The 144179-nt window shown below is 35.1% G+C and overlaps 7 protein-coding genes and 3 long non-coding RNA genes across 13 annotated transcripts; 5 read left to right on the top strand and 5 right to left on the bottom strand.

The window, feature by feature from the left end:
- Positions 1-14010: 14010 nt before the first annotated feature.
- On the bottom strand, positions 14011-28355 carry LOC136817041 (proprotein convertase subtilisin/kexin type 7-like). The gene is made up of 15 exons (XM_067073387.1): positions 27094-28355; positions 26766-26862; positions 25605-25731; positions 23709-23928; positions 23333-23572; positions 22764-23039; positions 22509-22611; positions 22308-22360; positions 21538-21635; positions 15601-15789; positions 15384-15495; positions 15016-15254; positions 14599-14833; positions 14273-14364; positions 14011-14118 (listed from the first exon to the last, which is right to left on the bottom strand). The coding sequence occupies exons 1-15, from the start codon at positions 27787-27789 to the stop codon at positions 14112-14114; spliced, it is 2784 nt and encodes a 927-aa protein (XP_066929488.1). The 5' UTR covers positions 27790-28355; the 3' UTR covers positions 14011-14111.
- On the bottom strand, positions 17209-21112 carry LOC136817043 (uncharacterized). Its single transcript, XR_010848013.1, has 3 exons — positions 21023-21112; positions 17770-17847; positions 17209-17295 (listed from the first exon to the last, which is right to left on the bottom strand). It is a non-coding gene; the product is annotated as an uncharacterized lncRNA (long non-coding RNA).
- Positions 28356-28365: 10 nt separating the features above from the next.
- LOC136817042 (vacuolar protein sorting-associated protein 51 homolog) lies at positions 28366-44006 on the bottom strand. Its single transcript, XM_067073388.1, has 21 exons — positions 43763-44006; positions 43500-43585; positions 43196-43351; positions 42971-43044; positions 42656-42788; positions 41931-42019; positions 41690-41766; positions 41442-41580; positions 40959-41070; positions 40653-40833; positions 40387-40526; positions 40086-40208; positions 39667-39771; positions 39317-39421; positions 39141-39188; positions 31981-32091; positions 31722-31852; positions 31147-31273; positions 30201-30313; positions 29975-30053; positions 28366-28568 (listed from the first exon to the last, which is right to left on the bottom strand). The coding sequence occupies exons 1-21, from the start codon at positions 43962-43964 to the stop codon at positions 28539-28541; spliced, it is 2361 nt and encodes a 786-aa protein (XP_066929489.1). The 5' UTR covers positions 43965-44006; the 3' UTR covers positions 28366-28538.
- On the top strand, positions 32292-36810 carry LOC136817040 (uncharacterized). The gene is made up of 7 exons (XM_067073386.1): positions 32292-32622; positions 32778-32924; positions 33092-33161; positions 34367-34465; positions 34620-34718; positions 34983-35108; positions 35216-36810. The coding sequence occupies exons 1-7, from the start codon at positions 32455-32457 to the stop codon at positions 35746-35748; spliced, it is 1242 nt and encodes a 413-aa protein (XP_066929487.1). The 5' UTR covers positions 32292-32454; the 3' UTR covers positions 35749-36810.
- Positions 44007-44108: 102 nt separating the features above from the next.
- LOC136817039 (mitochondrial proton/calcium exchanger protein-like) lies at positions 44109-49507 on the bottom strand. The gene is made up of 12 exons (XM_067073385.1): positions 49327-49507; positions 48842-48887; positions 47939-48464; positions 47277-47420; positions 46962-47102; positions 46425-46628; positions 46113-46232; positions 45725-45994; positions 45496-45606; positions 45199-45362; positions 44934-45075; positions 44109-44784 (listed from the first exon to the last, which is right to left on the bottom strand). The coding sequence occupies exons 1-12, from the start codon at positions 49436-49438 to the stop codon at positions 44599-44601; spliced, it is 2166 nt and encodes a 721-aa protein (XP_066929486.1). The 5' UTR covers positions 49439-49507; the 3' UTR covers positions 44109-44598.
- Positions 49508-70819: 21312 nt separating this feature from the next.
- LOC136817038 (uncharacterized) lies at positions 70820-80654 on the top strand. 2 transcript variants are annotated; one of them, XM_067073384.1, is made up of 4 exons: positions 70820-71124; positions 71267-71471; positions 77152-77304; positions 78025-80654. In XM_067073384.1, exons 3-4 carry the CDS (start codon positions 77289-77291, stop codon positions 78927-78929), a joined length of 921 nt encoding a protein of 306 aa, XP_066929485.1. In that variant the 5' UTR covers positions 70820-71124; positions 71267-71471; positions 77152-77288; the 3' UTR covers positions 78930-80654. The 2 variants fall into 2 exon arrangements, with proteins under 2 accessions (XP_066929485.1, XP_066929484.1); XM_067073383.1 differs by lacking the exon at positions 70820-71124 and having other exon boundaries at positions 71210-71471.
- Positions 80655-87243: 6589 nt separating this feature from the next.
- On the top strand, positions 87244-96462 carry LOC136817053 (uncharacterized). Its single transcript, XM_067073398.1, has 7 exons — positions 87244-87539; positions 88254-88371; positions 91633-91779; positions 92739-93050; positions 93601-93741; positions 94548-94845; positions 96294-96462. Exons 1-7 carry the CDS (start codon positions 87297-87299, stop codon positions 96460-96462), a joined length of 1428 nt encoding a protein of 475 aa, XP_066929499.1. The 5' UTR covers positions 87244-87296.
- A 4028-nt stretch (positions 96463-100490) lies between these two features.
- Positions 100491-127239, top strand: LOC136817036 (polyunsaturated fatty acid 5-lipoxygenase-like). Of its 2 annotated transcripts, XM_067073380.1 has the most exons (18): positions 100491-100600; positions 101350-101549; positions 105808-105900; positions 106404-106600; positions 107551-107595; positions 108684-108821; positions 109594-109700; positions 115095-115227; positions 120513-120611; positions 121525-121627; positions 121924-122041; positions 122538-122691; positions 123458-123554; positions 123987-124069; positions 124709-124882; positions 125486-125646; positions 126102-126221; positions 126829-127239. In XM_067073380.1, exons 1-17 carry the CDS (start codon positions 100587-100589, stop codon positions 126214-126216), a joined length of 2031 nt encoding a protein of 676 aa, XP_066929481.1. In that variant the 5' UTR covers positions 100491-100586; the 3' UTR covers positions 126217-126221; positions 126829-127239. The 2 variants fall into 2 exon arrangements, with proteins under 2 accessions (XP_066929481.1, XP_066929480.1); XM_067073379.1 differs by having other exon boundaries at positions 100494-100600; positions 126102-127239.
- Positions 112357-114005, top strand: LOC136817047 (uncharacterized). Of its 2 annotated transcripts, none has more exons than XR_010848017.1 (4): positions 112357-112549; positions 112821-112881; positions 113118-113208; positions 113799-114005. It is a non-coding gene; the product is annotated as an uncharacterized lncRNA (long non-coding RNA). The 2 variants fall into 2 exon arrangements; XR_010848016.1 differs by having other exon boundaries at positions 112821-112886.
- A 3415-nt stretch (positions 127240-130654) lies between the features above and the next one.
- Positions 130655-139131, bottom strand: LOC136817034 (uncharacterized). Its single transcript, XR_010848012.1, has 3 exons — positions 138985-139131; positions 132351-132419; positions 130655-132082 (listed from the first exon to the last, which is right to left on the bottom strand). It is a non-coding gene; the product is annotated as an uncharacterized lncRNA (long non-coding RNA).
- Between the last annotated feature and the right edge of the window lie 5048 nt (positions 139132-144179).

The following is a 144179-nucleotide window of genomic DNA, read 5'->3' as shown; positions in this document are numbered from 1 at the left end:
CCTCCTGTCTTGTTTAATGTGGAGATTTTGTAAAAGATTAGAAATTAAATTTATCTAATTAGTGTTTTTTATCTTTCTTTCTGTTTTGTTTTGGTCTGGGATTCGAATTTCGAATGTAAACATTTTATTGAAAACGTTCGAAACGGTCGTCTTTGCGCGCACATCAATGTCAATCAAATTATTTACTCGCTAAGATTCTGTAAAATACATCGAATTAAAAAAAACCGAATCGGAAAGCGGTTGGTAGATCATTAAGCAGACCTATAGAGGTCTGCGATTCAGACTATAACGACGTATGATTAAAGTCTGTTCACGATAAGTGTGCACTCTTTTTTCTTTTACCTATAACTTTCGAAGGAATTCTTCAATCTTTAAAAATTTGGTATTGTTGGAGAGATATTTGTGAGTGAAACAATTGGAAATAAAAAAGTCTTTAATTTAAAAAAAATCTAAAAACGAAGATGAAAATAAAGAAGAAAAAAATGAAGATCTTTTTTCTTTCTTGTAATAAAGTGCTATAACTTTCATTTTCACTGAAGAGTCTCTTTGATCTTAGGAGGTCATCACTGTGAAGGAATTTCAAAATATTTATTCAATATTAAGTTATGATACAAAGTTAATAAGTGATTGACCCCAAAAAACGGCAGAAAACAGCGTTTTTAGACGTCAATCAGCTTATAACTTTGTTTGATATCTTTTAACTGAAATTTTTTCACAGTGATGAATCTCGGAGGAAAACTTAAAGTCTCATTTGGGAATTGGATAAGTCTGGATAAGTGCATTTTGATGAGAAATGCAATGAATGAAAATGCTATGAAGAATCATTTTAATGGTGTAAGGAGGGTGAACAATAATGTCATTACTGCGGACAAGACTTGCAGTTGACAAATCGGTAAAAATCAGTTCAGTAAAAATCATTTGTTATTCCAGTCTCTATAATGACTGTATCAAAAACTATTTGGCTTCCAACAAAAACACTCGACTGAACACGCTCTACTTGAATTAATCAGTGAAATCTCAGATTCTTTCGAAAAAAATAAATTCACCATTGGTATTTTATTTGACCTTTCAAAAACATTTGACACTGTTAACCATGACATACTAATCTCAAAACTTGAACGATACAGAATAACATATGCCAACTTAGAGTGGTTTAAAAACTATTTAACTGGACGTAAGCAATGTGTAGCATATGGCGACTCGACAACGACTACGAGGGAAATTGACTGCAGCGTTCCTCAGGGATCAATTTTGGGACCACTAACAACTAACATTGTTCCTAACATTGTTCTTCTAGTTGAATAATTAAATAAAGAAGTGATCCTGTTGGTTGATGTCCTACTATTATCAATGGTGAGTTTCCATTCCAATAAAGATTTAAAAACACTTTTTGAAGTTGTAAATAATGAGCTCAATCTTATAAATGACTGGTTCATAACTAACAAATTATCCCTGAATGTTAAAAAGAGAAAGAACATATTTTTCTGTAAACGCAGTAAAGTTGACGACCTACCTTCTTTAAAGGTTAACAGTACAGAGATTAAACGTGTTTAAGATACAAGTTTCATTGGAGTTATAATTGATGAATCCTTAAACTGGAATAAACATATTAAAACCATTGAAAATAAAATCTCTAAGATAAGATCATCGGAATCCTATTCAAAGCCAAGCAGGTCCTTGAAATAAACTCGTTAAAAAACATTACTTTGCATTCATTCATTTGCACCACTTTTTTAGAAATCTTAGTGCGAAGAATCTAAAACCTTTTGTAACTTGTTATATAACACCAAACGATTCAGAAAAGTTTTACTGGCCATTTTCTATCTACCTCCTTTACTCGTTTCCAGGCCTTTTTAAGATTTTGTGACGTCATCAGGGTTAACCTAAGGTGAAATTTGAACCTCCACAAAAATGGTCACATTATACATCGTTGGATCGGAAATTTTATGTAGATCTCAAAAAAGGATTATCTCATAGGGTAAAAATCAAGTGTAAAAGAGTTATCAATGCAGAAAGTGAGCAATATGACGTCATGGTTAATTTTTCCTTACGATGTTCTTGAATAACACAGACCGAGACGTTATACTTGGAAGTCACGAGTGTTAATTTTTTTCTCGCGGCTGCCGAGAATTTACGGAACGGCAATTTAGCTGACCATAATCAAAGAGAAGGAATTTTTACTAAAAAGCCCTTTTCTTTTTATTTTGGTATCAGTATCAATCCTTCCATTCGGGTTTAAGAAGATAAATACTTTATCTTGACTTTTCCAAGCTTCCCATAGTGCACTATAAGGGTCGAAAAGCAAAAATGAGAAAAATTGCTTTCAAAGGATATAAAATTTGGAAATTCAGACTTTTTTTGCCTTAATGTGGATGTGTTCCAAAATCTAGGGACAACTTTTTTTAAAACTCTTTCAAATCGGGGGCAAATTTATTATTTCAAAGAAAGATTTGTTTTGAACTTTTTTCGGGTTAAAGTGCGATGACTGCTATATTTTTGGTTCAGTATTTGTTTGACTTTGTCCGATAGAATTCGATTATTCGGTTACGAAATTTGGTCTACGAACCACTTTAGGAGACTATTTTGAAATTATCAATAAACACCAATACGAAAGATGCTCAATCAATATTAGATACCTTATGGGAGAAAACTTCGTCGAAGAAAAGTAATAGTGAGGTCAGGTAGCACATAAAAACGTAAGAATACTTCAGATGGTGTTACTGATGGTGTTAAATGCTCTTTCCGCTGGAACCATCAGATTTTGAATATTTTCAAAAAAATAATATTTTGACCAGCCACCTGATGACGTCATCTGGCAGGTGACCAGGTAGCAAAATTTGGTGTTACTGTTTAAAATTAAGTTTTACACCCTCTAAGGATCATCTGTGCTAAATTTCATGCTTTAATCACCATATGAAGTATTTTTGTGCTAACAGACCTCACTATAACGAAATTTTGGCCAAGTGACAAATATTTTTCCCCGACGAAGTTTTCCCCGATAAGGTAGCTATTCTTGCAGCTATTTAGGCTTTGTTGCTTATAAAAAAAAGTTCAAAGCTTTTACCATTTCGCATTCGAAAAGTTGTATGTATTGCTACACACTCGTATCTATTAAAAAACGGGGGTTTGGTAAATTGTAAGTGTTTTTGAAAATGTTGTATTTATAGTAAAAATAATTTCTAAATCGTATTCTGATGTCTGATGAGTTCAAATTCTTTTGATTTTAAGAATTAATATCAGAGTGCTTTTCGAGTTTTACGTGCGTTTAATAAGTATCAAAAGCGATTTTTTGTGTGATTTTTTACCCCCGTCTAAGAATTCGAACGTTTTAATGTTTACATTCTATTCTATTACGTCAGAAAGTTCACTGTCAACACTAAGAGTATTTCTTGTAAAACTTTTCTCTATAAATTTGGATAAAGGTAGAATTAGATTGTCCAGTAAAGGGAAATGATTTGAATAAAGTATTAAGAATAAAATGTGCATTAAATTAGATTCTTCGCAGTGAGGTTAACTAAACTTGAAATTTTTTAGGTCCAGCAACCTGACTAAATATGGGATAGTACTTTTAAATCTAACCTTGAAAAACTACATAGTAAACAAAAACTTGCATTGCGCATTATGTTTGGTGTAAATAAATATAGTCCGTTCAGCCAACACTTTAAAGATTTGAGAGCGCTCAATATTTTATCAAATAAACATTACCAAACGATTGCATTCATGCAAAGCGTTAAAACCAAAACTTGTCCTGATTTATTTTCAAACCAATTTCCTCAGATAAGCCACAAGTACCAGACAAGATATTCAAAATACAAAATACAAAATGCACGATCTGATGTTAAAAGGTTTGCAATAGATACAGGGTCCTTTTTTTGAAAATCAAACCATGCTTAGCGTTGGGTACACACAAAAACAATCCTTTCTTTTCAGTAAAGATAACTCTATCTCTTTAAAGATAGAATAATGAAGGAACATTTTAGGCACTTTTTGCCCAAATTTGCCCACACAATAATTTCTTTCGATAATCAGGCTCCATCGTCTCTTAAACATTTTACAAAAAATCAGAGAAAAATATCAATCCAATCGCGAGAAATGCTCATTTTCCTTTAGAATGACATAAGGGATTTTCCCCTAAAAAGAAAATCCGATTTTTACGGCCAAAAGAAATTTGGGAAAAAACTGCTTCAACCACTTTTTAGAGAACCTTACCCTCTATCTTTATGCAAAAAAATCAGAAACAAGTGATACTTTTATGGACCTACCTGGTTATGCATTTAACACATATATAATTGATATCTACGTGACGTGACCATTAAACAATCATTCAGAACACAAATAGTGACGATCTATTAAAATTAGTCGTTTGTTTCTTATAAAAAAACGTTTAGAAACCAAAATTTCATGCCCTTGAAATAATCTTTCATATTCAAGACTTCGTCAGCAAAAAAACATCTGTCTCATCAAAAAATTGAGTAATTTGGGTAAGAACAACGATGTATGCTTATTAATAGTGATTCTTATAGATAAACATGCGTTTTTTGAACTAAAAAATTCAATTTTTACAAAAATCTGCTTGAGCCATCTTTTACCTTCTTTCATGCAAAAAATCAGAAAAAAACAATGATCCAATATTTCACAACAAAGTCCAAAAAACCCTTTTTTTAGCCGTTTTTTGGCCCAAATTTGCCCAAAAACATTTTTTTCGAAAATCGGGCTCCGTAACTTTTTACAGGGTGTCTACGGATTTTTTTTCGGGATTTTCAATGTTTTCAAGGTTTTTTTGGTCATTTTTAAGTAGTTTTTCAAGGTTTTTTGGCAAAAACTTTGGTTCTTTTCAAGGTTTTTTGATACTCAGTTGACATGGCTCTTTACAGGAATTTAGTTTTTTTTTTCAGAGTGGCAGGTGAAAGAAAAATAGAGGACAGCAAATAAAATTTATTCGCTTTTGGTGCCCGGGGAATTACTTCCACAGTTAAATTCCTATCTCCCTCTCGAGAACAATACCACAAAAAGAAATACTCCAGCTCCCTAGTCTTCCAACTGTGGAAATAAAGAGTTAGAAGCAAAACCAATTGTTTACAGTGACCGAGGAGGCGCAACCATGGTTTGAGCCAACAAGAGAAAATTTTGATTTTGACTCTTTCAAATGGCTAAAAAACACCTTGTTTTTGATTTTGTTTTTTTACAAAAATCAATTTCCAAAAGAGTTGTTTTTTAAGGAATCCTGGAAATTTTGTTGATGAACGGCCATTATTCCAAGACGCCCTGAAGCGATTTGAAAATTGGGGAACAGTCGATTTCTTAGGGCTCATGCAAACGGAAAATAAGTGACAAAAACTCAGCAAATGATAAAAGAATATGTTGCATTCGTTGCGACAGAATTGCAACAGGATCAGGGAAATAATGAATTCTCTAAATGTTATAAAGGTTTTGCGCCGCAGGCGGTTTTTTACTTATTCTTACTTTTCGAATGATTGGAACTGTAGTGCTTTTCAAGGTTTTTAACGATTTTTCAAGGTTTTCAAGGTTTTTCCCAGAAAAATTGATAGTTTTCAAGGCTTTCAAGGTTTTCAAGGTCCCGTAGACACCCTGTTTTAGGTACTGTCATTTTGCATCACTGTGCAAAAAAAACAAAAAACTAAAGGGCCAATCAATCCCGAGAAAAGCTGGTAACGGACGGACAAAGCTTAAATTAAAGGACTTTCGAGGTAGGTCCAAAATGTAAGAACACGTTAAGAGTATCTTACCCTTAACAGTAAAGCAAGGTTTTTCGTCTGAAACGGAAAATAGATTTTGTACACAGCAACCTTAGCACATGTTCTTGAAATCTTGGGAATTATGCAGAATTTTGAGACTGAAAAAACTTTTCATATATTACGGAAAGACTTTTAACATTGCCTTAAATTTGGGCAATTTCTTAAGAATACTTGACCCTCCCATCCAAAGTATACTATTTAAAAAAAAAAACGTGCATGGGTTCATTGGGAGAGTGAAACATAATAATCACTACACTATTACACCGGACGATAGTACATCCACTTGTTCTAGAATTGATGGTTCCAATGTGAATTTGCTAATGTATCTACAAAGAAGTTTAATGATTGTGGTGAATCCTGGTGATTCTTATTACAAAATATTGATTTACAGTACCAACCTTTGTGATTGCTGATCCTTCTTTGTCAATGTAAGCCAATAAAAATAAGTCTTCGTCAACAAAACTTGAGTGAGCCTAATTCAACTTGAACCGACACATGAACAATGACCAATATCCCCAATAGTTGATCGAAATAAATATAGGGCTACCATGTAATTGTTTATCATTTTGTATTATTCTTCTAGAAGAGAGAGAATAGAGAGATTAACACTTATGACATAATCCTAATCATATTTCAGCTTCTAATTCTCACTTTCATTTTCAAGCCCCAGCAAAAGTGATGATGTCACATGAGGACCAGTAAAATGGTCAAAATTTTTCTCACCATTTGTTTTTGTGATCTTATACCTAAAGGGAAGAAATTTTCGCGGGAATTTAATTTCGCAGTTGGTCAAATTGTTTTTTTTCGCGGGAATTTAATTTCGCGGTTCATTGATTTCTAAAAAATTCGCGGGAATTTAATATCGCGGTTCATCGGTATTAAAAAATTTCGCGGGAATTATATTCCGCGGATCACTGAAATATTTGATTTTTTTTATTTGACTACACGTTGTTTTTTATAAGAAACACCTGAGGCTGACATTTGACAGTAAATCTTATGAAAACTCACAAGCTATACACGTATTTCAAAGAAATGTTATTAAAAATTATGAAAAATTTGGGGGTTCACCTTTTTTGAAAAATTTTGCGGTAATTTAATTTCCCGGTTCATCAAATTTGTAAAATTTTGCGGGAATTTAATTACGCGGATTGGCGATTTTAGAAAATTTCGCGGGAACTTAATTTCGCGGTTTTAGGCAAAAACCGCGAAAACCGCGAAATTTTCTTCCCGCAAAAATTTCTTCCCTTAACACAGGAAAAATTTTTTGATTTCCAAGGTTGGAAATTCAATATTTTTGGGTTGCAAATTTTGGTTTTATAATGGAAGGTTGGAACTTTGAGCGATTACCTTAAGCTGATTTGGAAAACGTAAATTACCCATAGGTTTTGTAGAATAAACCAATGCCCTTAAAAAATCAAGTGAAAAAACCCATGTAGAAATGACAATTTTCCAAGGCTGGTTGGAAAACATGACTTTTTGGGTGGGAAATTTTTATTTTCCAAACAGTTTGGGAATTGAAAAAAAGGACAAAAATCGATGTGAAAATACTTATTTTTGTAAATTTGATACCTCGGGTTGAAAAACTAGACTTTTTGGGTCGGAAATTCGTGTTTCTCCCAAACAGTTTGGAAAACATTTAAAAATCCATTTGTAAATTACATTTTTGTGAAATTGAAACTCTTTCGATTGGAAAACTAGACTTTTTGGGTTGGAAATTTGTGTTTCTCCAAGCAGTTTAGAAAACGTTAAAAGTCCATATGGAAATTACGCTTTTGTAACCATTTTCTACTCATGTCCTTTGAGAAAACCACAAGCGATTTTTCGCTCAAAACTGCTTTGATGTATTCTAACCTAGATGTTAGGCTATAATGTGAGCAGTCAAGCTGTAAGTTTCCGTCAGGTGAGGCGTCTCTTCGGAGCGGCCTCGGTCAATCGCAGTGAGTTCGCACAGTGAAGCACATAGGGTACTTGTGTCATAGTTTCAAATAGTGCCCTGCTGAGCTGTGTGAGTGATCTAAGATCAACCACGTATCTGTGCGAACAATAACGAGAGATTGACCGGGAGCCATCGAGCCTAAGGCTAGCGAGTGACTGTTCACAAAAACAAAAACCTTGTTTAAGATCTCTTTTTCCACATCTCTGCAATCACTTTTTGGATTTTGGCTTTTTTCAACCTGAATTTTTGAAAATTCCAACCTTTTTTAGCTTGGATTTTGGCTTTATTCAACCTGGATTTTTGAAAATTCCAAGTTTGTTTATAACTTTGGATTTTGGCTTTTTTCCACCTGGATTTTCGAAAATTCCCACCTTGTTAAATTTGAATTTTGGCTTTTTCCCAACTGAATTTTTAAAAATTCCAACCTTGTTAAATTTGGATTTTGGCTTTTTTCAACCTGGATTTTTGAAAATTCCAAGCCATGGAAAATGCAAAATTTCCAACCTTGGAGAATGTCCCACATTTCCAGGTTGGATTTTCCATTGGATTTTATCTTTTTTCCAACTAAAAAAAGTTGAACTTTCCAACCTTGGAAATCGAAAAATTTTTCCTGTGTAAGGTAGACCTAATTGATCATTTAAAAAGTTAGCTTGCTTTTAACAACTCTGTGCACACAAAGAACATTGTAGCTCTCACTAATGATTCAATATTGGAATTAATAGCTCCAATCATAGTCTGTAACAAAAAACCCGGTCTAGAAGCCCGCCTTTTGTGTCTTTTCATTGTTTCTTACTTGGACTTGTGTTGAGAAATTAGTTTGTTTTGCTCACTTTTTGATCATGCGATTAAATTTTTAACCAATCCCAAAAGGAGTACTTGGTAATGTGGTCAAAACCTGAGCAAATCAATTTTTATCTTTTGATATCGATTTTCTCCTTTGAGAACACAGAAAAGGGTTTTCTCCTTTGGGAATAAGAAACAAGGAATTTTCCCTATGAAAATACGACAACAAGGAATTTTCTCCTTTGAAAATACGAAACAAGGAATTTTCTCCTTTTCAGAACACAGAAAAGGGTTTTTCCTTTGGAAATACGAATCAAGGAATTTCTCCTTTGAAAATAGAATCAAGGAATTTTCTCCTTTGAAATACGGATCAAGGGATTTTCTCCTTTGGAAATACGGATCAAGGAATTTCTTCTTTGGAAATAGGAATCAAGGAATTTTTCCTTTGAAAATAGGGATCAAGGGATTTTCTCCTTTGGAAATACGGATCAAGGGTTTTCTCCTTTGAAAATACGGATCAAGGGATTTTCTCCTTTGGAAATACAGATCAAGGAATTTTCTTCTTTGGAAATAGGAATCAAGGAATTTTTCCTTTGAAAATACGGATCAAGAAATTTTCTCCTTTGGAAATAGAAATCAAGGAATTTTCTCCTTTTTGGAAATAAAAAACAAGGGATTTTCTCCTTTGGAAATACGAAACAAGGCATTTTCTCGGGAGTTTCTAAACCACGACCAGCAACCACGACCAGCGACCAGATAAATTTGGGTTATCGAGTTTATTTGCTCTCTCCACCGTAGAAAATGTCTAAATCAAGTCCTCAGAATACTAAAAAGTGACCTTTGAAGTAACCAGTCATTTTCTTGACAAAGTCACACAATTTGACAACAATATTGACAGGGCCATTATTTATGATGTTTGTAACATTTGTTACACTGAATATTTTAATTATTCTGAATGAGATGTCTTTAGTATGAATAGATAGAATTGTCAGAAGGAAAAAATTGGGAAGTCCAGTTTTAGAGATATGAATCAATTGTTCTATTGTCTATATGCTGACAAAATGACTAATTTCAACAGAAATAACAACCTGATGATGAAATACAAAGCTTTTCAAACCAATTTCAAAAAATTTTATTCCGCTAATTATTTCAATGCTGATAATACAAAAGGATAGAAATTGACACCATAGCCAAGCTCCAAAAGCATAGAAATGGTTGCTTTATGCATAGGGCATGTGGCTCTAAATAGATGAGACAGGGATGAGCTTACTCTTCAATATGATATATTCAAATGCTAAGGAGAGACACTCTACGTTGGAGAAAGAGAAAAACCTCGATAACCCAAATTTATCGGGTCGCTGGTCGTGGTAGCCATTTCTGGTCGATGTTTGGAAACTCCCGATTTTCTCCTTTGAGAACACAGGAAAAAGTTTTCTCCTTTGAAAATAGGAATCAAGGAATTTTTCCTTTGAAAATACTGATCAAGGAATTTTTCCTTTGAAAATACGGATGAAGGAATTTTCTCCTTTGGAAATACGGATGAAGGAATTTTCTCCTTTGGAAATACGAATCAAGGATTTTTCCTTTGGGAATAAAAAACAAGGGATTTTCTCCTTTTCAGAACACAGAAAAGGGTTTTCTCCTTTGGAAATTCAAAACAAGGAATTTTCTCCTGTGAAAATACGAAGCAAGGAATTTCCTTATTTGAAAATACAAAACAAGGAATTTTCTCCTTTGAAAATACAAAACAAGGAAATTTTTCCTATGAAAATACGAAGCAAGGAATTTTCTTCTTTGAAAATACAAAATGAGGGATTTTCTCTTTGAAAATACAAAACGAGAGATTATCTCCTTAGAAAATACAAAACAAGCAATCTTTTTCTCCTCTGAAAATACAATTCAAAGAATTTTCCTTTGACAATACAAAGAAAGATTTTCTTAAGAGAATACGAAACCAAGAAACTTTTTTGTATTCTCAAATCCTGTATTGCGACACATAAAATTAAAATTCTCAAGATCCATTTACGATATCGATTTAACACTTATCACAACAAATTTTTCCAAATATGCTTGTTTGTTTACATTTTTGAGGATTCCCCTGATTTTTCTAGCTAAGCTTCCTATGTCCTATCTCAAGTTCCTATTTCTATCCATTTATTTGCATAAGCCTTAAAAAGCTAACATCGCAAATATTAAAAAAAAAACTTGTTTATAAAAATATATAGTCATAAATAGTAAAAAATAGTAAAAAATACTGAATAAATAGTTATAGCTACCTTATTGGAACTAATTTACGGGGGTTTCAATTTTAGGGTTTTTCGCGGTTTTTCGTAAAAATTGCGAAAATTTGATCCCGCGAAAAATTTTGAGAGTTGAAAACCGCGAAAATTAATTCCCGCGAAATACAATTTTTTCCAATATTATCAAAAAATTTGAAAATTTCTTAAGAAAATGAAAGAAATTTGTCCAAAAAAGGGCAAAACCGCAAAAATTAAAACCCGCAAAAATTCCAGAATGGAAAAAACCGCGAAAATTAAAACCCACGAAATGCAATTTTTCGGATATTTTTTTTTGACCGCGAAAATTAGTTCCAATAAGGTAGTGAGAGTAGGCTAGCTTTATATGATTTATGTTAATTTATCAGTATATATTATATGGATGTCTACACTCCAGCTACACCTTGAGTATATATTGCCTAGCGTGGCCAGCTCTTGCTCCTACTACATTTTCTTAGCCTCATTTTTTTTGCTATTCTTACTTTGTCTGTTCAATACCTCTGAGATTTTTAGCGCTCGTTTCATACATACTACAGGGAATCATCTTATTATATACGGTTATATTAAATACATATTATATTAAAAGTATTTTATTAATTGCTGGAAAGCTTTTTTTATTATACCATTTTTTTGGTGATTAACAAATATGGGAGAGGGAGTCTGGCTTCCACACAAGAAAACAGCAAGAAGATAAAGCAAAGAGAAGGTATGATGAAAAAGCTAAACAAATTATCTTTGTTTCTATGATCCCCAATGCTGGAATCAAAACTGTTTGCAATTCAGTTCTTTGACAAGTCAAACTTCGTTCTCATGCAAACTTAAATCCAAGCTTTTAAAGTTAGATCTGTCATATCATTCTAATAACCCATTATCTCCTGCCGAACACCAAAGCAACATCTCACTTTAACAAATTATGTAGATAATAATCTCTCTTTTCTTTTTTTCTCTCTCTATCTTTGTCCTAATAGTTTTATCAAAAATCTTTATTATAGATTATTTACGAACCATATCCAACCGACTTGTAAATCCTTAGGGTTATTTCGTGTCAGGAGTTTTAAATGTACATTATGTACATGTACTATGTATAGTTCATAAAACTGAAAATAAACTTAAAACTTGAAACTTGAAACACTGTCAGACTGAGACTGCAGGGGCACAACTTTAGATATTCTTCTGTTTATTATGCTTTTTCAACATAACAGGAGTGCCACCTTTCCATTGCATTAAAAAAAACTTTAAAAGTGCATTTTAAGCAGCATTGGGCAGTTCCAGAAAAAAACCATTACCCCCCTGTTGCCTGTGGACGACTGAGTTTTTTGGATTTTTTTTTTCACTTGGAAATCCTGAGAAACTTAGGATTTTTCCTCATTATTCATTCATATGTATCAAATCCATAAAAATTGCTCTATTTTTATTTTCTTACAAAGTATCGGACTATGACTATGAGAACTAGATATTACTTACCTAAAATTTGATAAAGCATCAAGAAACTGTCGAGAAATTTTACAAAAGAAAAGAGACCTCGACTGCAAGCATGAAAGAATTGCGGACCACCCTCAGGTCAGCAAGATTTTCAAAAATTGGCGGGAAAAAGAGACGGCGTTACCAGGGCGGGGAATATCTGTATTACCCTTTTTCCGCCACACACATTTTCGTGACTTTTCCGCCGATCCCCTAGACTGGAGTCGTTTATAATGCGTGTAATACTAATAATAACACGGGATTTAGTTTGTATAAACGACTGGAAGAATCCGGTGTTCCAGCCTTATAGATACAGGGGCTAGCTACGCAGAAACTTGCGTAGCGAGAAAACAATTTATCAAGCAACAACAAACTCTCAAAACGAAATCAATTCAAATGAAACTTTCAATCAATACACAAATCCACACATATTTTTTTTCTCAAGAGCAGGAAAAAATTATAATTGCAATATTGACACTTTTCTTTTGTTTCGAGTTAGTGCACAAAGGTTTCTAGACGACTAAAATTGTTCCATTCATTACTTTTTGCTTTATTTCTACTATGTATAAATTAGTCGTCTAGCTTGCTAGACTACCGATCCCAGAGCAAAATTTTGAATTCGTCACTTTTCCCCGACACAAAATTTCAAATTCGTCACTTTCACCCGACTAAACAGTCTAAACTGTCCAAAAGAAATGGTTTCCTTCATTAGCTCGAAAATGGATCTTCGACGTTTAAAGCACTAATTTCGTAAATAAAGGTGTAAAAAAATTAGATTTGATTGAATTTTGGTTGCGGTTTAAAATTTCGGGTAAATGTTTCGGTCGGGGATAAAAAAATCGGGTGCAAGTTTTGGTCTAGCCAGTGCCCTCCCACAAACCAAATTTTTTCTTTGTTTTATGGTCAGTTACACTTTGAAGCGTTTTTCGAAAGTTATCGCACTGTGGTGGAGGGTGACGTCGATTCCGTGCGGAGTGCATAAAGGCGGGAAACACGGAACTCGAAGACTGGAATGGACAATCGAATAGGTAGGAGAGGATGTGCGTTGATGTCCAATCTAGTCTCAATATTTGAGTTCCGTGCATAAAATCAAAGCAAAACAATCCTCGGGATCGGGATGAAGTTTTATTTGGTGAGCTGAAAATGTTTTTTTTTCGAAATTATTTTGATACACCCCTTTCATAACGAAAGAACTATAGAAATCGCGATAAAAAAAGCAGTTTTCGTCTAACAGGCTAGTTTTGGTCGGCGGGTGATTAAATGTTAGGGAAATATTTCAAAAAATTTCGTCACCCCCTCAAAATTTCGTCACTTTGCCCGATAAAAGGTAAGTCAAGTATAATAGACCAGCGGTCGAGGTAGTGAATTGTGTCACTTCGTAGGGCACCCCTTAGATCAGGCAAATTTTTTATTATGCCCCTAATAGGGTGTAGAATTGACAAAAAAAATTTGCCCTCCGAATCTCCTACAGATTTCGAGTGAATCGATTTTTAGCTACTCTTAGGTGCCAAATAAATTTTTGCTGAGTCAGCAGTTTTTCAGCATATTTACCCACCTTAAAAATGAAATATCTCAATCAAGATCGGAACATTCGAAAGTTAAATTTGTTTCACATTCACGTTGATATCTCAATTCACGTATTCACGTCAGAAAAAGTCTCATTCACGTGTCACGCCAGCCCCTGGGGGAGCCCCATAAATCACGTCTCTGATCAATACCCGAGTGTGAATTCGTTCTCTGACTGTTTGTTCTGGGAAAGGCGAAGATGAAGAAAAAGAAGAAAGACAATGTTTTGTTTTGTTGGATAAAAATTTGTTTTCACTTATTTTCCGTAAAAAATAATGTCTCGATAAAATCGGGAAACATTCTTGAGGGAATCGTTTGCCATCAGTAAATAATTCAATATCTGAAAAAAAAAACGGAAATAAATTGTATAGTCATGATGAATGACAACAATTTTTAAAACGATCACGACTCGATAAAACTAGTTATCGTGAAATTTGTCCACTGAAAGGCTAAATTGGTAGTGGAGACTTTAGCAGTGATGAAAATATATTTACTTTTTGGTTTTCTTCAGGATTCCTTTCAGCTTCTTCTTCTTCTTTTGAGGCTGCTCATGCGCAGTGCTCGTTGTATGTTCGTCGAAAAAATTCTGAAGGTCGAAGAGAAATTGGGGTTGGAATCATACTGAGGATGGACGGTAAGAAATTGATCAATTGATACAAACGAACAAATGATGAAATGTCTAGCTCATATTTCAGAAGAAATAGAATTGAATTTCCAATCATATAAACCTAGAACTCGAACAAAATTGTGACACGTTAATTTCTCATGTCTCCTTATCTTGATCATTGCATTGTAAATTCCTTGGATGTGTTTCACTTACCTGGCATTGTCTTTGAAGGTGATCGATGTGTTTCATTTGGACTTGTTGAAGTTTGATGCTTTCTTCCAACGCTGAGTGCATTCGATCTTCGAACTCCTTGATGCGTACGCTCTCATCTGGAGTACACACAGGATTGGTGATGTTCAGAATCTCCAGACTTCCTGAATCCATGAAGGAGAGTGTGGCAGAAAAGGTGGGCGTGGTCGGGCGGGACGTTCCAAATTCGATGATGTTACTGTGGAAGAAAATGATGAAGTTGTTTATTCAATGAAACCATTAGCCTCAATATTTCAAAACAAAATTCAAACTCACTCTCCAACTTAGCGGTCTGAAAATCGAAGAGCTCATTTGACAAAATATTTTTTAGATTTCAAAAAGAGTGATATACTACACGCGTAAATCCATTAATAACATTACCTAAGCCGTTGTTCATCTTCTTTTGTGAGATTGGCGGTCGAAACAAAAGAATCCATGCCTTCAGGTGAACTGATATCGATAGTGCACTGCGTTTCGTTTGAGTCAAGTTTAGAAGGTGTGACAAGTAAAGACTTGTTTTCTTGTCGCTCTTCTGAATTGGCATGTCCATGGCCACACAAAGTTTCGAGCACGAAATAAACACCAGTCAAGAAAAAGAACCCACCAAACAATGCGATAATCTGCAAAAAATGTTTTCAGTGAAAAAATCAATCATTCGACAAAACTCCTCTACTTAACATTTTGGATAAAAATGGAAAAAAATTCATTGCTACCGAAAACCTCTATCAAAGTGACAATGCAAACTGTACCTTTAATGTGCGACTGGACAAAACTTCTTTCCGTATTTCGGTCACGGGAGGCAGCGGACAAGGTGGCCCTTCTTCGTCAAGCACATCACCACTTGAAGCGCGTTGAACGAGTCTATGAGAAAAAGAAATTGACTTGTTCAAAGATGAAGCGAGAGCCGTAGAAACGAGTAAATATGATAAATACGAAACAATCAGTAGACGAATAATTGAAGATCACCTTTTTCGTTCTCGAATTTCTTGCGGTGTGAGAGATGAGCCATAAAAAGTAATTCTCCAAGAAACGAGAGTACCATGTCTGTTTACGTTGGTGCTTTCGTCTTGGATGAGTAATTTCCATTCGCCATGTGGTTCTTCGCCCCAATATCGAACCGTGGAAAAGGTCCAGTCATGAAACCCCTCACGAGATCTAGGAAAGAAAAACTGAAATTGAGAATATGGGTTTAAAGAACTGTTCGTTCTTAAAAAAAAGCGCAATTAAGCTTTTCAGAACTCACCCTCATTCTGAAGATGTTAAAAATACTACGAAGAAACAAAAGAGAACGAACAAAATTCATTTGATTTCTTTTGAAACATTACACAAGTAGCCCGTTGGGCGTGAAGGCCCAGCAAAAGCGAAAATGTGTTAGGGGTCATCGTACAATGCTCTACAATGTTGCATAATCAAAAAGAAAAATACAAAGACGGGGGTTAGCTGGGGCAACAATAAACGAGACGATGCGCATCACCTATATCAAATGCAACAACAGAGTATAATTTTTTGTTCAATAGTTTTTCTTTTATAAAATAACGTTTGGTTTTTGTAAAATAAAGTTTAGTTTTTCCTATGCAAAGTATAAAGTTAGGTATGAGAGAAATCCAAAATATTTGTTTATCTCAGCAAAAAAGAACAATAAGCCGATATCTGTTCTGATACGAAATATGTGCTCAACATGAAACGGGAATACTTATGTTAGTACATAACCTATAGTACATAACCTTTAAATATAACGGTTTTTTGTGTATATGGTTTTTCCAATGTAAAATAAAGTTTGGTTTTTCCTTAGCCTATACCAAACCCTACTTCTTTATGTAGCTGACGATGGTAGTGTTTGTTACGTTTAGAGAGATTTTGTGTGAAGCGTGTTTTCAAAAAGCCTCTAAGTGAAGTGCAAAATTCTTATTGTCATCTGCAAAAGAAAGCCAATTAAATTCTCTTGGGACATTAATTTACAAAAAAATTAACTATTTTAGCTTTTTATGACACATGCAATAAAAGGTCTAAAAGTTGATTCTCAAGTTAAAAATTGTTTTCAACAGAAATGCATGTAATTAAAGAAATAACATTTCATAAACAAAGAAAAAATTTCAAACACTCCATTGTCTCTAATAACCCCAGATCAAATACAGTTTGTTTTTCCTATGTAAAATAAAGTTTAGTTTTTCCTATGCAAAATAGAGTTTGTTTTTCTTCCTATTATATATAAAATAAAGTTTGTTTTTCCAATGTAAAATAAAGTTTGGTTTCTAATTCAAATTTCTTTATTTAAATTTCGATACTAGTAGATAATATTAAGTGAGCTGAATATGAAGAGTAAGTTAAGTAAGCTGAGTCGATTTCGTAAGCTGAGTAATCTGATAATGTCGAAAGTTTTGATTAGCTGAGTAATCTAGTAATTCCGAGTAATCTAGTAATTCCATGCAATCTAGTAATTCCGAGTAATCTAGTAATGCCGAGTAATCTAGTAATTCCGAGTAATCTAGTAATTCCATGCAATCTAGTAATTCCGAGTAATCTAGTAATGCCGAATAATCTAGTAATGCCGAGTAATCTGCGGTTGTTCCAGGTAATCTGGTGATGCCAAGTAATCTGAGGTAGGTTGGTTGAAGGGTTTAACCCTATAGTAGGGGTTTAGTAACCCTTTGGTCTTGAAATCTGTAAAAAGAAATAAAAAAGGAATTTAGAAAGATGTATACTATTCATCATCATATCAATTGGAAATTAATTAGTCAAAGAAAATATTTACATGCAAAGTTATTCAAGAAAAATCACAAAAAGCCAGTCAAATTCATGGCACATGCTGATAAAAATAAATTTCATTTACAAGAAAGCTCTTGACTATTTACTTACTGGGAACTTTTTTCCATGAAAACAGTTAAAATCTGAGCAGAACTACTGTATGAATAGTTTTCCTGGCCTTTTTTTCTTATAAAAATAGAACACTTAAAGGGTACAGAGATGGTTTCTATTATGAACAGTTAACAATAGAAAAGACAAAGATGCAGTTTCCTAAGGAGTTCTTGTTCATCATCCAGCTTTGCTATTACATATTCCTGCTGCAAGCAATGAAAAATGATGCCAAGTTAGACCTATGCTTTCGATTCCCCCTCTATCTCAGTAAGTACCAACCTGAATAAATCAGTCATAATGATGGGTAAGACAGAGATGACAACTGGTCAGGAGTTGTCCACGCAGTTGGTTTTCAAGCTAAAAAGAAGAAATATTAATTTAACATCAAAGAATTTGAAAATTTACCGATTTTATAACCATTTTGAAGCAGATGAAAGGTTGTTCTAATAATATTTCTGCTATGTTTATTCTATGTACCTTACAGGGAACTAATTTTCACGGTCCGTGAAAAAATCAGAAAAATTGCATTTTGCGGGAATTAATTTTTGCGGTTAGTTCAATTCTAAAATTTTCACATCCTGGTGTAACACATAAAAATTACAATAATAATTTTTGAGAAAAACCGTGAAAATTAGTTCCAAAAGTTTAAAAAAAACGCAATGAATTCCCAACATTTTGTAAGAAAAGGCAGTGCGCTGGCCAATGAAAAAAGAGTTTTTTTATCAAAGCTACGATGGCCCCGAGGTTTCTCCACTTCTAGAAAAAGACAATTCAAGAAGAGAAGTAAAAAATGAAGAAGGGAAGTAAAAATTTAAAGAAGAGAAGTAATTTTTTTGTATTACTTCACTGAAAATTTTACTTTTCTTCTTGATTTTTTTACTTCTCTTTCAAGCTTTGAAAAATGAAGAAGAGAAGTAAAAAATGACAAAAATACCACGTGGTTTTGATTACAACCCCTGACTTAGAAAGTTTATTGTTATAACAGAGAGACCCCTTACCAGACTCCAGAGGATGTTTGTAATGGCAATTATGCTGATTAGTGTGATTAAACGTTTAAAGCTATCCCTTAAGCAAAAGTTATAAAGCTTTTCATAAATTATAAAAACACTTTGGGAGAGTAGTTATATTTATATAATCTTTCGTGTAGGATCACGTGTTTTAGACGTTGTCTTGTGCTTTAAACAATTTAAAAAGGGTTAAAACCATTTTGGCAGCTCGCCAATGTAGAAATTTAATCACAATTTCGATACTTAAAGACATTTTACTTCCCTTTTTAAAATTTTTACTTCCCTTCTCGAAATATTCACTTCCCTTCTTTAAATTTTTACTTTTCTTCTTGAAACTTTCAGAACTTTTTTTAGAAGTGGAGAAACCTCGGGGCCATTGTAAAGTAGCCTAGTTAACTAAGCCCGTATTCACAAGGCTAGGACACACGGCTTATGGCAATATAGCGCTTTTATTATATTTATTACATTTTTTATATTTACGGATTTTAAGTTTGCCTTGGAATACTGGCTTAGGGAAAGGGCGCGTTCATAATATGAACGCAGGATTCGGTGAGCTTCTGATTGGTCAGAGTGGGTCACGTGGTAAAACATCGGGAGTTTTCGGGAGCGATAGAAGTTTATAATTATTTTATCAGAAAACGAGTAGAAGAGGATGGGACTCATTGAATGCAAGATCTTTCTTCGATTATATTATGATGTGAGACTATTACCATGAGAGAGCAGAGAGATATATTTGGAATACTGTATCAGAAAAAGTTTTCAAGACCTGATCCCGACCTGATAGTGCTTCTCTTGTTTTTGGGAAGAATTGAACTGATGAAGAAAAAAGAATGCTATTCGTCGTAAAGACAGCAAAAGTTGCTTGTTTCCAGAATGGCAAATAATAAAGTAAAGATTTGTGATTGAACATTGACTATCGTATGTGGCAATATATAAGAGAGAGTACTTGTACAGATCCTATGCTGTAGTTCTGTATTCTAATTGGATTGCATGACATGATATTGTATTATACTGTAATGGATAGATGATAGACAGTTCTTGGTTTTTGACTGGTTGTGGCTTCTTGTTGTTTTATGAATTTGAGACTTAATGCTCGATTTTACAGACAATGACATCTTTCGTTTTCGAAGAACATAAAATTGTCGGTGCTTATGTCAGTGACAGCTATACGAATTCAAGACTCAAGAAATTGTTTTTTTGGGGGATTACATTGTTTTGTATACGGTATTTTAGCCTGCTAGTCTAAAGTAATTTTTATTTATTTTGTTGAAGGTTATTTTTATGATGAGTAAAAATCGTACAAAATACTTTTATGTCAAATCACAAAATTATCACTCAAGAAACGAATTTCTCTCTTGTTGAGTTTTCCATAAAACACGAGCATAACTTTTTGAAAAAAATGAACAAATTTTTCCTTCACTCTCCATCGGCACACTTTACAATAGAATTTCATTTTATATTTTACAAAAGGAGCGCATAAACTGTAAGACGGAGCGTTTGTTTATCTAATCTTACAAAAAGAGCCAATCAGAAGATATAAAAAAGACAAAATAAAAAAATTCTAAATAATCTTTTGATATTATGTTCTGTGTGTATATTTTTGATATGAAACGGAATAAAGTCAACGACGAATAATTATGCAAATTATGTAAGTTTACGTTATCCCTCGCCGCGAAATTTGAATTGTCGTTGTTGTCAGTTGATAAGCTACCGAGTTTACTGTCCCTAAGCTAGTTATTCAGTCACAACTTAACAATCAGATTTATCCAAGTGACTGAATCAAACTAGCTTAGATTTCTAGGCTAATTGTAAAGCTAATTCAAAACTGTACTTTTAAAGTTGCGAATTTGTGCGCAAAGGTGAAAGCAAGTGAAATTGTATGCTTTCAGTGAAGTTTGTGGACGAAATCAGAAAGAAATTGGCTAAAAAGATTTTCGTCACAATACTTGCTTTTTTATCGGCATGTAGTTGGAACTTCTCCCCCCTAATCGGCCAAATGCCCATAAAAAATTCGAAAATCTTTCGTCAAAGACGGTCCCAAAGATGTAAAAGAGAATAGACCTTTTTTCAAAGAGGACGTCCTGTTGAATAATTATGTAGTCCAGCCATAAAAACAATGATAAAGCCATGCATAATTACTGTGTATCATGCATATTGTAATAAGAAGAAAAGGCAAGAGGAAAACCGGGCAATTAATGTCTACCCCCATATCGCCCTGGAAATTTCTGGGGGTTGCCAGGGACGTGCGTTAATGATTGGTTTGATTGACTGTCAATTACGTTTGATTCGTTCGATTCATGGACAATGATGTTCGGTTGCGTTTGATCAGACAAGGCCGCGACCACAGAATTCCCTCTATCAAGCACCGCCCTCTATTTTAAGTGTTGTCCCCTATACCATCTAAATTTGGAAAAATTGTTTATTTTAGAGGTAAGTCGGGATTAGAAAGGGGTGGTCAGGATTAGACGTTTTGTGGCCTATTCTCTACTCGATCTGAAAAGTTTTACTCCAAAAAAAATACATACCTCTTGTTTTACAAATGAGCAAGCAGCAAACAACACAGTAAAAGGATGAATAATCACGAAAAATAACGATTGTATATCAATAAATCTGTAAACAGCAACAATCAATGAAACAACAGCGTCTGAAAATGTCAGAGTTGGTCTGATATTTCAGGAGGAGAAAAAAACTTTGTCTCCACTTAATCCGCCATTTTGAGCTATAAAATGCAAAGAGCGCGAGATCTACAACAACAACAACTTAGATAGACTAGTAACTAGTCGTTGTATTTCACTCTGCAGCTCCGCTTGCAACAGACTCACTCCCTTCACTGAATACAATACGCAATACGGATACTTGCTAGTCTACAATTTAGAAGGAGCGCGGTTTTTGTAAAAACGAAAACGAAAGTGGGACGGACAAACAGACAGTTGCTTTTGAAAGGCCCGTTCGCTAACGCTGGGCCAATAAGTCTCGATTAGAAGTAATACCACAATGATACCCTAGTACTTCAAGTAAGTTGGATGAGAAGGATGCTTACTTATCATATTGTCGAAGACTTGCCAGCCTGGACACCACACCACTTGGTGAAACAAGCTGAATGATCAACGAGCCTCGGTTGTGGTGCTGGATGGAAACCTGAAGCAAATTCAAAAAGATATGATGGTGAGAAAAACTGTAAAGAGTTCACGCAATTTGACTCAAGCAAACAAAATTTGTGTTGAAAGTGGCTGGGCTGAGCTTAGCAGCTCAATTTCCACTTAGACTTAGTTTAAATCTCTATTGAGAAGGAAAGATGTCAGCTCAAGCAGTCAAGTGCGGTTTTTACAAAAGCAAGTACACGTGAAATAATACAGGTGAAATGTTATTTTTCACATATTAGAAGAAGCAGTTATACATGTTTTTTTTTTTATAAGCATAACGCTTATAAGCATATGAAGGCTCAGATTTGCAGAATTCCTAAGCATAACATGAGCATATATGTCAGCCTAAAATATTTTTTAAGTGGTCATTTTTATCTGTTTTTGTTTCATTTTTATCTGGTTTGGTAGAGGCCAAGTAAAAAATAAGACATTCCACGGCTAGCTACATTCCACTGCTCCCAAAATTTGAACAAATTTTTTACAAAATTTCTGAAATTTCATTAAAAAACTTGGCTCGGGGTGAATCATAAGCATAATTCTTAAGCATGTAATAAGCATAAACTATGCCTGGATGCTTTGAGAACTTAAGCATACACGAGCCTGACCAAGGGGCATACACTTGCTTATAAAAAAAAAAACATGTAGAGGAACACTTTGAATGACTTACGGTCAGCGTGACGTGTTCCAAAGTCGTTACTTCTCTCAAAATCTTTGGGTGTACTGAAAGGAAAACAAAGTTTGTTAGTAAAAAAAATACACGAGTGTCAGGGAATGAAAAAGTACCTTGTAAGCAGAGAGCACCTGGAAAAAGAAAATGGGAGGTTCATAAAAACAAAAGAAAAACCGAAATACATGATGAATGACATACCGTGCATTTTTTTGGTCAAGTTATATCCATTGGAGGGGATTTTCTCATCCGGTTTCATCAGTCGACTTTTCCATGACGTCAAATACGGAACGCTTGACCAAACCTGTAAATAGAAAATGAGATGATATCAGAAGGGCGAGGTATATAAGTTGACGACGATAAAGAATGGGTCGTTTTAAAGCAATATATGAGATGAAGATTTAAGATAGTAATTAGAAACAAATATAGAAATGAATTTTTCAAAATTAAACAAACCCTTGAAGCTGTAACAAGAGCCCATGAATCCAGCAGACCAAACCCGTGTTTGTGAGAGTGACTGAATCCCGCACTGTTGACCTGCCATTCGTCCGGTTCGACATCTACACGTCGTGCCGTATACACGATAATATGCTGCACATCTCTCCAGGTGAGACAAGAACGCGCTTCTAGCATGAGAGCGAACATTCCAGCAGCCAGCGGTGCAGCAGCAGAGGTTCCGGTGTGTTTATCGGTGCATCCGGTGCCTGATCCCAAACGCCAGTCTGTTGTCACCTTCAACGAAACAAAAATTTTCTTATTGAATGGTTTTTGTTTCGGCTTAAACCGACCTGTGTTTAACACCGTCCAAACGACGGAAAACGCTAGGTTAATGGAAAACAGTTTTATTTTAAAAATCGAATGGATGAACATCAAACCAGCTCTGCTTTAAGGGCTCTGATCATAGTGAATTTTTGCCGTGTACAAAATATAGATTTCTACCTAGTTTTTTGTTAAAAGTGTCAAGGAAACCAAAACAAAGTTTTATCTTCAAAGCCCTTAAGAAATAAAGAAAGAAAAAAACATACTATGTTCCGTTGTCTTCCTTGTCCGCTACTGTAAGTCACCGCTAACATTGCAGCGCATTGTTCCGCGTAATACGGCATTTGCCCCAACTCATCTACCGCTCCGATCGTCACCGTAAAAATGGAATTGGCGTAACCGTCGAAATTGCAATTGTCTTTAAAATGACCACCATTTCCTGACGCCACAACGAAGATGGATCCGAAACCTTTTCGCCCTTCCAACACGCCACGAGCTAGGGCCGCCTTTAAGAAAGAAGATCAAAATACAACATGCTGTTACTTCCTACTGGAAAAAAAAATAAAGAAAGGGGCATGTACAAAAAAAATAATGTAATATTTGAAAACAAGATCTTCAAACAACTTTCAGTACACAAAATACCTGAGCTAGTTGATGAGGACCATCGACAGTACGGCCATTATCATCAGGTCCCCAAGAGCAGCTATAAATATCGTTAATTTCACTTTTCGTGTTGAATGCCATCGCTTCTAGACTGTCCGTCATTGGTCCATCTAAGATACGTATCCCAGAAACCTTTGCACCGAAAGCCACACCCACCGCACAATTCTCGTTAGCGACGGCCGCTATCTCACCGGCGCACCTAGAATAGAAGGGAGTAAAAAAGTGATAAAAAGGTGTCCGTATAGAACCATCGAGCATGCTAGCAGCACTGACTCAACTTAGGTATATTTTCCGTAACTTTTAAAATCAACAAGCAACATTCTGAATGGACCTACCTGTTGATCAAAATCAGATAAAAGTAGGTGTTCTACATTTTACTATTGGTATTGAGCAAACACAATAAGTTTTAGAACAATGCAAAAACGTCTGATTTATTTTCTTTTATCATTGTGTAACTTGGTCGTCTTTTTTTGAAAATTTTATGACGAAAAAAAATTTTCCAAGAAAAATTACTTCAGCCACATTTTAGGGTGCCTTGCACTCAATCTTTCTGCCAAAAATCAGGAAAAACTATTGAAGCAATTTTGCACCAAGTCCAAAAAACCTTATTTTTAGGTAGTTTTTGGCCCAAATTTGCGAAAATCCGTATTTGACGACGAAAAAAATTTTCCGAGAAAAATTACTTCAGCCCCATTTTAGGGTGCCTTGCACTCCATCTTTCTGCCAAAAATCAGGAAAAACTAATGAAGCAATTTTGCACCAAGTCCAAAAAACCTTATTTTTAGGTAGTTCTTGGCCCAAATTTGCGAAAATCTGTATTTGACGACGAAAAAAAATTTTCCGAGAAAAATTGCTTCAGCCACATTTTAGGGTGCCTTGCACTCTATCTTTCTGCCAAAAATCAGGAAAAACTAATGAAGCAATTTTGCACAAAGTCCAAAAAACCCTTTTTTTAGGTAGTTTTTGGCCCAAATTTGCCCCCCAAAAATTTTTTTCAAAAATCGGGCTCCGTCACTTTTCAGGCATTGCTACTTTGTATCATTGCGCAAAAAATTAAAAAAAACTAATGAGCCAATCCCGAGAAAAGCTGCTAACAGGAAAATGGTAAAAGGGAATTTCCCCAAAAAAGCGAAAATCCTTATTTGACGACGAAAAAAAATTTTCCAAGAAAAATTACTTCAGCCACATTTTAGGGTACCTTGCACTCTATCTTTCTGCCAAAAATCAGGAAAAACTAATGAAGCAATTTTGCACAAAGTCCAAAAAACCTTATTTTTAGGTAGTTTTTGGCCCAAATTTGCCCCCCAAAAATTTTTTTCAAAAATCGGGCTCCGTCACTTTTCAGGCATTGCCATTTTGTATCATTGTGCAAAAAATCAAAAAAAACTAATGAGCCAATCCCGAGAAAAGCTTGTAACAGACGAACGGACAACGGTCAAATTAAAGGACCTCTCGGTAGGTCCAATAAGTATAAAATTTTAAGCATAATTTTGGTTGGTGTTAGAGCTTATCCTAAGACGCCAGAAATGGAGTAACACTCCAAGGGATTCCCTCATGAAGGAAGTTCACAAAAGTTCAGTCAAATCAGAATATTTTTTAAGTCTCCAGCAGGACTCCAGGAGACTCTCCCCCAAAGTCTTTTGCCTCTTTTTTGCCCAAAAAAGTAGAAACTTAAAATAAAAAAGAGAGAAAAAATTTCCAGGGACTCAACCAAGGAAAAATCATGCAAAAAGACACGTATAGGCAGAAAGAAAAAAGATAGACAAACTAAAGTCGAGAATAGAATGGCAAAAAAAATATGGGAGTATTGATTTGAGATGAAGAAACACTTACAGACAATACAAAGGAAAATATTCCGATGGAAAGCGTGCTTACCTCGTGCCATGGTGGTTGAGTCCAGCATCGTCTAACCGTGGCATTGGATCCGCGTCATTCGAGTTCAAATCCCAACTCCCTTCTGATGAGTAATTATCCAAAATATCTGGGTTCGTCCATTCCACACCTGAACAAATGAATGGAATGAATGAAAAAAGGCTGTAACTTTTGAAAGAATTCGAATCAGATAGCGGTTTTGAAAGTGCTTGTTGAAAAGAAAAACAGGAGTGGAATATTATCAAAAAGAAAATTTGACGAACCAAAAGCAAGGGGGGGTGTTAAAAGTATGATTTTCCTAAGGGGGATCTTCCTTGAATCATGCGAAATTTCAATTTTTTCATTTATACTGATTTTCTAAGGGAGGGGGTGTGAAATTTTAAATGAATTTCCTAAGGGGGGTTAGCACTTAAGGGGGGGGGTCCTCTTACCTAAGGGGGGGGGGGTCTTGACCTTTCTAGAAACTATGATTTATGACGTTTTAAGAGAAGATTTAAGAGTCTCTGATACAAAATGAAGATCATAGCATTATTTTACAAAAAGTTGATTTTCTTCTTTTTCATTTTTCAGTTCAACTTTCAAACTTTCAACTTCAAACTTTTTCCATTTATATCTGTTTTGATTACCTTAAGGGAACTTATTTTGGCGGGAACTAATTTTGGCGAGCGGCGAAAATCTTAAAAAATTTTAATTTTGGCGGGAACTTATTTTGGCGGATAGTGAAATCTTTTAATTTTGGCGGGAACTAATTTTGGCGAATGACAGCGTAAATCTGTTCTATTTTGCCTTATTTTGAGCAATTTTGATGAATTTCAGGGGTTATTTCGGCAAGGAAACAAAAAATTTAATTTTGGCGGGAACTTATTTTGGCGAGTGAGCAAAATATTTAATTTTGGCGGGAACTAATTTTGGCGAATTTTGCCAATAAGTTTGCCAATTAAGTTCCCTTAAGGTATATTCCACTCTGGATTATCTTGTTAACAAGTACACCGCTATCTTATTCGAAGTCTATCAGAAGTTACAGCCTTTTTTGTCTCCACTGTATTGAGACAGACTTAAAGATAAAAAAACTTATCATTGACCAATATGCTCGGTAAGAAAACCCACTCCAAGTTATCCCAAGAGATTAATTTGAAGGGAAAGGAAGTGTCCGATAAAACATACCATCGTCAATAACGGACACAGTCACTCCTTTTCCAGTGATATTTCGTTCCCAGACTCCTGTCACGTTGATATCATGCCCAACAAACTTCAAATTGTCCTGCGAAAAAAGAAAAAATATATTTCCAATTGCTGAGTCACCAAACAAGTCACAAGAGAACAATTTCTTCCTGCGTCAGAATGTGGTTTTGGTTTTATTTTGATGTTTGTTTTATTCAAGCACCCCCATGAACATTGTGGCTCTAAGAACAACAAAGTTAAGGCTACATCTCAATCTGTGGGCACTACTCAAACTGTGAGAAGTATTGAAGAGAAAAAGGAAAACCCATACCAGATGCCATTGTGAAGGGAAAAATTCATCTTTGAACTCTAATGATCGCTTTTTTCTTTGTAAAACTTTCTCATGTTCGAACCACTCCACGTATGGATGGTACTTTAATTTTTCGTTCACCTTTCGATGGATATTATTTAACGTTTCATTCACTCTGTATTTGTGATTGTAAAAAGCGTCATGAACAAGTAAATAATGTCCTTTTAAGTGTCCTATGTTGCCGTGTAAACGGAGACTTAACTCGTCAGCAATATTTGAAACAATCTTCAAACCATCATCGTGTAGATGGGGTGGTAAACGAACTGCCCAAGAAGACGAAAATTCGATTATGGGTTCATTGTTCGGCGTCTCGCTATTTAGCAGCCTTTCGTAAACACTTTTACGGTGATTATTTGACAAACTATTAGATCTTTGTTCCGTATTTTCAATGTTTAAGTTCGTAACTGATATATTCTCAAAATTCTTTCCATCCTCATCGTATAACTCTCTCCTTGATCGAAAATTATCATTCTTGTGGTACAAGTCTTTAGTGGTTGTGATGTTCTGCGCAAGCGTCGAAACTTTCTCACCACGAAGACTTCCGATGAATAAGCTGAACGCTAAAGCGAGAATGGCTGTTCGTAAAACCGCATATTTCGGTCGTAAATAAGACGCGTAGTTGCGACAACATCCGTCGCATTGCGTTTCGTAAAACATGAGAATAATTCATAAAGTCACAAGACTCAACTCTCCATAACACAACCACAAACTACAAAATATTCAACTGGATCTTTATCCACTCCAGACCATTAAAAACCAAACCTGTTCTAAAGAAAATTATTTAGAAAATAAACATTCATGATGTTGACATCGACTCGCTGTGCGTATTTGTTTGTCCTCTCAAACTGTTTTGATTTCTTTCAAATCTTAAACTTCGAAAGAGGCTTTCAACGAAGACGGTTAGTTTTTAAAAAATCGAAAATCTATCAAAACTCAATCACGTGATCAATACAGAAGAATCACAGAAACTCAAACAATTAGCGCAAACTTTTTGTTTTCAACGAACATATTTTCTAGACAGGTGTTTGGTTTGTTTAAAACGACCTCAAAAAAATATCAAAAACAATTCGATAAAAAGGCCTTATAGTTGTAACACGTTTTCAGAAGGGCTTATTCTTCATTTTCAAATCAGTGAGTGAAAATGATTTTGCTTTCATCTTTTGTCGAGGGTTAATTGAAGAAAGTGAGATTTCTTCCAGAGAAAAATAAAGAAAGAAAACAACAAATTTTCGCTTCCTCCCAAAAAACCATCAATTCCTTTAAATATTTCCATTCACAAAAAATTATAACAAAAATCGTTCATTAATATATATACAAAATTTCCCTCCTAAAAAGGACCAGTAAAAAAGAGAAGAATAGAAATAATTAAATTGAAATCTTGAAAACATACGAACGCTCATCATCAATCATGTTTTTTCACAAATCATTTCCACAACCTGAAAAAAGAAGGAGAAGTTTATCATAAAACTAGAGCTTTTTTAGTTGCTTTTGATGTTGAGAAGGTACGTTATACGTCAGCCATCAAGGTTCAGAATAAACATGTTATAATCATACAAATAGACGAGAAAACTATGACATCATAGCCTCACTTTCATGAATAAAATCTCTCTTGAATATGAATAAAAAGCCGGCTGAATATTCTAAGAGATAAAGCTTTTGGAATCCCATTCAATCACACGTTTCCGACGAAGCTCCAATAAAACTCGTAAACAAGTTACACCTGGCAGATAAATTTCATGCAAGCGCAACACCACACTAGACAGATAAAAATCTCAACCTAAAAACAGAAAAATATTCTCTCGCTCTCCGTTTATGGGACAAACTTCTTCTAGCTTCTTAAAAGCCTTGACAAAATCAAAACATAATATTTAAAAGTAACGCAGTAGACGGCAGGTGATTAATATGTCATCACCAGAAATTGCATACACAATTTCAAGGTATAAAGACACAGTCAACTCATACAGCAGACCTTCTTTGAAAAAAAAAGTTTAATGTAGAAAGTACACCCCTCTATAAATAAACTTGATACGCTATAGCATTCTTTAAATTTTACACTCTTAAACAATGTTATCGATAAGATTCTTTAAATGAGTATATTCTTCTGTTATAGAAGGAATTCTACCATTTTCTACCCCAAACCTAAACATGTCATGGACATATGTCCTCCTCGATTAGGAGGTATTATATTCCATATGTAGTCGTCAGAGTAAAAGCCCATCCTTTTTATTTCATGAATTTCCTTGAAACCTTCAGAAATGTAAATCCCTTCAAACTTTAAGAAATGTAAATCCCTTCCCTTTACTTTAGAAATACACGCTTTTTCTTTATAAGAATGGTGTAAATCCATTTCATCATGGATATTCTTAACTTTTTTGGGAAAGTCATCCTAAAATATTCTTACAGCACATTCTTAGGTTAGGATCCTAATTCATACTAGATTTAACATTTAGTACATACGTCTCGAGCATAAAATGGCACTTTTGTAAAAGGAGTGAGCCTTTACTTGGGGATAATTGATAATTTATAATTGAAAATGCTCTTAAAATGGCATTCTTAAGTAAGTAAAGTCTTACTTAAGTAAGTAAAGTCTTAGTTATTCTTAGTTTTTTGGCCATTTTCATCATGGACATTCTTATAAAGTGTATTCTTATATAAAAAAAGCGTGTAATCCTCAAACCAAAACAATAATAATCATTATCATGAGCCCGATCAAACCATCGAAAAGCCATGAATTACCATGGACAAAACCTCAAACTTGCCAAACAGTATTTAGATGTTCTATTTAGATAAGGCTCTTGCTGAATAAACATTTAAAGATATGGGGTGATAAAGGCCTGCTTACACTAGGTTCCATAAGTTGAGGCTCAACACAGCGGTGGATGGCACTGTTCACCGCTTCGTCCAGCAGCAAACGCACAACGCTGAAATAAAGCGAAAATAGTAACTTCAAAAAAAGTATTTCAAAAATAAAGATTTGAGAAAATTGGAGCTATTTTAAAATGAGATTGTTATATTGCTGCAACGGAAGATGAAATATTTACTGCATGAAGTCATTTCAATAAACTTACTTTTCATCGTTGACGAACCTCCACAGGAAGAGTTGCATGTAATGAGTATCAACTTGAACCTGCTGCAAACCATACTTGCTAAATGTGCGCAACCGAACACATTCTACCAACGTCTGAATATCAAAGTAAACCACACCATATTTTATAACATAAATGCAAAAAAAATCAAGTCGGCCCATTGATGTGAAAAAAAGAAGCTTTCATTGGAAGAATTTTATGGTAAAGAATAATTGTATAGTTGTGATCAAAGTTAATAGTAAGGGGAAATTTGTAAAATCGCTCGATTTTTTGAGTCAAAGCACTTGTTATACATTTTTGGAAAGCTAAGGGGTAGGGGAATCAAAATAACTCGGGTGCCAATTTTTTTCGGACACTTTGGTGTGATTTTCGGAAAAATACGACGGTCTCAGGCAAAAATCATAGGGTGAAAAATTCATGAAAATTTTAGCTTGAGAAAACAGAGACCTGTTGTATATTTTTGGAAAGCTCTCAAAAAATTAAGATTAGTAATATATTGCGAGTATAGGTGATTTCAGCACCTAACTCGAGATATTGAGCTTCCAAAAGCGCAAAAACTGGACAAAACAGCTGTTTCTGGCTGAAAAACACTGAAAAACACTGTTTTTAAGGATTAATATCTTCCAAAAATATACAACAGGTCTCCGTTTTCTCAAGCTAAAATTTTCATGAATTTTTCACCCTATGATTTTTGCCTGAGACCGTCGTATTTGTCCGAAAATCACACCAAAGTGTCCGAAAAAAAATTGGCACCCGAGTTATTTTGATTCCCCTACCCCTTAGCTTTCCAAAAATGTATAACAAGTGCTTTGACTAAAAAAATCGAGCGACCTCAAAAAAACGAACAAATTTCCCCCTACTATAAGTTCCTAGCATCATTTTTTTTACTTAACCTTGTTAGAAACCAGGAAAATTTTCTTAACTTTACCTTGAGTGCAATTTTCACGATGCCAGTGAGAACGGAGACTTTGTTGAAATCTACTGACGTGAAAACTTCGATCCTCTCAGAAAACAGTTTCTGAATGTTGTTCATCAAACTTGTATCGATGTTCGAACTGAAACGTTACATAGATGGAAAAATCGGTCTTAAAACTGAAGTTAAAAATTCCGCCTGAATATAAATTCTCACAAGATTTTGCAATTTTTATTTTTCAAAATTTACGAAAACACGCAATTACATCTAGCGAAAATTAATCATATTAAAGCAATATTAGCCCTTAACACCAAGAATGTAGCAAGCACCTCACAAAAAACCGGGATTTTTCATTTCGTTTTTTGGCGAGTTCCACTTTAACGATTTTTGGAAAATAGGAGCCTTTCAAGTGCTTTGACGCAAGTTCGATTTTTTGCTACTGCAGGAGTTTCGAAGTTTAATATGACGTCAAAATATCGAATGTTTAGAACCCTTTTAGTATAGGCTACCAAGAATGCTGAACGGTTGGTACTAATGATAAAAAGGAATTAAAAGGAAGTGACGGAGGCTCAGCATGAATATTAACTTACGTATTTCCATATGCGTATTGGTTACGTTGAGACGGCGCCGTATGACCACGTGACTGAGAGTACGTATGTGTCCATTTACTTGAGTCTGAACTATTTGCTTTTCGAACACCCTCCTCGAAGAAAGATCCAACCTTAAAATGAAAGAGAATTTCGTGAATTTCTACACACTTTTAAATGTTTTGTAATTTTGAAATTGAGTTTACGTATCCCTTTGAGGGTAAAATATTCTTCAAAGCTTAGAAACTTTCTCATCTCTCACCTGTACATCCATTGTGGTGATATCTTCGACCACGCGCTTCATGACCGCGCGTACAGTTCGCGGTTCAATGGTGTTTAGCCAGTCACGGGTTTCTACACTCTTGCGCAACATCTACAAAAAAAAAGAAAAGAATGGTGATTGTCGATGCAGATTTTCCCACTCAGAATGAATATCAAAGAAAAGCATGAATTATTCAATAAGGAATACATTTATCCCAATTCCCATTAATACGCGGTTCCACCCTTCATCCATTGATTAAATTGCTCATAATTCATTATTTATCAAATTGCAGTGTACAAGAAAAAAAAAGTTTCATCTTTATCGAATCGTCAGCTATCAAATGAAAAATGACAAATGCTATGATTTTATGTTGAAAATTTTAGATTCTCAAACTGGAATTTCCATTCATCGGAAAGAAGAAGTTTTTTTTCATGTCAAGAAGGCTGTTCGAAGTTTGAAATAAATGAAGCAGAGATGAAGGTTCTGCTGAACATTCTGATTTTGTGGCTTTTTGAACATTCCACAGAACAATCTCAAATCACTTTCAATTTCGCGCTACGTGGATGGAAGTTGGTCTTTGGAAAGGTCTTACTCCATGTTGAAAAAGTTACAAATCCGCCCGACTGCATTAAAGAATGTTTGGTAAGTGTTTTAGTCAGCAAACCGAGTGTTTTAGTCAGCAAACCGAGTGTTTTAGTCAGCAAACCGAGTGTTTTAGTCAGCAAACCAAAAAACCGGCTTCTTCATCTACAGATGTTTATGGTTTTCTAAACAAACATCATTTTCGACATTTCCAGGTTTTCGGCCCAGAAGAATGCAAATCGGTGAATTTCAATCCCAGTAGAAAGATATGTCAACTGATGGATGAAAATGCAGGCGAATTAGACGAAAAGAAATTTCAAAAAGGCGAAGAGTGGTTACACTTCGGACAAAAGGAAAAGCAGGTATGAGATATGTACCCTTTTCTAAAGGAGATTATTTTAAAAGCAGGGAAGTGCAGTGAAAATAATGGTCATATAAGTCAGATGTCAAGATCTCACTCCAAATTTAAACCTTTTTAGAATGAGATTTTTTCTTTGATAAACAAAAAAGTTTTGATCGACTTTGATAGGCTGAATGCAAGGAGAGGAATGGGACCAAGAAGTGTTGTATTCTAACCAATCAGCTGCAATGCAAGCAACGTAAGTTTCTCACCCTTAAGAGAGCTTTAAATAGAAAATTAACAAATCAGACAAACCATTCATTGTGACGACAGTTTTACTGACCACTAGGTCGCGAAACACTCCCCCCACCCTGAGGTTAGCATCATGGCAGTCAGCCAAATTGACCGACGAGCATGTGCGGCGGTTAAGGTTTTTAAAGATAGCAGAAACACTGTAAGGGTGAACTTTTTGATAAATGCACTGTACGGTTGGAAATTTCAGCAAATCCATAGACTGGAGTCGTTTATAATGCGTGTAATACAGTAGTATAGGCGTTATATGATAATACGATAATTGTTACGGGATAATATTAGTTTGTATAAACGACTGGAAGAATTCGGTGTTCCGGCCTTATAGAATCCCCGGCTAGCTACGCAGAAACTTGCGTAGCGAGAAAACAAAGGGTTTTTTCTGAAAACAAAAAAAAGCTTTTCTCGGACGGGGGTGCTTCCTTAAGAATTTGGCGCGCGAAAGGTAAGGAGAAATTAATTTTTGATCAAGCAACAACAAACTCTCAAAACAAAATGAAAGACGAAAAAAAAAAATTTTAACACACAACAAATCAAAACACATTTTTTTTTCAAGAAAAGTTTTTTTTGAGCGGGAAAAAAAATTATAATTGCAATATTGACGACACTTTTCTTTTGTTTGGAGAATTTTTCGAGAGAGAAAATTGTTGTGTGTTCTGATTTCTCCTTTTATGTGTTTCGACCAATGGTATGCGTCTCGATTGTTTTTTCTAAACCAATCAAATCGATTTACGAAATCAAAACAAACCGTTTTTTTCCGAACAAGCCCCCTAGATTTTTTTTTCATTAACAATAGCAAACCAATATTAATATGAAGCTTTTGGCTTGCACAAAGGTTTCTAGACGACTAAAATCTGTTCCCTCCATTACTTTTTGTTTTATTTCTACTATATCTGATTTAGTCGTCTAGCTTGCTAGACTAGCAAATCCAGGAAAAATTAGCAAATTTTTGCCCGAAAGTTCTGATATCTTTGCTCTAAAAGAGTTGAAAATTTGAGAAAAATGTAAGGGTATAAATCTCACCGAATTTTTGCTGCGATGCAAGGGTGCAATTCTAAAAGCCAATTTTTTCACCGGACACACCGTCAGTTGGTAAAACCACTGCCCCAGGGCAAACAACTTAAACTAATCTAAAATTCACCGATCTCTTGCTAGCTATCGATTGCAACGAAATCAAACAATCTTTTGAAACGTACGAATCTGGCTTTTACTCCTTGGAAGGACAATCAAACCCTGTTTATTGCAATTTTCATGGTAAGTGATTTGTATTCAAACTCTCGCTAATGCATGTAATGCGTCGTGTGTGGACTGTTTGTATTCTTTTGTATTATTTGTGAAGGAATCATCCAGGAAAATTTACAAACACTTTCACTTTCTAACTTCACTGATATAATGTTTCTTTTGCTAGCTATCGATTGCAACGAAATCAAACAATCTTGCGAAACGTGCCAATCTGATTTTTACTCCTTGGAAGGACAATCAAGCCCTGTTTATTGCAATTTTGACGGTAAGTGATTTGCATACAAATTCTAAAAAAAGCGAAGAACGTTACAGACATTAAAATCGTAACAAAATAGCATCTTTCATCTGGTTTGATTAGGGAATTCATGTTCACATCTTCAAAAAAACATCCAGTCTATGCGGCTCACCAAAGCCCTAACCTGTCTTTTGTTATCCCGATATCTTTTCTGAGTCTGTCCACTATCATCTCGGTGGTATATTTTTTAAGGCACTGCATTTTCATTGTTCTTGTGCATAACTTTATATTTAGATGGTAATTTAATATCATGTGAAGGATTGAAAGAGAGAAATGCGTCACCGCTGGAGTCTGGATTCTACACAGTTGGACAGGGAGGTGACGTGGTCACTTTTTATTGTGATATGATCACCGACAATGGTATGAAAAGAAATTCTTTTGACACTTCTTAACAACTCTTTGACAGACAATACTCAGAACAAGATCTTACTCTCGGAAAACATACATCTTCTTACTATTCATTTCAGGAGGATGGTTGATGGTTGCTAACGTGACCGTCAAAACGGAAAGCGAGAAAAGCGTAAGACATTACGACAGCGTCAAGCAGAATGGAATACAATCGTTGGTGAACGTGGCGAATGGTGCATACGCTTTGTCTTTGGAGACATTGCAAGAAATGGTCAGCACTCACGGATTTAGCGAACTTCGAATCAAGTGTTACAAGGACTGGTCTGGATATCAAGTTCATGTTGTTTTGAGCTACCTTCAACGATTGTTTGTGATGGAAGTCACATATCCAACTCCGTCCGAATACCGTTTCCTTGATGACGACCAAACATCGTCCATGAGTTGGGCGGCGGGCGGAAAATTTACACAGTATTACCCAACTGGCACCGGTGTAGGAGGAAGCGTTTACGACCACCAGATCTACATTAGTGGTACATGGCATATCCTGATCATGCAATATCCTTGGGGTAGCAACCCTCGCATGGAGTGTGGCGATAATTCTCAACTCAGTGGCTTCACCAGTGTTGGTCATTGGGAATTCTATGTGCGTTAATGGTTTCGATCTGACATTTTTATGCCCAATTAAGGAACTTTCAAATAACTATTGTTTTCATTGAGAATATGTCCGGAAAATATAACTAATAGGCATCGATTTTTCAACATCCAAATACCTAATGTTTAATCTTGATAAATAGTTTGTAAACAACAAAACTACTAAACTTTCTTTCAAAAACTCAATCTCGGATTGAGTATTTTGGCCGGTATACGGACATAAAATACATCATCAAGTATCAATGAAATTGAGGGTTTCAAAGACAAACTTGTCGATGTTGGCATGTACCTCGAAAAACAAGGATGATTCGTGGGAATGAAAAACCCCACGTAAACATCAAACAAACTTCGTAAAGCCATCATGAAAAGGTCCATACTTCATAACATCTATTATCGATCAAACAGTTTTTTTTATATGCGTGCCTATCATAAAAACTGTAAACAAAATTTTTGAGAAATATGCAAGCCCTTTTTTTCGGATAAGCACACCGTTTCGGAAAAGATTATATCCTAGTTGACAAAGATGAAATTGTAAATAATGATTCTACTACTGCTGAACTTTTCAATAATTACTTCAATGGCATAACCAAGACACTTCATATTTACGAACGACCGCAATACACTGAGCAGATCTCTGGTGATACGGTGCTCACCTAGAATCATAAAAGTCAAAAACATTTTTTGTGATAACTCCTTTGAATTTACAAATACTGACACTGAAAATGTCCATGAATTGATTATGTCATTAAATTGTAATAAATTCATCTCTGGGGAGGTATAAAATCAGCGCACTTAGACGCATCCACCCCTCTCTTTTTCTGAAAACGTTGAAGGCTTCTTCAAGTCACGCTTATATATTCTCAAACTTTAACTATTGTTCACTAATCTGGATAAATTTTGTAAAACACAACATTAAGCAAATTCAGAAAATCAACGTAGAGCTTTGGCTGTAGTTCATCAAGATTACGACTCTTATTTATCTCAATTATTGACTATATGTAAATCAGCATCTTTTCACATCAAATTCATTCATAATATCCTTAAAGAAATCTATAAAACTTTGAAAAAATGAAATCCCTTATTTCTAGCTAAACTATTTGCTATTAAAACTTCTGGGTTCAATCAAAGACGAGGAGCTTATGTTACCTCCAGCAAACACCGTCAAGTTAGGTTTGCAATCTCGAGTTTTGTCAGATCTTTATTATGGGGTCGTCTCCCAAAGGATGTGAAAAGGTCTGCAATATTTAATATTTTTAGAAGGGGAAATTTAAAAATGTTAACAAGGAATTTTTGTACTTGCCCATTATGCAAATTTTGTAAATAGCTATAAAAGTTGGATTTGTACTAGTAATAACATGGTATTCTCGGGTGATTTGGGATTAATAACCCCGAGGTTCATTGAAAACATTTCAAAATAGCCCTCGTGGTCAAAAAAAGAATTGAAGAACAATCAATCGTTTTTTTTTTGTTTTTTTTTTGAAAGTTATAAAAGCATTCAAAACTATAAAAAACATTTGATTGACACTCTTATCTAGATTTGCTTAAAAATTTTGTGCGATATTTTGTTAACCAATCAAAATACTCTGAAGATATCGTACGATACTTTTCAACCAATAGAAATTCTTGTTTACATCAGGGCGGCTACAAAAAAGCGGGGTTATTACGGATTTATCGCCCGCTCGTCCCTTACAAATCTAAGCTAAATGTAATCAACCATATAATTATATTAGTAAATGGTCACGGCTGTAACTATTTAGGGCATTAGGTTCGTTATTACCAACTAAACATAAATTTATAATAATAAATAAAAATGTTTAACATAATAAATATAAAATATATTTTAATAGCCTCAGTATTCACTTTATCGTTTTTAAACGCGTTTTTATGACATTTTATCAGCACACCTATTACAGTATTACAAATTTTACTACGCCAATCACTCACTTTTTTCTATATTTTTTCTAGCTTTTTAACGTCAATTTTCAATTTTACAGTCATTCCTTGTTCTACATTTGATAAATGTGGAAACATGAAACTCTGAGTTGTGTACTCATTTTAAATTTTTTAGTTTTTTTTGATGGATTTTTTTTGATAACTTTTCTTAATAATTATATGGCTCTGGTTAACCATCGAGTACTCTGACATCATCGATTCGTCTAACCTTTGATTAAATAAAAGTGCTTAGAAAAATGCCCGGGACAAAGAATGTTTGTAAAGGCCAGTTCATCCTTATGAAGAACTGTAAATCTATGATCGATTTCAAAACCGAATTTATTAGACAGAATCAGTTCGTGGCTTAACAGAGGTTGAGAACTGTTCTTGATAGCTATCTTAAATTTTCGACCCCTTCTTTGAAATAAAAAGAGCGGACAAAGTACATGCTGTTTCAGATACAGACACAAGCTCAAATGTCTATACGATAAAAAGGTTTTGAATTCTGAAAATTTGAAATAGAATAATGAAGTATGTTAATGCTATCGAGGGAGTTCAACGAAGGACAACATACGCGTCCACAACGTCAACACAATCAAGAGGTGAAGAGAAGCTTTGATGAGGGTGGATATTGGTTTAGCGGATAAGAGGATACCAAACAAACAGAAGTATCGATACATGGAACGCCTTGAGAACTTAAAAATTGTAAAATTTAAGTAAATTTGTTTAATAGAGGTCAATAGACCTCTAAAATACATACACTTCCTTTACGTTTTAGAAACTCTCCTTTTGAAGTGTCAAAAATGAAAATTTAAGACGAAAGTAGAGCTCAAAACTGCGAAGAAGAAAATGTTTAAACAACATGACCACGGAAATACTTACTGCACGATTTAACGTCCCTGGTTCCCAGCAGCTGGAGTTGGACGCCTTCCTTTCATGATCGTGCGTCAGGCTGCCCGATCGTTAGTGAGTTTTATGACCGGATGTCCTTCCTGTTGTCAACTTACTCACAGTTGTAGAGACTGAGTATTTTTACAGAGATACCACTTCACCAGAAGACACAGTGGCATTAATGATCACCTGACAATATCGGATCAAAAGAATAATGAAGCCACCAAAGTCGACTACTTGTGAATAAACAACACTCTCACTTCAGTCAAACCTCACAGTACAACCGAAGCCAGCAAGTAAACGGTCAGTTAGTCGCCAGAGCCCAAAAGCAGGAATACACCTTTTCAAATTTTTTGACTATCGTATAATGCAACTTTCAGAGGTGGACGTCAGAAAAGCAGTAAAAAACTGCATACTGGGGTCCAGCGCAATTCGCCTGGGTAGCAGCCCCCCCCCTTTGTCACTCTTTTTCTAACATTTTAATGTTGTGGCTAAATCAACTTTAACATATTTAAACATTAAGTATTCTGATTATTGTATACTCCATCCTTTTGAGAGAAAAATCTTTACCTGTGAGATTGAAAGACCTTGCGAGTTGACATAGCGATTCAGCAATTCCTGGCAATAAAAAATGAAAATTAAAAAATGTCGCGAATGAACAGAAAGTGGCGAGCACACAAAAAATCGAAAAATCGAAAGGAGATTGGAGAGTTGAGAGGGGGTTGAAAATTTGGAATCTGAGCTACCTGAGATATATCTTTGAACATGTTTTGAAGACTGTGGAGGGTGGTCACCAGACAACCTTGTTTGATTTCTTCCTCCACCGCAAAATGCTCTTCCGTCACCGATAGCTGTGCGAGCAAACAACATTATCAAAAGATTAGCCTCTACCACCTCAAGCTCCACGAAATCAAAAGAAAATCGTGCTTAAGTATAAATGTCTGTTTCAGTTAGAAAGAACTCCAATTAAAAAACGAACCCCGGGTGTTTTTTTCGGCGAGAAAGTTTTGTACAGGCAATGAAAAGATAACCCCAATTTTAGTCCATCATTTGATCATATCTCAATTCAACAAAAGTGGGAATCATAATCGCTTACCAAATATCCACAAGTATTGGAAGAGAAGTCGAAGGTTAACCGACAGAGGATCAATAAAAGAGAAGCTGGTACACTGTTATCTTGATTGCTCTCCGCTGCAAAATCCTGAAGAATGCAAAATCAATCATCATACACACCTTTTTCAAAGAAATAATAGCTGTATAAAAGTTTTTTCAAAACATAGTTAGCAAAATGGATCCTTAAAATCTATCTTGTCTGTTTAACTCGAACCTCTGTAAATTGAGCGACTTCTTAACTCGAAAAGTCTTATGGTCCCTTCAGATAACAAACAATGCCTTATAAACCTTACTCCATAACTCAAAATTTGCTTCACTTGAACCAATTTGTATTACCCGTGCGTGTTCGAGTTGGAAAGACTCCAGTGCAGTAGATATACTGTAGTAAGGGTTAATGAATACCTTGCACTTTTGCATGAGATGTTTCAGAAAGTTCACCACCAAACCTTCCCTGACGTCATCGATACAAAAAGGACCGCGAAAGTACGGCTTCACTGAAAATGCGATATCATGGTTGGTGAAAGCCTGCAGGAATAAATGAAAGAAAGGCAAAAATAAACTAATACCGAAGATGATGATTGTTCGCTGGGATGTATTACTTTGATTTTTTAGAATGTAGCAGCAGTAAATCGCCATTCGAAAGAAGGGTTTTACTATGGCTTAAGTCGATTGCCGCTACTGAAAAAATGTTGTTTTTAGATACCTTGAGATTGTTAAGAACAGATTTGATTTTTTCCTGGATATTGTCGGAGGTTTGTTGAAGTATTTGAGAGATAGCTCTCCCATCATCGTGATGTGAAGTGCGAGATGCAACCAATGCTTGGCGTGTGTCTGTAATTGTCACTGGAAGAGGAAAGATGGTTGGTTTATGTCGTCGTCACAAGAGGGACACTAACTTTCATAATTGTTTCAAAAGATACATCATAAAGATGAGCTTTATGAAACAGACGGAAAAATATGATTGATTACCATATAATTGATCTTGCAAATAATTAGTGTATTGTGCAACTCTGTTGTGCGCAGAGAAAGCCACAATGTTGGACGCAGTTCGATCCATACCGGATTCCGGCATCAGTTGATGCACCGATTGTACTTTCCGGTAAAACTTATCCAAGGCCCGGACTAACATTGTGTTATCTTCGATTTGCGTCTGAAAGAATCAAGCAGAAAGCTATTTGAAAAATTAAACACAGGGAGAAGGATCAGCAAAAGAAAGTGTAGACACCCTACCCTGGTCAGTACTTCTACAAACTTGGCCAACCAAACTATACTGACCTCGTGCTCCAAACGTTTTCGAACGAACTTGAAATATTCCGCCATGTGATCCATAATGAAGCTTGCGATCTTCTCCTTCGCAACTTCTTTGATCTTGTTCAGTTCACGCGTCCTACCGGTGAAAATCGTTAAAATTAGAATTGAAATCATTAGGTTAAAAAGCAGCCTATACTAGACGTCATCCGCGTTTTTTCTACGCAATTAACGTCTATTCAACTTTGCGACTTTTTAGTAGGGAAAAGTAGGGAAAAATCAAATTTGCGTCAATACACTTGAAAGGCTTCTATTTTTCGAAAATCATCAAAGTGGAACTGGAACTAAGAAACGAGATGAAAAATCCCGCATTTTGGTGAGGTGCTCGCTAGTGGAAAGGTCGAGGTCTAAAAAGTTGATTTAGTGAAACAAATAAAAACACTCTCAAACATTCCATTCGACAAGCAAACGAAAGATATCAGGCATTTGAAATGAAGATTTTCTTTTTACGAGTTTGACTGTGTTGACATGAAGAGTTCATTGTAAGAAGCGATGACCAGCGAAATGTCTCCAAGGAATCCGTTACAACCGCAGTCCATGAATTCCAAAATATCCGTCGCTTTGCGTTCCTCCATATTCTCATTCATCCCTACAAACGAAGGATGGAAACGAAGGATAGATTAACAACATCAACATTCTTTCAGACATTAATGGCGAAATGGACAGGTCTTTGCGAAAAAAAAAAGCCGCATGCTCACCAATGTTTTCTCCTTCGATATTCAGTTCCACCTGCGTCCTCAGCTTTTCTAGACTCTCGTCAACTTTATCGCGAGCTCTGTTGAAAACAAATAAAAATAAGTGAATCATCCGTTTGCAGATCAGATAATTAAAGGACAAATATTTAAAAGAACGAAAATTACACATGCGCACTGACTGCTTCCGCTCTCTATCCTGCTCTATCCAAACAGGGAACGGCTTTAAAACTCTCACTTCACTCACAAAGAGAGGAATTCTTCACAAAGAGCACCAGCAGGTTCGTCCAACTTCAACAACAAATCAACACATTCTGTCAACTCCCGCGTCGTCGACTGCAAAATAAAAGAAGATCGGATGAGAATAGAGAAGTTTTTTTGGTCAAATAAAGAAGTATATATCTGATTTACTTTAGAAGGGCAACTCGCTTTCTATTCCTCCTCATTCAGCTTGCAAATGGATTTACTGGAAGTTTACAAAAGAATTATTCGTAAAGACTCGTAAATAATTTTGCAAGCATCAGATTACTCATTTTCGCTACGTTATCGTCCCTTTTTGAAGCCCCCATTATTCATGATATGCACCACTGCAATGTCTTCTGACATTACATCACGGAACCAATAGCTCATTGGTTGTAAGTGACGTAAAATCAGTCAATACGTCACTTTTAACCAATCAGCTATTGGGTGGAATGGAAGACATTGCAATGGTGCATATCATTAATAGGCGTTATTTCTGATGTTAACTGTCTGTGTCGGATGGAGGGGTGCTTAGACAAAATGGGTGCCGGGTATGTGAGAGCCATAAGGGTCCCTTTTTCACACCCTTGAAATTTTCGAAATTCAGTCTCTGTAAGGGTCGATTTTCTAACCCGTCATCCCGCAAACCGTCTTTGTAAAAGAGCCAATAAGGTATTTCTTTAGAGTGACGCATTCAGTGCTCGCAAAAATGATCTATGCAAATGTCTTTACCTCAGGATTTCGAAGTTGTTTTCGAAGACATTGCATGAGTTGGAGGACGATGGCTTCACAATCGGAATGGATGCCTTGGAAAGAAGACATGTGTTTGTACTTGTTCAACACATCACGTGCTTTTATGTAATACCTGAACAAATTGAAAAGACGTCCATACTCACGTAAGGTTGCAAGACGTCCATACTCAGGCAAGGTTGCAATAATATACGATGATTAAAACAAGATTGAAAAACACTACAAAAAGAATGCTAAATGTCCTTTGAATTCTATTGGTAGCTGTTGGTAGACAGACAATATGCTTTTTTAACAAACCTGACAGCCAATGCATACTGCTTCAACTCCATACATTTCTTCAAACGATTTGGAAGTTCGAAAAGAAATTGTAGCTGGTAAAAAAAATCATCTTTTCTTTTAGCATTTTATTCGGGACAACAATAAAACAAAGGTGATAGGTAAAGTAAGGGGCTCAAAAAGTTCCATTTCAAAAGAGTGTATACTGTAATTATTGAAATTGATGGAAAGCACGGACAAACTCACTTTGTGAAGTAAGGTATGAACGCCAGAGAGTTGTGAAATGTGACTTCGTTTTTCATGGAGAGCAGTGTTGACTTTATCACTGAATTGAGTGACAGACATCAAAGTGTTGTCCAACTTGTTCATCTCATCCTCCATCTTCCGAAAATCATTCTTCATCTGAAATACATACAATGTTATTCTCAAAAATTCCACTTAAATATTGAATATTGTCAAACTATACGATCCATCACCTTCTCTCGTTAAAAAAGCGAGAGCAAAATCATTCACTCTAAAGAAAGCTATGAGATTTCGAATCACACGGCACCTTTTTGATGGTGTCTGTAGCGCTGATGAATTTGTTGTAATTTTCATAGACCAATGTCTGCATCTCGCTGTCCAAACTTCGAATTTCTGAAATGACGACAAAAATGAATGTCAACAAAGGAAAAGAAAAGTGTTGCATATGTGGAGATGACGGTTGAAACAATCATTGCACATTGAAATGCGGTCTAACAAGTTTTGAAGTTCATTGCATAATGCTTCAATTAACGGAAAATTGTTTGCAAGAAGAGGAATGAGGTAACATACGTTTAATGATTTCGCTCTCCTTGTCCATCAGTTCATGAAGGGATTTGTCTTTGAAAAGTTTGTCCAAATATTTTTCATGTTGAAAATACGCTTCATTGATGTCATAGATGTCTTTGTGTTTGAGATCTTCTGTGGTACCATAATACCCTCTCAACATATCACGCCTGGTGCTCCGACGCGCTTCATCTTCACTATCCCCCATCTTTGATCTCTTTTTATTATTTCATTGTTTTTAGTTTTCTCTAAAAAGATGAAACATAAGTAAGAATTTCGAAAGATTGAAACAAAACACAAAGCCAGTCTTTGGAAGGAAGAAGTGGATCTGAAACAGGAACAAAATGCTGAATATTTTCGAACTTTTTTGATATATGAAATGAGTGATATACAAATAAAATATATCTAATGATTCTAATTAATATAATGCCTGGGAATACATTTTTAATAGACAAACAAGAAAACATTGCCGGGCTTCGAGAGCAAATTCTCTAATCAAAGTATAGTGTTTAAAAAAATTCATTGTGTATGAGACATAGCACACAAAATATTCCAGACGATATCTATATCAAAAATAAATTATCAATTATCAGTATTCATAGGATTTAGATATGTTATTTAATATAAAAAAGTTTTGCAAAATACATTATGTAAAATATTTCGGTGTGCTTTGCTTCTTTAGCTTTTTCAAAATCTTCATATAAATAAATACAAGTCTTCTTCGTTTTTCCGCGTTAAATCTCTGTCGTTTAAATTCCGCTAAAAATTTTTAAAACACAATATTTTTACAAAAAGAAAAATGTGAGGTGGGTTGCTACTAAAATGAGTTGTGTGTTGTTGCTTCATGGATCGGTCAGCCTCGTTTTGCTGTACACCCTTGGTAACAAGAGCTGAAGGTAATTACTTTTCTTTTTATTGATCATTTGTTCAATGATTTGAATTTTTTGTGTTCCTTTCAAAAGTTCGAGCACTTCCACGATTTGAGAATGATTCAAGTCCAAATCTTCTTCTGCCAATAATTTCACAGCCTGAAAAATAGAAACAGACCAAAAATAAGTACTATGTTTTATGAACAGAGGGTATTTCAAACTGAGACCTCGCATTTCGATTAGAGCTGCATCACTTCCCTACTCCTAAAAATAAGTTATCGAATCATCTTCAAAAAAAAAAAAGATACCTTTCTAAGTTCTTCGAGATCTAATTCCCCATCTCTGTCTTCATCCAAGACTTCAATCAAACGTTGAGTTTTTGTTTCATCTGGTGCATTCCGTAATTTACGGATGGCGTCAAAAAGTTCATCCGTTGTCACAATGCCGTCTCTGTCGAAAAAAAGGGAAATTTTGAGAGTGGACTGACAGAGAAAACCGTTTTATAATGGTTAATAATGATAACTGGTTAAAACACTTAATGCGTCGGCCCTGTGGTATTAATATATCACTTACTCATCAAGATCAATTTTTCCTTTGGGTAATTCCTTGACATCAACTTCCAGATCAAAGAGAGTTTTGTCAACTTTATCCAACAAGCTGTCAATACGCCTTCCAAGACGGCTACTAGCAATGTTCTCTTTCTTGTTGGTCGTCACTTGTTTCAAATTCTCTACATCCTGTGAAAAAGAGAAATCTTCATGAGAAAGAACTTTTGAAACCTCAAAGTATTCACAATCTTAATCTGTGATAATGTTAGACCACAACAAATTCTACTAAAGCCTTCATCATCAAAAGAAAGAAATCACTCACGTCAATGTATTCTCCACGATCTTCTCTGATCTTCAATAATTCTTCACGTTCAGATGAAAGCGTTTCTTGAACGCTCAAAATATCTTCTTTCGATAACTCGTCCACAGTAACCTGAAACACGAAGGACAATGTGCAGCTCTTAAAGAAGGTATAATCATTCTTGGAAATGAAATAAAGTGGAGCAAAAAATGGTTTTTAAAAAGCAGTTCAATAAAAGATAATCATTTACTTTTTCAGTGAGAATTTCTTCTTTTTCTTTGCGTTCTGCTTTGATTAATTCCTCTTCATGTTGAATGATATCAATGATGGTTTGTCGGTCCACACTTTCACCTTCTTTGGCTCCGATCTTCACCTCCATTTCATCAATGATACGTTCTGGCAACTGACTGATGGTCACCTTCAGTTGTTCGTCCACATTCACCGTTCGACTCATAAACAATGTCCGAGATAGCAGCAACAGTGAAGCTGGAATCGATTCATTTAAACTCAACTCCAACCACTGAAAAATGAAGCAATCAAAATTCAGTCAACTGTAACGCAAAGGGGATAAAAAGTTGAACTGGTTTTAAGTAAATCATGATGAAGAAGAATGAAAGAAAGAACGTTTGAATGGTCACCTGCTTGAGATTCGACTTCAGACGGTCCATGGGTACACCCATGGATCTCATACCACGAGCCACGCAAGCATTCTGTAATTCTTCAGTACTCAAACTGTCAATCCCCTCTTTACTTATCATCTAAAGTAGTGAAGAAAAGTGCAAAAAGATTAGGAAACGCTCAGCCTGAGACATCGATAGGTAGACTCAATCCCATCTCTACTTTTTTTCGAAATTTCAATACAACCTCCAAGGGAAAATTGTGTGAAAAGATCCATTTTTAGATTAAAAAAAAAAAAAGGCAAAATAAAAATGCAAAGAATTACGAAATACCAAGTCGTCAGCTTTCAATTCCTGCAATTTCATCCTCAATTTGAAGCGCAAGAAACCAGGAGTACCAATGGGTGAAATCAACAGGATACGACATAAAGCTTTCAGCTGGTCGTAAGGAATGTTGTCCAGTGTGATTTCGTCTTCAAATAGTTTTGAAAATTTCATAATTTGCAGATTGCTGACTTGGTCACCTTCATTTCGGATCTGTTAAAAACAATAAAATCTCACGGATCTAGATTTTATCTGTATAAAATGTGTGTTTTTGTTTGCTTTGGGTCGAGGAAGGTCTCAGAACCCCTAGAAAAATGAAAAGGTGAATGAAGGTAAATAGTTCATTATTATATTGTATTTTATATATTATATTTTGAAGCTTCACCTGTTTTCGTAAAAGAAACCTTGAATTGCTGCCAAAATTATAAAAAACTATTTTTAGCTTTTAGCTACATTTAAATTTGATCTTCATTTAAAGCTTAGAGGTTATAAAAAAGACGAGAAAAATAAATTTTAACTAAATAAAGGTCAACGACAGATACAAACCTTTGTAACAAAATCTGAAAATTCAGTTAATTTCTTGCTAGGTTTGCTTGAATTGGATGTCACTGCAATCTCTTCGATTGTATCTTGCAAAAATTCTGCCATTTGAAGTTTCAACTTCAATGAAGCAACACTTTTTGCTTTCTAGAAAAGAGAATTTCAAAACATGAGACTCCAAATCTATATCGTTTTACTCAAGGTCAATCATAGCCAGGGGTTGAAAGATAATAGTCAATTCAGGTCAATTGCATCTTATTGATGCAAAAAATCATCAATTATAAATTAAACTCAATAAAAATTGAATGTATGTAATTTCACCTTTTTATCCTTGTCCTCAAAAGTACTGGGAAGCATTCCCGGGAAAAGTTTGATTGCAACTGGGAGAAGAAATTCCATGAAGGGTACGATAAGGAATACTGAGAATGGTACCAAACGAAACAAATCTGCAGCTGTACGAAGAAACTGTAGAGAAAATAAAAAAATGGAAAAAAATTATCAGACAAACAAAACAAATAAAACCTAAATAAATAAAGTCAAAACTAGCCTTGAGGTATATTATAAGTCGATCATAAGCATAAACATCTTCTTTTTTCAATCTATAACTTTTGAGCAAAGAGCAAAGAGCTTTCAAGCAATATAAGTAATATGATGTGATAATGTTACTTGAAATAAATTGGTCATACTGAATTGGAGTAATAATATCAAAAACATATTCATAATTATGCGTTTTTTAGTAGATTGGTTCTCAACTTATGTAAATTAACCTTCAAACTTTTCAGACAAATCTTTGGGAATGCATTAGAAATAATGAAGCTGGTAGCTCAAAGCTATTGTTGATTTTATGGGGTGGTATGCCAAAATCTGTTTTTTCTCTATGATAATGTTATGTTTTGCGAAAGATATTTGATTAGTAATAGTAATTGCAGAGACATTTAAAATCTTTTAAAATATAAAAATAAAAGATTAAAAAAATCAGTTACTTGTTTTCTTTCTCTCCTGGTTAGAGCTTTTCCATTCATAACTTGCCACAATAGCCTCGCAGCGATCCTTGCATCAAGGTACAATAAACGAAAGCCTTTATAATAGTGACGCACTTCATCCATCAACCTCTCCCTTAAAGGTTTTTTCACAATAACAGCTTTGTCGGCAGTCTTTGAATCAATTGAAGTTTCAGAAAGGTCTTTATCAACTTTGAAAATAAAAGCTTCCTGGAATTTATCAGCAGCGGCTTTAAGTTTTTGCTCTTTTTCGAGCTTCTTTCGTTTATTTATAACATAGTCTTCGATTTTGCTTTTTTCTTCTGTAAGTTTAAATTCTTCTTCGGCGGCATGTTTTATTGAGAGATGGATGAAGCGTTTGTTTACTGTTACTGTGGTAACAGAGGATTGAATGGGGAGTAACAATGGCCTTATTGGTTGAAACATTGGATAAGAACCAACACATCTGTGCTTACTGTTTCCTTTATCAAATTCGTCCCTTTCAATTTTTTTCAGTAATATTGCAGTACTGAAACAAAATAATAAAAAGGATTAGTTAGTTTAATTTAGCCTCAGTGACAACATCATAATTGTCAGATGTGAATGCTAAAGGCATGTCATTACCCTCAGAGGTTGATTTTTAAAGTTAAAAAAGGATATTAAGCAAAAACTAAAGATACAGCCATTACTGCAATAGAAAAGTTGACATATTCTAATGGGTGCTAACGATGCGAAAAAATTACGGTAAATTTGGAATATTTGGGACCTGCCTTAGTTTGCCCAAGGAAAAGAAATCTAACTCAGACAGGAGTCTTGTTGATAATAAGCAGCTAGTTGAAGCTGATAATCAATTGCGATAATCAATTCAGTACGATGCAAGCTGAAAATAAGACAAATAGATTATACCTTGTGTGTAAATCATAATTTGTGTGTGAAATACATGCACCTAAAGCTAGAAAATGAATCAAAGTTTAAAAAAATGAAATTTCTTTAAGAAAAGCATTCTATATTTCAAATATCATTTCACCTCCTATTTCAAGACTTTTCTGTATTTCATTCCAAAATGCTACTACAACGTAGGAAGAAAACTAGGGACCACAATAAATATGGTGCTTTCGGGCTGACAGAATGAGCATAGAATGTTATAGATCTTTAAAAACAGCATTTTCGAAAAATCCTTTGAAATAATAGCAATAAAAAAAAAGCTTTTTTGGGCTCCAATGATGGTTGCCTTGAATTTTTAGCAGATAACTTTGATATCGAAAAGTTGGTTCTAAAATCAAAATATAAATTTTACACAAATAAAGCTAGCTAAACAAAAAGTTTATATGACCTGACAATTTCATTAGTTTAAATATTTCCAGAAAATAATCAGTTATTACAGTACTTACTTTGAATATAGTTAAATCTGCATGAGCATGTATCTAATTTTGTGAGTAATTGTTTTTGTTTGTTATGTTGTCTGTACAGAGCTTGAGCATGTCTTGTTGGTAATCTGTACATATTTGTTTTCCAGTGTGCCCTTTAGATGGTACGAGCATTTGTGATATGTTCTTATTTATCACTAAAAAAAACAACAAAATACAAGATATAAAACAAAATACAATAATACATTTTCTTATTTCATTCATTTACATATTTAACGAATCCAAGGGTATGTAATTGAAATGAATAGCAATCTACATACCTCAGCATACCTACCTTTAATAATTAATGAAAAAAAATAACAACAATAAATCAGGAATTAAACATAATACTGAAATCTCAAAATCCTAAACAACGACAATTTTCAGGGTGATTTCCAAAATGACGGCGCAATAATTGATCAGTCTTGTATTTCATTATCACATTTAATGGTCTTGGAAGCGTTGTGGATTGATGAAATTAAACCTGAACTCAACACAAAAGATGAATTCAAAAGTCACCAATTAGTGATAAAGATTTGATATTTATATGTCCCTAGATAGTTTCATTGTTTAACTCCGATCTTGAATTAATTTTTTTTCCAACTTTTTAGACATAACGTTTTTTGACAGAGAGTTGTGAGAGTACTTTTTAACTGTGTAGATTTTTCTGATGTGTATGATATTTTATCCTATTTTTAACTTTGCTTTTATTTTTAGACTTGAAAATTATATTAAATAATATCGAAATATATTGTCAATAAATTAAAATCGTTGGTTGCTTGTCACAGTAATAAAGAATATCTTCAAACTTGACTTCACTGCATTTTCTTTAATTAGTAGAGGCTTCTTCAATGTTTGGGGAAAGTAAGTCTATAAAAGTTATTTGTTTTTTCGGTGGAAAAAAGTGTTAAAAAAAGCATTTTTTGTGCTCACATAACATAGTAAAACTATTCAGGAACTTGGACCTTTTTACAGAATTTCAAAAAATCTGTTACTGTAGTTCTGGAGATATATTGAAAAGTTTAGACATGGGTAGTTTGCGTTTGTGTTTCGGCACAAGTGTTACACGTAAGCCAAATTGCGTATTACGAACAACCTCTAAATTGCCGAGTACAGGAGAAAAAAAATCGAAATTCAAAATGGTGGCCAAGTCCACGCTGATAACTATAAAAAATATTCGTTTTTCAATCAGCTATTGCAGCTCAATAGAATAAACCAATAAAATAATTTGAAATAAAAAGTAAACAATCCTTGAACCTTTCATGAATCCAAATAAATAAAAGTATTCATCTAAAGTGAACATTACATTTCAAAATAAAACGAATTCCAAACCAACCTAGAGTCAGTGTCTGCCAACTAAAAATTTCTCTGCGGCGTCACTGGCAAGGAGTTACGACTTCAGACTTTAGATTCCAATTCTTGTATAGGCTGCAACTACACTGCCAAATGATCTGTATTACAAAGACTTTCAAATGGGTCAATAAGTTAAGAAAATGAGATTATCTAGCACGGGGGTTTTGTTTTTTAAAAACAAACTTCAAAATAAAATTGTTAATGAACTTGTTACTTAAAATATCACTTACTTACATAATTTATTTATGATATAACACCCCTTTCTTAAATAAATGGCCTCTGAAAGTCTTTTATGTTTGCCACAAGGAGGGAGAACAATTTAATTTGACCCTCTGTTTTTTCTCTCTTTTTCTAGCCATTTCGACACAACTTTAATCCGGGGAAATGAAGCGTTTTCATTGGTCTAAAATCATGGATGGTCACGTGACCAGAATTTTTATCCAGGGAAATGCAGTGGCCGCAGTGTTTTGCTTTAGTGAGATTGACCATTTTGCTGTTTAGATTTGAGCGAGCAAAATTTCTGTACAAACCAAAATATAGCTTCGTTGGAATACCGGTTGAAACACTTGTGTCTGGTTCCCAAACCAAACGCACGTGGGTATACCATGAGATTGGGTAACTTGCATCAGTGGACAGTTAGCCACACTAGCGTCCCGCCAAAATGCGTATCAAAGATTAATGCTGCGAAAGCGCTATATCATTTACTTGACTCTCAAGCAAAAAAATGCACCCCAAAACTTCGAAAGGGATTCATGAAAAAATAACCCGACGCTTTTTAATGAAATTAACATTTTCAAAAACTTTGAAAAATTGCCTAAAATTTGAGCCATAGATGAAAAAAATTGAGCCAAGCCAACCTTGAAAACTAATTTGAAGATCAACTTCCCAAGAAAAAGATCTATGGGGGAGACGGAACCCACCTAGATCCGCGCACTGCCGGATAGGCTATCTCCCGGAAATTTTGCCGGACCTCAAACAATGACCCATTTAGGGGTCACTCACAAATCGATTTTAGGTTAGAAGAACGTCAATTGACGTTTTAAAAGCTGATCCACCCACCCACACCCAAAAACGTCAAACACCTTGATATCCCGAAAATCGATTAAAACTGCCTTCATCGCTGTTTTGTCAGCCATCTTGATTTTCACTACGGCTCGCATAGTTTATATTTGAAAAAAATAAAACGGAGGTACTACAAAATTCCCGTAATTAATTATCTCCAGGGATCGAATTAGCGTATTGCATTTCACAATTTGTGATGCGTTTTAGTTTACTTATTATGTACAAGCTAAAAATTGAAAATTTATTCATTTCAGGAATGCAAAAACCATGCTTTGCCAAAAAAGTCCTATGCACTTTCTAACCCTTATTTCGATGCATGATCTCTGTAGTATGTAGCGACAGAAAGAACGACCATCTGCAAAAATTCAAGGGCCGTTCGGGCCATCAAACAAAGAAAAGACATAAACATACATCGGGCCGTTTGTTTTGGTTTTCAAAACAAACGAAGCGATCAAACAGAAACATGGCGAGAAGTAATATTTGGCATGGAATGAAAAATCAATGTTTCTGAAAAACGTCAACAACCTTAAACCCACCCACCCATATACGTCAATTGACGTTCTTCTAACCTAAAATCGATTTGTGAGTGACCCCTTACATGTGCATGATTGTTTTTACTTTAGCGTATAAACAAGGCCTTAAATATCGAAGCGCTGTCTCGGGAATTGAATGACAAATTTTTGTTGGTTGATTTTGGCTGCTGCACGTTTTATTTTGTTTCCAACTTTCAAGGTTTAATTAATATTGAACTTGATTCAGGGGTAACTCTCATCCTTGTTGTTGAAATGTATCCTGTAGATGACTGATGTTGTTTTTTCTGAAAGCTAGATTTCCTAGTGTGACTAACTGATCAGTGCGTCACAAACAGCGATATTTCGATCGCACGGAAGCGCTTCAAAACACCAGCTTTTTTGGAGTTTTGTCTCGTTTACCCAAACGCTTCAATCTCGCGTAGGCTTAGGGGTCAAGACTAGAACCCCCAATACGAGACATTTGCCTGACCGAAAAAAAATCATCATCCTCAATTTTGTTAATTGTCAGAATTGTTTACTCACTGGAAATACGCAACTTTCTGAAGTTTCGTTTTTTTTCGGTTGTGCTTCATTTTAAAAATAACGAAGATGAAAAGTTACCATCAATCCCGCGAGTAAAAGAAAGTATTCCGACTAGTCTACGAAAAGTGCGCTCGCGCGGCGAATAGAATATCTCGCAAATTAATATATGCATAAAACTGACGAAATCCTTTCTTTTTTATGCTTAGGTGACGTCACCATCGATCCTGAATTGACAATGGAGAACCAAATTTGGCAATGCATAATTATTACGAGCGGCCAAGAAAGTTTGTGTGACGCAAAAATTGCGCGATAAACGAAGCCCTAGAAAAACACCCACTGAAAATTGAAACTAGGAATTTATTGGATATTTCCCTAATGAAGTATCAAACTTTTTGTTTTTTGTAATTATTATAAATTCATAATTTTTAAATCGGCAGGTACAAAATGCATAAAACATAATGCATATTGCATAATGCATAATAGTAATAGTAATAGTAGCTACAACTGCGAAAACCTCTTTGGAAGAGTTTCTTGTAAACATTCCAATCAGAGGGATTTCCCCAGACATAATATTCACTTTTCGAATCTGAAAAAAGAGAAAATATTCGAATCATAACAACAAAGGGTTTTCCGTCAGCATATATAAATAAGAAGATGCAACAGATCAGAAAGATTTCCCCCTTCTTCTTTCTAAAAAAAAACATAGACATTCAAATGCAAAAAGATTCGAAGTCTATTTTCTTTGATCTAGCTTTGGCTTATCTAACAAAAAGCATTCACATGGTTAATGCTTTGTAAGAGGGAAAACCATTGAAATTTATTAGCAATTGTTCGAAAAAATCTCTGAGAAAACCCAGAAAGATCTACTTGAAATTTACGTTTTCGAGTTAAAAAGTAATAAACAGAGGAGATATTTTCGTGTTTTTTCTACATTATACTACGTTCTGTAAAATACAACTATGGAAATCAAAATGGCGACAAGCATTTTCAGTGGATCATGGATTTTCTTCATCATCCAAAATTCAAATTTACAGCTTTCTACCCTTTATTTTCTGGTAGAAAATGGTATATTTGTTTTCCTTATTATAGCCTCTAAAATTGACATTTTTCAAATATTATGCATTATGCATTATGCAATATGCATTATGTTTTATGCATTTTGGACCTGCCGATTTTTAAATACTAATTTTTGAAAGTCAAAGGACAATGAAAGCGAATTTAAGCTGATTGGGTGGATATTGGGCGGACGGGCGTTTTGCACGTTCCAAGATCGGAAATTAAACGAGAGTAAAAGACGGGGGCGTCTTAGTATGTAATATTAATTCATTTTTTTTAATTTTTTTTTCGCGAATGAAAAATGAAATTTTGATTTTGAATTAAGGAAGATATTTCTTTACTTTACGAATAATCTGCTGTGTTGCTTCGCCACTTACCCCCGGATTGTTTTAGTAGGCACTTCGGTCACGTAAATAAAAACATGTGTATATGTTGAAGCCGACTGTGGACTGAACAAAATTGCAATTACATAAATTATTGTGGAAGTGAACGCTTTAGACAAATGTTTGGGAAATCAAAAAGACAACTTCTGTCAGTCGAGGATTATGCCCTAAATAAGAGATATACTCTATTTAAGAGAAGGTCTCTTATATAGGAGATTTCTTTCTCTTAACTAGGAGACTTTTCTTTCTTCGCTAATTATTGGCCTTCTCATCATTTTGCGCAAGTTTTGAACTTCATAGATCGACTCAGTACGTTTTTTTCTCCCTTCTAGCAAAATTTGGTTGAGTTCTGCTTTTGTTTCGTGGACCTAGGATGGTTAGGGTCTATCAATCTAAAGGCCGATCTACATCATGAGAATTTCGTGAAAAGTAATAATATAGATCGGGCCATATTTAAGAAGCGCGTTTAAGCGCGGTCAAAACGCGGGTCAAACAGAAAGTGAGTCGCTCTTGTAAATAAGGGAGTTTGAGAAAAAACGCGTTTTGAAGGTCGAGGGTGTTTCTTCATTATTAAAAATTTACGTCAACACATGCAAATGAGGCTATTTATGGTTTTTCGAAGTTTGAAAAAGAATGAAAAGGTATTTTATTTTGGTTTTTGGGTCATCGGAATCACGGAAATGTGATCTTATTTTCACATTGCGCAAATAGTCTGCTCTGAAGTAAATTTGTGAAACGTGCAGAATTCTCCTAGTTTAGGTAACATTCTCTTAAATAAGAGACTGAAAATCTCCTAAATAAGGTAATCCTCTAACTTGGGTATTCTCTTATTTAGGGCATAATCCTCGACTGTCTGTGAGAATGTTGAGTTTTGTTTACCGTAACTTGGTCTAATGTCGACACCCCTCCTCTAATTCCGACACCCTTTTTATCATCTGAAATTTATAGAAAGGTTGAAACTGTTTTTCTTTGCTTAGTGGTCAGAGAGGAATAATCCTTTTTCAATCAATGATTCAAGCTTTCATATTATTCCTTTCTCTAAAGAAGGGTGTCGAAATTAGACGAGGGATGTCGATATTATTAGACCAACTTACGGTATATGGCTGTTTGTGATGCACTGCTGATGGAGGCTAACATGCATAGCTCTCAAATGAATGACATGGCTGGTCATTAAAATACAACTACGCAGCTCCGCTCGCATCGCCATTTTTGTTTTGATTTAACTATGTATTTTACCAGGTCTCTTTCATTCATTTGAGAGCTATCCACTGATGCAGGTTACCCAATCTCACGGTATGCTGGAAGATAACCAAAAGTAACCAAAAGTAACCACTATAAAATCGATAAATTTGATTATCTTATCCAAAGTAATCGATAATGATTGAAATAATCGAACAACCACTTATCGATTAAAAACAATCGAATGTCGAGTATCAAAATTTCAAAAAATTTGTGAGTATTCGATCACTTTCTTAACAACCCTTCGAAGACTCGATAACCGTTTGAGTACTTTGATTGTTATTGACTACTTTTGATAACTTTGACAACTTCGATAACAAACTGGCCGCCAGCAGTTTGAAAGCTTTTGAAAAAGAAATCTCGACAGTTTGAAAGAAACACCACAAGTTTCAAAAAACTCCCATAGTGACCCTTCTAACTATCATTTTCAAAGTTAAGAGGAACGAAAACATGATAAACAAACGTAAATGGTACTTGGACTTCTGGCATTGAATGGACAGCCATCAAAATCAACAAAATTGCAAAACAAAAACCACCGTTGATATTTCAAAGTACAGCTTTTAGCTAAACAAAATAGAGGGCGGTATAAGGCGCCAGTGCCTCTGCATCCCGCCCAGGCGTTAATAACCCAAACACCACACCCTACCGACCGAATCAAAAATTCGAGAGTTTCCGCAGTCACAACCAATGAAGTATCCTCTACACTAACAACTGACAAACAAAATGAACTTAATCACTTACTTTCGAACTGGCATATATATGAAAACCGACTTCTACTAAAACAAATTTTAGAATCAAATATTCCTAGGACTTAGTGTTTAGTACATTTAAATTAAAAACAAGACGACTTGAAGTCGAAAATTTCGCCTAGAATTTGAACTACATGGGAAAACAAGAAGTAGATGAAGCTAATCTGAAATCTACTTTACATCGAGCCTTGATGAAACAAATTTACAACAAGAACAACGAGGCTTAAAATCGCTGAAAAAATAAGACCAATTTAAGAACAATTGTCGTTTAATTTTTAAAAACTCTCATAAAGTATATGCTTATAAAAAATGCTCTTATTACACGCCATCTCTTGTTTACTTTGTAAGAACTAATTACCGAAAGGTTTATCACCATCTATCAAGAGTTATTGATTTGATTCTTATAAAGTAAATGCTTATAAGAAAATAAAAATGCTCATATTGTACATCAACCCTTGTTTACTTTGTAAGAACTAATTACCGGAAGGTCTATCACCGTCTATCAAGAGTTTTCTTATAAAGTATATGCTTATAAGAAAAATAAATATACTCATATTGTGCGCCGTCCCTTGTTTACTTTGTAAGAACTAATTACCGAAAGGTATATTACCGTCTATTAAGAGTTATTGATTTGATTCTTATAAAGTAAATGCTTATAAGAAAAATAAATATGCTCATTTTGTGCCCCATCCCTTGTTTACTTTGTAAGAACTAATTACCGAAAGAACTAATTACCGAAAGGTATATTACCGTCTATTAAGAGTTATTGATTTGATTATTATAAAGTAAATGCTTATAAGAAAAATAAATATGCTCATTTTGTGCCCCATCCCTTGTTTACTTTGTAAGAACTAATTACCGGAAGGTTTATCACCATGTTTCAAGAGTTATTGATTTGATTCTTATAAAGTATATGCTTATAAGAAAAATAAATATGCTCATATTGTACACCAATCCTTTTTTACTTTGTAAGAACTAATTACCGGAAGGTATATCAGCGTCTATCAAGAGTTATTGATTTGATTCTTATAAAATAAATGCTTATAAGAAAAATAAATATGCTCATATTGTGCCCCATCTCTTGTTTACTTTGTAAGAACTAATTACCGAAAGGTATATCACCATGTTTCAGGAGCTATTGATTTGATTCTTATAAAATAAATGCTTATAAGAAAAATAAATATGCTCATATTGTGCGCCGTCCCTTGTTTACTTTGTAAGAACTAATTACCAAAAGGTTTGTCATCGTATATCAAGAGTTATTGATTTGATTCTTATAAAGTATATGCTTATAAGAAAAATAAATATGCTCATATTGTACACCAACCCTTTTTTACTTTGTAAGAACTAATTACCGGAAGGTATATCAGCGTCTATCAAGAGTTATTGATTTGATTCTTATAAAGTAAATGCTTATAAGAAAAATAAATATGCTCATATTGTGCCCCATCTCTTGTTTACTTTGTAAGAACTAATTACCGAAAGGTATATCACCATCTTTCAGGAGCTATTGATTTGATTCTTATAAAATAAATGCTTATAAGAAAAATAAATATGCTCATATTGTGCGCCGTCCCTTGTTTACTTTGTAAGAACTAATTACCGAAAGGTTTGTCACCGTATATCAAGAGTTATTGATTTGATTCTTATAAAGTATATGCTTATAAGAAAAATAAATATGCTCATATTGTGCGCCGTCCCTTGTTTACTTTGTAAGAACTAATTACCGAAAGGTTTGTCACCGTATATCAAGAGTTATTGATTTGATTCTTATAAAGTATATGCTTATAAGAAAAATAAATATGCTCATTTTGTGCCCCATCTCTTGTTTACTTTGTAAGAACTAATTACCGAAAGGTTTGTCACCGTCTATCAAGAGTTATTGATTTGATTCTTATAAAGTATATGCTTATAAGAAAAATAAATATGCTCATATTGTGCGCCGTCCCTTGTTTACTTTGTAAGAACTAATTACCGAAAGGTTGTCACCGTATATCAAGAGTTATTGATTTGATTCTTATAAAGTATATGCTTATAAGAAAAATAAATATGCTCATATTGTGCGCCGTCCCTTGTTTACTTTGTAAGAACTAATTACCGAAAGGTTTGTCACCGTCTATCAAGAGTTATTGATTTGATTCTTATAAAGTATATGCTTATAAGAAAAATAAATATGCTCATATTGTGCGCCGTCCCTTGTTTACTTTGTAAGAACTAATTACCGAAAGGTTTGTCACCGTATATCAAGAGTTATTGATTTGATTCTTATAAAGTATATGCTTATAAGAAAAATAAATATGCTCATATTGTGCGCCGTCCCTTGTTTACTTTGTAAGAACTAATTACCGAAAGGTTTGTCACCGTCTATCAAGAGTTATTGATTTGATTCTTATAAAGTATATGCTTGTAAGAAAATAAAGAAAAATCAAAACTGTGCTAAAGAGACGCAAAGATATAATGACGTAATCCAAAGAAAACCTGCGAAGATCTTCCGTGGTTATACGAGCGTGTAATTTGTAAATTGATTTTAGTGAGTTTGTCCACCGTATCAAGTACTTTCGTTTTCTAAATTTTCGTCCGATATCACACCATGCCTATCGTAATACTTTCGCTAAGGCGAAATTAACAAATCCCTTTCCTTGTGAGTTTCTAACCCCTTTTTCTAATCAACACAATTACATCTCGTTATCTCGATTCTCTCGCCAAACGTTTGTTTACATTTTTGGTGATTCCCCCATGATGGTCTCTAGCTTATGTTCCATTGTAGCCTCATCAGCTCCTTTTTCCGGGAGATTCCCTCTCGGGGAACTCCCCATACGATCCTTTTTTACAGCGGACGTCTTTTTAGGTAGTCTAACTAGGGCCTTCTCATCCTGTGCGCACGGAACTAACTTACTTATATCATATTCTTATGTTTAAAAACGAAAGAAAAATATTTTACTTTTTAACTGTACATACAAAAAACACTACTTTATTATACATAGCATAGATATTTATATACCATTTCTATTGGTGATAAAAGAGATATCAATAAAAAAAAAAAAAAATAAGCCCGAAGGGCTAGAAGTCAATCTCTTTGGTAGGATTTGAAGCCAACAAATCCTACCAAAGTTGCGCGGCCTTGAGCGACCCGCCTGGTTTTTACACAAATGACATATTGAAACTAAAATTTACCGCTTAATTTCGAAAAATATATCACTCGAAAACAAAGGAATTGCTAGATTCAATCCGTCATCAAAAATACGGCGCATATTTTAAGGCTTCAATTTTTCTTGCTAGAGATTGACCTCTAGCCCTTCGGGCTTGAAACTCAATGGTCACAACGGCTACTGCAATCTGGCAACCAGATGTGGTTATTCGAGCGTGTAATTACCGGAAGATATATCGCCATCTATCAAGAGTTATTGATTTGATGCTTATAAAGTAGACACTTATAATGAAATATATTATTCATGACGTCATAATTTAAAAAAGTTGAATATCTCAAGAACTAATGCTCGAAATGTTGAAATTTGGACCAATGATAGAACTCATCAAGAGGAGAAGAGTTTTTCTTTTTGATTGAAAATTAGCTGATATCAGCATTTTATTGCAAAAATTCGAATTTCTGTAATTTTTGCTGACGTCATAAATTTTGGGAAATACTTTTAACTTTTTTTGAATCATCTCAATGTGCTCTTGCTTCACCTCACAGATGAATCAAGGCAAGGCAAGGCAATGTGCTCTATCACTGGTCCAAATTTCATAAAGTTTTAATTTACATTTCTTGAGATATTCAACTTTTTGTATTTATGACGTCATCAATTATGACGTCATAAGCAGGTTTTCTTAAAATATCTCTAATTGCCCCCGCAACGAGCGTAGCGAGTGAGGAGGCCTTCATAGCTTCACGCAAGGATATTGGACAGGAATCTCGAATCTTTGCGCGCGCGTTTGTTCGTATTGTATGTTCCGGCCAATTAAGTGTTCCGCAAAAATATGGCGGTAAATTATACAGCGGTAAATGTTATACACATTTTCATATTACGTTATATGCTATTACCATTATTATATATTGCATTTCATTAGTTTTGATTTAGGATTGAAAAGCTGAAGCGAGTTTTATTTCCGTCTCTTTAATCACTCTTTATGAGTATATATAAACACATCTAAAAAATATATATATTTACATTATGACGTCATAAGCAGGTTTTCTAAGTTATAAATGCAAATTATAGAAAAAGTATATAATTACACCATAACAAGGATTACCTTAAGGGAAGAATTTTTCGCGAGAAGAAATTTTCGCGGAATTTAATTTCGCGAATCAGAGTTTCAGAAAGGCAAATTTCGCGGAATTTAATTTCGCGAATAAGCCGATTTTAAAAGTTTCACGGAATTTAATTTCGCGATTGAGAAGAATTTATCAACTTAGATTAACTTTGAAGCATCACGGAGGTGTTTATATTTGTTTATATTTGATAAAAAATACACGTTATAATGCTTAAAAATCAATCGTGTCCATCTTTTTTGGTAATACCTGGTCAAAAACAAAAAAATAAAAGAAGAAGAAAAAAAAACAAATTTCGCGGAATTTAATTTCGCGATTTAACAATTTTGGTGTGTTTCGCGGAATTTAATTTCGCGATTTAACAATTTTGGTGTGTTTCGCGGAATTTAATTTCGCGAATTACACCCAAATTCGCGAAATTAAATTCCGCGAAAATTTCTTCCGCGAAAATTTCTTCTCGCGAAAATTTCTTCCCTTAAGGTACAATACTAGCAATTAGCTGTCGCTATGAATGCCCCGCCGATAGCAGATATTAGCCCAGAGGAAGTTAGTCATGAAAAGAGCAAGGGAATCATACTCAGACTATAAATTGGTGAAATGAGTCTTCATAAAAAGTGCTCAATGTTAATTGTTACTAGAGCTGTTTAAAGTTAAGAAGCACGAGCCGATGCGGTTAAAATTTTCTCAGTAAGATCCATACATAACGAAAGTGTCAATCCAAAAAAAACATGTTTAATCTACCCGTTCTGATGCAAAGTGACTTAAATTAAAACCATTACAGGTTTCGCAACATATTAAGAACTAGAATGATATCAAAGTTGATTTTCTTCAATCACCAGATAAAAATCTAATAAAAATCCCTTTTGAAAACCCAAACATAAGAATGTGTACTGTGAAACTGAAAGTGCTTCCCTTTCATAAAGAATATACATAATGCAGATTAAAAGGTGAATTTGAAAATGAAATTGAATATAATTTCAGTCATTTGATTTGAAATTTAAAAAGTAAGTAACTTTGGGACTGGTGGCATACTGTAGATATAATTTATTTGTATCAAAGGTTACTGAAAATTATCTGAAAAACTTTAACAATCTTTATACGTGTTTCTGCAAAAAGTTTTCAGTTAGAATAAAATTTCTTCATGGTTACTAAAGATATGAATTTGATAGTTGCTCTCAAAATTGCCACGGGAATTTTCAGATACCGTGTCCTGTTGTAACCACCGTCAACATGGTTAAAAACTTTTCACTTCACAGGTAGGTACAACATTGAGTTTGTATTTTATTGGACGTCTGGTTCTAAAAAGTCAAAAAGTTTGTTCAGTTTTGATTTGAGCAAAGTATACTCCTGCGTTCAACATCAATACGGTACAATGTGCTGAGGTGGTATTAGTAGAGAGAGTGTTCGAGTCTGTTCATAATATGAGGCTGAAAATCTTCGGCGTACATTACATATATCGAAGTACCGTTCTGACACAGTGACATAAACAGCATTTTCAAAGTTTGCTTTTTAAGCTTCAATATTGGCGTAAAGAATTATTCACAAAATAGCATCAAATACTTCATAATCCATCGTTTTCGGCTTTTTTTCCGCTTCTGTTTACATTTTTCTGCTCGCTGCTTCCCATGCACAACCATTTTTTTTTTGCTTAACACTGTGCTTCAAATGTCCACGAGAATGAATCAGTTCATGTTAGTCATAGTATATTTTCATTGGCATGTCTCACTCACTAAACCTTTTGTAAGAAACTCGATGTTGGTACCAGTTTTTGGCACGTTTTGGCGCAAGGCTTACTCTTTGAAAAATTACTTTCGGCGCATGCAATATCCATATAATTATAGGGAGGGTACTCTGGGTTTTGTCTTTCCACCAAAAATTTCAATTTAATTTCCTTCAAAATGAAATCACTATATAGGTAAACAATATGAATTAACGGTCAATTTCCCTTTTGTCTATGCCTTTATAATATCAGCAGGGTTTCGTTAGAGCAGCGCATAACACTCTGTCTGTGTGTGTGTGTAACAAACTGTCATTGAAGATGTCCATCGTCCATTCTGACAATTGTATAAGGTTTGATCTAATATCAGTAGTTTGATAGTTATTCATTCAGTAGCAAACAATGTCCCTCGAGTAAATCCAGTTGAGCAAATACGTTAAAAAGATATTAACCAAGCAAAAATAAAATCTTGTGCGCTGTTTGTTGTTTGTGAAAGCTTTTAGCTGTGTGGACTGGCAGTGCAGACGGGAAGCTACCTTCTCTGTCCGCGCATAGCTAGGAAATCAATACAAGTAGCAGCAAAAGAGATATCGCGCGCGAACATTTTTAACGCGCGCGGCCCGCTCAGAATCGGACGAAACATGAATATGAATATGAATATGAATATTTTTCTGGCGAGCAGGTCCGCTACGTGAAGCAACAAAAGCCCCTGCGGGGCAATTACTTTTGCAAATCAAAACAAACAAAATGGCAGACTGGTTATGATGATGAGCTGATTCGATTCATTGAATGGAAAAAGTGTTTTGTATGTCTAATTTTGTTTCTTGTCTTTAAAACTGAATCTGTAATTTAGTCAGAAGTTCATTTCAGCAATGATTTCAATTCTTTTTCGGGAATCTTTAAAGAAATTTGCTCAAGTTTTCAAATGTACATTTTGTTGATATTTTTGTTCAAACTTATCAAACTGTAATTTATATTGTCTGTTATTTTATTAATAACTACCTTTATTGTTTATAGAGCTTCTTAAAGCTTTAAAGACCATTATATGGTCGTAACTCGGGAATATCTTTCTTAACTCGGTAAAACAAGATACCGGCAAAGTACAAAAAAAGTAGAATGTAGCATATGAATCCAAAAAATTGAATGTGAATCGTTGTAAACAAACTTTTTTTTGGTCTTCAAAATAGATTTACCTCCCTTAGAGTGTTTTCACTGTTGTTCAGTGTGGTAAATCTATTTGGAAAACCTGAAAAAGTTTGTATAGGCGCATACATTCAACTTTTTCAGTTGTGATAGCCTACGTAATAACTTGCGCTCCAGTAGTTTGGTGAAATAGCTCCAATTCTGGCTTTCCAAGTTAGGAGGGACCTTCCCGAAGGCATCTAACGGTGGTTAGACTAGGCACACAGACAGTCATACAGAAACGGTAAAACAAGATACCGGCAAAGTACAAAAAAGTAGAATGTAGCATATGAATCCAAAATTGAATGTGAATCGATGTAAACAAACTTTTTTTTTTTGGTCTTCAAAATAGATTTACCTCACTTAGAGTGTTTTCACTGTTTGTTCAGTGTGGTAAATCTATTTGGAAAACCTGAAAAAAGTTTGTATAGGCGCATACATTCAACTTTTTCAGTTGTGATAGCCTACGTAATAACTTGCGCTCCAGTAGTTTGGTGAAATAGCTCCAATTCTGGCTTTCCAGTTAGGAGGGACCTTCCCGAAGGCATTTAACGGTGGTTAGACTAGGCACACAGACAGTCATACAGAAACACCATAAAGTGAAAGTTATAGCTATAAACTCAAAAAGTCTAGCTTCCTGAAGGACATCTCTTCATTGTCTGCGCTGCGATCATCTTAATGGATTCAATCAGCTTTTAGTTTGGAGAAAAGATTGCATCATGAAAAAGTACTATGCACTTTAAAAAAAATTAGGCGCATTTCAACTTTTCTCGACTGTACGTCTGAATGGACCACAATGGCATATCTTTATTTTTCTTTTGACCAACAACATAAAAGATTTTGCTTGAGAAGTACAATCAAAGCGTAGGCGAGTGGAGTCTGGGCCTTAGCTAGGATTGGTTTCTATTTCGCCCTATTTAAGATGGCGCAGAACTTTTTGATAAATTTTATCCGCAGTATCCTCTTGACTATTGTTTATTAGGCAAAGTAGCAATAGAGAATCAATCAATCAATCAATCAGTAATTAAATCAATCAATAATCAAATCAATTAATTATTCCTGATTTTTTTATGTTTCAATCTTTAAAGCATTAAAAGCTTTATCTCGTCAACCTGTTCCGACAAGCTCGTTTCTTGAACCCGTCTTACATTTAAAATCTATTCCATGTAAATTGGAAGTTTGTTTTGCTACCATGTACAAACCACTCTCAAGGAAGATACTCTCGGGTATCTGATAAACGTACATGTACGTTTATTAATTTTAACAAAAATTTTCCTCAATTTCAAGTGCCTACTTTTGTTTTAATGATATAATATCCATCTTTGACTTTTGAGGTTTGTTCTACTCGTCAAAAAAGCAAATTACCCAATATTTACCCCCTAACCTCATTAAAAAGATCCTTCAATTAGGTTTGCATGCCTCCATTTTCGACCCTGTACGTTTATTCTCTACTGTACGTTTATTAGGTACTCGAGTAGTCTAATTACTCTGATATGGTTTCCACATGATAGCAAAAATGAATGCCAATTTAAGTGGAATAAACTTTAGCTTGCAAAACATAAGAGTCATTTCTTTTTAATTAGATTTTTTCATGTCTTCGTCGAAACCTTAATTATAACTAGGCCATCGTTTTTATTTATTTAGATGGAGTGTTATTGTTATTATTTTCAGGAAAAAAGAAAATCTTTTATTTCTTCGTTTAACCAAACGTGTAATTACTTACTATTTTTTTGTCCCCATGCATTTCTTATAATCTTGCAATTGACATTGTTATGATTATACAATTTATTATAGAATTCTTTAAATATTATATTGCTGCGGTGGCATGTTAGTGTAAGCTATGTACTAGTTATACTGAGAGAAAATTTAAGTAACACCGAATCCGATATTCTACATTTAATTACGCTCCCAAAAATATACAACTTGTTATGGTTTATGAACTGGAACTGGGGGCGAAAAATTAATGCAATTTCGGGACATGCATTAAGTTACCCGAGAAATCTGTTTTGATGCCATCTACAGACAATTTACAAATTTTGCTCAAAACGATTATAATCAAGAATCTTTAGAAAATTTGTACAGGGACAACGATGAAGATGGTGACCATGTTGATGATGGAAGTCTTATTACTCCAACTGGGAGCTTCTTTGAAGGATTGCGCCGCCTTATGAATAAACTCAGTTCATCATTGCACATCGATCACATTATCAAATTACATCCTAGTTTCTTCTTCGTTTGGTTTCAGAACATTCCTACTATTCGACTGGAACGTCTTTTGTCGAATGTATGACGAGGGAGAAAAAGGAAGAGTTTACAGAGATCTTGTTTACTGCTCACAACTTGACTGCTGGCCAAACATAGCTAATGAATGGATTGCATGGATGGCCATCTATCGATATCATTAATAAAATCAAACATGGAGGATGTCATGTTGTACCTATAGGAATACCTGGTAAACGTGGTAGATGATGAGACTCTCATTTAGTCCTGCAGAAATGCAACTTTCACATAGTTTAAGAGATTAAACAATTGCTGTATGTGGCGCGGGGGGGGGACTCAAGGTAGGCCTACCAGACGTTCGGCCCTTAAGGGTAGGTTTTTCATAGTTCAGCTAGTGCACTGTAAGGGTAGGAAAATACAAAACTGCACTGAACTGCACTGTAAGGGTAGAAATTGTGATAAAAGGCCAACTTTTTGGTAAAATTGGCACAAAATTGGTCAATTTATTCTTGGAAAATTGCAAAAACTTTCGCCCTTACGGCCGAGAAATTTTGAAAAAGTGCACTGTAAGGGTATGATTTTTCATGGAAATTCACTGCACTGTAAGGGTCCGATTTTAGAAGCCAAATTTTGGGCCGAACGTATGGTCGTTTTCAGATCGAGTGCCCCCCTGGGGTATATGGTTTACTTAAATTTTTGATGAAAAACGAAATTATAAAGCAATTCGTTATTAAAAGTTATTACCTTTAAAATATATTATTTTGGGCATGCAAAGAAAAGCCTAAAGATTTTTGGGAGCGAAATAATATTGCAAATTGCTTATTATATTTGATAAACAAAATTGAACCATTGTAGAAGTGGAAGTGGCATGTTACCACCTTACTTTGTTCCTGATAATAATTTATTGGAATTCGAAAATCCCAAGCAATTGATAAGAAATGCTGAGAGAAAGCGCTTTTGTGTTTGCTTCCACGTATTGTAATCACAGGATTGAATAATTTATTACCAGAATCGCTTTCGAAACTTTAATATGTCTAAAATTTGTAAAACTAATGTTACTCTGTGTAAAAGAGTTGTGCAAAATTCGATTTATACGAGATTCGATCGAGAGATATTAACACCAAGTCAAAATTCTGGTGTGAGAATTCAATTTTCGTTTAAAAGATTTAACTTGAAAGTACACCACTACAAGAGCTTTGTATCAATTTTCTTAAATTGACAGTCAACATTTCCTCATTTTCCTAATCCTTTTCATTCGCAGATTGCATAGCCCAAATATGATGAAAAATCTTTTATATGTAGATGGAAATTTGTGCAATCTGATAGAATATCACTTGTATTTTTCATAAGCTTGAGAATGATGATACCACCGAAATATATCGCTTCACTGTTTTTAAATTTTAAACTTAAAAAAAAGGCTTCAAATTATAACAAAAAAATTTAACCTCGCGAGGTTGAGAGAAAAGTATAAAAAAATCATAGAAAAATAAAAAATCAGAAAAATCAATACCGCTAGGTTTGGACATGAGGAAAAATTCTTCATTTTTCTATTAGATCCTTTATTTAAAAAAATTTTTTTTTTAATCTTTTAGATAATTTGCCTTGAGGATATCTTTTTAAGGGGGGCGTACGACGTTTGGTATTACCGAAATACCGGCCAATTTTGCTAAAATTTCCGAAATTCCGTAAAAAAATACTTGCAATTCCGATACCGAGTTTTGGGTATTTTTCCTCGTTTTGACTAATCAAATTCGATTTTTCATGTATGAATTCCGAAAAAGGGGGGTAAAAACTTTACAATACCGAAATTCAAAAATTCATGGATTTCCGATACCAAAACAATTTCAGCATTCCGAAATACCGAAGGAATTTTGCCCGATTTTCGAAATTCCGAAGAAAAAAGGGTCGATTTCCGCAATTCCAAAATACCGTACGCCCCGTACACTTTTAACGGTCGTGAATAACTTTTTAACATGGCATAAATTTGGTTCTTAGAAATTGTTAAAAAGGTAATGTGTCAACATGCTTTTGAGACAGACTTAAATTCAAGAAAGCTTGCGATTTCATTGTTTCATAAGCCACCAGGAGGCTCGAGCGCTCGAATTAGCCGATTTTTTTCATCTTCCACTAAAAAGCTTTTTAGATAATCTAACCATGGTAAATAATACCCCTTGATCCAATATAAGCATAAATATTTGGTATAATATCAAGGGTGTTCAGAGCAAGTTTTCCATAAAGGATTTAAATACTAAGCGAAAAAATGTTCTCTCCATGTGCGTTCTAGTTACAGAGTTACTCTATTTAACATTCATTTTACGAAGATATACGAAGTAAAATATCAGGAATCAACCCATTATCCTCAAGTGCAGTCCTTTGTTTATCTTTATTTGTTATTCATATAACAGTGGATTTACGGGCGCCCACACCAAAGCTCTCGAGCAGGGCAATTGCAACCGCATTGGATGCCAGAGAAGTCGTTCGTCAGTGATTACGCAACGCTACATGTATCAAAAAAGATGACTCACCGAAACTCGTGTTCAACCATTTTGGAGAGTTGAGCGGGATCGGAAGATCTGAGGTCTTCTTCATTGATCTCCTTCACCATGGCAACCATGGCCAACAAATCGTAAGCTGGCGTGAGAGGGCAACCACTGTTGATTGTTCTCTCTTTCCATCCTTCAAAGTTTCTGTGATACATGGCAAAATATTTCGGTCCATTTTGTAATGTGGAATCTCGATAATATCCTTCAGTGAGGAACTCCACTACCAGAATCATCTGCTTTAGTTTGTTTTGATCGAGATCTGAGTTTGCTTGTGATGGTTTAACAACAATCGACTCGTAAAAATGTTCAGCGAGACGAGATAACCTCGAGGAGTTGCAATACTCATCCTGATAATTTTGAAAATGGTTGTTCCCTTCAACATACCTCATGATGGTTTTGTAATTCACGTTGAACGTCACTTCATAACAATATGGAAGATGAGCTTCAACGCGACCCACGAATTGCTCATATGCTTTCTCAAATATCTGTGAGCAAAACTCTTCAGGGAGTTTCTGCACCAACTTGCTTGTTAGTGGAACTTTCCGACAAATTTCCGTCGAAATAGAAACAGTCTCAACATCTTCCAGATGTTTCAGCTGTTCACGATATTCATTCATCGCTTTTCGGTCTTTGACAAAGGATTTGTATGTGTTTATTGAGCCAGGGTAAGGTTTCCGCTGACCCATCAGATAGATAATTTTGATCGTATTTTGAGCTAAAAAATCAACAGGCACTCCCCGTAATGGAGCGATCTGTAACATCTTGTCATAAACACGCCCTGTGATTTTACGTAACTCTACCAACTCGTAAATGTAATGAATGCTTTTAGGCGCATGTGGAAAGTATTTTCTGAAGATCTCATAACGTCCAACGGGTGTAATCGAGGCGCCAACAACGCCCTCTGTGAAGACGATGGTGACGTCATGTTTGGTGACATCATAAACGAAGTTGAGAAACCAAAACAAAGCGATTTCGTCATCGATCTCCTCGCCAACGTCAGTGAAAATAAGAATGGAAATCCTCTTCTGACCCGACTTGCTCATTTTATTATCTTATCTCTGCAAATGAAGAAGAAAAGAAAAACAACGTCATAACATGAACGCGTTAAGCTTTGACTGACCCACAGCTATTCTTTTGTAAATCTCAGGTTCAGTTGTTCTTAATCTGTGCTTTCAAAGAGGCCCCTCCGCAGACTTAAAATTAAACCATTCACGCAAAGAAACCCACTGTGAGCATTGTATCACAGTTTCCAAAATTAAACCTGTAAGGACGGGGCTGAATAAAGTTTATGCCAGGCGAAAATAAAAAAATGGAGTTTCCGGAATGCGGGTGAAGGAAAAAAGCTCTCATGAAGCCGGCCGAAAAAAAAGAATGAAGAATCCTCATTGAAATAGAACTTTAAATAGAACTTTTATGTACAAACAGCATGGAAGTAACTGAGTACTATCCAACTTGATTTTCTTTATGATGAACCATATAGATGAACCCATAGTCTGCGCCCGGGTCAGAAAATTATTATTTTTCACCCGAGAAATACTACATTTTTTTAATTTTCGCCTCAGTATAATCACTTTTCAAGGGGATGTTAAAGCATAGTATAAGAAAGCCGCGGCTGGAATGATAACATTCAGTCAAAAGATATCAAACAAAGTTATAAGCTGATTGACGTCTAAAAACGCTGTTTTCTGCAGTTTTTTGCTGTTGGGGTCAATCACTTATTAACTTTGTATCATAACTTTATATTGAATAAATATTTTAATGAAATTTCTTCACAGTGTCAAAATCTCTGCAGTGAAAATGAAAGTTATAGCACTTTTCTACAAGATCTTCATTTTTTTCTTCTTCATTTTCATCTTCATTTTTAGAATTTTTTTAAAGATTTTTTTTATTTCAAATTGTTCCACTCACTAATATCTTTCCAATGATACCAAATTTATAAAGATTGAAGAATCCCTTCAAAAGTTATAGGTAAAAGAAAAAAGAGTGCACACTTATCGTGAATAGACTTTAGTTTGCTATTGTTTAGTACAAATTCGGTCTCTCTTTTAACCAATCAGCTCATGCAGCACTTTTTTGCCTGCAACCAACTTTGGCCCTCATGCTAAAAAAGACCGAGTCAATTTTGGAGAGAATCGGGTGGGGGTGGCATGTTCATAAGAGAAGGAATCTTATTACAATATTCTCTAAGTCCCTTATCACTAACCTGATAACAGATAGTGTATTTTCTGGCCCAGTACGCTGAAGCTCTAAAGAGGTGGGCGAAAATATAGTTTTTAGCGATCTTTAGAGTTTCAGCGTGTCGAATTAAGAAAACTCCACAGCTGCTATCAGGTTACTTATCACCCCCTCCAACAAAAAAATCATTGGTCTACTGCAAATAAACTAAGAATAGTACTCTTAGGTTCAAAATAAACGGGGGGGGGGGTGGGTTGGAAATTGTAATTACAAAAACCCCAAAATAAGGTAAATGTAGGCTAAAATCAGGCTATTTAGAGAAGAATAAGGGACCTTCTCTTTAAAAGCTGAAAAAATTCTTAAAAATTAATAAACGGGGAGGGGGTCCTAATAAGGTCCAGGGGGGTTGAAAAATTTTCAAAAAACTAACAAGCGGGGGCCGTTTATTTATTAAAAATACATTTCCTGGTTTTAAAAGAAATATCCCGAAAAAGAGGAGGAAATAAAATGCTTCATTGGATTCTTTTGAACATGAAATTATCCGACAATTCTTCAATTGAAAGACATTCTTCTTGATAGAGACTTCAGAAAAAGTCATTGAGATGAAGAAACAATACATTTCCTGGTTTTAAAAGAAATATCCCGAAAAAGAGGAGGAAATAAAATGCTTCATTGGATTCTTTTGAACATGAAATTACCGACAATTCTTCAATTGAAGACATTCTTCCTGATAGAGACTTCAGAAGGAGACCAGAAACATAATTTGGACTTGGATTAAGGTATTTTTGGTATTCTTTAAAATTTGATACGATTGTTTGTGGTGCAATTATTGAGGCTTCTTGTTTTCATTAGACTATGGAGTGGTGTGGTTTAAAGTGGAAGCGAGAGCGATGAATTGATATCAAAATTTCTTTCTTTTAGGGGTGTTGATTGACCAGCATTGAAAATGCAGCTATTGAAAGCTTTCGTTATTTTGTTGATGATGTGCTCAATATGGGTGAATGGGAAACAAAGCGAGCGACTTCATCATGGGAAGAAACAAATCAACAATTTGCCATTCATCCAACAACACAATGACTCAACATTGCACACAGAGGAAATTTCAGCGAAAAGAGGAGCCCATTGGGTAAGCAATAATTTTATTTTCAAAACTTAAGTGATGTTGGATGCTAAATGAATGAGTCTGCTAAATGACGTGTTCTACGAGTGCCCACGTGCCTCATTTTTTGACGTGCCTTCGTGCCCTACGTGCCTTCGTGTTCGCGTGCTTACGTGCCCTCCGAAATTTGACGTGTCCAACGTGCCTACGTGCTTACGTGCCCAAAGTTTTGACGTGCCCTCCAATTTTCGACATTTTGACGTGCCCTCGAATTTTGACGTGCCCTTGAATTTTGACGTGCCATCAAATTTTCGACGTGCCCTCGAATTTGACGCGCCCTAATATTTTTTTCTTGAACAAATCTGGTATTTTTATAATTAGGCTACCTTAGTAGCTTAGAGGAAGAATGAAATTAGATTATGACTTAGTAGGATTTCGAAGATAGTAAACACACTTTTTCACGAAAATAAAATATTTTTCAATCAAAAATCAGCTTATGATAATATTCTTACAGATAAAATATATTTTTTTGAAAATTTATCAACTAGTCATAGCTTTCACTAAATGCCCCCACAGAAAGGTTATGTCATGCACTTATAAAGCTTTTAACGCTTTAAAGACTTTTAAGCATTAAAATATTCAGGAATAATTGATTGATTTAATTGTTGATAGATTGATTGATTTCAGAGGCATTTGCTTGAAATATAAAAAAAAAGATTATATTACATTAAAAAAATACTTGAAGAATTCATGCAGCTTGATAATTTAATAGAATTTAAAGAAAAGCTCCTCGAAAATACTGAAAAGGGAGAGTTTGTACTTTTACGGTGTGACGGGATTGACCCTTTTTTAGAACGGTATTACGGGATTTGACGAAACAAAAGACGGGAAAACGGTATTTTAAAATCAGACGGTGACGGTATTTGGCCTTATCTTTTGTCATTTTGCCGGTATTTGAACCTGTACAAACCGGTGTGACGGTGTTATTATTTTTTTCAATTTTCGGGATTCCGGGATTCAGCAAAAATTTTGACGGGAAAACGGTATTTCGAACCCCTACAAAGTAAACCCCCCCCCCTGAAAATATTAGTAGGGGGAAATTTGTTCGTTTTTATGAGGTTGCTCGACTTTTTTAGTCAAAGCACTTGTTATTACGAGTGGGGTGAATGGGGTGAATATGGTTAAATTTCAATTTTTTGCCTGTGCATGTCAAACTAAAATTTTTTGGGTTAACTTTATTCTATATCTAGGCAGGATCAAAAATATTTTACCAAAAAAAAAAAGTCTCAAAAAAAAGTGGGAAGCCTTTTTGTACAGAGGTGTATAAAACTCGACTTCTGAATTTTAATTAATTTTCAGCATACACGTTTTTTCTTTTATTAGAACCTAGTTTATAAGAACATTGAGGCTGAAATTCGTCGAAAAATTAAGAACATCGTAAGAACATGCCCAGTCTCAGTTTGGAAAAAAATGACAAAAAATACAATTTTTTCCTCTTTTCAAGCAGTTTTAACTGAACTTAGAGATGGATTTTCTAAAATCGAGAGTCAAATAATGTCCAAATTTTACCAACTTTAAGTGCTCTTTATTTTGCATGATATTGTCGATTTAGAGGAGTCTGAAAAATTAAGAACGCATTTAAGAACATTTTAGGCTGAAAATTGCTAAGAAAATAAGCACATCCAGGCTCAGCCAAATTTTAGGTGTTCTAATAAAAAAAAAAACGTGTACTCTTTGATGTTTACTTTTTTGTAAAGCCTGATCATCTCTATATGTACATGCCGATACAGCAGCAAATCAGAGAAAATGAATACATGGAGCGTGGGGTAAAGATACATAGATCATAAATCTAATAATAAATCAGAAATTTTACAAACAAAACTAAAAGCATTATTGATTTCGTCAGTGTTTTCAACTGTGAAAGTTGGCTTGACGTCATCAAAGTTCCATTGACCTTTGATTTTGACTGGTAGTATTTGTATTTCATCTGTATCCTGGATATCGTCGAATCCAGGAGACCGACACCATAGTTCATCAGTTGTCCCTCTACGTTGAAAATGGTCAATTCGACATGTCCCATCGTTGTTGTCTTGTTGCGATCAAGAAAGAACCCGACGTACCATTTCTGTTTGAATTTTGCGTCCCAGATAACTGCAACTGGCTGGTTTGGTTGAAAATTGTCAGTTTTCTCAGTAGCTGAACCTTTCTCAGGAGCAACATTATCTTTAATGATGGAAAGGTCACACTTTCCTCGACAGTAGTTTCATCATAAAAAGAACAGTCAGATTTTCGATCATTTCTTCAAGAGAAAGGTTATTTACCTTATAAAGTTCTCTTCTCACCTCAGCGTCGCGCTGATGAGTGACTCACTGATATTGAATCTCCTGTCTCAGGAATGTTTTAAGCTCTGGTGGGTTGGACTGAACAAGTGATTTTAATTCACTTACCGATGTTAATGGACCGTTGTGATCTTTGCATTTCTTTAGTACTTGATCAACAAACTCAGAAGCTCTCGCCTTCTTCTTGATATTTTCACGTATTCTAGCACGCTTCAGTTCATTTTGTTTTTGTGTCCATGAAATTTCCATCTCGTCGAGAAGTCTCATGATTTTCTGAAAGGATTTCTGAGCAGAAAGGCTTTCATCTGCATCTAAGAGCACGATGTCCTCTCTAATTCTCTTTGTTTTAAACAACTTATTTGAAAGGATAGCTGAAAGCGATGCTAGATACCCACACTTTGCTAAATAATGTTCACAGTTTATGTTTTTGTCTTTCATTCGATGTGATGAATTCTGGTAGCCCCGGGAAGGGGGCACTCCAGGTAAGTAACCTACCGGACGTGTGGCCCTTAAGGGTAGGTTTTTTGGACTTTGGAAAGTGCACTGTAAGGGTTGATTTGTGAGCAAGTGGGAAAAAGTGCACTGTAAGGGTGTAAAATTTGAGAAAATACCAAACTTTAAGCTAAAATTTGAGAAATTTCAGAAAGATTTTGCCCTGAAAAGGGCATAAAATTTAGAAAAATTGCGCTATAAGGGTCGATTTTCAGCCAAATTTTTCCTGCACTGTAAGGGTCCAATTTTAGAGACCTGATTTTTGGCCGAACGTACGGTCGTTTTCAAAATCGAGTGACCCCCGGGCTGGTAGCACGTTGATTTGTTTTTTCCCCATCTGGAGCCCAGTACTCTCGCTTACACTGCAATTCAACTCAAATAGTAGCTTGAAGGTACATCTCGTCTAATAAGTAAGTATCGAGTTCAGTAATTGGACCTTCTTTGACAACATGCACGTGTGTCCAATCAACTTTGTATTCAGTAAGGGTTTCTAGCCTCTTGCTCGAAAGGTCAGTACAAAGTTTCGGTAGAACATTGCCTTTTCGGTGAAATTCAAAAAAGGCATGGTTACATTATATGTAAAGTTTGCCAGTGCTTTAAAACCTGCAATGATGAAGTCACTTTCTAGATAAATTCGGCAAGCCCTCAAAGAAGGTTATTCAATGGCGTTTCTTCGAGTACTTTATGAAAAATAGGCAGGCTATCGTAGACTGACCCCGCTTGATAACCTAATCTAGTGAATCTTTTCTCTTTATAAAGGCTAAAGGTTTTGTGTAAACCTGTCTCCTCGAGCTTTAAATTGAATCAAGGACACTTGTATAGCGAAGCTACGCTATACAAGTGTCCTTGATTGAATACATCTGCCATTGATGTTGTCTTGTTGTTGTCACCTTCAACAGCCACTAGCTTCAGAAGGGCCTCTAGTTCGGCCTCAGTTACGCTTTTCTTTGATCTATGGAATGACTTCGGCTGAGGTTCCCGTGACACAATGGATTCAAGAAGATCGATCTTAGTTTCGATTTGGCTCAGCGTTGCGAGGTTATCAGCGTCTAGTCGCTCACATGTGTGCGACTTGCACAAAATATGATGGGGTATGTAAGATTTTTAACATCTCCTTGTTTGTTTGTTTTTCTCCTTGTTTGTTTGTTTTTCTCCTAGTTTGTTTCTTACAACAATATATGTCATGATCATTCACTAAATAGACCTTTTCCGATAATGCCGCAGACATCTTAGCTTGTAGGCAAATATATAGCGGTCAATAAATCAGAAAGGTACCAGTGGATACCCCTTAAAACCAAACACCCCTTAAAACCTGCAAAGTTGGGTTTTGGGCTCTCCTAACCACCAAACTTAATTTTTAATATTGTGTAATTCACTTTTCTACAATCTCTAATAATAAGTACTCTCATAAAATAACTAATTGCAAGAATTTTAACTATCGTAAAGTGTCGTAAAATAATTCGAAGTTATTAAAAAATTATCAAAAATCCCTTCAAAAAATCATGTTTTTCGGACCTAGAGATTACACAAATGAATTTAAGGTCATAAAACCTATACTTTTTAGGTACCTATACTTATGGTAGGTACGAAAAAATCATTTTCTTCTCCATGGTTACACCACAAAGAAATCGTAAGGCCCTCAATATTCTATTTTAAAGCTCATTTATGGTGGTGGCCAATTAAGTCTGAAAATCGACTTTCTCAAAACATGGTCATATTGCATACCAAAATGTCACAAATTTGATGGAGATTTAGAAAAAAACATTAGTACTAAACCTCAAAAATGAAGTAAAAAAAGTTTTGACCCTTCAAAGGGGTAAAGAGGGTCACGTATTCACGCACAAAATTTTGCCAATTCACGTATTCACGCCCGAACAAAACCATTTTCATGTTCACGCGCCAATTTTGCTTTTATATCTTTAGTTAAAACGATTGTGACCTTATTGGGTTAAATATGTGACCTTTTTATGATTTCTTTAAGCAGTTCAACCTATTCTTATGCCAAACATTTTCGCCAATATGAAGTTTTCTGCAGTTTTGTGACCTAATTCTCGATAGCGTCGACCTTTTAAGGCATCTTTTACAGCTATTTCAGCTTTAATAAAGCAATTTTTTAGGTCTGCCGCGCCAAAGTTACAAAAAACTACCCCTCTGGCGTAGGATGGGCTTTTGGTGTGGGATTTGCTTCCTCGCAGACCCGTAAGAAGTCTTTTTTAATTTCAAATCGAGGTTGTACCACATATGGTTTGAGAAGCCGTAGACTTAAACACGATCTCCAGGTGGAGCGGTAGTACAAGCAGAGGACGCAAATTCCAATATTTGACACCTATGTCATGGAAGGAAATGTATGAAGACAACAAAGCGAGCGAAGCGAGTACGAAATTTTTCGACTTTCAGTCCTTTTAAGATTGAAAAACGGCCTTAATACGCTATTGTTAGTCAAGTATGCCTTGTTTGGTCGTACACAATTTTTTTGAAAATCTTTGATTTTATTTAACACTACTTTTTCCAGTCAATGATTTTTGGGTTTCGATTCTGTTGCAGGATTCTTCATATTTTTTTCTTCCAACTTCTTTTAAAACTTCAACCTCTTATCTACATATGTAGTGCATAATTTATAATGTTCACAATAGTGTTGTTTATCGCACGATTTTACTTTATTGTTTGCTCACAATCTGAACACATACTAATTTCACAAACGAGACATATTCTTTCGAGATACACAGTTAGTTGGAGCAAAATCCGAAAAATCAAAAAATATGATCTCGAGGGTTTTTTAACATTCAGTTTACCCCAATTGACAAAGAAAGCAAATGTTTATTCTATTTCGGAAGGCACGTAGGCACATAACCAAACCCTTTTCTTTATTTTTCTAGACATCTAGTGAACAGCCCGGGAAGAGAGAGACAATACGGTTCTGAAACGAACTCCGAAAACCGATCCGAACGATGCGACCGACGCTCTAGTGAAAGAAATAAAAGATATCAACCTTAATGAATTCGCTGGCAAAAAGATGGGTAAAGCACAAAGTAAGAAAGATTTCAAAAAGTTCCTAAATTTCATATAATATCAGTGGTTGATTGAAATTCTATTGACGTTTTTGCTTAGGTTAATTTGCGAACTTGTAATTTCCCTCCTAGCTTTTGTAATTTCCCTCCTAGATTTTGTAATTTCCCGCAAAAGTGAAATTTCCATCGTTTGAAAACTAATCACTTTTTTGAAGTTCTTACTAACTTCAAAGGCTTAAGTAAATGGAATACTATCCTATTAAAACTCGATTTGCGTTTCTATGACTTTTTTGAGACCTCTTTTTAAAGTTTCAGATTGATTTCCAGTGTTGACGTCTTTCAGAATTGTTAGAATTTCAATCCAAACAATGAGATTAACCAGGAATCCCATGCTTGTTTTCGTAAAATTCTGGATAAATTACCCTCGGTCAAATTTCGAAATGTTTTAAATTTCAAAAAATTTCAAAATTGACCTCGGGCAATTTATCCCGAATTTCCCTTCTTATAACCATGAGATTACTAGTACATATCAGTGGGCAATATTTTAGAGTTAAGGGATAAATTGCAGTATTCATTTGAAAAGCCTTCACACTATATTACAGGTCTTTTTGGTATTATTGCCGGGATTGTGACGGGAAAAAGGCCACAAACAGTTTGCATTAAATAGCCCTTTTAATATTTCCTTCCACAAGCCCTCCAAACCAAAACATTCGTTTTAAAACATTCGTTTTCTTTCTACAGAGGGGTGGAGTACATCGTTGGGCGCTGCAGAATCACTTTATGATAAGATTAAGCAAAAGGATAAAATGGGCATCGCAATTTCAACCATCACAATGGCATCGGGGTTGGCTGCAATGACGGGTGGACCTGTCGGTTTCCTTGTTGCCATAGCACTAGATACTGTCAAGACCATTCTTACACTGATCGACAAACACCAAAAAGGTCCCCCTGAAAGCGAATCTTCAAAACTGCAGAAAGCGATCGAAAAATCCTTGAGAAAATTCACAGAGACGGAGTTGAGTGCTGATTGGAACGGTTATAAGAGATTGACGGAGGTTTTTTTGAAGCATTTGGACATGATCGAAAGCTTCGACGAGATCAAGCCTTTGACAGGGAACAATGAGCAGAAATTCAATATCGAAGACATGGGAGGAAAAGAAGAAGTCAAACAGCAACTTTTTGATGAAGTGTCCCCTCAAATCTACAAAGTGTTGACGGCCAGTACACACTTACTCGGCAAGATCGAACATCATATCTCCAAGGTTTGTGATTTCGACATTCAAGCAAGGAAGGTGAAAGAGGAGTGGAAGCTAGAAAAATGGAGAATTGTCAATTTCGAGAGGGAGCCCATTCCGAAAGAAGATGAAATTGAAGAAAAGGATTCTTTCGCTACCAGCTGTTTAAAGTTGTACGAATTGTACGCCAAGATCACCACATATCATTATCAAACCTATTTGAAGGGTTTAGAAGTCATCCAGAAAATTGTCGGAGAAAAATACTACGACGCTCCTTCTGATCTTCCACCAACCGACCCAAAGAAAGAAGCAAAAAAAGAAGCAAAGAAAGAAGCAAAGGAAGAAAAGTCGAGGCGGAAAGCGTACGTTTTTATGCAACTCCTCTTAGATATGATTCAAAAACTCCCGTGAATACAACAAGAAAGTTTTCAAACCCTTCCTCAACCCTTACGAGCACTACAAGATGCGATACACAGTCAACTATTATCACAACAACGCCAAAATGTACGAACACTTGAACACTTATTTGAAGGAATTCTACGTGGATGAAGATATTCAAAAGAAAGTCATGTTTTGTAGTCAACAATCACTCCTTGGTTCCTGTTATCTAGAAGATGGCACAAAAGCACAACAACCTGGCCCCTGGCGATCGGCTTATGTTCCCAAAGGCAAGAGTATCACTGTACAATACCAGGTTAAGAAGGGACAAGATGTGACATTCGATGAGAACGATGGACTTCCAATCCAAATGATCGGTCCTTCTTCTATGGGCATGCTATTCACCTTGAAAATGAAGTACAGAACTAGCGTGCTGAAAGCCAAAGATCACAAAGAACGCATATCACAGTTCCAAAAGTTTGATCAATATGTCAAACAGATAACAGTTGCTGATGACAAAGAACCTCCAAAAGACGCACAAGGGAAACCCGGTCCACCCAAGAAATTGTTTAAAATGTGCGTCACCAGAGATTATTTGCAAGACAATCCAAGACACCATGCTTCAGTTTGCATCACAGATGAATTTAAAGGAGTTGTTAAAACCATTACATTGAACCGAGTCAAATCACCCACTGAATGGAGAGGGGCAAGAATATCAGTCTTTCATGCAGTGAACCTGACCTCGCCTTCGTGGGAACACATCATTGGAACGAGCAAAACAAGCAGTTTAGATGGGGGCCCTTCTTCAGCCCTTTTCCCATGATGCAACTTCCAGGCAGTGTTCGATGGGATACCATCACAGTCTACCCTTACAAAGACGAGGATGACAGCACAGTGAAGGCAATCGCAAAAGATGACAAAATTTGTGAAGGAAACAACAATCTGCTGTGCCAAGGAGAAACCATTGATAAGAAGATTTTCATCACTATCTGCAAGAAAGCAGAATTAAAAGGGTATTGCGAAGAGATCCCTGTCTTGAAAAGTGAAATCACTGGAAATAATAAAGAGAAGCAAGTTCCGTTGACAGTGATTAATGGAGATGGAAAGTATTTTCAGCTGAACCAAGAAAAGAAGTTAAAAAACCAACAAGTAGCAATAGGCACACAAGATTCACCTGATCCAACATCAATGACACATACTCACCTCTACGATAGTTACTACGATGTCGACAACTCTGTGTGGCAACCATTGATTAAAGATGGTAAAGCCTACAATTTATTGCAAAGCATGAAAGTTCCCGACGATATTTTGGTGGAATTGTACACGAAAGGTGCGAGCGGGAAACGAGACCGAAAGTTTGGTGCTTATGAAGGTCCGTTGACGGTCGACCGGATCGATGGCAATGACGTCATGTCGAATCTCATTCATTTCATTGTCATTAAATATTCACCCAAAAAAATTGCAGCGGAAGATACAACAGCGGGAGGCGATCAGGCAGATGTCGATCCGAAAGCAGAAAATCATACCATGCCCAATGACGCGGAGCCGTTAGTTTCCCTTCCGGAAGGGCCTGATAACGGAGACTCGACAACCGATCAAAACACATTGAGCAATCCTGAACCCTAACTAAACCGAATTAAGTTCACAAAGAACATTTGTAAACTCAATAATATTTAATTTGAAAAAAACTATAGAGCACCTATGTAAGAAGCATATTTCATTATTTTGACATTCTATCCATTTTTCACTTGCTGCTCAATTCTTTGAAATAAAAGTCTCTCGTTTCTTGTTTACCCTTATACTTTACATTAGAATCATTCTCGAAAATTCAGTCCGGTACCGACGTTTGTCGTGTTTTAGAATGAAAGTCTGAACGCACCCCAGCCCATCCCATTTCATGTTCATACAGTAATCTCAGGAAGCCATTGATTCCATCCCCATTTTTACATGTTTGTAGCATTGAGTTTAAAGCCCGAAGGGCTAGAGGAGAATCTTTAACCTTTCTTATGCAAGAAAAAGTGAAGCCTTAAAATATATGCCGTGTTTTTGATGACGGATTGAATCTAGCAATTCCTTTGTTTTCAAGTGATTTTTTTTCGAAATTAAGTGGTAAATTTTAGTTTTAATCTGTCATTTGTGTAAAAACCAGGCGGATCGCTCAAGGCCGCGCAATTTTGGTAGGATTTGTTGGCTTCAAATCCTACCAAAGAGATTGACTTCTAGCCTTCGGCTTCTACTTCGTTGGTTTGTAGTCAATAAAGTATATTTACTCTTTATACACGCCTTTTTTTTATAAGAATAGTGTACTTTGGATGAGGGTGAAATATTCTTAAGAAATTGTCAAAATTGAGGGTGAAATATTCTTAACGTATTCTTACTTTTATAGACTTGACTTTTTTACAAACATGAGAAATGATCAATTTGAGAGTTTTGGACTTTTGAGTGAACATTTAGGGTTAAAATTACATTTCTTCCTCAAAGCTTCAATTTATCTCTAACAAAGGAAGCAGTTTTTTCTTTTAATCAAATACAAAATGACTGTATTCTTATCAAATTCTGTGAAATTCACCCTAGAGGGTATTCTTACGATTTGGCCAATTTTCATCCTGATATTCTTATAGATATTCTTATTAAAAAAAAGTGTGTACTCTTAGGTGCCAAATAAGCGCCCCCCCCCTGCTTGTTAATTTTTCGAAAATTTCCAAACCTTATTAGGACCCCTCGTTTATTAACTTTTAGGAATATTTTCAGTTGGCAAATAGAAGTTTTAGCCTATATTTACCTTATTTTTGGGTTTTCAGAAGTACAATTTCCAACCCTCCCGGCAATTAGGTCCCTCCCGTTTATTAAAATTTGGAAAATTTTCCACCCCGCCCCGTCTATTTGGCACCTAAGAGTAATGCAATATGTTACTACCCCATTGACCTTCTTGACTACCTATGAATTCCCTATTTAATTACTTTCCTATTTAAAACTTCCCTGACCTTGCAGTTTCTCACACAGGAAAAAATTATTGATTCCCTAGCCTAGGGATTGTTCATTTTCAGATGTGGTTTTTTATTCGATCACATTGGTCTAGAATTTTAAGTTCGGGAAAGTAAGGAAACTAGGGAAACCTATTTTCCCATACTGGAAGTGTATCACCAATGTGTTAGTGAAAACGGATTTCCACATGGGGAAAACTAATATTTTTAACATTCTAGTTACCCATTCAGAATTACATCGGGAAATTAAACTGATTATGGATGAGTCGGGAAAAGAGAGATCACGAGTTTTGGAAATGATTACTTTCTACAAGCTAGGGAAAGGAAATATCACGAATTGTGACCTTGCTTGCTTTATTCTATTCTTTCTCTGGATTGGGAAATGTGATTACTTGAATTAGGGAAATAAAATGTCCCAGATTGGGAAATTCGATTTCCCAAATTCTTTAATTTGAGTGTATCCTTTAAACAATTAATTAAATCAGAACTTATTTTTCAAACCTTCAAATAAGACAATTCAATCAAAAATTTTAAACTGTCAGAAATTAGAGTCTAGGTTCGGGAAATTTTTTTTTAGGTTAGGGAAAATTGATTTCCCTAACTTGTATTACGCATGCGTGAGAAAAAACCACAAGTGATTTTTCACTCAAAAGTGTTCGAGTCGTATGTAAAGCAAACCATTATAAGGGTGTATTCGATCAGTGTATAACACAACGCTAAAGGTGAGGCGTCCCGCCAGGGCGGCCTCATTCGTTCGCAATGGACTTGCGTCGCAAGGGCTCAGTGGATCGGTGAGACGGGTTTGAGGTCATTAAGTTGGCTCTCTAGTGCAGCTTCACTGTTGTGACAAAAGTGCCAGGATTCTCAAAGTAGCGCAAGTACATGTCAGAACGAATGAGAGCTATCGAACCAATGCTCACAGAATGATCGAATAATAAGCAGATATTCAATGGGTAAAAGTTGGTTATTGAGATTTATTAACCCGAGGTGATGTAATATTCAACGAGGCGAAGCCGAGTTGAATATACATCAGCGAGGGTTAATAAATTCAATAACCAACTTTTACCCATTGAATATATGTTTTATTATGTACTACCTAGAGGCAAAAACAAAACATTAATTATGTCAATTGTCGAACGTTTCACATAAAACACTCCCATAATCGAACGTTCGAATGTTTTTCTTTTTTAATGATTTTCTTAATTACTTTGAGTCATAAAATTTGTTCATGAAATTGACAATAGATTTATTTTAATGAATTTCTTTGATAACAACAAGAGCAACAAAAAAACTCAAACTTTGAAAGCAAAATTTGAAAAAAAAATTCTACCGTGGTATAATAGCCATGGTATATCAGGAATTATTCAATGGCTGTTTTTGCCTACAGGTATATAATAAATTTAATTATTTTTACCAGCTTTCTATAAATCAGGATTTAATTCGTGAATATGGGTAACCCTATGGGGTTTTATTGGGGTTCGCTTCGGAAATTTAACATCCCTAGGTAGTCATAAGATCGGGAAATTTCATTCATTACTAGGGAGCTGTTGCACCTTCCCTAGTTAGGGATTGGTTAGGGAAAAATTTAGATTTCCAGATCTGGAAATATACATTTCCATAGCCTATGGAATCAAAAAAATTTTCCTGTGTCATTCACTCGTTTAAGTACACCCATTTTCATTATGTAAAGTAACTCATTTATTTTATTTTTAGAAGTAGGATTTTATATAAATAGGGTTAAACATCAAATTGGAAAAGTTCGATAAGTTCGATGCCCAAGATGACACCCCTTTTCACAGACCCACTGAAACCCTTTCCCAATGGAAAAATTGGCCAAAATATCGTCCAAATTATCCTCCAATTTTTGTCCCCACTGAAAATAATCAAATAAACCAATCCTCACTGCAAAATATTATGCTATNAATTTTACATCTTTGAATACATTTTCCTATTGATGTTTCGGCTCGAGAGAAAACTGAATCGAAAATTTTATTCATTGAAACTTTTTTTAACTTATTTGACCACAAGTTTTTCAAAAACATCAAGAAATATTTTGTTTGTTTTTTCTAATGTCACTTTTGTTAAATTTTCAATCATTCCGTGATATCTGAGGAAGAGAACAGGAAAGGGGACGCATTTGAAGCTGATATCAGAAAATCTTAACATGTTGAAAATCATTATTTTTGTGAGGTAAGATTTCTATCAAAACGGTGCGCAGGCTTGTGAGTTCGACCCCCAGCCGGGTCACATCAAAGATTCCCAAAATGATGCTCAGCAATTAAGAGAAGGATCAAGAGTCTATCCAAGGAGAAAGAGTGGCGCCCCGCCAGCTATCGAAAATGAAGCTTTCGGGACGCCTCCTACCGTGGTCGCAGACTTGCTTACTTACTTTCTTACTTACTTAAAGTAGGCAAAAGCCCATCTGAAAATTGTCCTTGTTCTTCTAAATAGCTATTGTATCCCAACAAAAGCTTTAGAAAAAATTTCACTGAGTTTAAAATGCTTACTTTATCCAAAATATTCAATAAATTTTGGTTTGAACGATATATTTGACAAAAAAAATTAAATTTGTATTGGAAATGTGTCATTTTCATGACACCTTACTGTACTGTCAGAAACGTCATAATGCTCAAGGTGTGAAAAATTTCAGCTTAAAAGATTATTTTATTTAGCCTCTTTGCTGCTTTATCGCAAAAAAGAATATTTTTGAAGAAACATATGAGAGATATATTTGAAATTGGGCGGTAAAATTGGTTAAATCATCAATTTCGACTTTAGAACAAATTTTGATTTTTACTGCTGACATGATTCAGGCTGATACCATTAGTTACACGGTCTTTTCAACTTTAGAAGCGGGATATACAGGATCAGTAAAAAACCTTTTGGTGAAGATGCTCATAATAAACAATGGAATTCAAATCCAAAGCCATAAAAAGACATTAGCCACATTCCGCGGACGCGGTCGAATTGGCGTGTAGGGATAAATTTTTCAAAATGGTAGATTTCACTTTCGTTTTCAGTTAGGCGGCTTATGGATCTGAGCAAATCTGAGCACTATAAGAAAAATAAACAGATTTAGCAAAGAAGAAGCTGAGGAATCAGGGGCGGATCTAGGATTTTGAGGGTACCATGCATGCAAAAACTAAACCTTTTTATCAGGTTTACATTAAAATTTTAGTTGGAATTAATATGAAAAGTGTGTCATTTGCTTTCTCTCATAAAAACCATTAATTTTCAGTACAGTATAAATTTAAACAAAATCGTTCTTTTCTCTGCATAATACCAATAATAATAACAAGACCAAATAAAAGAGAAACCATATAAATATCTAATGAAAAGCAAACAGCAAAAGAGCAAAAAAAATTTGAGAGTTTGATCTATTACTGTACTTTGTATAACAAGAAAAGTGTGTAAAGAGGGCAGTATAGAGTGAGAAAGATCTTCTTTCAAATTAGTTTTTTTAAATATTTGAAGTCATAAAATTTTTCCATGAATTAAATTTTAAAGATATTACATATATACCTACAAATAATACAACAATCCCACCAAATAGAATTCTTGTTGATACAAAAAAATATTTTGTCTGTTTTGAAATTATTTTTGCAATCTTGAATTCCAAGAGTTCCATACAAAAAAATGTCATTTAACTGTAAATCCCATGTTGTAATTTGATCAGTGTCCATAGGCTCAATCTCGCTGTCTCAGTTTACAGTGGGATTGAATTGTATGCAAAGTTTTATGACTACGCAAATGAAAATAATACAATACACATCCTGAATTCAAAACTAGGGGTGGAGAATTCATACCGTGATTTGACTGATTGACTGCAATCATCTGAGGACTCTCATATTGTTTGTATATGTAATTTTTATGAATTCAGAATTCAGTTCTATAAAAACATCCATTATTGGCATTAATTTTCAAGCCAGCACATAAATAATGTCTTCTGCAACCTCATCCTTGAAGCATGACCTTTGATGTGTTTGTACCCTTCGTGTATCCTATTTGCTATTAAACATCGAGCTGTAAGTAAAGTGTTGTCAACAAAGCCAAGACCAAGACCAAAACCAAAACAAAGCTAAGTGAGCAACTATCAAAAGAAATCTCCCGATGGTCAACTTCCTGGTTGTTGTTGGGGTTTCGATTATGTACTGCTTGCTCATTTTCTCCATAGCATTGTTCTTGAAACTGATAGAATTCCAGATAAAAAACCCAACGCTTCTTTACTCATTCATACTTAATTTTCTTGATCAGTTTGTATTGGGATTCAGGGACTATAACATCTGGTAAATCATTAGAAGATGTCTGAAACAAACTCCAATGGTCAGAACATATGACACCAAATTTCCAAATCCTTCTGTTTTGACAATTCAGGATCCTTTGGCAAACGATGGAATTTAATAGGGTTACCATTAGAGTCTTTCACAAAAACACAAGCTGGAACTGCAGTTACTTTTTATTGTGGATTGTGAAAACAACTCCAATCTGCTAAAAATTTCAGTCTTCTCTAACTTTTCCTCTCAATCAGTCAGGAACAGTCGCCTTATTAGGAGACGCCTCCTGATTAGGAGACCCGTCTCCTAATCAGGAGGTTCACGTCTCCTAATTAGGAGACGGGTGTAATTATCTTGTGAACGAAGAAACTGCGCATAATTTGGTTGCTCCCATTGGAAAGAGCACAAAAAATTGATTTCATATGGTGATTTTCAGAAAAATCCACCGGTGGAATCAATCACAATTCTAATAATCCATAAGAACCAATCAGAAGTAAGAATCTGTCTTCTGAACAAAAGCGTCTCAAAAACAAAAATGGCGTACATGAAAAAAATCAAGAGGGGCTTCCTTGTAGTGCTTTATATTAGGATTGTGATCGATTGCACCGAGAAATTTTAATAATTTTTTAAAACTTTACCAATTCGAGGCTGCTCTTTCCATTAAAACTAGTTTCAAAATGCGCGGAAAAGCCTAAAGCCCTTAAAATTGAGATCAAAGTTTTATGTCTCCTAATTAGGAGACGGGTCTCCTAATCAAGCGACCCCAAGCGACCTACATGTCTCCTAATCAGGAGACGTCTCCTAATCAGGAGGCGTCTCCTAATAAGGCGACTGTTCCTGACTGTCAATCTTGGCTTGTTTTGGTTTGGAATTTTCGCAAGATGGCGCATATCATCGAAAAAGTCCCTACAGCTAGTTACCAGGCCCTTTTACGGAATGTGGCTAATGGTAATGTCGATCGATCTCCATCGAGTTTCAGTCCGTTATTTTCACCCCTATTGGCTGAAAAATCCTACCGGGCTTATGAGAAGGGGGTGTCAAAATTTAAATAATCTAAAATATTTTTTTGAAATTTTAGCTTGTTTGCAGCTGCGGATTCACAAACGCTCAAACTTAAGAACGATAGAACATGTTCAACTAAAATGGCTGCCAAATTGCGAAGGAACAGTATCTTCATCGCCAGCAAGATTTCATCACACCAAAACAATGTTGAAACACTAAGAGATTGTTTCACGAGTTGCTCAAACCACGCAAACTGTGCCATGTTCGCACACCGCGAATCAGACAAACGTTGTATGTTTTTCAAAGAAATCTTGGCTAAGGAAGTCATCTCAAGGCTCATCTATGAGGGCTGGAAACCTGGACGAATCAACACTTTTCAGAAAGTGAGTTTAGAGATTTCTCTTTTAGAAGCGACGTGCTCAAACTAATAAAGGTTCTGTCACGTTATTGAGCACGTTTGTACACCCCCTTCTCACAGACCCGGTGGGTTTTTTCAGCCAGTAAGGGTAGAAATAACGGACTGAAACACGATGGGGATTGATATTCTCACATTTTTTGTGCCTGGGGATTTAAACTCTTCTTGTTTGCAAGTCAGAAAATTCAGTGAGGATTGGTTTATTTAATTATTTTCAGTGGGGCCAAAAATTAGGGGAGAGTCTTCCACCGCAGATGATATTTTGGTCCCAGTGGGTCTGTGAGAAGGTGGTGTTTTTTAACAATTGAAGATTTCTGAATTGACAAAATCGTAATTTTGTCACTTTTCATTCTACAAGTTTTAAAATTATATATCCATATTTTTATTTCAAATAATCGTAAAAAAAGTTTTGGATAAACATAATTAAGGCGCCCAGCGAAGTCGCTGGTCACGCCATCACGTCTTAAAGTAATTTATAATTACGGTAAGTATATTCTATCGTCAGGCAATTACACCGAAAATATTCGCGTTCACGTATCAGTCACGAATCACGCTTTCTGAAATCATAAATCGTGCCGTCACACTAAAAGGGGCCCAACCATAACATCACGCAAACCAAGGACCTCAAATTCTATGAATCAACCATGAATTAACTTTTTCTTCTTCATTTTCGCCATCTCAGATCATTTTGTACATTGAAGATACATGCTCTGAAGAATATTGTCAGGATTCCTGTCTATCTGGAGTTAAAGAGACCTGTACACCGTCTACATTGAGTCTTCCTGACTGCGAACCAAGTGGTAAGTAAGAGATCAATTGAGTGTGTTTTTCAAATGTTGACCTCTTGGCTGGTAGTCTCGCTGCTGAAGTCAAGAAAAGTGGCTCGAGAACCATTTTCGTGATACATCTCCCAAGCTGGCGCACAACGTTGTTACAACGTTCATCTAACGTTATATAGAACGTTATAGAACGTTATATTGTGAACATTAGATGAACGTTGAAACGACGTTGTGTGCCAGCTGGGATTAGACCTAACTTTTTTAGTAGAAACTCGCGAATTAGTACGTCTAGATTACGAATCGAAAAAGTTTCCACGGTTTTACTTTGTCAATAACGAGTGGGTGGTGCATGCGGCCTTAAAACGACTGCAAGTACCTCCCATAATTTGACTTTCAAATGACCCTTTGACCCTTTCAATTCCGCAGCTGTTATTCTTTACAAACATATTCTTTACAAACATATTCTTTACGGTACAACTCTTACATAGTTCAAGATACAGTGCACTTTTGCTAATTTGAATCTTTCTTTAATTGGCGGAAGTTATTCTCAGTTCTCGTCAAAGTGAAACCCCCGTAAAATAATCTCTAAACTTCGAATCCTTCTGTAATTCAAATATATCACACTTAGTTACAATAGTTCTCGTCTGAGTACAAATTAGCAAGAGTTAACTTCATTTTTATCTTAAAACGACCCTGGGTTTTCAAATGACCAGAAATATAAAGTTATCGATATTCAAGTATAAACACATCAAGCGAGGGAGTATCTGCTGCGCAAATAATGTTTTGAGCTCAATTATTTTGATTTTTATCCAAAAATATTCCCTTACTTACGTGCACCTTCAAAATGATCCCTTAAAAGCGGCATGTCGTAGGTCGGACCCAATGAGTGTCCTAGGTCCCTTGGCTATATAATTTTTACCATGGAAATTACATATGGTCCGTATCTTTAGTCCCATACACCAATATTAAGGGGGTAATAAAATTAGCCATAACTTTCATTAAAGTGCCACCGCAGCAAAATGATTACATAGAGTTAAATTTGCTTTCAAAAGGAATGGTGTTAGCCCTACAGTAATTCTTGACATCTCATTTGATCTGAGACAAAATTCAGTCTTCAAATGCTAACAAATGTGTCAAGGGAGTGATTTACAGTTATAGTTTCAAAAGTAAATCCCATTTTCTTTTGGCGTCTACTTTAGAACCGGGCTATCATTTAACCGGTTAACCATTTAACCGGTATAAGAAGAGTGACAAACAAGTGCGCAAAATTATGAGCTATTTGTCCAACTATCCTTAGGCGTGAAGCTAGGGTCGCTTTAGGCTCTCTGTGGTGACAATGAATGAAGGAGATAAATACCGATATGAATAATGAAACAAAAAGATATTATTTATGATTTAATTTATGAGAAATCAGAAAAGACAGAAATAGTAAATGATACAAATTCTTGAATAGTAAATTTCGTTTCGTGGTTGAAAATATAGTAACCTCCCCTCCAGTTGTTGCTCGAATGAATTTCACTCAGTGCTTAAGTTAAAGAGATCCAGTTACATCACCTCCTAAACTATATAAATAAATCAGAAGCTGATTATTAGGATCTCCTTACACGAAATAGTTTTTTCTTTTAAAAGTTTTTTTTTTAAATAATGCGGCCAGTGGTACCTTTGATCACGATATCACGTATTCTTTGTCTTCAATGACGATCACGCAAATCAGCAACAAACTGAAATAATCACGGATCCCTTTGAAAAAAGTCCAACTTGCGCATGTCGGCTCAAAAAAATGTTCGAATCACGATCACGTTTTGACCCTTTGATCACACAATGAAGAAAAAAAAATTCGAAATCATGTTATCACGCTAGAAAAAAGACCCTATCACGTCATCATGCAAACCACTTGGGGGTCTCAATAATGCTGAGTCTTTTAAATATTTCCTCCAAAAGTTTTTCTTCACCTGCAACTTTGGGTTGTTTTAAAAGGTGGTATTGTACCATGGGGTACCCCAATGGTGTATCTTATGGTCTACCCTGATTTCTCATTCCCACAGCATGATAACTTACTATCTTCGTAAATAAGCAGACTGTTCAAGCTTTAAATACTCCCAATAGCAATAAAATGGTTAAAAAATATTTTTTTTTTTGAAAAACAACATTTTCTTGTTTTTTATACCATACGCGGAAGAATCTCATGTAGCGTCGTCGTTTCACGAAAAATCTTTGCGCGGGCTTTGAAATTTTACAGACCAGAAAACGTTCTGTTTATGTTATTTCCCTATATTTTCCGTTTCGGGTTAGACAGCCTGCTATTTTTTTTGCATCAAAAGACCACAGGCTAGCGAGTTCCATCATTTTGATTGGCTTGATCAAAGATTACATCATTTTAGACCAATGAAATTTGTTTAATGACATAACATTGGCTATTATAAACAAGATGGATGTTTTCGTGATTTTCCCTAAAAATACCGAAACCTCCGCCAAATTATGTAGTTCCTCCCAATTGTCAAAATTCTATTTTAGTTATGATGAATTTGATTATCCTCGTGTGAAATTATTGTAGTGTTGTTAATTACTGTGGTGAAATGTTGTCTGCACCAAAATTCAATAGATCATGATTTTATCCCCAGGGAAATTGATGAATGAAATAGGGAGAATATTAAAAATAACCCATTTCATAAAGGTAAGGTTGTATTATTCGCGTATTATTTTCCAGTCTGGTCTGTAAATTTTTTTTGGGGGGTAGACCATAGGGTACACCATTGGGGTACCCCATGGTGCGGTACCACCTTTTAAAACAACCCTGCAACTTTTCACCCTTTATGTTTTCTCTCTGTCCGTTTGAAAGAATGATTGAACAGATCATTGATTAAAAATTTCCTTGCTGTTCTTCATAAATTTAAGATTTGGTAAGAATATGTCGAGGTTCAAAATGGAAAGTTTTTACCTGTCATGAGGTCCGTGTCTCGATTCATTGATTCTTGTAAAAGTCACTTTGTATATATTTATCATTAAGAAGACCACAAAGGCATGTCTGCATACTTCACCATTGTAAGTATGGCATGGCTGATACCCCGGTGGGGAGGGTACTTTGGCAAAAGATTTAGAAAGTCTCTTTAACTTGAAGGATTAAGGGAAGACTTTTTTTTTGAAAATCTTAGAACTGTTTCGAAAATATCTGTCCAATGGTCGATTTTGGGATCGTGCCAACCTCAGTACCCCAATCTCTCGGGCTGTTGACATTAATAATAAATGTGCTAACACAAAAAAACCATATTATTTTGTTTCCAGGTGTTTACAATGGATGTGACGAGGCGCGAAAAGCTTCAAAAATACCTGTCCTCTCTCTGAATGATCCAACGCCTTTTGATGAAAACGAATATCAAGCTTTGGTGATCGAAGGCATCCCTGCTGGATTAAAATGTCCAGCACACGTGGGTGAGTAAAAGGAATTGCTACTCAATTGAATAAAGTAAAGGTATTGCTGCTGGATTAAAACGTCCAGAACACGTGGTTGAGTAATGAGGATTGTTACTCGATTAAAAAGTCCAGAATAAGTTTTTAGGTAAAGGGGTTGCTGTTGGATTAAAATGTACAGAACATGTGATTAAGTAAAGGTAAAAATGGTCAATAACACGTTGTTAGGTAAAAGCATTGCTACTGGAATAAAACATCAGGGACATGTGAAAAGTAAAGAGCTTGCTGCTGGATTGAAATGTCCCGAATATTTTATTAAGTCAAGGCATTGCAACTCGACTATAATGTCAAGAACACGTGGGTTAGTAAGGGGATTGCTACTGGATTAAAATGTTCGGAACATTTGATCGAGTCAAGGTCCATGAAGTATAAGCCGTACGAATGATCTGAACCTAGAACAAATCTTTTACCTTTCTCAGGCAAGAAAAATATCCACCGTATTTTTGACAACAGATTGAATCTAGCGATTCCTTTGTTTTCGAATGATATCTTTTTCGAATTTAAGTATCATTTGTGTAACAACCAGGCGGACCGCGCTAGGCCGCGCAACTTTGGTAAGATGTGGTAGGCTTCAAATCATACTAAGGAGATTCGATTCTAGCCATTCGGGCTTATACTTCGTTGGTCAAGGTATTGCCGTACTTCAAGAGTTATCTTTTTATAACATAGAACGAGAAATAATGACTGAGAAACCTTCACATAAGCAGTTGATTTTGGGACAAGGGGTTGTTTTGCTAACTAGGATGCGAGTAAGAACAGACAGTATCCATAAATCCAACAAGTTTTTTTTTCAGTTAATAATGCCTTATTATAAACCGATCTTCATAACTTGAATTTTACAAACTCGAACAACTTGTGTTTGACCAGCGTACGTTTGACTATTGAGACTCAATTGTAATTTCTTCCACCCTTCGTTTTAGAGTATACGCGTATCTTAGAGAACAATGTTAGATGTTTAACATCTCCGAAAAAGTTGACTTGGGGTATCGTAAGAAGAGGGTTAGAGCATTGCATAACAAAAGATCAGTTATTCTCGTACAATCGAATGACCGGACAGTTAAAGATCGTTGGTAGCACATCAACTTTCTCGTACTTTTTAAAAATGGTTTTCCATACATACCGCTATTGCTCGTATAGTAATTGGGCTGGTTGTCAAGCTTATACGCCGTCAAGTGGAACCCATTTGATGCCAACAACAAGTGACGCAGAAAGCTACTTTGAAAGAACGGGATGTAAGTTCACAATGTCGATTCAACGTCCTTCGAACGTTTTTTCAACGTCCCTATAATGTAAAATAAACGTCAAAGCAGCGTGTTCAGGAACATCATCCCACAATATACACTTCTAGTGGAGGGCACCTCTATAGCTATATCCCCAATTTTTTTATCTAGCAATATCGTTGTAGAAATTTTCTTCCGACACACTAAAGCTATGAAGGTTTGGAAAATTTTTATATCATCTACAAGGTTTGTATAGTCATTTTATAAACACGAATTGAAAAGTTTTGTGTTAATAAAAACCACTTTAATTAAATGAAAAATGAAAAATTAAATAAAATTCGTGTTAATATTTTGCGTGTTAATTTCAAGGTCGTTGAATACTTGCCTGGTAATATTCGTGTAATATTCGTGTGATAAAATATACTCTAATATTTGATATACTGATATAGGGGATGCTAAGGGGAGTTTTCACTGGAAAGGTCATAATATTTACAGTTACATTGACAACGCTGCACCGGTGGCCAAAATTGCCACGATTACACAATTTCTTCTTTATTTTTAGTTGGAGCGTTGCATATAACGCAAGGAAGTTCTAGTGGAGTTTTCATTGGTAAAATGGAAGCTATCCACATGATCGATTATTTCATCAAACCAACCTCTGAACCTCTTTCAACAGCCTACAAGTACAACTTTACTAACATCCGTAAGCTACTCTATACTTTATCATGAAATTTTTACATAGATATCTAGCGGTGGCCCCAGACGTCGTCGTCAAAGATGACTCTCCACTATTTTCAATTCATCATTTTCCATTCAATTGAAAAATTATTTCTGTTTGGAGAATATCATTGGGTGTATTACTTGAAAGTTTATTGAAAATATGGAAAAAAGAAGTGCACGATCTTCTCCTTTGTCTCTAATTTTCAGAGCGAATACACCCTGGATGTTTTTCCACTGACGGCTTAAGCTAGCAGGATTAACAAAACGTGAAATAAAACACTGAATAGCCCAAAAATATTCATATAATTTGTGGATGAAAAGATATGGTTATACGTTTATGTTTTCTTTTGAAAAAAATAGTTTCATTTCCTACAGCAACACAGGAGAACATCGAAAATTTTTTGTATTTCCTTATCCGCTTATCTTCACTCTTTGGTTCTCCTATACATGCTCTCGACCGTGTTTCTAGTGGATTAGAAAATGCGTACGAAACACAAGATTTAGCGATTTTTTTCCTGTGTTGCTTCAATAAAGGAGTATAAGTAACTTCAATTTCGCTCGCCTGAGATAGGTTAAGGTTTCGCCTCTTGCCCTTCGGGCTTGAAACTCAATGGTTTTTGCAGTTAATTTGGTGACGTGCTAATGATTTTGAACAGAGGGATTCTACTGTTCATTTTTTAAACACAACTGGCAAAATCTGATGATATTTAATCATTTTGTCAACGTAATATTAATAAAATATCAATTTTTATTTTTTAAATGAGCTCTTGATTTTATATCTCATTATAGCGGGTGCTGTCAAAGCATCTTTGTATCAAAATTATCGCAACATCCATACTGAGCTGGAAACAACCACCGTTACACCCACCAGAACAGGGCGGTATGATCATTTCCAATCATTCCAAAGTTTGGGCGATCACTATGGTATCATTTTGCAGACTTACTTCATCCCTCCCTCTGATGGAACGTACCGCTTCATCTTGACTTCCGATGACGATAGTTCTCTCTACATTTCGACAGATGACCAACCTTCCAATAAATATCGCATCATACACACAACTGATGCTCTTGCGATCACAGATTACAGGTAGATTACATAATGATGCCGAAATTATCTGTCTAAGTAAAATCTTTAAAACGCAAATTTAAGACAAATCAAAAAAGAGACCAAAATCTGCGAAGTGTTAAGATAAGAAGAAATTCGGATCAGGTCCGGTTAGAGTAGTAGCTGGCTACGCACTGAACAGCATTCTTCACTGTTCAGTTAGTGGCCGAATATTTAATTGAAAAAAATGCAGACCAACTTTTTTCACTATTCAACTTGCGGCCAAAAATTCGAGTTCTCAATATTCAGCTCGTAGTCAGCGACCACTCTAACCGGACCTGATCCAGAAATTCTTTAGAATTGAGGAAATAGTAGCTTATTCCACAGACAGACGATTTTTTCTCAGCACCATTCCATCTGTAACTTTTAAACTAATCAAGTTTTTAACATGAGAAAATAAGTGCAAAGATTTATTAACGCGAAAGGCAGAATTTTTGAAAATACCCCGCCTCAATTTTGGTTAAATAGTTGTTATTAACGCGAGGGTAACGTGCAAATTCGCTTTAATAACATTGGTATAATAAGGTATTCCCATTTTTAATTCAAAACGTCAAAAGTAACAAATAAAAGCCTCTAGCTCGAGGATTAGACAATTCAGTTTGAAGCGCTGAAGGGGCTAGAGAGAAATTTCTAAACCTTTCTTAAACCTTTCTTAAATCTTTCTGATTATTTCGTAGAGGTCGATAGACCTGTGAAATATTATTCTATGAATAAAAAATGAATAAATTAATTAAGCAAGAAAAGGTGAAAGCCTTAAGTTTGCCCCGCATTTAGAATCTTTGTTTGAAAAACACACGGGTCACGTGTTCTGGATGGGATATAGTCACCGATATATACAGTTTTTATATATCGGTGGACATAGTGGCTTCACTTCTCACATCCAGGAGTTTCGGATCTAGCCCCGTTCGGACCTTTGAAATCAAAGGATTAGACAACTACAATCATAGACAAAAGATTGTAGACAAATGAAATTTCAGTGAAAAATGATGAGAAATAGAGCAAAATGACACTTCAATGCGAGCTTCAATGTGTCTGAAAGGGGAGGGAAGTTAAGAAATAAACTTGAAGTCGTTGCATTGCTTTTGAATTGCTTTTGAGGGAACCACAAGCAAAAAATCAGCGTTTTGATACTGGTGTGAGCCAGTTAATCTAGCCCTTGTGGTGAGCCCTTTTGGTTAGACTGCAGTGGGTGACTTGAAAGACTTCGGATGGATGGGTTTGGAAAGCACCAAGAACCTCTTGGGAACTTGTTTTTGATCGATATTGAAGTATTTTGCAAATATTGCAGAAGTCTACAAACCTTTTGTCCATGATTGTACCTTCGTGTCAGTTTATGTCCCTTTCAACCTTCAACTAGGAGGTAAGCTGCTATGACCAATACTTTTGGACTTCAAAGTTAAAAGTTAAATTCCTTTTTGTTTCTCATACAGCCGGCAATCAAGCGACATTCAACTTATGAGTGGCAGAAAGTACTACATGGAGTTGATTGGACGTGAAATTGGCGGTGGTGATTATTTTTTGGCTGGCGTTATCTTGCCAAGTGGAGATCAAATTGTTCCCATTACTTACCAATACCTGAGCCCTTCTGTAGAAATATGAGACCTGGGGACAATATGAGGACATTCTATGGGAAGAAATATGAGACATTCTTTTTGGTGGAAATATGATACATTCTATGGGAAGAAATATGAGACATTTTATTGGAAGAAATACGAGACATTCTATTGGTGGAAATATGAGACATTTTATTGGAAGAAATATGCCATTCTACTGGTAGAATATACATTTATTGGTACATTTCTTGGTAAAATATGAGACATTTTATTGGAAGAAATATGATACATTCTATGGGAAGAAATATGAGACATTCTATTGGTGGAAATATGAGACATTTTTTTGGAAGAAATATGAGGCATTCTATTGGTAGAAATATGAGGCATTCTGTTGGAAAAAATATGAGGACATTTTATTGGAGAAATATGAGGCATTCTATTGGTAGAAATATGAGGCATTCTGTTGGAAAAAATATGAGACATTTTATGGAAGAAAATATGAGGCATTCTTTGGAAGTTTGGGAAAATATGATTCTATTGAAGACACATTTTATTGGACGAAATTGAGACATTCTATTGGAAGAAATATGAGACATTTTTATTGGAAAAATATGAGACATTCTATTGGTGGAAATATGAGACATTTTTTGGAAGAAATATGAGGCATTCTATTGGTAGAAATATGAGGCATTCTGTTGGAAAAAATATGAGACATTTTATTGGTAGAAATATGAGGCATTCTATTGGTAGAAATATGAGGCATTCTGTTGGAAAAAATATGAGACATTTTATTGGAAGAAATATGAGACATTCTATTGGAAGGAATATGGGACATTTTATTGGACGAAATATGAGACATTCTATTGGAAGAAATATGAGACATTTTTATTGGAAAAATATGAGACATTCTATTGGTGGAAATATGAGACATTTTTTTGGAAGAAATATGAGGCATTCTATTGGTAGAAATATGAGGCATTCTGTTGGAAAAAATATGAGACATTTTATTGGAAGAAATATGAGGCATTCTGTTGGAAGAAATATGAGGCATTCTACTGGTAGAAATATGAGACATTCTCCCGGGGGGCACACGATTTCGAAGCGACGGTATGTGCTGCGCAAAATCTGCTTTTCAAAATGATACCCTTACAGTGCAGTTCAATATGGCTGAAAAGGTACCCTTTCAGTGCATTTTCTCTTGATTTACCCAACCCTTATAGTGCACTGTATTTCTCAACTATAAATCTGTGTGAGAAAAAAAGCTTGGGAAATTTTCTGTTTTAAAGAAAAACTCAGAAAAATATTCTTGTCAGCTGTAATTATCAGACAATAGAAACTTTTTCAAACAAACGAGAAGTAAAAACCTTTCTTTTTATCAATTATTTTGAATTTGTTTCAAAATTTGACCATTGCAGTACAATCTCACAGAAACACACCCTTAAGGTGCATTTTGGGATGCTGAAAAACCCAACTCTTAAGCGTAGCACATGAGGTAGGCCAGATCATATGAGTGCCTCCCCGGGGACATTCTATTGGAAGAAATATGAGGCATTCTATTGGAAGAAATATAAGATATTCTATTGGTAGAAAGTTTAAAAGAAAAACAATATCTGAAAAATATATTTTAACAACATTTTGGCAACACATTCTTTACAAGGACCAAGATGTTAGTTTCCTATCAATACCTAGATACCAGTTCGGCTGAAAGTAGTTCTTGCCTTCTCTTATTCAAACTTTTCTTTAACGATAATAACACTTTTCGAAGGTTTGAGAAAGTAACCAATCTTTGAACCATATTGAACGCTGGTATTTCACTAAGCTTCTAACGCTTCGATAGTGCCAAGACCAGTGAAATCATCAGCAAACGCGATTTCTTAGCTGTGCAAACTGCTTCTTCTAGAAGTGACAAAACCGCTGGTGAGTATATTGTCATGGCTATTGGATCGCCCTGCGTTGTCTCCTCTTTCTGTACCAGTTCTTTGCCGCCAGTAACGAACAGATACCCTGAGTATCAGAGGTTAAGCTTTCAAAGGAAATATTAACCTCTGAAGACCAATAATAGAAATTTTATCGTGCATGTGTCAATCTAATCACTGTAGAAAGAATCAAAGATGAAGAGCAAATACTACCTTATTAATGTCTAGTAGACTGAATCAGTATGCAGTTTACTATTGACGAATTCCCCAAAAACCTCTAAGTGTAATTTAAGTGAGTTTCTTTCGAAAGAAATCTTTTACATGATCCCCAAATGTATAACAGTAATTACTAAACTTTTAATTATGAGATGTTTAGGTTATACATTGCCACTTTTCTGTTGATCGAATTGTAGGGATCGTCCCAATCAATTTGTAGCAGGTCTTCCGTCATCCGCCTCAAATTTCTCTTTAGCACTGTTGATATTGCTATTTCACAACTAGCTTGTTGTCCTTCGCATAGTTGAAGATTTCCAGCACAGGCAATAATGTTGTTTCTTAATATTGACATCACCGCTTTTCTGATTATTCTTCTCAAAACCTCTCCACTACCGATTGGACGGACACCGGGATTCTTCGAGAGAGGAATCAATCGACAGGCCATGAGTGGAGCAATAGATTCAGAATCTTCGAGCAGTGCAACACATATCTTAACCTGCCGAAGATTTTATTTTCGCGGTGCGAGATTGGTGCATTTTGTGGAACTAATTTTCGCGATTGACACCAACTTTTTGCCGGAGTTTTTTCATATTCCTAGGGGTTTTGGGGGATTTTTAGTAAAAATTGCATTTCGCGGAACTAATTTTCGCGGTACACACCCGAAAATGCAAAAATTCTTTCCCGCGAAAATTAGTTCCATCGAAAATTAGTTCCCTTAAGGTAAATTTTTGGTCAGGGTTGTAATTTATTTCAGAGATCGACTGCAACAGAACCGCTACCGATCATTTTTCGCCATTTGTCAGCATCAAGTAACAATGGTCCCAGCGCACTTTTTGTGTTCAAAGCAGCTTTGTAAATGGTATCCTCGTCTATTGATTCAAAAATTAATGCCGCTTCTTAATGCTGACATCACCGCTTTTCTGATTATTCTTCTCAAAACCCCTCCACTACCGATTGGACGGACACCGGGATTCTTCGAGAGAGGAATCAATCGACAGGCCATGAGTGGAGCAATAGATTCAGGATCTTCGAGCAGTGCAACACATATCTTAACCTGTCATAGATTTTATTTTCGCGGTGCGAGGGTACTAAATTGGTGCATTTTGTGGAACTAATTTTCGCGGTTGACACCAACTTTTTCAACCAAGTTTTTAGAATATATTTTATTGTTTTGTTGTTTTCTTATGATTTTTGAAAACGAAAGTGGAAAAATTCAGGATAGCGATATCCTCTAATCTACTTCACTGGACTCAGCGCCATCAAGATCATCAGAAAGCAAAGTTCGTCCGAAGTAGATTCTAGTCTAATTTGACATGGGTTTTATAGAAGGGCAAAGCCAGATTTTAAGCCAAAAAATCAGAAAAATGCAAAAGTTTGACAAAAAGCCACTTTTTTGAGATTTTGACCGTTTTTTGACAATTTTTGATCAACGAGTGATCCAAGAACCTCTAAATTTGGCCCTGTTTTACTTTATTCTGTCCTTTAGCAAATCGATTTGAAGTTTTAACACTGGGTACTTATCCATCATTCGTCAGGTCCAGACAGCGCGAGCTATATGAACGAGCCTCTAACTCCTTCTAGATCCGGAGATAAACCTTTAAAGTTTGATAGCAGTTTTCTTAAAAAATCTGGAAAAAAGACCGTGTAATTACAGAATTAAAGCTTTGCAGACTCTAAAACACACGATTTCGTCGAAGGAAAACGGACAAACATACAATAAAAATGATGCAAATAAGAACATATTAAAAATTGAGATATATAAAAAGATTTTGGTTGTTATGATGTGCTTATAAATGTACATATACTTAAATACATATACTTAAACTTTCAATGAATGAAAAGAGATTATCGCGGGTAATGAGTTTCCCGTCTTATAAGTGAAAAGAAAATTGCGTCAACGATGGAGAGACATCATTAAAAGGGGGAGTCGTCATCAAAATGAATCGTTGCCAAAGTCAATAAGACCTTTCCAGATTTATGAACAGTGTGGAAGTAAAGAACGTTGAGATACAAAGCAGCGACGGAAGACTTTTCAAGAATGGGTTTATTCAGGTAGAAACGTTGTTTTTTGTGTCTTCTATTTTGCTCGAGCTTTTCTGCTGTATAATACTAGCTTGATATAGAGGGGGTAGAAACTACAAAGGTAGTTTCGACACTCTCAACTCATCCAAAGTGTTTACAAGTGATTCACCCTTAAGTTCTTACACATATTGTAAAAATATGACACTCAATTTCAACTTTCATCGGGCATCAAGAAAAAAAGATTTTTTTGCGCCATTTTTTCCTGTGAAAATTTTACCCGGACTTTTGGAAATCGCGATGCTATGGGTAGGGTTTGACGATGTAATTTCCGGATGGCAACTGATTAAAACTTGCATTAGACTTTCCCAATCCAGCAAAGCTATTTAAAGCATTAAAATCCTACGTATGTGTCATTTTAACACCCCTGTATTAGTGACCCGTTGATATCACTAAAGAAATGCTAAAAAGGCATAATTTTAAGCCTATATTTTAAGATATATTGAAGGATACTGGACAAAATCATGGAAAGTCTCTACCCGGCTTGAAATTTATATATTCTACTCCGGTTAGAAATCACATTAACTACTCTAGGCCAACACAGTCAACACCTTTTTAGCTTCAATCCTGTTATATTAATCTGAAAATGTTTTCATCATGATTTTGTGTAATACTTGCTTGTCTACAAACCCTTGAAATCTTTCTACAATATACTTATTTTAAAGCCTAATGTTTTTATGTTTTTATGTTTTTATAACTTTGTAAAACTTTTGAATTCGCAGTACAACAAAAACGAAGAAATACACAGTCACAGTGAAAACCGGAAAGGCGGAGAAATCGGGTACAAATGCAACGATTAAAATCGTATTGGTGGACGAATCGGGTAAATCATCGGAGAAGTTCTCCTTGAATCGATTGTTTTATAACGATTTCGAATACGGACGAGAAGATGATTATGAAGTGCACACAGAGGAGGATTTTGGTGAGAGACTTTTTTTTATCATTTCACTTAACCATTTCTATGACCTTTTTTACAAGCATTTTGAAGGTCCAAAAAGACACTCTTTTGGACACCCCTGTCTCAGTGCCCCGGTAGAACTTTTCCCCTTAGTGGGGATGAAAATTTCTATCAAAATGCCAATGAGGATAGAAAATCTATTGTTTCCAGCTCAAAAGTTTCAGTGGGGGTGGTTTTGGAGGGCAATTTTTTACATTCAGCTTTCAATGGGGATAAAATCACAGAGCAATTTCGCAGTGGGTTTGAAATTGTAGGATATTTTACGAGTACGGCAGGATTGAACAAAAAGAAAGCCCTTTGGGATTGATACCTGGATCGCAGCTTGATTCTATTCTTTTCATTATCAATCTTCTCACGAGAATAGTTGATTTTAATAGGTAATTAATGGACGTTTTCAAATCTTAAGACAGCATGAAAGTTCTGTCAGGACGAAGACGGTAAAGGAAGAGTGCAATAGTTTTAAATGGTATGAGTCCCTCGAGAATTATATCGTTATTTTTTACAAAATATTTCCTGGATTTAAAATTTGTCCATGTGTTATTAAATCTAAAAAAAAATAATTGCCATTTGGCTTTAAGATTTACTTCACGTCCTCATTCAAGTCACCGTCTTAGATGCTTAAGGTCGCTAGTTTGGGTAGCCCAGCGGTTGGTAAACATAGAACCAACCAAGTCACAATCATAAATACAAGTGATCTCTGAGCTTTCATTTTCGCAATATTGTTAAAAACGGACAGTTTTAAGAAAGCCAGCAAATTTTCCGTTGGTTGGAAATTACTGTCAAGACTGTCAAGACGAATTGAGGAAAATAAATTGAATATTTTCTCCAAATAATATATTAGATTACCATGGAGGTATAAAGAAAAACGGAAGTTAAATTTGTCAGTAATTGATTGTTCAAGTCTTTTAATTTCTTTTATGCATGAAATGTATATGAAAAGAAAATTCTAAGGCTCACGACAAAATATCAAGTTTCTAGTAGAACTCAAGATTGCTCTGATGTACAAAAATTAATTAAAGCTTCATCCACGAAACAAGTTTATATTCAATTTCGTTATCCGTTAGATTTTGTTTTGAAAAGATATTTTCTCAAGCCAGAAAATGAAAAGTGCTTTATAAGCACACATGATTTCAGTCTCAATTTGTAGAAGAAAGGTTGCTGGGGAATTTATGAGGAAAGTATCAAGCAATAGCGTTCACCTTATATCAAAAAATCTTGTTATTTATGAAGGAATGCCAATTTTACACGCCTTTTTTTTAGTCCAAATATTTTCCAATACGTCAGAAATATTGAATCTCATCTAATCTAATTTCCAAAGCTTAATTGAGCCAAGAAGATTTCACCTATGGGTAAAAGAGTTCTTCAAAAATACACGATATATGAGATTATAAGCATGCAGACATCGTAACTTTCTTAATCGTAGGGCGAGCTTGGTTACAATAGCAATACATCTCCTGTTTCTTTATACCTCCATGATATTACTTAACTCATGCACGAGATGTTTTATACTTAGAGCTTATTCTAAAATGTAGACAAGTATTGATTACAAAATCGATTCAACACAATTTTCTTTTGCACGACATCATTGTTATTTTGCACGAGGATATCCTTAGCCACAAAAATATCAATAGAGTATTAAAAGCCTCTTATTAAAAAGGTATTAAAAACCAAAAGTGCAAAGAGTTTTTGAACAAAAGAGAATTTCATTAATCAGTCAAGCTGTATCCATCTAAACTGTCATTTTTATAAGTTTCCCATTTCTGCACTAATTCCACTGCTACTTTTTAGCGGAAAAAAACCAGGACTCCGGGTAGTTGAAAAATAAGCTTCGGCAGTTTTGTGATTTAATACAAAATTTGTATGTACCTTTAAAAACAAACCATTTCCAATCCCATGCTGGTTATCCCGGGAAAAATAGCGGGAAGATTCCGAAAAAGTGACAAGAATTATAGTGCAGCAATGGGAAACTTTTACAAAACGACGGTACATAAAAGGGGGCCTGAAATTCTATAGAACTGTCAAAGTTAAATTTAACTTATACGCTTTTTTATAAGAAAGGTTTTCAAAATTTGATTTCCACAATAATGTTACACTTAAGGGTCCTAAAGATAGAGTAAAATATTTTTCATCTAATCAAAAAGATCTTAGTAAAAAAATGACATGATTTATTTCAATTTTCGCTTTTTTATCCTCCCTTCTCTATTAGATATTTAAATAGATTCCACTTTCAGGGACGTGCGGTGTTTTTCACAGTAGCTGGCTGAAGATTTAAAAGGGCACGCAAATAGCTTCCTTGGGAGGATTACATAAACTGGATAACTTTCCGAAGCTCTCTTTTAAACTAGCTGAAGTGCTTGTCTTTTTCCGCTAGAAAGCGACGATAGAATGTTACCTAAAACGACGGTGTTTGAGAAAAACGCAGTGAACAAATCCACCATGATGATCACGTTTTACGCGCCTGGATTGTCACTTGTAAACAATTACATGTCAGTCCGGATGAAATCTGTAATTATTCAAAAACAAAGATTTAAAACCACATTCAGACATATTCTCCTTCGCAGTGTTTGTTGCTTTTAAAAGATCAATTATCATTTACTCCATTCATCAAATTACGGCGGAATGTTTCCGCTTAACATTTTTTTGATAAGAAACAAGAAGTACTTTTTGAAAATTGAATTCAAACTGTAAGCTTTTAAAACTTTTCAGCTGTAATAATAGCCCTGCATTGTTTGTATGCTGACCCGAGAACTTTTGTGACAAAAGCTTCTGGCTCTTTGACTTCAAAATTATGATGAGATGTTTGTTGATAATTCTAATTTGTGCTAATGAAAAAAATCAGAAAGAAAAATCCAGACATGATTGTTTTTCTACTTAGTTGAACAGGATGCACTTCAAATTGCACTTACTACAACATTCCTTCTTGGTCTTTACAAACTCTTAGAAAACAATGACAAACATAGATAGCCAATATTGACAACCTAAACAACCACTCTTCATTATATGGGTGACATCTCACGCCTTTTCTGAAAATAGTTAACTTTGGCTCAAACAGACTGGATATTCTTACCCAGGGGACGCTAAATTTGTTAAAAAATACACTCCCTTGTCAGAACCGGTGGAACCCCGTCTCCCACCTAACTGGAAATTGTGACCGAAATTTTGTCTCCGGTTAAAGAATACCTTATCATTTCCAGGCCACAAAGAAATTGACATTAATTGAGCTCCAAAGCCATCCCAAAAACTCAATTTAATGAGTGGGGATATAGAATATCTATATTCCCTTTAGATTTTTATCCCCACTACTATGGGAAAAATTTCCACCAGGGCTGTGAGATAAGGTGTTTCGATGATGAATTTCAACCTGTTCAGTTTGCGCTTTTTGAAAACTGTATTGCAGCATATTTTTAACTATTGTCATTATGGGCTTTTAACTCTGTGCAAATGTATCCTTGCGTAGATTATCCATTTAAAAGACGATAACATACTAGCACACTGTCGCACGAAATCACCTTTAGGGTGTATCATCAATCAATGGGCCATTCCATTTTATATCCATACAGGAAGTAGCCTGGAGACACATGCTATGATTTCTTATTCTATATACTAATGGCGAAATATATAGCATGGTATGGGCTGAGAATTTGAATTTCCCAGATCCGAATAACGGTTGAAAACATAGCCAATCAAATTTTGTTATTCTTTTACTGGTCACACTTTCTTAGAGAAAGCGCAAGTTTCGAAATTTGGTTTTTATTTTAGTAAGTAGGGACAGCGCTAAATTGGAATTTCCTACTAAATCTTTTGAGGAAGAAATCTGCCTAACAGGTCATACCCGTCCTGTATATATCAGATTATAAAAATACAGGACGGGTCTCCTGTCTATCCAGGAGGAGTGAAATTTCCAGAGGGTAAAAAACTGATTTGAAGTCATTCACCCTTACTTTAAGGCCTGAAAAGAATTTTTTCAGAGGTATCTTTGCAAATTTTCAAGGGGATATCCACGCATCAAGAATTCTTTGTGACTTGAAATTATTTGTCCACCCATTTAATGGTTTTTTAATGGAACACCCCTATCATATTTACTTTTTTATAAGAACCGTACATCCTGTGCCCAAGTTCAGGAGTTGCCATAAAGCCATTATGGTAATAACCGGGAGGGCACATTGCTATACATTGGAACAGCCGTATCATATTTACTTTTCATCTCTTTTATGATTTTCAGGTAATTTACACGCGATCATTTTGCATCGTGACAAGATTGGACTTTACGATGATTGGTTTGTTGAGCACGTGGCCGTTCATCATGAATTAGAAGGTAAAGGAACTTTCAAATAGACAATACACCTTTTTGGACCGTAGTCGCGCAGTCAGGAGCGTGCCGCTTTATTATTTAATTTACCACCCTAAACTCGATCCAATCCATTTTTACACTTTTTCTATTGTCTTTAGAAGAGAGAAAAAGGCTGGGACGGTTTTAGGGTGGTATAACGGACAAAAAATGCCCACGCGGCAATTGGCGGCTGCGAACTAACAGATGTATACAAAAGCGAACAATCTGAATGGCAGACGCTCAATGAGATATGAGCCGAAAGCCAAAGACCAATTTCCTACGTTAGTTTGAAGCCTTTTATTTCCTATATAAATTGCGTGGTCTGGTTGGTTTCACATAAACTTTAATCGAAATGCAAGAACTAGATCCAATCCGTCATACGAAGTACGGTTCCAATCTTTCATTGGTAGGAATATTGCAACGTTGCATCTTTTTTATGCTATCAAACCTCAAATATAATTTCTTCCTTCTTTTTCTTATACTATTAGGAAAAATTCATTTCCCCTTGAACCGATGGATGCCAGCCAACAAACCAATGCATTTTGAAAAGTATGATTCGCAACTTCCACAGATCGTCAAAGCGAACAACCCAGGGCTTTACAAACAACGTGAAGATGAGCTGAAAGTCAAACAAAAAAAATTCAATTATGCCCCTATAGGTGGTATGAAAGGAATGCCTAGAAGTGTAAGATCATATTTGACACAACTTGATTTAGTTTTCTCTCAATTAGTTGTTTTCGTAACTGAAAAATATATAGCAAATCTTACTTCGCTTCTGGTGAAGGCGACCGGTTATTAGATTCGATATTGCTAACGATGCACTTTTGCAGGCATTTTCAGAACTATTAAATTTCAGCCATATCTGTTTCAAACGAATATGCCTTTTTTAAGATGTTCCGTCTGTATCTTATTACCGAGTTTATGTATTTGCACTTTTGAGGACGGTAGAGTGACTGAAGCGATTTGGAAAAACCCGCAATTCCACCCCGCAAAATCGAGGACGGTAAAAGTGCTGATTTACCGTCGTCCTCAGCTGGTCAGGATCTACTCAAATTAGAACCTTACCGTCTCCGTCGCTGAAAAACACACATACATAAACTCGCTAGTGTGTTAATGAAGACGAGTTGAAAATATGATAGGCTAGTACAACTGTGGAACGTGATTGGTTGAAAGTTACTAGCCTGTTACATTTTACATTAGTTTTCGTGTTTACTTCAGATATAACCGAGTTTATGTATTTGCACTTTTGAGGACGGTAGAGTGGCTGAAGCGATTTGGAAAAACCCGCAATTCCGCCCCGCAAAATCGAGGACGGTAAAAGTGCTGATTTACCGTCGTCCTCAACTGGTCAGGATCTACTCAAATTAGAACCTTACCGTCTCCGTCGCTGAAAAACACACATACATAAACTCGGTATAATTACCCTCGTTAAAGCGCTTCAATTTGTTCTTCAGTTGCTCGAGCTTGAGCCTCGCTTTGTGACAATAAATCTGCTGATTATAGTATATTTTATGTATTTAGTTACAACTGTGAGCTTTGGAAATAACAGAATGGCGAATAAAACAGTGTTGCTTCTGATTGTAAGAATGTAAAACTTTTGGTGTTTTAAAAGATCAAACATCATTTCTTCTGTAGGTCACCACACTTCCACCAGAAGAAGTTTTCTCTAAAGATTACACGGTGAGTTGTTTCAACTTCCAGCTGGTACACAACGTCTTTTCAACGTTAATCCAACGTCCACAACGTCCATATAACGTTAGATGAATGTTGAAATAACGTTGTGTGCCTACTGGGCTTGCACAATCTAAGAGCTGTGGGTTCGATCCCCGGTCACTGCCAACTCAGAGAATAGCGAGTTTATTTATTCGAGATAAATCGAGTGGGACGGTATAAAGCAAAGTTGACATGTCTTCAAAATCGCCGTCCACTTTGCTTGACGACGGTAAAAACACCAAAATACCGTCGTCTTTTTAGGCGAGCAAAGGCGATATAGAGTTTTATATCAACTATCGACTTTGTTATTTGGTTTTTGTATATATCGGTGAATGGGACGCTACGATTCCGTTTCGCTCCGAAACAAAATGAAGCCATTCTATTGGTTAAACTCAAGTTTTACGTCACTTATAAACAATAAAATGGCTTCATTTCGTTTCGGAGCTCAGATTGGTAATCCGAACGAGTCGGTAATTCACTGGGAGCTAAGAGTAGGCGTGGCACTCAACCTGAGCTTTCGACCTCCCAGGTCTAGCACAAATAGAAAAGGGATAGACTCCCTCACTCACGTTACTTACTGTATGTATGACTTTTAACTTTTTTGTGATTTCCTGCTCAATGTCGGTGAGTGATAACTTTTTTGTGATTTCCTGCTCAATGTCGGCGAGTGATAACTTTTTTGTGATTTCCTGCTCAATGTCGGCGAGTGATAACTTTTTTGTGATTTCCTGCTCAATGTCGGTGAGTGATAACTTTTTGTGATTTCCTGCTCAATGTCGGTGAGTGATAACTGATGAGATCTGCAACACAGCCTGTCCTTTTTCGCTAATTGGTGTGCTATCTTAAAGTATAAATTCACGTCTATGGCGTTAATGCTGAAAGAAATAAAACCCGCCTTGAGATAGTTATTTTGCAATGAGGTTGAAGTGAAGAACCTAATTACGAAAGAAAATGGCCTCTAAATCTATCGTTTGAGATGCCGCCTTTGGGATGGCGATTGCAGAATCTATATGTTTCCAATTTGTCAAAGAACTATATTTTTTTTGTTTTTTTAGAAAGAAGTGGGACTAACAAAATTGGGAAGTCAAGTTTCCGGATTCCTAAACAGTCTGCGATATCCATCAGAATTCAACTCGTTTGCTGATTTCTATCAATTATTCTTTGGTCGCATCAACGTGTTCGACGTTCCCTCTGTAAGCGAAACTACATTGACCCTGTATTCTCTCCTACCCCTTCTATACACCAGTTTTGAAAGAGATTGCAGATGATGTGCAGCTTTCAAAAGGAGTAATATTATATGCATCCTTTCTAGTAGGGGAACCCTTCCTAGTAGGGGAAACCCTTTCTAGTAAAGAGAAACCCTTTCTGGGGGAAACCTTTTCTAGTAAGGGGAAACCCTTACAATTCGTAGAATCTTATTTGTAGGACTTAACTGAAGTTGAAGGCCAGACCTCCAAAATGAGTAAAACATTGACGATTATTCAAATAATTTTTTGAAGTTTTCCCTCTACTATTCAGGGTCGATTTTTGGGACGTGTATATTATCCGTCCATCCATCCCCCCCCCCCGTTCTCTCCCGTGAATATACACTGCGTTTTAAAATAAATTCAAAATATCGGATGTCGGCTTTTCACCGACATTTTGTAAAAAGGTGAATCGCTTTGAAAAGACTAGCTAGTTGTCATCTGGATTTCAATAAGTAAGGCTCATAAACTTATTTCTGACAGTCAGCTGGAAAGAATCTCTATACAGTTACAGTGACTATCACATATTGTCCAATTTCAATGACCATTGAACATGTGTAGTCTGATTCGCACGCAGACCGCTATAGATATACTTCTTGAAAACACTTTCGTGGGAGGACGAGGAGAAGCCTAACACGTAATACTCAAGATACCCCCCTTCCCTTCCCGGGTAAACACACAAAGTTTGATCCTAACATCAACTCGCACTTTTCTCCGACAGGGACATCAAAATTGGAGATCGGATGAGAAGTTCGCAGCTTTGCGCTTGATCGGACCTAACTGCACCAAAATCCGTGGTTGCAAGAAAGATGGTGGAATACCAGAAAAGTAATTCTTTGCTTTATTTGAATTCAAAGTAACTGTAAGCACTCACTGGGCGAAATCATAGATTTCCCAAATTGTAAATATAGTAAAAATATATATAAAAAATGGTATTTCAATGAATTTCAAGCGGACTTTGAAAGTCCATCTTTCGAACGTGTAAAGGGGGGGGCGTACGAGGTTTTGAATTACCGCCTTCCCGGCCATTTTTTTGAAAATTACCGTTATCCCGTCCAAAATTTTCGAAAATACCGGTAAATTTTAAATTTATTATTTGACTTGTTTTTGGACTTTTTAAAAGTGAATTTTGACTTCCAAAGCTTAACTTGAGAACTACTGAACCAAATTTAAAGCTTAGCCTAGTTTGCTAAGAATATATTTAGTACTGGTAAAAAGCTCCAATGTGAAGCAGAGTACTGTTAGTTTAAATTAAATTGAAAATACCTTGGTACTGTAAGATTAAAATGTCTTCTTATACAATTTGATTTCTTCAGAAACGGTCGCTAAGAATACCTTAGGCTGCCTGCATCCCCTCTGATTACTTTTGATATATATCAAAAACTATTTTAGGGGATGCGTGCAGCCTAAGAATACCTCTGACTCAACACCCTTTGTCCGTTATCAGAAATAAAAATCAAAAATTTTGGGTCTATAAGAATGTTATCAAATTTTATCTTCAGGATCTTATTAACCCTTTAAGTGCCGATGTCGTATATATACGACATGGGCTATATAGGAGGGCGAAGCCCTCCTGTAATGCCCAGTTTGATTTAGAAATCGTTATTTTTGGTCGAACTCGTAGGAATTAGATTGTCCTTTATGGTCAAGCAAAAAAAATTTCAAAAGTGAGTCTTTCCAGCGAGATTTTAAGCGAAAAAGTCAAAAAAATGCAAAAAATTGACAAAAATTCACTTTTTTGAGATTCTGATCGTTTTTTGACTATTTTTGGTCAACGAGTGATCCAAGAACCTCCAAATTTGGCCCTGTTTTACTTTATTCTGTCTTCTAGTGAGTCGATTTGAAGTTTTACCACTGGGCACCTTTCCATCAGTTCAGTCAGGTCCGCGCAGCGGGCCTGACTGCTTTAATTCCCTAACCTACCCCCCCCCCCCTTGGCCGCCGCCCACCACGCCCTTCCTAAATCGGGCGGCGCCGAAGGCGCCCAAAAGAAAGGGGAGACTCTAAGCTATCCAACGAGCTATATACGAGCTTCTAATTCATTCTAGATCAGAAGATATAAGTCCTTAAAGTTTGAACTAGCAATTTTTAAAAAAAAACTTAGAAAAAAGGACCCTGGCACTCAAAGGGTTAAGTAATAGAAAAATTAATTTTCAGTGTCCACAAACTTCGTTACTTTTATTGATGGATGGAGTGATAAGGTGAGATTTGCATAAGCGTATCATTGAGGAGTGATCATAGTCAAAATCAAGTGCGTTACTTAAAAACCTTAAGACAAAAGGTTCAAGTGGCAGATATGAGAGGAGTTCAAAAATTTTGACGAAGAGTGATGATTTTCTAATAAAGAATTTGGAAACCACTCAGACTCGCTACTGGATTCCTCTGGCGATGTCACAAAGACTCAAAGTATTAAAATAGTCTTAGACAGGCATTTTGCAGATCCATCTTTCTTGGCAAATTACCTATTTAAAAAACTATTTTGTCTTCTGATGAGTTCACCAAGATTCTTGGTGATCTTGGTTCAGAGACATATCCCAATAACATACTATTTTGGAATATTGACTGGAATTTCGAGTCACGTCTTCCAAGTAAAAGTTTTCAATTTTTTTTTCAGAAATACAAAAAATACCTCATTTCTTAATGTTTTTTATACAAAAACCTTAATCTGACCTTAATCTTAGTGCATGTTCTTTTCTTAAAGTTGAAAAGACGAGAGACTTTTATCTTGCTACCAAATAGCAAGAAAAATTGAAAAGTTTGATTAATTTAAAATTGAATTAAAAACCTCTCTCGAAACTAAAAAATCGAGAGACGGGGGTGTATAAGACGAGCTGATCGAAAATTTTATGTACCGTCTACGTATGACTTTTACCGAAATATCGTTGTTTTTTATAAGAATTACTTCATCCCGGACGAAAAATCAAGTGTTTTACCGTCACCGTGGCTCTTGCATAATACCGTTTCCCGAACACTTTTTATTGTTTTTACCGCTTCCCGGCCCCAAATTAGACCTTATCCCGAGTACCGCCAGATCGTACGGCCCCCCCTGTAAATATCGGAAATATATTGAAAAAATATGATATTTCAAGGATTTCCATCTATTTGAAAGATGATCTTTACTATATTTCAATATTTTGCAAATATGAAATTTTCATGTCGTTAAAATCTCTTGAAATATGATATTTCATTAAATTTTCGCTAAATTTAAAAATTGAAATTTTCTATCAAATGGGAATTCTTGAAAATATCATATTCACTAAATTTAAAATTTTTGAAATATGAGAGCGCCAATCTAAAATGGCGGCATAGATCTTTAACCGGGGGTCAATAGAAAACCAATATGATTCGTATGATATCATTATTTACAATGTAAATATGTTTTAGAAGATTACTCCAGTTTAGTTTTAAATTCACTCGAATAATTTTAATTCGGAGAACACCTAATTGTATGGTGTTTATATTATATTTTTGAGAGTATCTTTAGTAAAATTTAATAATGTAACCCCCTGACCAGATGCCAGATTCGCTTTACGAAATCAAAACATTCAAAACCAGTTTTCAATTTTGTGGTTTCTTTGAGTGTTAAAGTTGGAGTGGTGGAAGTGATAAGCTGATCTGGAGTCTGGTGTAAGAAAAATGGAAAGGAGAAACATAATTCAACCACAAAATCATGATGTGTAAGTATTACTTCACCCATTTATATCAACAAATGAGTCTAGTTAGTGCTATTTCTATCTATCCTAAACTAAGGGTCAATCAGACAACACTCATTTAAGGATTTTTTTGTGTCTTTTTGTTACTTTAATTTGCTTTTGCGATTTGTCATGTCATTCACCCAGATCAGGGGTATATTTTCTACTTTTTCTTTTACTTTTTTGTAAATGTTGTTTTCTTTTGCTGTTCATTTGTTGTCAAAATGTTTGACTCTTTTGTCTTTCTACACTACAGGTCGTGATGCTGTACCATAACATAAACTCCACGAAACCATTTCTCGTCAAGTAAATCAAGGGTAAGGTAAGGGAATTGTCTGCTTATTTGTATGCTACTTTTTTTTAAAGAACTATAAGCTGGATGATTTGCTATATATGTAGGTATTTCAAGTTTCTTTTTGAGCAATGAAATGTTTTTGGCAAAGCTTTCTTCTCAATTTTTGACTATTCTGAGATTTGATTAAAATTCATGATTATCTTTGTTTGTGAATGAATGATGGAGCAATATACATCAGTTTTGTTTATTTTTATACAGGTTAAATGACTTTATCAAGTCCTGAAACTGTACAATAAAGAAAAAATCCAGATAGCCTACACTACATGATCTGACAGACAAAACGAGAAAGGTATTTATCACAGAATTCAATTTAATTTTTTCAACTATTCCTAGTCCATTTGCTTTACAAGGTAACCTTTTCACTTTTCTCTCGAAGCTAGAGATCAAATGTATATAAAGTGATTTTACTAAATTGTTGTTTTATAGCCAATGTTTTGGTAATTTCCCGGAGGAGGGGGGGGGCACTTAGTTAAAATTGGGTATGGGGACGTTCTGCTGGGCAGGGTCCCTTTTTTATACCTCTGAAGATATCTAACAAGGTGCAAAATTTTCTAATTTTCAAGATGAGTTTCTGATAGGGTCGATTATTTTGATTATTTTGGACAATTTTCAGTGTGGAAATGAGAAAATTTAAAAAGGTTTCAGCTACTTTTATTAATTTTTGTCACTCCAGGGTGAAAATGGGAGATCTTTTAATTTTTTGTTCTGACAGGGTTCCAATTTTGCCAAAAGTTCACATCTGACAGGATCAATTTTTCAAACTCCAGTGGTACTTCCCCGTCGGCCGTCAAGGTCGCCCTTGGGTTAATTTCGTGATAAGATTCATAATTACTTTTGATAGTTTGACCATATCATTATCGATTTTCAATTTTTCTTCAGCGAACACCATGAACTGACACGATTTTTGAAGAAAGCTGATTGACTTATGATCCTGAAATCGAGTTATTTGGCAAGTGACGGTTACTGATTTCTTTGATGTTTTGAGTGTTTGTTTCAAGAGCTAAAAGTTGCTTGAAATAGGATACTGATCTTGGAATTTTAGTAAAGAAAGTTTGACCAAAGGTTAACTTATTTGACTAATACTCTTAAGTTTTGCCCTAATACATTGTATACATAGCATTTTTATTTTTTTTGTATTTTTTACCTTGTAGTGTAGATTATCTAAATATTATATTTACTTTATCTTATTTAATATGAATTTTTAGTTCTTCTAAAAATGAAATACATCAGTAACATGAAAAGTAAACTAAAAAGTAACCTTTGTGCCTTCCTTCCTTTTTAGCTCTATTTTGATACATCGAAACTTAACATTTGCAATTTAGAAATCTTTTAAACTTAATGTTTCCTTGATAATAATTATGAAAATTTTCATTTGGGAAATGTTTTAAACTTGACATTACATTCCATAGAAAGTTAGTAAATGTAATATTTCCCTTGTTGAAAACTTCTTAAACTTGAAATTTCATTATATGTAAAGTTAGTAAATATGATAATTCCATGTGTCAGGAAATGTCTGAATAGGAAATCTCCATCTTTACATTTCGTAGGAAATATGGTCTTTCAAAACGTATGAAATATATAGAAAATGTTAGATTTCCTATATATTTCCTACATTAGAAATCTATGATTTCGCCCAGTGACTGCGAAAGACAGACCTAAATGAGGTTTTTTCGACGTTTATCTAACGTTCACAATGTCCATATAACGTTAGAAGAACGTTGAAACAACGTTGTGTGCCAGCTGGGAAGCTATCAGTAATAGGAAAGCTTCAGTTCACGCCTGCGTTAATCTCACTACATGAGAAAGCACGCAGTTTATAAGTTGCATCTTTTACTCTAATCCTTTGAACTTCCTCACCCCTAGATGAGACTCAGTTCCGTAGTACGTAGTACCGAGTTTATGTATATGTGTTTTCAGCGCCGGATACGATAAGGTTCTAGTTTGACTACAGAACTACAGGTTAATCCAAATCGCTTCAGTCACTCTACTGTCTTCAAAAGTTCAAATACATAAACTCGCTAGTACCATTTTCACCGTTCCCGTGAGAGTAAAACTTTGCTATAAAATAATTTTTAAGTATTTGATGATGGGATCTTTGTGCGAGGCCAAACGGTTTGCAAAAATGGCAAAAAAATGCATTGACTTTGTATTACTAATCTTTTCTGTTTAAATTAGATTCAAGGTTGAGGAGGAGAAAATCAGTTTATTTTTGGAAGGAAAATCATTGGCAGAACAAATCGAAGCCGATAAATTATTTTATGTCACTTATCAAGATCTCGAAGAATATGTGATGCCAGCCAACAACGAGGTATGTATCGCAAAATTGTACTCTTGTACAAAGTTACCGCCATCCGCAATGCTGACTGGAAATATCAGAGAAATGTTTCGGGCTTCCAAGGGTACAAAATACCACAGAGGCCAAAGATTTCTCAATATTGATCAAAATTGTACCGGAGTACCGAAAATTTGGTCTTTCACTACTTGAATACTGGTCAATCTATCGTCGAATACCGGAATTACCGACGAACACCGTTCTGTTTCACTTATCCGATCTCTTCACGAGGCGCTTTAAAGCTTGGTACTCACGTATTGAAAAAAGTAGCATTTAACGTTAAACGTTATAACAGTAGTCGCGTGCGTTTAATGTTTAGTCGTAGGTGTTTAATATTAGACGCAGGCGTTTAATGTTAGACACACATATCAAAAGATTTTGATATGTGACAAAGGTTCAAAGACACTGCATTGCTAAACAAGAGTTTTTCCACTAAGTACGTGCGTTTAATGTTAATTAATAATTATAGTTAACGCTTTCTAATTTGACGTTCTGCTATTTTATACCTTCCATCCTTCGACAATATGTCACAGACCTACTAGGACTTCTTCCCAATGGAAAAATTGGCCAAGATATCGTTCCCCGTGGAAAATTCTGATCCAATTTTTGCCCCCGCTGAAAATAATCAAATAAACCACAATCCACACTGCAAAAAATTATACTACTTTTCCCCCCCCCCCACACTGAGTTCAAGGATTTATTATACACTGGATATACAAGTAACAGATTTTTGCCGAGCATTTATATTGCATCTTATCGAAAATCACTCGTCCAAATCCCAAAAAAGAGTCAGATTCTTCCACTTAATTGCTAACTAGCCATAATTTTCATTAAAGTGCCACCGCAGAAGAAAGATCAAATAAGTTGTTGAATTTGGAAATAAATAAATTTAGTCTACAAAAATTAGCAATTTGTGTCCATCTCTTAAATAGAAATAAGATAAGTTATTTATCTGTTTTTTTTTGTCATCTCTTTTATTACCAAAATAATGGTATATAACGATTAGTTTATATCATACTAAACGCTACTGTACCAAGCTGAAGTCAAACGACAAGTTTATGAGAGGATAAAAATTTCTAATTTGCTTTGCTCAGAGCGGTTAATAACTACTTGTGGTTTAAATAGGGAATTTCCCAACAAAAAAGGAATTTCCCTTAATTCGACTCCCTGAGGTAATAAAAAAAGACATATAGAGCTTTGAAAATGGGTAATCAGATCAAAACAAATCCGGAAAAGTGTTTTAATGATGATAAAACAATAAGAATACAGTCAAGCCAAGAATGTTACCGGTACACCATTTAACCGGAACTAAAATACTGAAAAACGCGCGCAAAATTATGAGATGTTTGCCCAACTTCCTTATGCGTGAAGCTATGAATGCCATCCTCGGAAGCTTTAGGCTTCCTGCGGTGGCAATAATCTCCTCAAAAAATCTACAATTGTTTATACATACTGTTGTACAGAGTTCTATAAGAAGAAAAATAGGCAAATTGACAACTTGAATCTGTGCTGGTATGTTGACAGAGCAAGAATCACAATTAATTTCTGAGCTTGGATTAAGAGAATTTGATACACAGTTTGGCCACAAACTTGCATCAACTAAAATCTCTGGATATAAAAAATGCGAAAGAAGACTGACAATGCTACCCGTTTCTCTTTGTTCCTTCTCACTACCACAACTATTACAAGTACCCTGAATTACAAAACTTGTTTCAAAAACATGTCTCTCTTCTTCTGATAATTCTTTGAAAATATTACTTCCAAAAATCTCTTGAAACTCTGCGTCGCTATTTCTTCTCACAAAGGTACCACAATTTTCAATAATCTTAGACCATACCGGTTCCCTAATTTCATCCAGCAGTCGAAAAGCATTACTTTTCATATCGTAATCTTCAAGTGAAATTTCCATTGATCCACTTAATTGAAGCAGCTTAAAAAAATCACTTGATTTTTCATATGATACTTTAGCTTTCATTTCTGGAAGAAGCAAGCGGTAACATATTTCAAGAAAGCAATCAACAGCGCAAGAATAGGTACGACTGCCAGTTGTCCTGCTTGAATTTCGGAAATGTGCAACATTCAATGCAGTGTCTAGATTAATCGCAAAGTCTTCCTCTGCCATACTGTGAAAAATCTTCAAATTATTTTAGGAGCAAAAAGCAAAAAATGTAATTACAGTTGACACTGTCTAATTTGACGTTCTACTATTTGATAAGCCCGTTTTGGATAAAAATTTGAAGTCACTTTAAAGGTTTTGAAAAACCACTCTCTTATTTGATTTCTAGTAACAAAAAAAATGCCAGATATTTTGAAATTCAAATGTTCGATTTTGTTGCGTTCAAATTAGAAACTCAAAATTTGACTCCTCAAATATTGCAAATATCAAAGATTTCTTCCAAAAAACTTATATAAATTTTCAGCAAGATCTTCGGTTATTGTACTGATTCGACGTTCAAAAACCAATCGCAATAATCAACCTTCGCTTCGCCTTCTTCTTCCCGTGTTACTCTATAATTCAATATTTACTTTAGGGATTTGGGAGACTTTCTCAATATTCAATATGCTGTGGTATTCGATGAGAATCCCTTGAAATTTGAATTAGAGAGTGTCAACTACTGTATATATAGATTTTTGCAAAATGCAAACTTTCCTTTATGGAATTTCCCTTTTATAGGGCGCCTTGTTTTATACTTTAGTTCAGTTTCAAAAATTCTTTTAATTGTCAGCTGTGTGCTGTTCTGTATCAATAGTGTTAGAACGATGATGGAAAAAACTATATAAATAACTGTCAGACTGTTGTTCTGTCAGTCTGTGTTCTGTTTCGCTGGAAAATATAAATCAATCTCAATGTCTAAAAAGGATTCAAATTGTTTAGTTTTCCTTTCAGCAAACTCGCACTGGATTGTTGGGTTTATAGAAAAGTAGTGCGATTGGACTACTGGACTGTGCTAATAACTGGAATAAAACAGATTTAAAGAAACAGGGAGAAATTCAAGATGTCTGCCACCATCACATCAGGTCCACCAACTTTCCTTTTTTATCGCTGACATTACCTTATACCTAAAGCCAGAGCCATCGGCTGATCGTTTGAAACATAGTCAATAGAAGAAATACCAGATAATTCAATTGACATTGTTTGAAAGCTCCGACACGATAGGAAGAAACAAACGTCCGCCGCGCAAGCTAAAAAAGAGCTATCCTGTAAAACACGGCTTATCGCTCTTCATTCCGGGAAATCAAATAACCGTTAATTGATAATGTTCCGCTAAGCGGAACTAAAATACTGAAACGCGCGCGCAAAATTATGAGATGTTTTCCCAACTTTCCCTCACGAGTGAAGCTATGAATGCCATCCTCGGAAGCTTTAGGCTTCCTGCGGTGGCAATTATAAGTCGTTATGACGTTTCAAGCTGTGAGAAAGATGCAAAAGACGTGTTGCGTATAAGAAATTGAATGTTGACACCGGAAATTTTCAAACTTCAACCTAAAAAAAACCACCTTGCCACCACGTGCCTCCAAAAGATTTTCATACCATAGTGGAGCCAAGACACTCAAGTCTTATGTATGTTAATTTCAGCTCTTCTGGGACAGTCTTGGAAAGATATTTCCAATTGAAAATTTCATGTCACTATAAGCATTTTGTCTGAATTTCTTGTCTAATGATGATTTTCTCACAGCAGATTTCACAAATGTATCCGGCTTAGTATGCTAGCCTTACTTTCAAACTTTTTTTTCTGCAAATGTACAAAAAGAAAGAGCTGGAGAACTTTTTTTTTTAATAAGACTGATAAACATTTTTTTAAATCAGACATCTTCGAGCCGCCGACTGTCGCCGACCCAAAAAAATATCAGCGTTTTGAATGGTCGAGAGCATCGAGATATTTGCGATATTTCATATTTCTTTAGTCTGGAAATATGACCGCGGGACTGGGTAAGCGGCGGGAGAAAAATCAAAACAAAACAGGACTTGGCTGGGAATCAAAGGGAAAAACGCAACAAAAATATGTCCAGATTAACTTTTACTTTGGAGTTCTTCCATAAAAGACACTAAAATCAAATCTGATGAACAAAGAATTAATTATAAAACTACTTGACACGACCCAAATATTTTCAACTTTTGGCAAATTTGTCCGTGTGATAACCAAACAGTTTTTTATCAATGCATACAAAAAAACTTGAGATTCTTCAATATTTGCCAATAAAATTTCTCATAACATAACAATTAAGTGTAATGTCTTGTATTAAACCAAATGACGAGTGATTTTTATAAAAGTTCTCTCCTAATTCTCGTTCTCGACAACAACGTACGTCCTTGACTTTTCAACTCAACAATCATTACAGTACATCTTTCTTCTAAAATTCGAAACATTTAGAGCTTGACGATAATCAAGAAAGTATCCAAATTTTTTTGCTGTTGAAAAAATGTTGTTCTTTAACCATTATTACAAGCATACATTTCCATCGTGGGACTTTCTTTCCTCTGCTATTCTTTCCCATGGCTATGTCATCGAAACAAAAACATAGAAAAAGTCTGAATGTTATCAATCTGATTAATCCAATGATGGAGGGTTTCTTCTCTATCGAAACAATACTGTACGTCATCTGCATTTTGAATTATCAATCTAGAAACTTTCAAATACATTTCTGAAAAATCTGCAACTCTTCAAAACAAAACTTCTGGATCGAAAATGATCGAAAAATGTTTCTCTATTTTGTTTTTGTGTGAATATTTTCAGCGGGAAGTTATCGAATGTTTTTGTTCGAATCTAACGTTCGAATTAGATTTTCGAATAAAAACATTCGAATCTACACAGAAGCAGAAGAAGGCGGAAGTAATTTTTAAAACAAAAAGAGGACAATTTTTTTGAGTCGACAATAGTCGCCGACAGTTGTCCTTTGCAGACAAAGCTAGAACATCAATTGTTTTCTGAAACAATGAAAATACAATGATCGCTCTCCACCGTTTTATGAGTCGTTTATCCAGTGTATAATAAATCTTTGCTGAGTTTTCTGACTTGAAAACAAAAGAATTGAAATCCCCATTCATGAAAAATACGAGAATATCAATCGCTATCGAGTTTCAGCCCGTTATTTTTTACCCCAACTGGCTGAAAAAATCTTACCGGATCTGAGAGAAGGGGGTTTATTGAAAGTTGCCGTCAACAAAAAAACTGTGATAAATGATGAAAATCAATTTCCCTTGAAAATTGAATTACATTACAAAAAAGAATTTCAAACTTATCTTACGGTCTTCATTATAGCCTATGGTCTGCCCATTTGCACTCTTCTACTCACGATGTGATGGCGTCTTGGTGCCGATTGCCATTCAACTCTTCCAAGAACCAAGCGAAGACAACCCTGTAAGAAATGATTATTTTGATATTACTATTTTGTACGAGAAGCCTTTACTGATGAGGTTGATTTCATCAAGACTGTATCCATCGTCTAGAATGCCAAGAGAGAATCACTGATATGTATCAATAGTTCTTTGGACGGATCTTCAGATCTTGTGAAACTACTGTGATTTCTCAAAGCTCAAAGATAGAGTTCTAAACTATTTTTCCTTTAGAAATTGTCCTTATTCACTTTTGTCACACAATCAGCCTAACAGCGGCCATTGAGTTATTTAATTTATATTTTAATCTGCAGTTGATTTACTCGATAGAGGATGTCTGTACCTGGAAATATTTTCGTTTAGCTCTTGGTCTAAAAAACTATTCAAAAAACGCACGAAATCTGTAATCCAACCTCTAGAGGCTCCTGCCGTTAATCAATACCAAATGATGCTCGATTTCAACATGATGGAGTACTTTAGTTATGATCCCAGCTGGCACACAACGTTGTTTTAACGTTAAAATAACGTTATTTGGACGTTATGAATGTCACATGGACGTTGTTTTGACGTTGTGTGCCGTCTGGGATCATGTCTTGACTGATGCCCTAGACAATAAGCAGATATTCAATGGGTAAAAGTTGGTTATTGAGATTTATTAACTCGAGGTGATGTAATATTCAACGAGGCGAAGCCGACATTAGATTTATTTTAATGAATTTCTTTGATAACAACAAGAGCAACAAAAAAACTCAAACTTTGAAAGCAAAATTTGAAAAAAAAATTCTACCGTGGTATGATAGCCATGGTATATCAGGAATTATTCAATGGCTGTTTTTGCCTACAGGTATATAATAATAGATCTTATTGAAAGATATTTTGATACTTAAGTGACATAACCAGATCGTATCAGTTATGACAAAACTGATATCACTTTTTAGGTTTTCTATCCACCACCAGTTGATGAAGAGACATTATGGTTGTTGGCGAAGTTCTGGTTTGGTGTTGCTGACTCCAATTACCATGAACCTGTCACACATCTTAGTAAGGAACTTGATAGATTCTACATGTTTGTTATAAGAACATCCAAATGTTTTTTGGAACATTGATGTTCTTTTCGAGTTTTGAAAATAAAAATGTTCTAAAATGTTCTTTGGGGAAACAGATCAATGTCCGCTAAAGAGCCAAGCTTTTAGGTCTTAGTATTCCTGAACTATCGTTAGACTGCTACGCCTTCAGAAGGAGAAAAATTTACGTTCGGTGCTCAGGAGTTCCATTCTCAGGACATTCGAGAAAGAAGATAGTCTCTTTCTCAATTTAGGACATTTTTTCGTTTTCAGTGGAGACACACATGGTAGCAGGGGACTTTATCACATGTTTCCATCATTCAATTTCTCCATCACATCCAATCTACAAATTGTTACTCCCTCACTTCATCTTCTTACTCCACATCAACACGTAAGATAATTTACTTTTATTCTATCAAGAATATTACAGGGAAATAAATAAAATAACAAAAGGAAACTGCATCACCTGAAAATTGTATCTGCATGAAACACTGTCTAGTAATTATAAGTTGGTTCTTAATTTCTCAATCTTACGTTCGAATTTCTTCCATTTTTCGTGATTCAATTCATTTCACTGTAACTTTAAGTCGATAGCGATATTCTTAATAGCCAACCAACTGGAAGAGTTATAAGGGTACTGTGAGCTGTTTCCTTGCCCCCGGTTATCTTTAGGTGAATCGTAGTGGTAGATACGTTCAGAACTTGGTTTATCAGGATTACTTGGGCTAGACCAAGAAGAAGGAAGCCGAGGTTGAGCACTTAAAGAAGTTGCGAGCCGCTTAGAAGTACTAAAGCTATTCATTTACTGTTTTAGCGGTAAGTGGGCATTATGTACGTTTCTTTAAGAAGGATTTTCTCAACCTTCTAATGTTCAAATTTATTTTCAGGAAAGGGTTGCCAGTTTTGACCGGTGCCACTGGGACATTCAACAAAGTGCTAATGTTGGGGAAAGAAAATTGTGATGCTTTGATGTTGAAAAAATATCAACAATATTCATTGAAAGAAGATGGATGGCTTGATGCTGAGATCGAAAACAGAGGGGTAAGAATTCCACAAATGTGAATTCCATCTTGATTTTGTATCAACGGGATGATTCTTTTACAACTTTCTCGCCGCAACTGAATGCTCACCATGAGCTAGCAGCATCGTTTTGTTACTCTACGCCTTATTGTTGTCATATCCTACTGATGTACATTTTTTATAATCAACCAGGCTGCTAAGACTCGGACTCTCCAATTTTTCCTCATTTTTTTTAACTATCTCGTAAGTAAAGAAAGCTCTTTTAAATAAATCTAAGCAAGCCATTGATCGTGGTGAAAGCAAATTTTGAAAACATGAAAAAAGGAAATGTCATAGAATGCTACGCAATCTCAGCCTTGACCCGCAAAATTGTAGTTTCCGATGAACAAAATTGCAGTTGCTGATGAACAAAATTGCAGTTGCTGATGAACAAATGTGTAGCGTTGATAGATAAAGTAGTCTTCAAATAAACTTTATAAAAAAGAATATCTCTTCAAAAGCGTTCTTACATTCCTGGCTGTTCTGTATGTAATAAAGTTTGTGACAGTAGTCAGAAGGATCGTCTTTTTTGTCTACCTAAAGGTGAATCTTATGCAGGCTTCTGCCCAATAATGCAGGAAACTTATCTATAAAGGGCTGAGAATCATACTAAGCCTCGTACGCAAAATTATAAAGGTGTAATAACTTTAAAGAAACTTTTTTTTCATAAGATGAAGATGAGTATGCTGCTCTTCTTCTTCGCTAGCCAACAAATTTCATAGGCCTTTTCTAATTTTATTTTTCAAAGGTTGGAAACTTAGCCAATTACCATTATTACGAAGATGGAAAATTAATTTTCGATGCCATCCATGAATATATGAAAGACTGTATCAACACCATTTATGGTGAGTTTTAAAAGCCCAACAAATGATACTGCGAGTATCACAGCTCCAATAAATATCGGTGTATTTTCTCTGAAAATTGACCTCTGGTACCCAGGATAAGCAAACACGCAAGAAGTCAAAAGCATCAAAGTTCCTCAATTGATACAAAATTCTGTCACATCTTTAGAAAGAGTGATCACCGATTTAAAAGTGCTTCGAGCTTCTTCCTTCTTCTGTTCAGTTTCTAGATAACGAAATGAAAATCTAGATATTAAGTTTCAAATTATTAATTGGAATGATTTTTGTGTCGACTTTTTTAGCCAATTGAGAATCAATAGTTTTCGTTTGAGGGCGAATCAGGTTCTTTTTCTCTTTATTCCTTACAAATTTTTAAAGGTTTTGGTGAGTCCAAAGTCTGCGAATTTTAACCGATTTAAAGTAAATTTATTTTAGATGGCGAAGATGACAATTTAGCGCAAGATTTCGAGATGCAAAATTTCGCGAAAATGCTGAGTGACCCTGAAGAAGGAATGAAGGTCTGGTGACAAACCTTTTCTCTGAAGACTGGGTTCGAGTTAACTCAAATCTGTCTCTATTGTAGTGGGCCTCAAACGATAAAAAATGACCTACTTAACAGTGATGTAACTTATCTAAAGATATGAAGTTATCTTAAGATATAAAGTTATTTAACAGATATAAAGAGTCTGAAGACAGATATGAAATCAGCCAGGTTCAAATATTCTAAAAAAAATGTCATAATTGTAATACCAGTAACAAAATCTTCACTTTTACCTTCTTTTTTTTATTTTTCATTTTTCAAGTTTTTGAGAACTATTCCGTGAGAGTATTTCCTCTTAAATATTTCTACAGCGTTGTTTAGCTTTTTGATATAGCATAAAATCGTGCTGAGAATTTATTTAAAAGGTTAACGTGTTCTCATTATTTTGCGACAGACTTTAAGGCTGAATGATGTCACAACCACGCATCAATGATTACATCAACGTAAAAACAAATGGGGCTGAAATTCAAGGGTACTTTCCGACCGGGGACAAAGTTTTTGCTTCATTTTCCAGCGGGTCTTTGACACAGGGGTGTATGATTTCATGGAAATTTGAGATTTCAGAACGATTCAAGTTTCAAGAGTTAAACTGTTAATCCGTGTTTTTTTTCAACAGGGAGTGTGGGGTGACGGTAAATTTGAGAAACTTGACGACTTAATCAAGACTGTGACGTCGATTGTTTACATTTTGTCGTGTGCTCATTCCGCAGCCAACTTCAATCAATACGATGAGTATGGTTTTCAGCCCAACTTCCCTTTCAAACTGAATGGCTCACCACCCAAAAATAAGGTAATGAGTCAGCTAAATACAATAAACAGCTAATGCATGGCTATTCATCATTCATGATATTCATGACGTAATGTTTTACGGATGTTCTACGGAAAGATCCAGGTTTTTTGCCAGCAGTGGCAAATTTTATACAACTTTTGTCTAGTTTGAATTTGCCACTACTGGCTAAAATCGGGGCATTTCCGTAGAAAACATTACGTCATGAATATCATGAATATATTATGATTTAACTCAAAATGGAGTGATAATTTACTAAAAGTTAGGGAATCTAACTAATATTTTATGAAAGCAGATATGCAATATATGATTTATTATAAGATAACTTGCCATTATTTCAAACGCAAGGGCTGGAATCTCGAGCTCTCTTTCTTTAACTTTAACAATTTTCCGTTTCATATGAGCGTTTGAATTAAAAAATGGACCACAACCCTCTTCAGGTTCGGAATCTTCAATATCGAAAATATTAATGATGGGTGTTTCCCTGTAGGTTGACGAAAGATGTATTCTGTAGGTCCAATGGACTTTTAAATGTGATTTCATCCTGTCATGTCCTTTGTCTAAGTGTCTCTCTTTTCATGGTTAATAATTCCAATATTATTTCAGGATTCTGTCACTGAATTAGAATTGGTGAAATTATTTGACGTTGACATTACAATCGAGACATTGAAACTTGGACGTGTGTTGAGTACCCAAGGCACAAACAAGATCGGCAATTATGAAGTGCAGTACGAATATAAACCCGCCATTCATGCACATTATCGAAAGTAGGTTTTCATTTTACCCCCGTGTCGAGTCTCGGTTAAACCCTATCTTCTTCCCAGAGCCAATTGCACCACTTTTTGATTTCGTTGATATACGTAGTACAATCGTGAGTGCTATAGACCTTTTCATAAACTACGTCACAAACATCACTTGACTTGTTTTGAAATTATTGCCATGGTGATTAAATCCCAGAGGATTTTATCAAAACTACTTCATATTTATAAAATAATCATTTAATGTCTCAAGGGACATAATCACCATGGTAATTGTTTGAATACGAGGCAAGTGATGTTCGTGACGTAATTTATGAAAAGGTCTATTAAGAATCATAAAAATCGAACAAAGGGACTAAAAATGCAGAGTATCTTTTCCAAAATTTTTGTCAAACTTTCAAGTTAGAACCCAACGGGTCTGTCATACAAGGTTGTTTAAAAAAACATTAAATTTTATTTTGTAGGTTTTACGAACGTCTGCAGGTAATTGCCAAAGAAAATGATGAGAAGAACGCAAAAAGGAGATTCGCCTATCCGTGGTTGTCACCCAAAGTCGTTCCCAACTCTATCAGTATTTAAGAAAGGTGGAGATTTGAATATGCAACTATACGTCATCATATATTTTAAAACCCGTCTGGTATACATTGTTATGTTATGTGAACATTATACTTTAATGGGATAAACTTTCGAGGGGATTGAATTTCACGGTTGGGCCTATCCGCGTAATTCAAAAAATTCGTGGGGACTTAACTTCGCGGGTGGCACTATTGGGTGGCAATATTTTCACGATTTTGTGACTTTTACTGCCAAATCATGTATGTTGGTTGTTGAAATACACATTATTTGCGCCTCTTTGAAGGAAGTAACCATTCAAAAAGTATTTATTTGACATATTTTGAGTTTTGTTTAGAATTATTTCGCAGATGAGGCCCTTCTAGATCTCCTTTGGGACTTAATCTCGGGGACTTTCGCGGATAACACCCAAATCCGCGAAATCCGCAAAATTTAATCCCCGCGAAAGTTTATCCCATTAACGTACGGACGTGAGAAAGATACTATAATGACGTTTTGTTGAAACCGGGAAACAATTATTAATACACTGTTTTATTTAAATATTTTAACTGCTTTTTTGTTAATTATTTTACTTTATTTGTTTAATTATATACCCTTCACATACATTATCTTTTTAAGATTCAAGCATGGATCTTGCTACAAAAGAACTAAACGCAGGCGACAGATGATTTAAGGCAAGTCCTGGACATGATGCGAAGCCATCACTCGTTTCCCATTGAATTGCCCAAAGTCACCAGAACACACACACTTTTCCAAATAACAATTTGATGTATCTATTTAAACCCATTGGATTGGAAACCTGCAATTATACCCTTTCTTATACCCTTTCAGAACATTTTAGTTGTTAGTTTAATTTTAATTTTCTATTGAGTAATATACATGATAACAATATTGGGAATAAAGAGAAAAATAATAAACCAGATGTGGACTACTTCATATTTGACAAAAATCAAGTGGAAATTGCGAAATGTTATTGTTTTTTAGATTTTTAAAGTCCACTGAAAAATTGAAGACTTGTAAGAATATCCAGACTCAATAGCAAACATAGTCTTGACATCCATACTCTCTATTCAAACTCACACACCAGATAAGCAGAAACCCCATCAGAAGCTACTCATTCTAACATAAGGTTAACGCATTTCCGATCAAAACAACAATATCACGTGATTTCAACAATTGTTTAACAGCCAATATAATTCTGCGACCATATTTGGCAAAATTATCCAGCTACTTTGTTATTTCTATATTATTATTCGTGTTAACTAAATGCTATAACTCGAAACCACACGAACAGAGTAGACGGGTCTCCCAGCTATAGCGATGGCTACTTGCTAGTTATAGAACAGTAGTGGTTTGGCCCCAGAAAAATTTGAAGAGGGCGCCAAATTACTATTTTTAAAGGGCGCTGAAATTGAGTTTGATAATATACTGAAAAAATTATGCAAAACTGGAAAAGGCGTGAGAGGCGCCCAAAAAATCAACTGCAAAGTTTTATTTTGAGCAAATTCAGTTTTTCAAACTCAGTCATGTTGCCCACACAAATGATACACCAACAATGGCTCACTGAAAAAGAGCCATAAAAAGGATGAATGAATGAATGAATGAATGAATGAATGAATGAATGAATGGAAAGAAACGCCTTTTTTCATTCATAATGTTGTATCATCGATTTCAAAACCCCGAAGCGGCTAGATACGCAACTCCTTAAAGGGAAATGAAGCCATTTGTTTCCGAGACGACTCTTACCATAATAATAAAGCTCGCTTCGCTCGTTGGCATTATCGAAACATTACTTATAGCATAGAGGTAATAAAGATATAGATGGAGGGAAAACGTCTCGGTAATGATCTAAATGGTCGTTGAAATCTTTTATAAATCTATTCAAAGCGGCTTTTCTTTGATGTACCATCATTGGAAGCAAAATTCGATTCGAAATAGTTTCAACTGATGTAAGACTAAAAGAGTATATTAATTTCATAAGGACACATTTTTAGGCTGGCATTTTGTTAACATTGAGAGTTGCATCACATTATCATCGAAAGTTTCTCATCTTAAAATCTTCACGTCTATCTAAGTGGGCAGCGGTTTTCATACTCTGACAAAATGATCGTAACACGTAATTCTTTTTTAAATCTATCGATGGCTTTATGGGCAGCTTCCCCTAGAAGTTTGGAGTATTGTGCTTATTATGTGAAGTTTTTTCAATTTTTCATGACAAGGCTATTATATTTCAATATACTTGTCAAAAATGTGATGTATTTTCATTCATCTTAAATATTCCCACGAGTATACCAACAATTAATCATCTTATTCCCAAAGCAACCAAACAGCTGTTTGCTTCCGATGATAAATCAGAATAGAACAAAAGGCATTGACTCTCCATCTATATTTTTATTACCTCCGTGCTTATAGCATAAACATATAAACAACTGGACACTCATCTCCTTTATATTTTGTAGAAAGCACTGCTAGATTCGTTGCCGCCTCGTTAAAAACATTAAACGAAACAATAAATTTTGACGATATACCTCTTGGGAATACCTTGCTTATAACGTCAAAACTTCGACTAAAGTCTTTGTTGATCTGCTCTTCTCAACTATTTTATCTATATTATTGCAAATATAACAGAGGCAATATCATCGTCAGCTTGTCAAAACTCCGACTAATATTTCTAAATTTTGACTCAAAAGTTTGGGATAATTGTAGAGAGTATGGGATTCAAATTATGATATTCTTATGACACAGGCTCTCAACCCTTGCAAGCTATTTTTTTCAAGTCATAAAAAAAATTATTAGAGCGACAAAAGTAATTCAAAAGTATATATATACACGCAGTTGAAATTTTACATTTCAGCTTTGAAAAATGTTGATAAAATATATTGCAAGCTTATGCAAAAAATATAGAATAATTCTTTTGTAAATTACAAGTAATGTTTAAAGCTCTACCGATCCTTTTACCTAAGTCATTAAAAGAAATAAAATTGTAACGAAATATTGTCGGATTTTTATATCAATTTTGAAATACAGGCGGCAACGAATCTTGCTTCAAAGACACAATAGAAGATATACGTCCAGTCGTTTATATGTTCATGCTTATAGGAAATATGTAAACGATTTCTTGTATTTTCCAAGGAAAATGAATAACAATATTTTCTTGCATATTGAATTGCACGTTCATTAAAACATTTTCCTGTATTTTCCAAGGAAAATCACCGTTAACAGATTGTTTTATTTTCCAAGGAAATTAGATAAAACACACTTCTTGTATTTTTCTAGGAAAATTGATCGTTATAATTTCTTGTATTTTCCAAGGAAAAATTTACAGAAGAAAATTTACAGAAGAAAATATCTAAAGCAATTTTTTGCTACTTGTATCAAGCTGATTTTTCAAGAAAGGGTAAAAAATGGTAGACTTTTATTTTAAAAGCAAATTGAATATACCACCTTATCGGCCAAAATTTTTAGTCGGCCTTAATTTTAGTCACCCCGTCAAAATTTAGTCACTAAGGCCCGACTAATAATTAAGACCGACTAAAAATTTAGGCCATTTCTAAATTTACAAGTAGATGCAAAATAGTAGAAAGCTTAAAATACTGGAAAATGAGGAAATCTTGATTATAAACTTTTAATTTGGCCCAAATTTTTAGTCAGCCCTAATTTTAGTCACCAAACCTTTTGGTCAAGTCACTTAGGACCGAGTAAGTTTTGGCCGATACCTTAGACTATTTTTATGCGAGAAGAGGTTTAGCCATCGTGGGCGGAAATCTGAGGGTAACTTTGAAAGACTTCGAATAGCTTTGAAAATTTGGAAAATAAGATATTTAAAAAAGAAAAAGAGAAAGAGAATGAGTGTTAACGTTTCAAGGCGCCCTTGAAAATATTTAAAACAGAAAATTAGAAAAAGAAAAAAAATTACGGCTTTCATTTTAGGACTAAGATTTGACAAATTGAAAGTTCAAAAGAGAAAAGGGGTGAAAAAGAATTGCCGTTCGCTTAAAATTCGCTAGCGAAAAAGTCATGCAACGAATTCCGAAAGCAAAGAGTTCCGAATTAAAGGGACATTAAAGTAGTAAAATGTAAACATTGCACGAACCACGTGTCATTAAAGAGAACAATTAAAATCACGTGTCCAAAACAAACTTGAACAGTCAAAATTAGCCATATTTGGTTTGATTTTTTATTTTGACATGTGACATTTGTTTTGATTTTATATCCGCTGCATACAGTTTGTTTACAAATTTCGCAAGTACTGTTATGTCCCTTTAAGCGTATTAGAATATAGATTTTTTATGATGGTGATTGAATTTTTATTGTTTTCGAGCATAGAAATTCAGTGATGATTTGATTTGCTTATCGGGAAAAATTATAAGAGTATAGTTTTCCACTGGGGTTGATATTTCTCTCTCTCTCCCAAACAGTTAAGCAGAAAAAAATTGAAGCAAGATTTTCAGGCTTTCTTTCTTTTGTCTCATAATGCTTAGTTTCTTTTAAGGTAGATTTGTAATTTTTTATAAATAAAAATAAATTAATAAGAGTTACAATTAAAAAACAACAATTGATTACAAAGTTTTATAATTAATTCTATACGATAAAATATTCTTATCTAAGTTTAATATAATATTAATAGAAATATTTGTCGTATTTATATACACCCCTGTGTCACAGACCCACTGGGACCCCAGCCCCACTGGAAAATTAAGCAAAAATTTCATCCCCGACGGGAAAATATCCTTGAATTTCAGCCCCGCTGGGAAATTGGTTTTGATTTCATCCTCACTCGAAATTCTATCTTTAAAAATTGTACTCCAAACCCCATTGGGTTTTTTAACCTTAGAACAATAGAATTTCTATCCCCATTAGGATTTCAAAAGGAATTTTTATCCCCACTGTGGAAAAAGTTCCACCGGGACTGTGAGACAGGGGTGTATACACGCATTTTTTTATAAGAATACACTTTGTAAGAATGTCCATGATGAAAATAGCCAAAAAATTAAGAATATGCTAAGAATATCACCATCATGGAATTTTGCTACTCAAGCTAAGAATGCCATTTTAGAGCATTATCAATTATAAATTGTCAATTACCCCCAAGTAAGGCTCACTCCTTTCACAAAATGCCATCTTATACTTGAGACGTATGTACTAAATGTTAAATCTAGTCTGAATTAGGACCCTAACCTAAAAATATGCTGTACGAATATTTTAGGATGATTTTCCCAAAAAAGTTAAGAATATCCATGATGAAATGGATTTACACCATTCTTATAAAAAAAGCGTGTATTTACCAAGAAACGTTCATCGGCTTGAAATAAAGAGCAATTTCTAATTAAAACCATCCAATATTTACCCCCCATGAGTCTCTCTTCCGAAAAATACCGTAAAAACTTGTAGGAGATGTCAAAGCTAAACCGTACGAAAAATTCCTTAGAGCAAAGGTTAGAAAATTTCATGTCACTGTTTACAGGGTTTTCCTCTAAAAATAGCACCTAAATTTTTTTGCCTGACTGACTGAACAAAATCTCACCGAGTTAGCAAAAAGAGTCGGATATTTACAAGGGAAATGATCCAATCGAAATCAATAGTGACATGAGTTTTAGCACTGTAGTCTTTTCATATTCAACTAAGGTAATCCATAAGGCGGAAAGGTAAGGGCGTAAGAATAGACACGCCACCGAAACTAGTGACGGTTGACGTAATGATAGTCAAGTTAGTGAAGTGGTGAAAATACATCTAAAAACAAGCCAAAATGAAGGTAGTAATGTTTGAACGCAAACAGAAATGTAGATACGGGATGAATAAAAAACGTAATCGTAGAGAAACGGCGTCAAAAACGACGGGTGTAACTTCTCATGCGTGCTGTCATGCTGGGAATCTAGAAATAAAAATTTGAAAATTTTGGAGGTTAATTTGCAAAACGAAACTTGCTAACTTGAATAAATGTTATTTTTTTTAAAAGCGGCTAATGAGAATGCTGAAAATCTGATGTAGTGGAAGAGTTTGGTACAGACTAACCCTAACCCTCCTTTCTAACTGTTTTAAATGGATTCACTTTTTACAAAAAAATCTGGTGTGCAGAAAGATTTAGGCTTTAGGCAATTTCACATTAGCCGGAAACCGAATACATGATTAAATATACTTACGTGGAAATAATTTGGAATCGATGACGTCATTGGAAACGATGAAACAAACAATGGAAAAAATCAATCAATCTGAAAATTAAATAATCGAATGAAAAACATTTGAAACATATAAACAATATCATAAGAGACGTCAAAAAATAACAGAAAAACGACGATTTCTTTCTTCACCAAAAAATAAATTCATAACAATCTGAGAAAACATTTCACAGACATCTATTTGCAAATTTCAACCGTCTCCAAGAAATGTCTGCTCCAATGCAATGAAAAATCTCCATTCATCCGTTTCATTCATTCGAACTCCGAAAAGGAAAAATTTATCCGACTGAAAAATTTAAAGACTTTCTAAAGCTAAGGCTAACAATTTTTTCAGGCGCGTGCAATGCAATAATTGCGGAACGTGCGTTTGAGTGCGCGCAGCGCGCTCAAACGCGCGTTCCGCATCCTTTGGCAAGATCTGCGTACGCGGGACGTAAATTTGTATATGTTCGAGAAATGCTACCGATTTGGCTCACGAAAAAACCCCGAGCAAAGTAGACTTTCTTTTTTTTTTTTTAAATAAAAGTGTTTTTAAAATTATATCGAGTTTGACTATCCAATCAAGTGCGAGATGTTTGTTTTTGTGTCGTTGCTGCTACTTTCACTTTTGCACACTTGCGAACAAAGATGGCGGTTTTTGTCAAGGCAGGATCCTGCTGATTTTTTAAGCTGGAAGGCATCATTTGCTTGTAAAATCAACATAAAAGGGCTTGCGGAACGAGCGTTCTGTTTTCGCAAAGCGAAGAAATCTCAAAATGTACTGCTCCATTATTACAATCATTAATGCAGAATTACAAAAAAAAAGAAAAACTAATAGGACCTTACAATTCACGTTGAATCTATTGCCAGTGAGAAGTGAGAATGTTTGAAAAAATTAGAAATGTATGAAGACAGAGGTGTTCCAAAAGCACCTGGGGGTATTTGAAAAGTCATTTGTACTCGATTTTGTGATACTTTTATAACAGCTTTAAAAAATCTTGCTGATCAAAATTACAAAAATATCTGCTCAATACAACTTTCCACAGGGTAAAATAACAAAAAGTAATACAGTATCAAAAATAAAAACTAAAACTCTAAAAACTAGCATCATAGCTCATATTGGACTTAGGGGTGTTACAGAGAGTATTCTATACAAGCCTTTTGAATCTTGATAAGTAGGATGTCCTAACTAACAGTAAAAAGTGGATTCCATTTTCACAAAAATATCAATAGTTTATAGGTAATTCAGTACATTTTTTAGTTTTCATACATTCATCCAATTCATGCAATCGAAAAAACAAATCTTGCAATGACTTTTACCCATCTCTTGTATATAAACCTCTTGAAACATTATTAGATTGTAGTAAGGGGAAGCAATCATTGCATTCAAACATTCACAATTTACCTGTTTCTTGTGTTGCATTTTACGTACTTTAATGGGATTAGTTTTCGCGGGGATTAATTTTTGCAGATTTCGCGGATTTGGGTGTCATCCGCGAAAATAAGTCCCGTTGGAAATTTAAAAAAGGCCCATCCGTGAAATATTTCTGAACAAAAAAAACTCAAAATATGTCAAATAAATACTATTTGAATGGTTACTTGCATCAAAGAGGCGCAAATAATGTGTATTTCAACAACCAATATGCATGATTTGACAGTAAAAGTCACAAAATCGAGAAAATAATGCCCCCCAATAGTGCCATCCGCGAAAATTAATCCCCGCGAAATCTTAAAATTTCGCGGATGAGCTCAACCGCGAAATTTAATCCCCGCGAAAATTTATCCCATTAAAGTACATTATTGTATATCGAAATTGTATATATTGGACGAGGATCGAGAAAAAAATACCATTACTGTATATGCTAAGAATTTCCAACATGTTTCGGCCAGGACCGTTTTCAAGGTATCGAATTGTATTTTATCGAATCTGGACTGGATGATGGGAATCGTGTAATCTAATGTTTGCTTGGTCTCAAACCAAGTCCTTCTAATTATATGTAGAATGATTAAAAACTCCTGTGTCTGTTCTTCACATTGTACGTCTCCTCACCTCAACGAATATTACTGACTGACACCACAATCACCCAATATTCGATGTTCTTTGTAAAAGCGTTACTCAAATTGTTAAACAACGACAACGTGACAAAAAAACGTGGTTTGGCAACAATGTCCGCTGAATGTAAAATTTAACGATGACATTTCCAAAAAAATTATAAAGTCTAAACGTTAAAATATTTCGAAATCCAAATGTTGTTTTAAATCTGACTTGACTGCTGTTTTTGCTGAGATCAATTGATGTAATAAGAACGGTTACTCCAATCAAATTATCGCAAAAATGTCCAATGAAGTTTGAATGCCACAAGGTCAACAACCAACAGACCATTCTGACCATTTATCGAAAATTTCATTCATCAGTTGACAGCCACCACATCAGCAAGTGGGGGATAGGACAGATCTCACCTCTCCCAGAGGAAGTGATAAAAAAACCTAGAATGATACTCGAGTAAAATTTCCATTAAGTGTGAACAGCAGCAACGTCATTTTACAAGCAAAGGATGCCTCCAGTAGCTTAAAAAATCAGCAGGATCCTGCCTTGACAAAAATCGCCATCTTTGTTTACGTTTCGCAAGTGTGCAAAAGTGAAAGTAGCAGCAACGACACAAAAACAGACATCTCGCACTTGATTGGATAGTCAAACTCGATATAATTTTACATACACTTTTACTTTTTTTTTAAATATGTATGATTTTTGAAAAAAATGACAAAAACAGAACCAAAGTTTTATTAAGATTAATTTTCAAAAAAATTTACAAGGTAAATGCTTCTTTTCGGTGGCTTAACAGATGCCATTCTTCAATACAGAGCAAAGTCGACATTTTGTCGTCGGAGGTAGCAGTTTTGGAAACACTTTTTTCGAACATATACAAATTTACGCCCCGCGTACGCAGATCTTGCCAAAGGATGCTACACTCCCTATTCGGGCGCTTCGCGCCCTCAAAACGGTCGTTCCGCAATAACGTTGCTGCTGTTCACACTTATTGTAAATTTTACTCGAGTATCATTCTTGAGGTTTTTTACAACTTCCTCTAGGAGAGGAGAGCTGTCCTACCATCCACTTGCTAATGTGACAATGTGTGTGGCTGTTTGTTTTTTTTGTTTGTTAACTGAAATTTTCGATAAATGATCTGACAGATGGTTGTTTACCTTGTGGCATCCATACTGCATGGCACATTTTTGTGACAATTGATTGGAGTTACCATTCCCATTTACATCAATTGATCTCATCAAAATCTATTTTAACAGTTAGTCACACTAGGAAATCTAGCTTTCAGAAAAAACAACATCAGTCATCTACAGGATGTATTCGCACAACAAGGATGAGAGTTACCTGAATCAAGTTCGCAAGACAATTAATTAAAACTTGAAAGTTTGAAACAAAATAAAACGTGCAGCAGCCAAAATCAACCAACCAAATTTTGTCATTCAATTCCCGAGACAGCGCTTCGATTTTTAAGGCCTTGTTTATACGCTAAAGTAAAAATAATTCGGCACATGTAAATGGGTCATTGTTTGAGGTCCGGCGAAATTTCCGGGAAATAGCCTATCCGGCGGTGCGCGGATCTAGGTGGGTTCCGCCTCCCCCGTAGATCTTTTTCTTGTGAAGTCGATCTTCAAATTAGTTTTCAAGGTTGGCTTGGCTCAAAATTTTTCATCTATGGCTCAAATTTTAGGCAATTTCTCAAAGTTTTTGAAAATGTTAATTTCATTAAAAAGCGCCGGGTTATTTTTTCATGAATCCCTTTAGAAGTTTTGCGGCGCATTTTTTTGCTTGAGAGTCAAGTAAACGATATAGCGCTTTTGCAGCATTAATCTTTGATACGTATTTTGGCGGGACGCTAGTGTGACTAACTGTTTAATGGCTTGAGATCAAACCAAATATCTGCAACGTTGCATTGGTACAGTCAAGTCAGATTTAAAACAACATTTGGATTTCGAAATATTTTAACATTTAGACTTTATAATTTTACTGAAAATGTTATGTCATGGTTAAACTTTACATTCAGCTGAACAATGATTTTTGTTGTCAATACCCACGGTTCAACGTATTTGAGTAAACGCTTTTACAAAAAAGACCATACGCCATCGAATATTGGTGGGTGATTGTGGTCAGTAACATTTGTTGAGGAGGTATGCTGCGAAGAATAGACACATTATTTTTTAATAGACCGGTATCGGAGTTTTTGATTTTTCTAAAAAAGCGATACAATGTGGGATTATTGTTTCGAGTGTATTACAAATAATATCTCTTAGGAACTCCTCGAGGGAATTCTATTGTAATACACATCACTTTTTTAGAAAAATGAAAAACTCCAATAAGGTCTATTATTCAACACGATATAAGAAAGACTTTGTTGTAGTTTGAGATCAAGCAAACGCAAACATTACCAGATTCCCATCCATCAAGATTCAGTGAATGTTTTGGTGGTACATGGGATGTTTTGTGTGTGACATGTGATGCTTAATGACATTAACTTTTACATGTTAAGGCAGCAATCAGAAAATACACTTCCATTTTATTTTAAATCTTTTTAAGTCTACAGTAGTAGAAAATTTCAAATTCACTGCTGCTGGTGGTCATTATTCAGTTCAAACACTTTAAATAATTTCCAAATAAAATAAGCTCTTTCACAGCATTTTCCTCAAAATTCTTGAACATGTTACTTGCAAAATGAAATGCATCTGGAGAGGTTCGTGATTGCTGCCTTATAATATTGGAATGTTTCAAGGGGTTTGAAGCACAGATCTGTAAAGCCCGAAGGGCTAATTAAGCGACTTTTATCGAAAAGTGAAGCCTAGGTTTGGAAGGATTTCCTACCAAAGTCACGTGACTAAAATATGCAATTTCACCGGTTTGAGAGATGTGAAATAGCGTTTGCCGCCTACTTTTTTTGATCTCCAAAAACAATTAAAATGCTAGATCCTATCTGCGGGCACGAAATTTAAAAAGTCAATTTTTTGCTTCACTTTTGTTTGCTGGAGAAAGCTTTAAAGTTGTATGTCTAGCCCTTCGGGCTTTACAGATCTGTGGTTTGAAGTCATTGCATGATTTGCTTTTTTGATTGCATGAATGTATGAAAACTAGTAGTTAATTTATAAATTTGTGATATTTTTGTAAAAATGGACTTTATTCTTTACCACTTTTAGTCATAGTGGGCAACACCCCTCCAACCCCCACCTGAAAAAGGTCACCCCCACCTACATAGGGTTACCCCCACCTGAAATCTCATATCAGCCCAACCCCCACCTTTTTCAGCAACCTCGCCTGTAGAAAGGGGCTACACCATACTCCAACTCATATGCGCAAAACGGCGCAATCGAATCACACCTTCGAATTTGGAGGTCTTGTTCCTTTTAGGAACACTAAAGAACCCAGTTAAAAGTCCTGAGGACTACAAACTGGAAAGGAAAAGACTGGAGAAAAAACGAACTCTTTTTAACCTTCAGAACTTATGACAGTCATTTGTTTATATTTTTATCTAGTTAAGTATGTGGAAAGTTGAAAAAGACAAAAAAGTACAAAATCAAACGAAGTTAAATACAGAAAACTTGACAACCCCCACCTGAAAAATGTTACCCCCACCTACATAGGGTTACCCCCACCTGAAATTTCTCATCAACCCAACCCCCACCTATTTTTAAAAATCTGAAAATCCTCAACCCCCCCCCTGAATCCAGGGGGGTGCCCACTATGTTTAGTTATGACATCCTAAACTATCAAAAAGTCCATATTACAATGTCACATTTACTGTAATATTTTAAAACTACAGAATCAAAACAATGACGAGAAAGACTACATTATTACTAAAACTACACATCAATGTGTTATTGTTTTTATGACTTCGTGATTGAAATAGGGTCTTTTTTTCACAGGATACGTTTGTTGAAAAATTCTAGAAGGATCTTTTAAAACTCATCAAATTATTTTCAGTTTAAAAGCCCTGTATGAAATACTCTGAGTGTGTTACCCTTTTAAATACCACTGTAATCCCCCTATGTTATTAAAAGTCCATGCTACGATGTTACTCTTTACAGTTTTACTTTTTTATTTATTTTTATTTTACTTTGTGAAAAGTTGTATTGAGCAGCTATCTTTATACTTTTTCCAGGAAGATTTTTTGAAACTACTACACGAGTCGAGTACAAATGACTTTTTTATCTGTCTTTTAATTTTTTCAACATCCTCCTCTTCCTTTTCAACATTATTGTTATGACTCACTAGCAATAAATTCTTGGTGAAATGTAAAGGTCTTATTATTAGTTTGTTTTTTAAATTCTGTATTAATAATGGAGTCGTCGATTTCTTATACATTTTGAAATTTCTTCGCTTTGCGAAAACAGAACGCTCGTTCCGCAAGCCCTTTTATGTTGATTGTTGCTAATTGCGCTGCACGCGCCTGAAAAAAATGCTCAGTGTAGCCTTAGCTTAAATAACTTCTACACTTCTACTTAAAAAATTAAAAAAAAGTTTCAACACTTCTGGCAGTAATAAAAAAAAAGATTCTTTCCAAAAAATAATTCAATCCTAAAAAAATCGTGAAAAAGTGGATATTTTTCTTACCAAGACGAACGAAACGATCGAAAAATTTCTTCGGTAACACCATCACAAGCACCACGTTCATCAGGGCGTTGACCATCATTGTTTTTCAATTCATGATTCGCTCCTTTGGCCAACAACCATATGATGACGTCATGATTGTTGTTCCATGCTGCACGATGCAATGGTGTATTGTTCGCATTGTCTCTTCCATTGATCAACTTTTTGATTGTTTGTTGATCAAACTTTTCCAAATGACGAACTTTTCCATAATAACCAACAAAATGAAGAACGTTCCGACCATCATTGCTCACGAGTGAAAAGTCTTGAGGATAATTCATCAAGTGAACGAAAACGTCGAAACGATCAAACAAAACAGCATCCATGAGAAGTGTCCAACCACCAACATCACGCAACGAGTTGACGATGTTCGGTTTTTGGCGGAAAATTTCTTCGAATTTCGCGAATTTCTTTTCCTCCAAAATTTTCCAAAAAACATCTGAAGAAAAAAAGAAGAAATTCAAACTTTTCACGGAGTAAATAAAAAAGTTCAACAAAAAATGGATCTCGATATCTAAGGAACCAAAAATACTTTGAAGCTGAAATTTTGTAAACAGAACGAGAAAAATATTTCCGAACTGATGGCGAAAAATTTTTGAATTTTTAATGAAAACTTTTTGGCCAAGCAAGAAATCATTTTTATTCGTGACCGCAAAAAATTTAAACTGAACTTCGATATCTAGAGAACTGAAAATCGTTCAAAGTTGAAATTTTGCACAAAGATTGGGAAAATGGTTTCCAAATTGATAGAGAAAAAAAATTTAGTTAAGAACTTTTCGCTCAGTAAAGAAATAGCTTTTTTTATAAGGTAAAACCGAAAATTTCAATAATTCCGTCATTATTCTTTCGGACTTAAAAAGTTTGAAGGGAAAAACAACGAGAAAGATACTTAAAAATTGCAAATTTGAAAAAATTGAAAAGAAAATTTTGATTCGTTTGCTGATGGTCAAAAAATTACGTTTAGTTTTAGTCTGCAAAAAGGGCTTAATATCCCGATAAATTTGGGTAAAAAGTAAACTTTAAAAGATGAATATCTTAGTCGATCAAAGGTTCTGTTTCTCCCGAATAAAGGACTTTGAAAAATCTTTTCTCAGAGCAAACTAATATTTTCAACACGTCTACAGAACTTTTTCAGAAAAAATTCCTTCTACTGTATAGTAAATTATTTTACCTGATGAAATATTATTCAACATTCCAAAAATATTAACTTACTATTTGTGCACAAACAACCACTCAACAAGCCCCACCGAATTAAATAAGAAATGAATGAAAAAACGCACCAGATATTTCTCTTTATATGATAAAAAAAACTCCCTTGAGAATGAAATTGACAACACTCCTGTCGATTTCATTTGATGCTTTCTAGAGACCTCCCAATATCGTAAAAGGTTTTCTTCTTTTTAAATTACTTTAAAACATAAAAGACAAAATGACTCGAAAATTTAAGATTTATAAGGTTAAAAAATCTTACATTTGTCATTTGATACCAATTGGTTTTTACTACATAGGCAACTTTAACCCTTTAAGTGCCCATGTCGTATATATCAGACATGGGCTATGTAGGAGGGCGAAGCCCTCCTGTAATGTCAAGTTTGAATTAGAAATCGTCATTTTTGGTCTATCTCGTAGGAATCGGATTGGGCGTCATGGCCAAGCAAAAAAAAATCAAAAGTGAGTCTTTTCAGCGAGATTTTAAGCTAAAAAGTCAAAAAAATGCAAAAACTTGACAAAAATCCATTTTTTTAAAGATTTTGACCGTTTTTGACCATTTTTGGTCAACGAGTGATCCAAGAACCTCCAAATTTGACCCTGATTAACTTGATTTTGTCCTCCAGCGAATTAGTTTGAAGTTTTACCGCTCGGCACCTTTCTATCATTCAGTCAAGTCCGCCTAAGGCCGAAGGCGCCTAAAAAAAAAGGAGACTCTAAGCTATCCAACGGACTATAAACAAGCTTCTAACTCCTTCTAGATCCGGAGATATAAGCCTTTAAAGTTTGAAATAGCGATTTTCTTTAAAAAACTTAGAAAAAAATGACCGTGGCACTTAAAGGATTAAGCTTTCTCCAGCAAAAAAAAGTGAAGCAAAAATTTGACTTTTTAAATTTCGTGCCATGGATAGGCTCTGGCATTTTAATTGTTTTCGGAGCGCGAGATCAAAAAAAGTAGGCGGCAAACGCTATTTCGCATCTCTCAAACCAGTGAAATTGCTTGTTGTCACGTGATTTCTTTGGTAGGAAATCCTACCGCGGTTTTATCCTACAGTAATTTTTGCCCCGAACTTTGCATTCTTGAATTTCTATAACGTTTGCTTGAGCCAGTATGACTATATGATATCGCTTGAAATTTCTCCCTTTTGTTTTTAAAAATTATATGAAAATGCCAAAAAAAAAAAAAATGTAACAAAACCAAATAAAAATACACCCTTTTTATAAGAATACACTTTATAAGAATGTCCATTGTGAAAATGGCCAAAAAATTAGGAATAGTGCTCAGAATATCACCATCATAGAATTTTGCTACTCAAGCTAAGAATGCTATTTTTAGAGCATTTTCAAGCCTCGCAAACACCCCCAGTCATAAAGGGTCCATTTTTCACACCCTTGAAAGTCTCTCAAAGGGGTACAAAAAGCATTAAAAAGCAAATTGAGTCTCTGTAATCGAATTTTTCTCTAAGGGTCGTGGTTTCCAAAAATTTGGACAAAAATCGAGTGAAAATCGACAAAGATTTTGGGAAAAGTCTCTCTAAGGGTCCCAAAAACGCAAATTTTTTCTCTCTCTAATCTTATTTTCACCTCGCAAACCTAGTACCCGGTTTGGAAAAAAGAAAGAATAAAGTTTTTTCTTGGAGTACTCGAAAATTGCAGGAGGGGTTTTTCTTTCTTTTAAAGCACTTACAAAATTGATAAGTCTTAGGTTTTCAGCTAGAAAAGATTGTCTTTGTAAAATACCCTAGGCTTTTCGATTAAAACTCTAGAATAAAACTATTTTGATATCATTTGAAAGAGGGAAGTTACAGGGTTTCGAAAAAAACAAAGTTAGCCTTCTAGAAGACATTTGAATAATGTAAAGAGAAATTTGAAAACGACTTTTTGTGACGTTAAAAAGTGACGTCAAACCCCTGACGTTAAACCCCTGGGTTTTGATGCATTACAAAAAACGTACTGTCAATTCTGCGCGATGGGGACCAAAATTACGAAATATCAAAAACTTTTGGGAAAATAATCTCTAGGGGATGTAAGGTTGACGGGTATGTTTGTGCCTAAGTTCGAAAAACGATCCTTTGATGAGAGATTGTATTTCCAATTCTTAGATCAAAGTTTTTATGACCCTCACTTCACCAAATTTTCACATACCCGACATGCTGAGACCCCAACTGTTGGGCTCAAACAGGAATTGAGAAAAGAGGAAAGATCGTGCCAAATTCAGCCTTTCAATCAGCTCTTGTTTAGTGTAAGGGTACAGCACCTGACCCCGAGAATGTAGGTGAATTTTGAATCAGACCTGAAAGATGTAGATTTGCATTTTAGAAAACATTGAATGTTTTCAAAGAAATTTTGAACTCCCAAAATCCTTTCCCAGGGGTTAATTTCATAACTTGTGATAGATAGGCTAATTGTTTTGGTCCTTGAAGTTGACTCCCATTTTCGTTATAACCCCCAGAATGTAGGTTTGGTTTTATGGCTTTAAATCTAGTAATAGTAAAATGTTGATATTTTTTCAATTTGATTAATTATAACAGCAAATTTTAGAAATATTTTGTGCCAAAACAATATTCTAAAGAGCACTTTGTTATTCTGAAAATTGAATTTTTTCGCTTTTTAACCCCCAAAATGTAGGTGAAAAGATTTGGTTGTTGAGAGCGGAATTTTAGTATTCATCGGAAATTATTGTTCTCTAAGTGAAATTTATGATTTATAAATATACCCTGACAAAAGTTTAACAAAGATATTAATTTTATCGTGCTACAAATGAGGAAAAGTAAAAGAAAGGACGAAAAGAAGAGACATGAAAATTGTTTTTATTTTGTAGGTTGAAAATTTTGTGTTAAAATATGTATATAATGTAACAACACCCCTGCCTCACAGCCCCAGTGGAACTTTTTTCCACAACGGGACAAAAATTTCTACTAAAGTCCCAATGGGGATGGAAATTCTATTGTTCCAAACTTAGGCAAATCTTCTTGGGCTTGGGTCCCAGTAGGTCTGGGACACGTCGTAAAAGCTCAAAATGTCAACATTAATCATCTCTCAGGTAGTACTTTCATGTAATGAAAGTACAAGACACAAGCTTTATATAATTTGTCAGACTTTTCATGTCAGGTTATGAACGCCCCCAAATTGTAGGTCAACTAACCCCAAAAGGTAGGTCAAACATTTTCGTCAAAATATCTAACTTAGAACAATAAATATTGAAATGGACTATTTTCCACATTTCCTTAGTTCATTAGGAATAAGAAAATACCCTATCATCATAACTTAATTCCAATATATTTCGATTTAGAGAGGATTTATTTAAAAAATGTCTCAATTCGGGTAGTATCCAACAGGGGGGGGGTCATGCAGTTATTATATAAACACTATGACAATTACTACCGTGGTGGTATATAAACCAAAATTTGGGAAAACAGTTACTCCACCAGTGGACTAACTGCAACATGGGTGGTGCCTAAGCCCAAAATTTTCGATTTTGGTAGGATATGGTGTACTAAGTGAGCACATTTTTCAATTTTTCACTTAAAATTTTAGGTTTTTAAAAATTCCGGAACCAAAAAAATTCAAAACATTTTTTTCAAAAGTCAAAAAAAAAATCACAAAATTTTTTCTTCAATCAAGGCATGAAAGATATTTTAACAAACTTGGAAAATGATTGAGATATTTAATTCTTGAACGGTCGTTAATAAGACGTACCCAGTAAAATGGTATCAAAAATGAGGAATTCAGTGAAAAAATTGCCGAATTTGGCATTTTTGGGGGTGGTATACACCAATATTAAAGGTAAAATCAGTTAGTACACTATGGAATAACTGCAAGGGTGGTGGTGTCTGTAGAAAATGTCCAAAATTGCAGTTACTCCACATAGTGTCAAGGAGTAACTGCAAGACCCCCCCCTGTATCCAATCAACTTCGATTCAGATTTCCGTTGGAAAAAATTAATTCAA

This window comes from Clytia hemisphaerica, unplaced genomic scaffold, assembly GCF_902728285.1.
Source record: "Clytia hemisphaerica strain Z4C2 unplaced genomic scaffold, Clytia hemisphaerica genome assembly, whole genome shotgun sequence".
Taxonomy (NCBI): Eukaryota; Metazoa; Cnidaria; class Hydrozoa; order Leptothecata; family Clytiidae; genus Clytia; species Clytia hemisphaerica.
The sequence above is the reverse complement of the archived record's forward strand: the minus strand, read 5'-3'. Positions and strand labels throughout refer to the sequence as shown.

Excerpts from the sequence above, each read along its gene's own strand:
- LOC136817041 (XM_067073387.1), bottom strand. The coding sequence starts at position 27,789 with ATGTTTTACGAAACGCAATGCGACGGATGTTGTCGCAACTACGCGTCT. Across the intron at positions 26,863-27,093 it reads TCCCTTCACAATGGCATCTG|GACAATTTGAAGTTTGTTGG; the intron begins GTATGGGTTTTC and ends CTTTTTTCGCAG. Across the intron at positions 15,496-15,600 it reads GAAATTCGAGAACGAAAAAG|ACTCGTTCAACGCGCTTCAA; the intron begins GTGATCTTCAAT and ends TTTTTCTCATAG.
- LOC136817040 (XM_067073386.1), top strand. The coding sequence starts at position 32,455 with ATGAAGGTTCTGCTGAACATTCTGATTTTGTGGCTTTTTGAACATTCC. Across the intron at positions 32,925-33,091 it reads TCGGACAAAAGGAAAAGCAG|GCTGAATGCAAGGAGAGGAA; the intron begins GTATGAGATATG and ends CGACTTTGATAG. Across the intron at positions 34,719-34,982 it reads TGTTTATTGCAATTTTGACG|ATGGTAATTTAATATCATGT; the intron begins GTAAGTGATTTG and ends CTTTATATTTAG.
- LOC136817042 (XM_067073388.1), bottom strand. The coding sequence starts at position 43,964 with ATGGGGGATAGTGAAGATGAAGCGCGTCGGAGCACCAGGCGTGATATG. Across the intron at positions 39,189-39,316 it reads TGTTCAAAGATATATCTCAG|GAATTGCTGAATCGCTATGT; the intron begins GTAGCTCAGATT and ends TTTTATTGCCAG. Across the intron at positions 30,054-30,200 it reads AGGTTCGTCAACGATGAAAA|CGTTGTGCGTTTGCTGCTGG; the intron begins GTAAGTTTATTG and ends GCTTTATTTCAG.
- LOC136817039 (XM_067073385.1), bottom strand. The coding sequence starts at position 49,438 with ATGTACAGATTACCAACAAGACATGCTCAAGCTCTGTACAGACAACAT. Across the intron at positions 45,995-46,112 it reads TGAAGTCGAATCTCAAGCAG|TGGTTGGAGTTGAGTTTAAA; the intron begins GTGACCATTCAA and ends TTCATTTTTCAG. Across the intron at positions 45,607-45,724 it reads AAGAAATTCTCACTGAAAAA|GTTACTGTGGACGAGTTATC; the intron begins GTAAATGATTAT and ends TTCGTGTTTCAG.
- LOC136817038 (XM_067073383.1), top strand. The coding sequence starts at position 79,593 with ATGGAGAGGGGCAAGAATATCAGTCTTTCATGCAGTGAACCTGACCTC.
- LOC136817053 (XM_067073398.1), top strand. The coding sequence starts at position 87,297 with ATGGCTGCCAAATTGCGAAGGAACAGTATCTTCATCGCCAGCAAGATT. Across the intron at positions 88,372-91,632 it reads TCCTGACTGCGAACCAAGTG|GTGTTTACAATGGATGTGAC; the intron begins GTAAGTAAGAGA and ends TTTTGTTTCCAG. Across the intron at positions 93,051-93,600 it reads CTACTTTGAAAGAACGGGAT|TTGGAGCGTTGCATATAACG; the intron begins GTAAGTTCACAA and ends CTTTATTTTTAG.
- LOC136817036 (XM_067073380.1), top strand. Across the intron at positions 122,042-122,537 it reads TTCTTACTCCACATCAACAC|GAAAGGGTTGCCAGTTTTGA; the intron begins GTAAGATAATTT and ends ATTTATTTTCAG. Across the intron at positions 122,692-123,457 it reads CTGAGATCGAAAACAGAGGG|GTTGGAAACTTAGCCAATTA; the intron begins GTAAGAATTCCA and ends TATTTTTCAAAG.